Source organism: Enoplosus armatus, chromosome 2 (assembly GCF_043641665.1).
Source record: "Enoplosus armatus isolate fEnoArm2 chromosome 2, fEnoArm2.hap1, whole genome shotgun sequence".
In the NCBI taxonomy this organism is placed as follows: Eukaryota; Metazoa; Chordata; class Actinopteri; order Centrarchiformes; family Enoplosidae; genus Enoplosus; species Enoplosus armatus.
In genome coordinates this window covers 17,358,707-17,479,903 of record NC_092181.1, presented here as the reverse complement: position 1 = coordinate 17,479,903, position 121,197 = coordinate 17,358,707, and the positions used below count along the sequence as shown (strand labels likewise).

The 121,197-nt window shown below is 39.4% G+C and overlaps 13 protein-coding genes, 1 long non-coding RNA gene and 2 other non-coding genes across 17 annotated transcripts; 9 read left to right on the top strand and 7 right to left on the bottom strand.

The window, feature by feature from the left end:
- Positions 1–2,461: 2,461 nt before the first annotated feature.
- Positions 2,462–13,114, bottom strand: acer2 (alkaline ceramidase 2). The gene is made up of 6 exons (XM_070925677.1): positions 13,001–13,114; positions 12,475–12,589; positions 9,653–9,794; positions 8,781–8,918; positions 3,161–3,298; positions 2,462–2,648 (listed from the first exon to the last, which is right to left on the bottom strand). Exons 1-6 carry the CDS (start codon positions 13,112–13,114, stop codon positions 2,462–2,464), a joined length of 834 nt encoding a protein of 277 aa, XP_070781778.1.
- Positions 13,115–15,865: 2,751 nt separating this feature from the next.
- rps6 (ribosomal protein S6) lies at positions 15,866–20,367 on the top strand. Its single transcript, XM_070918056.1, has 6 exons — positions 15,866–15,950; positions 16,640–16,771; positions 17,585–17,795; positions 18,450–18,596; positions 19,559–19,716; positions 20,232–20,367. Exons 1-6 carry the CDS (start codon positions 15,945–15,947, stop codon positions 20,325–20,327), a joined length of 750 nt encoding a protein of 249 aa, XP_070774157.1. The 5' UTR covers positions 15,866–15,944; the 3' UTR covers positions 20,328–20,367.
- A 577-nt stretch (positions 20,368–20,944) lies between these two features.
- On the bottom strand, positions 20,945–23,828 carry LOC139290729 (perilipin-2-like). The gene is made up of 6 exons (XM_070912584.1): positions 23,808–23,828; positions 23,233–23,437; positions 22,636–22,718; positions 22,253–22,514; positions 22,009–22,145; positions 20,945–21,250 (listed from the first exon to the last, which is right to left on the bottom strand). Exons 1-6 carry the CDS (start codon positions 23,826–23,828, stop codon positions 20,945–20,947), a joined length of 1,014 nt encoding a protein of 337 aa, XP_070768685.1.
- Positions 23,829–25,602: 1,774 nt separating this feature from the next.
- trnas-cga (transfer RNA serine (anticodon CGA)) lies at positions 25,603–25,684 on the bottom strand. Its single transcript has one exon. It is a non-coding gene; the product is annotated as a tRNA-Ser (tRNA).
- Positions 25,685–27,232: 1,548 nt separating this feature from the next.
- Positions 27,233–35,778, top strand: LOC139298681 (WD40 repeat-containing protein SMU1-like). Its single transcript, XM_070921391.1, has 12 exons — positions 27,233–27,258; positions 28,575–28,785; positions 28,875–29,027; positions 29,111–29,221; positions 30,968–31,090; positions 31,699–31,818; positions 32,241–32,357; positions 32,552–32,679; positions 34,092–34,218; positions 34,341–34,502; positions 35,305–35,457; positions 35,680–35,778. The coding sequence occupies exons 1-12, from the start codon at positions 27,233–27,235 to the stop codon at positions 35,776–35,778; spliced, it is 1,530 nt and encodes a 509-aa protein (XP_070777492.1).
- Positions 35,779–37,629: 1,851 nt separating this feature from the next.
- Positions 37,630–46,089, bottom strand: dnaja1 (DnaJ heat shock protein family (Hsp40) member A1). Its single transcript, XM_070915397.1, has 9 exons — positions 46,015–46,089; positions 44,334–44,485; positions 43,701–43,890; positions 42,603–42,707; positions 42,111–42,338; positions 41,791–41,905; positions 41,368–41,483; positions 40,589–40,689; positions 37,630–39,642 (listed from the first exon to the last, which is right to left on the bottom strand). The coding sequence occupies exons 2-9, from the start codon at positions 44,463–44,465 to the stop codon at positions 39,409–39,411; spliced, it is 1,221 nt and encodes a 406-aa protein (XP_070771498.1). The 5' UTR covers positions 44,466–44,485; positions 46,015–46,089; the 3' UTR covers positions 37,630–39,408.
- A 133-nt stretch (positions 46,090–46,222) lies between these two features.
- On the top strand, positions 46,223–49,575 carry aptx (aprataxin). Of its 2 annotated transcripts, none has more exons than XM_070922986.1 (7): positions 46,223–46,352; positions 47,165–47,211; positions 47,426–47,512; positions 47,840–47,899; positions 48,032–48,258; positions 48,894–48,997; positions 49,109–49,575. In XM_070922986.1, the coding sequence occupies exons 1-7, from the start codon at positions 46,223–46,225 to the stop codon at positions 49,261–49,263; spliced, it is 810 nt and encodes a 269-aa protein (XP_070779087.1). In that variant the 3' UTR covers positions 49,264–49,575. The 2 variants fall into 2 exon arrangements, with proteins under 2 accessions (XP_070779087.1, XP_070779079.1); XM_070922978.1 differs by having other exon boundaries at positions 47,426–47,704.
- A 1,197-nt stretch (positions 49,576–50,772) lies between these two features.
- trnai-aau (transfer RNA isoleucine (anticodon AAU)) lies at positions 50,773–50,846 on the bottom strand. Its single transcript has one exon. It is a non-coding gene; the product is annotated as a tRNA-Ile (tRNA).
- A 586-nt stretch (positions 50,847–51,432) lies between these two features.
- On the bottom strand, positions 51,433–54,405 carry scpp1 (secretory calcium-binding phosphoprotein 1). Its single transcript, XM_070912572.1, has 10 exons — positions 54,336–54,405; positions 53,912–53,966; positions 53,464–53,511; positions 53,077–53,130; positions 52,938–52,964; positions 52,754–52,807; positions 52,389–52,422; positions 52,204–52,265; positions 51,837–52,101; positions 51,433–51,770 (listed from the first exon to the last, which is right to left on the bottom strand). The coding sequence occupies exons 2-10, from the start codon at positions 53,963–53,965 to the stop codon at positions 51,586–51,588; spliced, it is 783 nt and encodes a 260-aa protein (XP_070768673.1). The 5' UTR covers position 53,966; positions 54,336–54,405; the 3' UTR covers positions 51,433–51,585.
- Positions 54,406–58,370: 3,965 nt separating this feature from the next.
- sparcl1 (SPARC-like 1) lies at positions 58,371–62,782 on the top strand. The gene is made up of 10 exons (XM_070918455.1): positions 58,371–58,424; positions 58,504–58,569; positions 58,663–59,787; positions 60,358–60,466; positions 60,818–60,939; positions 61,030–61,150; positions 61,251–61,387; positions 61,628–61,776; positions 62,161–62,309; positions 62,754–62,782. Exons 1-10 carry the CDS (start codon positions 58,371–58,373, stop codon positions 62,780–62,782), a joined length of 2,061 nt encoding a protein of 686 aa, XP_070774556.1.
- Positions 62,783–69,125: 6,343 nt separating this feature from the next.
- Positions 69,126–71,047, top strand: odam (odontogenic, ameloblast associated). Its single transcript, XM_070927233.1, has 9 exons — positions 69,126–69,185; positions 69,309–69,344; positions 69,457–69,504; positions 69,595–69,840; positions 69,952–70,008; positions 70,100–70,222; positions 70,645–70,681; positions 70,801–70,859; positions 71,012–71,047. Exons 1-9 carry the CDS (start codon positions 69,126–69,128, stop codon positions 71,045–71,047), a joined length of 702 nt encoding a protein of 233 aa, XP_070783334.1.
- A 203-nt stretch (positions 71,048–71,250) lies between these two features.
- LOC139290692 (uncharacterized) lies at positions 71,251–74,705 on the bottom strand. The gene is made up of 15 exons (XM_070912535.1): positions 74,655–74,705; positions 74,454–74,528; positions 74,270–74,368; positions 74,033–74,176; positions 73,299–73,421; positions 72,842–72,862; positions 72,718–72,738; positions 72,583–72,609; positions 72,442–72,468; positions 72,316–72,345; positions 72,205–72,234; positions 72,012–72,047; positions 71,864–71,899; positions 71,477–71,542; positions 71,251–71,378 (listed from the first exon to the last, which is right to left on the bottom strand). Exons 1-14 carry the CDS (start codon positions 74,703–74,705, stop codon positions 71,486–71,488), a joined length of 777 nt encoding a protein of 258 aa, XP_070768636.1. The 3' UTR covers positions 71,251–71,378; positions 71,477–71,485.
- Positions 74,706–78,274: 3,569 nt separating this feature from the next.
- LOC139303298 (uncharacterized) lies at positions 78,275–79,069 on the top strand. The gene is made up of 4 exons (XR_011598942.1): positions 78,275–78,325; positions 78,438–78,511; positions 78,635–78,697; positions 78,821–79,069. It is a non-coding gene; the product is annotated as an uncharacterized lncRNA (long non-coding RNA).
- Positions 79,070–92,984: 13,915 nt separating this feature from the next.
- Positions 92,985–95,386, top strand: scpp7 (secretory calcium-binding phosphoprotein 7). The gene is made up of 9 exons (XM_070924660.1): positions 92,985–93,019; positions 93,138–93,202; positions 93,433–93,477; positions 93,702–93,749; positions 93,858–93,899; positions 94,122–94,181; positions 94,274–94,462; positions 94,790–94,857; positions 95,076–95,386. The coding sequence occupies exons 2-8, from the start codon at positions 93,149–93,151 to the stop codon at positions 94,835–94,837; spliced, it is 486 nt and encodes a 161-aa protein (XP_070780761.1). The 5' UTR covers positions 92,985–93,019; positions 93,138–93,148; the 3' UTR covers positions 94,838–94,857; positions 95,076–95,386.
- A 712-nt stretch (positions 95,387–96,098) lies between these two features.
- scpp5 (secretory calcium-binding phosphoprotein 5) lies at positions 96,099–97,914 on the top strand. The gene is made up of 11 exons (XM_070927335.1): positions 96,099–96,115; positions 96,219–96,292; positions 96,387–96,446; positions 96,637–96,708; positions 96,840–96,888; positions 97,003–97,070; positions 97,203–97,232; positions 97,345–97,392; positions 97,528–97,578; positions 97,667–97,750; positions 97,897–97,914. Exons 2-11 carry the CDS (start codon positions 96,239–96,241, stop codon positions 97,912–97,914), a joined length of 534 nt encoding a protein of 177 aa, XP_070783436.1. The 5' UTR covers positions 96,099–96,115; positions 96,219–96,238.
- A 9,265-nt stretch (positions 97,915–107,179) lies between these two features.
- Positions 107,180–111,247, top strand: cnga1a (cyclic nucleotide gated channel subunit alpha 1a). Its single transcript, XM_070919475.1, is given in 7 exon segments — positions 107,180–107,274; positions 107,365–107,431; positions 107,696–107,826; positions 107,909–108,013; positions 108,382–108,488; positions 109,599–110,209; positions 110,315–111,247. Coding segments are annotated over 7 exon segments (2,049 nt in total).
- Positions 111,248–121,197: the final 9,950 nt, after the last annotated feature.

Here is a 121,197-nt window from a genome sequence, read left to right as displayed (position 1 = left end):
AGATATAAAGCTACATAATGTATAATTAACCGTGGATACTATAGCTTAATGATTCATGCAGTATTCCAACATGATTTGTGAAATAAACACCAGTAATCTGTTTGAGTATTGGCTTGGTTTATTGCATAAAATAAAATAAAAGTACTAATGTTCTAATCTATGACAAATATTTGTTTACAAAACAGGATAAATTATGAAAATAAATATTTCTGTGCAGTTTGTCTGTATTGTCAATGCAGGCAGAGAAAAACTGAGATTTCTATACACATGTAAGTCCATAAGAAAAAACAAAGACTTAACTCATAGTTATGAGGTCATAATGACACCTCATGCCAGGACAACTATCAGGATGCAGCATTAAACAGGTTGTCCTGTTCACTGACTTCATACAAACAACCCACCATCAAGGATCAGATGTATGATTCAATATGATTTGCAGCACTAGGTAAGTATTCTTGGGCACTACAACAGTTGTGTTCACATTGTCAATACTGTCCGCAAAGTTTCTCCTGAAGATAAAGGAAAAAAAACGACAAAAAAAAACAAAAAACAATGTTTGGCAATACAAAAGGTAGCAATCATGCAATATCAAAAATCATTGCCCCTTCCATTTTGGCTGCACTTCACTTAGAAAAATAGAAATTGTTTTGGATTCAACAAAATACTTCATGTTGTTAAAAAATATCACTTCAGAATCTCACGAAAAATAGTTTTTCTTTGTGAATCATGATCCTTCATTTGACCCTTCACAAGTGCACAAGTTACTTTAGCGGTTTGAGTTCCCAGAAGCCTCTGCAGGAGGACGTGAGTAAAATAATATTAGTTCAACAGCTTGAGGCAGTTTTCAAGAACAACATTTAAAACAATGGTTTGTAGTGGAAAAGCTTTGGTGATCCATGTCTTCTGGGGTTAGTGTTAAGCTTTGCAACACCCAACATGCTTCCCTTTTATATTCTACATACACAGATTCTATTGATTTCTGTCAAATGAACACTGATAAACTAGACTAGGTCAGAAGTAATGAAACATAATCTGTCCCTCAACTTTACCTGCTACAACCTAAACTTCATGTCTGTTCGTTATTTCATGACAATCGTTTCTTTTAGAGTGAACAGTTTAAGATACATGACAATGCAGCTTCTTTTGCTTTTCCAGTCCATTATCCTGTTTGATTAAGGCTTTTTGCACAGTTTTCATAGTTTCATTGCTATTTAGCACAAAGTCTAAAATACTGAGCCTGGAATAAATAACCCTGAAGACGTCTGGGTGAAAAAAAAAAAAAATCAGCCGTGAAACCTTAAGCATCAAAAGCTGGACATTAGCGAGCACATTTTTGAGTAAATAATTGTAATTATCATGTTCTGAAATGCTACGCAGTGTGTATTTACGCAAAGGCTTTGAGAAACATTCTTCACTTTGTGCAAAATATGTAATTATTTCCTTGAATAGTAACTCATATTACAATACATTTTGATTTTTTTTTTTTTTTTTTTTTGTTTTTTTACTTAGGGTTTTGGCCAATAATCAAAGGGTACCTGTTCATTCAGTAATATATGAATGATATGCTTTTCCTTGGAAAATAACAGCATATTACATTGTTAGTTAACAAAATATATACAGGAATATATTAAACACATTTCTAATATACGATCTCAAACAATCACAATGGCATGCCGAAAGTATACATAGCACACTCATGACAGGAAGGAGCCTGTAGCGTTCCTGACGTTTTAAATGAAAATGCCCGTCAACGAGGAGGGCAGGTATAACAGCCTGAATTCATCATGTATTTAAAACACATAAGGCTTTGTGCGAAACACCTTCTTATAAACACGTCTGTAACATAAACCAGCTTGTCAATTCATTGAGCATAGTAAGATTGGCTAAGCAATATAACGTGACGCTTTAACACTTTATGCATTAATCACAGTTAATGAATCCAGTGCTTTACTGTTTCTAAACATGGTTTCATGATGGCCAGACTGCACCTATGAGATGCTTTATTCGTGTTCATAAAGGCGATACAATGCTTTGTAATGAGGTTTTCTAAGTTACTATAAAATGTACAAAATCTTCTCCTTAAAGAGGCCTGAAATGCATAATACTACTAATACTTACATGATCTCCTATGCAAAGCCTGAGAAGGTGTTTGGAACACAGTAAAGGTTTCTTGGCTTTGATATGGCGTCACCCTGTGTCATGTTAGACTCATTTGTGACACCCTTTGCTCTCTGATAGAGTTGCATAAACACTGCTGTGTCGTGAAAACCAGACCAGGGACAGAAAAAGGAAAAGACAAATCCTTGCGATTGGCCAAAGTGTGCATCACCTATATCACCCAGTCACAAGAGCACCAAGTGAACGCACCCCGACTCAGACGCAGGGGTGTGTGTTGTTGTTTGGATACATCCTGGTGAGAGGTGTTGAAGCACGGCCAGCAGAGCAGCAGGCTCAAGTCACCTTAAGTCACCTTGATAGCAGACTTCTTGTGGACGCAGAGCAAGGAAACGTAAGGCACACCAATGAAGGCCCATTTCTCGTTGGGCCAGAACATGATGACGGGTCCTCGCTCCGGGGCCTCAGTCGCCACGTCAAAGTAGGCGAAGCAAACGCAACCCAAGTAGGAAGCCAGACAAATGAGGATGTGCCTGTAAGAGCAAAATGGGGTTTGAATGAACCAAACTGCCTGAGAAATGTATCACTAAATATATCCAGGTGTTTGCAGGTGCGGGACAGTAACAATGCAGTCATCAGCAGTGAAGGATTAACAATATCTAAATCAAAAAAGTCTTTAAAATCGATTTTATTCTTAAAACAAGCAGTTAACAGTCTCCCAGCGCAGTAAGAATATTTCTGCAAAACACCTCACAGTACAGTTTAATTTTTCTTGATTCTAGTGCAGCAATGTCCAGGACTCATTTCTGGAAATGTCTGCCAGTTAATTTCTATCAGAAACAAGTTGAAATGTTGTCATTGCACCGGCAGAGTTTTTCACTTGTTTACTTGTTTTGACTTATTATTATAGACAGAAAGGACTTTTCGTAGATTTTCGTAGTGTAACAGCAGACGTTTTAACAAGAGTGCGTAAACTGTCCATAAATGATAACCTTAATAACAGCCCAACACAATGCTGACACTTCTGAGTTGTCTTTGAGCTTACCAAGCACAGTGTAAGTAGGGAAAGTTGACAGATGACCACATTTCACAGAATATCCTGTCACTGATCCAGCAGAGCAGAGCCAGTGCCCACCAGATCCCTGAGATCAGGCCCAACTTGAACACACGTGGGTTTTCACACCTGCAATGACCAAACAGAGCACTGAGAAACGTGTACAGCTGTGAAAACACACAAAACCAAGTCAAAACAGCAACAAGAGAACTTAGATTTAACTTGAAAAAGTTAAACACATCTAATTCACCAAATATGCAAACCACATTGCTATTGGCTGATTATTTCTTTGCCACTATTTGTCAGTGGAAACAAGCTGAAAACACAATATTGACATACAGTATTATCACCTTTTAAGTTGATACGTTCAACTTGTTAGCAAACAGTTGCTTATTTACACATCCAACAGTTACATTGTCATCCACTTGGAGTCGTGTTTGTTTCCACCTGATGAATCCAATTTAGCTGCTAAATGCTCAACCACGTTCCCTCGCTAGTCGCTAACTTTGTCTGCTGTTTGGTGCTGGGCAGGTTGCACACGGCGGGTTTTTAGCTGCCTGCTGCGGCTGAAAATGAGAATGAGCCGAAAAGTTATGGGCTGGAAAAACAAAACAGTGAGCTGAAAGACGTTTTAACCTTGTATATACACGTTTTTATTTATCCATTCTTAATATGAAAATATTGATTATAGGAGCTTCAAGGTCTATTATATTTTGTAAATCTGTCATGGTGTGCCAGTTGATGATTACGATCATTTTATTACTAACAAACAATACAACACAATCTTATTGACCACCATAGTGGAAACAAAGTTGTATTGTGCTGTAGAATATAACATTAAAACATAAATCATGGGATGTCCTCCAGCAATAGTATCAGTGGGAGCAAGGAAAAGTGAGTTAAAACACAACTACAATGTCATGTTAACATTTCTAGTTGGATTGGGAACTTTTTGAAAATATTCTTTCTAGCCTGAGGCACGTTGAGCCTCCCAGAGGGCAGTATTTCATACAGTGAATCATGACTCAAAGGGTGCAGATGGTCTCTTTCAGAGTACACTGGGCTTTGTTGAGAGTTCTGGTGGTGTACAAATCCCCCAGCTTGTTCTGAGGTTTTCTAATGGTTTTACTGGCTGTGCTGCTCACTCTATCTAGGGTGCCTGAATATTTTCATCTGAGCTGGCCGTACCAGGATGTTAAATTGTAGGTTAGCACATTTATCTTTAGATAAGGAGATTATCTTCTCTGTCTTTTTGGGACGGGACTGTGACCTGACTACCAAGTATTCTGGTCTGCTTCTCTCTGCCCAAATATCTCCAAGTGGACACACCGCTGACCTACAGAGACATGTGCTAATCCAGAGTGCTGCTGATAAACTATTCTTAGCCTTGTCCTCCTTAGACATACCAGTTACAGCCCGGCTGCTGTCTGAGGCAAACTCTGAGTGCCGAGACAAAGACAGGGGCGAGGAAGCCTGACTAAACGATGTTGATGATGAAACCGTTTAGCCACTGTGACACAGTTTGTCACCTTCCCTTAAGACGGGGCATTTGATGAAGTCATACCATTTTACAAGCTTTTAATTTGGGTTGCCATTGTTTCAAGGAGACAGGAATGTTGGGATGACAACAAAATATTTTCCAGAAAGCAGTACAACACAATAAGATTTAGATAAACAACATGCATCACTCAGCTGCAGGGGCCATGTTTAAGTCCAAGTGCTCGTCTAAAGTGAAGGAGCAGCCATGTTGGCTCTGTGACAATGGAAAGAGGAGGAATGACATTTTGCCATTTTAAAAGCTAGCTTATGTAACTTTTGCTGAACAGCAGCCACCGTCACTGCCTGTAGCAAAATACAGTACATACAATATAATGGTTAAATCTACATGAATGCATTGTTTTGGTCGCTTATGGGAAGCAAAACAAGTTGAGAACACAACATTCGCATATCATCACCCTATTAAGTTGTTAATGTGAATGTATTAGAAAACAGTTGACGGCATTCACTTCTGGCCACCTGATGAACGCGAGTCTGACATTCAGTCTCCTTTTAGCTCCGTTTTGATCTTCACCAACTCCTGAAGGACATATCTGCCTCTTTAGCTCGCTAGGAGCTCCACTATGTTCACTAGCTAGTGGCTAACTGTGTCTGTCTCCTGTTTGGCTCTGGTCAAGTAGCATTCGCTAAAAACAGCTGGCTGCTGCGGATGGAAACAACAACAGAACAAAAACAACAAGCTAAAAGAGGCTAAATGCTCCATAGAGCTGAGAGGAACTGCTGAGTCAGATGGTAATTCTCTGTGAGTTCATCCCTACAAATGACCCCTTTCACATTACATGTTGTCAATTGATGCATTGTTAATATAAGAATATTGATTAGTGCAGCTTTAAGGCTAAAAATGTAGATAAGAGTCATAAAGTCAGTTAAGTGTCTCAGTCAAACTTTAGATAGATATTACTGTGTAACTAAAATTGACCAACATAAGTACAGCTGTAGCAGCAAAACCTCTAAGCATACTGAATTGAGGAAGGGAGCGTTGTTTCTTCTTTCAAAATGTACACGGTATCGCTTTAAGTGAAGTAAATCAATTAATGAACCAAACTGGCAAACTGCCATTATGTTACATAATTAGTCCAGAGAGGGAGTAGGAAAAAAATGGTGTCACGGCTACTCATCATCAACAGGAAGTACAAAAATAGATGGCCAATGACAGGTCTTCCCAGAGGGAAATAGGCGATTAAATTGTCATCAATATTGTATTATACTGTTAAGTGCTTCGATCGATTATATTCACATGGGAGCAAATCCTGACTGTGGATCAGGTACAGCACTAAGCCAGCTACAGGCTCAGTAACTGCCTTTACATACATACAAACAGTACAACTGCCATAAGTTAGCCCACACCCCTTCCTGCTAACAAACATACACCACACAGCCGGATATCTGGGACACTGAGCCTACCAGCTCAAACAGAAGCATGTAAGATAAGAAACATGACATGAAACCAGAACTTCTCCTTGGAGACGCAGTGTTAGTAGCGAGTGTGATGGGGAGTTTGACTGTTGGAGGCACAGATAAGTGAAAGAAAAGGCCAGTCTGTCTATCTGGGGTGAAGCACTGCTGAGAGGCTTCTCCCACTCAGGGGAAGAGAAAGGAGCAGGCTCCATTGGATCAGTGAAACAAGGTCTGATATTTATCAAAGACAATGGAGATAGGTCTTCGGGAATTGGTTTTGATTACACAAAGGCATAGCTAGCATATTAAATGTCAAAACTCTGGATTAACAATAATAATAGTAATAATAATAATAATAATAATAATAACACATCTTACAGTATTGTTGATATTTTGAAAGTTGAAATGATCATGAGCTACTTTTGATGATGTTATACACAGATGAGAAGAACTAGAATCAGCATTGAGTTTAACATTTCCATATTACCGAGTGAATTTCTTAGATCTGGGAGCATGGCGACATAGATTAGTCCGACAACACAGGAAACAAACCGTCAGGCGATCAGAGAGGGATAACATGCAACAAAGGTATCGAACCGGGGACGTTGAAATCACAATATGTGGTATGAGTCTTAACCACCAGGCTACCAAACACCCCTATTTTAACTTTCAAAAACGATAAATAGCTGGTATAATACAGTCTATGGATGGTATCCACCCATTATGTTTGCAATGTGAAAATAAAATTTGCGCTCACACACACAAATTCATTTCAGACATAATCACTTTTGCTTGTTTTGTATCATACCTGTCCTTAATAAATAACTATAACCATTACAGCACAACTACAGTATGTCTGGTAATATTGTGACTGTGTAATATTTGTAATGGATATCCTATACACTGGACAAGTTGTGTTTGTCCAACTGGAAGTGACTTGGCCAACAGGCCGCACTGTACGCAAACAAAAACAAAACAGCCCGTCATTTCTCTGGGCAAAAGTCCATCAGCCGGGGCCGCAGGAATTCTCTCCCACTTAGCAGAACAAACACAAGTGGCCTTGATAGATGACTGGTAGTGTCAAGAATTACTAACAGGTTGAACAATGGATGACTGAAGGTTACAAGACTGACGGCGGTGAGTAAGGGATGTGGGAAACGGAAACAACAGCAGCTCCACATTACCGTGACGGAGGAATGCTTTAGAGACACACACACAAAAGGGCATGAGTGGCTTGTTGTGTGTTTTCAGGAACATTCCTTCACATCATACAGCCCTATACTTAGCTTGGAACAGACGACATGTCATTAGACAATGTAAGTACAAAAGGCCAAAGGTGAATGTTAATGTACTGTAGACTACAGAAACTGCATCTTGACACTGTTTCCCTTTTGTCCTGTTAACAACTTAACATTACAGCAGCCGATTTAACTGACTAGACAACTTTGAACCACAGACATGGTCACTCATATCTGCTGTTGTATTGCTGCAAGTTAGTATTAAATATTTACACCTACTAACCACTGCGTAGCGTTAGCTTGCTAATATGTGACCTGTTCAGAGCGCAGGAGGTAATAGAATACGTTTGACACATATAAACTGTGTAATAATAGTGCAAATTAAGAAGATTTGAAATTACATTTCACACAAACAAAACACACCTCAAATTATAAAACCAACATTATCATACCAATAATGTTAGAATATGTACCACTTATTCAATACTGCATGAATATTACCAGTTCTGACACACGTTTCTCCATTTATGTATACATAAACAAAACAAATCATACCTACATTTACAAAGAACTATCTGGTAAGACTAAATTCGTCATTTGCTCAACTAAAACTGTTTCACTTGAAGTTATGTTACAGCCTGTGGAGCTACAGTGACTACCTACAGCACATAGTTACACAGTTGATTTTGAATGGACGCACAACAGATTTGTTTCCTAGCAACAGATTTACACATTACTGAAATCAAGCCGAGACATTTCTCAACTTTTAATGGTGGAACATGATTTAGTAAATCATTGGTTTGAAACTAGCAGGTAGTTTGAGCGTGGAGGTTCATTCTCTACCTTGGAAACATTTACTTACTGTGGCTCAGTAAGTGAACCTTGAGTTTAGGATTCTTATCAAGCTTGTAGCTACAAAGAACTTAACGTGCAAACTGCATTGGATTTCCGAATAGTGGTTCAACCTTTCAACTTTTGTTGAATAAACTGTGCTGCTTGACACGTGCAGAGAATCATACAGCCCACATTCCCTAAATCTGATCCAGGACCGTCATACTACGAACGAAAAAAGAAAAGATGGTGGGCATAAAGTAACGTGATCATATCGAGTCGAGTCAGTGAGTGTGCCTTCCTTCCTTGATTTGATATGGTTTGTATTGACTTTAATGGAACAGAACCTTCTTAGTTTTGTAGTAGTTTTTGTTACTTTGAAACCCGTCTGACATATTTTGTCCATATTATAAGTCGACTTATAAGACGACTGCCTACCATCAGGGGAGTCCATATTTCCAAAGTTCCTCCCATAACAAATATTAGGTGCTACGTAGTGACAGAAGTACCATGATATATAGTGTGATGGTCCTGGACCACCTGCCTACACTCACCTCTGCTGCTTTTAAAAAAGCATTTTCACTAACCTTTTAAGCTCAGTGATGAGCAGCGCGGTGCACGGGATGCCCAAGGTCATTAGTGACAATGAGTTGACGACAGGTTTAACAAAGGCCAGCCCCGTTGTGATCCCTGACAAGATGCCGATGACCACTTTGAACCTTGACCTAGATTGAAAAGCAAAACAAGTCAGAACAACACAATTTGCAGCAATTTTGCACCCTATGGACATCATTATGAAATACAGAAAGAATGTGGGGGCGGCTCAGAAAGCACTATAACACACCAATACTAATCAGATAATAAACTAGAATCACTCAGCCACGAGGGGAATGTTTTAAGTGACAGCCCGAAGTGAAAGAAGCAGCCATGACGGCTCTGTGACAATGGAAAGAGAAGTAAAGACATGTGATGCAGCTTTTACTAGTGTCAGCTATCTCGGACGGGCCTATTATTAAACAGCGAGTCATAACAGTGGACACATCATGTGACAAAACAGAGGGCAACAGTGAGCTCCATAGCAGTGCACTAATACTGTATGTCTACCGGAAATACTAGATAAAAGTGAGGCTTGTCTTGTTGTGAAATTGATTGAAAACATCTGTTATTTCTTGTGTGACACAGCCACCACTGCGTCAGATACCTCCAGCTGTGTGCGTGCAGAGTTTCAGTCCATCAAACACAAAGGCTAAATGCAGAGATAAGTTCCTCCCCTGAATACACAGGTCAGCTGAAGGTATGTAAATTAGCTTCTGTAGTGATAAGCTGGGATGAAAACCTGCATATACATGTTTAGCTCATAATAGCACATGGTTGAACCAATGCCTTTATACACCCACATACCAGTGTTAAGCTTCTATTAGGCAATTATTCTGATGCAGCGTCACACTGGTCAGCTTACCGATCCCTCCTGAACATCCTGGGAAGGTATCTCTTGGGAAACCACATGGCAATGGCACACATGAGCACCCATAAGATGGCCAGCTCATCCAGCATCTGGCCGAGGAAGCTGAGGGTGGCGTGGAAATATGTTGATCCAATACCTGAAAGGAAGAGACACAAAAACACACCAGAAAAATGTTTGTCAGAAGAGAGACGTCATCCGAAGTTCTTCAGTGTGTCAGCAAGGCCGGATTAATGAGTCTGTGTCTTTTATAATGCCCATTTGAAAAGAAAGGAGAGTCAAAGAGATATATCAGTTAAGACTAGACAGTTTGTGTCAGGAGCCACTATGAGCAGTCAAAACTGTATTACATACTGTATTTTGTTCAGTGTACAGCCCATTTCCATTTATCAAATGTAAACAAAACAATGTAAAACATACAGAACGTTGCAAATGTCAGATTACATGCGTTAAATTATTATAGTGACATCAAATGTTTTAGGCAGACAAGTGACTGACTTCAGGGATGTGAGGGACAGGACTGACTATCAGTCATCTATAATGTAACTCACTGTTTTGAGGCAGCTTAGTGAGCTAATACTGCGAAACACCTGCTGTTTTAAGCAAAGAACCACAATGGAATAAACAAATTAATCACAAATATTCACTTAGAAACCAGTGTTACTCTTTTAAAATGCTGTGGAAGGATGGATCAGCAAGTGCCCGTTTGTTATCACGGTCCAACAGGCCGTCTTTTATCAGCACAATCCGTTTTAATATCAGGACGCTGCAGGAGATTCCTACATTTCAACAAACTTCTTACGCGAAAGGGATTTCTGCTCTCCGTCAGAAGTTACAAATAACATCGATGTATACAGAGGCCACCTTAACTTTCTCATGGAAATAAAGCTAAAACTATTATTTGACTAATCGATGAGTCGATTGACAGAAAATTATTTGGCAACTATTTCAATAATCGGTGAACTGTTTAAGTCATTAATTCCAGCAAAAAAAATGGCAAACTGAACTGGTTCCAACTTCTCAAATGTAAATATTAGCTGTTTTGTTTTCAGCTGGTAGTAAACTTGGCATTACTGATAACATAACTAAACAAGACATCTGAAGACGTCACATTGGACTGGATTGGGAAATTGCAACAGGCGTTTTTCACTATTTTCCGACATTTTAAAAACAATTAATCAAAGAAAAAAAAAATCAGCAGATTAACTAATAATGAAAATGATCATTATTTGGAGCTCTGCCTGAAAACACTGTGTATACATTGGTATTGATAACAGGCAATGCGGCCGTCCCATAGAAGAATGACTCAGCCCACAGACAGCTGAGGCCGAGACCAAAGCAAAGCAGCTGAATGTTGTTTTCATGCTGGAACCTATAGGGTTGTTTTTCTGCTCGTGTCAAAGGTCGTCCCAACTACACAGAGAGTGGAAGAGAGATGAAACCATGTAACCTCTTGTTAGCTGTGCTTTTAAGTTTTAACAGGCTCCAGATTCCTAACAATGGACACAGTCACATACATAATAATGTGTGGTGTGGAACAAGACATGTATGAACAGGAAATAGAGCTCTGCTTGTATTATCCCTTGAAGTTTGATCACTGGTTTTGGAGGACAGACGTTTTAACAGGGTTTGATAGGAGACGTGGGACTACTCTGACATGAAAAGACAAGATTAATACGAAGCAGTCCAGAATGAGAATTAATGACCTATTTTACATCTGACTCATTGTTCCAAGTTCTTGCGTCTAAATCAGTTATGCAAATCTTTTTTTCGACAGCTACAGTTGTTTTGTGTCATCCAGTAAGGTCACCTCTCAGGAACAGAGGGAGGTCTGTCAGGTTATCTTTGCTGACACTGCAACCAGAGTGTTTTCATAGCAGCAGTATGGGAACAAGGCACTGTAATCTCTATAGGACTGTCATTTACATACAGGAGCACCATTTAAGACCTAAATACTGTGTCAAATCAAATGAAATCTGGGCAATAGGCTCATTCATCCCACCAATGAATAACCCTAGTCATAATAAAGTGTTTTTCTAAGAGGGTAAAATGATTCAGGATAACCTAAATCTATAACAGAGGCCACAGCTGAGGAAACCTACATCCTAACATGATTGTTGTTGCAGTTCAAGAATGTGGGCTGACAAATGTGAGCAGCGACATATATGTTGTAAAATGTATAACTCGTGTTCTTTGTACATGTACTTACAATGTCTGTGTATTTAAGGGCTGATTCTTTTCATTATCGATTAATCTGCAGATTATTTTCTCAATGAAAGGTATTTGGTTTATAATGTTGGAAAATAGTGAAAACCGCCTTTTACAATATCCCAAGTTGACATGTTTTAATTGCTTGTTTATGTCCAACTAACAGTCCAAAAACCCCAAATATTATATATAAACCAGCAAATATTCACATTTGACAAGCTGGAACCAGGGACTTTTTGCTTAAAAATGACTTTAACAATTAATCAATTATCAAAATTGCTACCTACATTTCTAATTAATCTCATTGATTAATCGGCTAATTGTTAATTATCAGCAGTAGTGTATTTTCTCTTATATGATTACTACAGACCACACTCTACTACAGGTTTAGCATAGTTCAGCACTACAAACAGCAGATGTAAAGCATGTTTTTATATTACATTCGCTGTCATATAAAACACATGTAGCTTAACTAAAGTATTAGTTATATGTTTGTCAACTGAATGAAGTTGAAGTGAATGGTGGTCTCCCACAAGGTTGAACAGGAACACAAAGGTTAAGAGGTCATCACAGTCAATAAATGAGACATTAATGTCAGCCAGCCAACTTACCAACCACAACTAGCAGAATCCATATGAGGTAAATCCCACTGTTGAAATGTGTTGCATATTGGCGGAACAAGCACATTAATATGGGCGGCAAAACAAAAAACAAAATGTTGCTGATCTGAAATGATAAACAAAGGGAAGCTATGAGCAAAAAAATACATCACAGTCGAACTGATAATGTAGCTCAATGACAACGTGCTTGTCAAACGTTGGCCTCGCTGGCCTTTTACAAACTGTCAGGCAGTGGACATGAAGAAAAGGAAAAATTGTAACCTGATGCTAACAGTAAACATCATGATGCTGGAGCTTAAAAAGGCAGCCAAACTGCTTAAAGTCAGTATAACTCACAGCTAGCTACAGCTAACCTGAGAATAATACTAAAAGCTGTAAGAAAGCAGTGCAATACAAAGACAAACAAAGCCAGAAAAGCTGTGGTCTAGCTGTGACTGCAAACAAAACTGCATTATGCAAAAAGAATCATAAAAGCACACATCGTTAGCTAATACAAGTCCAACGACTTCAAACCGACCGTGTTGTAAAATTCAGCGATGCTGGGGTAAATTAGGTAATTGCCTTCACACCAGTCCACCTCGGAGCTGCCAGCCTGCAACTGGTCCCAAAAAATCAGATTAACGTTACTCATGTCTGGACTAGTTCTGTCGGATGGACCGTGCAGAGCAGAGAGCACTCCGCCGTCAGTTTGGAGATTACAACAAAAAAAAAGAGAGAGGAAAGTCACTATCTTTCGGCTCGTTGGTCGCACGCTAGATGTTAACGTTGGAGACCTGACACGTATTGTACATCTGACTGTGTGATAGACTACAGAAATCGTCGCTGAGCTGCATTTTAATGCCTCTGTCCTTCCACAAAGCCTCCTGCTTGTCGTGACGCTCAGTACTGTGCACTGACAGCTGCTCGGTCTCTAGCCAAAGAGTGGTCAAGCGCGACAAGAGGATTCACTCCTGTCTGCTTCCTTCTTCGGTGAAACATGACTACAGAGGCCTTGAACCCGGAAGCCCCCGTTTATTTTGTCTTCTACTATAAAACCTAAACAACCAGCTGAAAGAGGAATAATGAACTTCAAAATAATAACAAATAAACATGTCACAAGGCAATTTTACATTAGGTTTGAAACAAATTGCATTACAAATATCTGTTTTTTTTGTATCACCCATGTTAACCAACTTTTGCTTTTGTTTTCATCTAGACTATTTTACTTGTAGGCCAAGGTGTAAAGTAACAAAGTACACTTACTGAAGTGCTTGTTCTTAACTATTTTGAATTAACCATATACACTTACCTGTACTTGAGATTTGATATTGTACATACATAGCTATATGCAATTTCTCATACATCTCTAAATATCGATATAATATGTAACTCACCAAGAAGCAACTTGAGATATGAGCAACTTATGATCCTTACTGTTAACGTTGTTCATATTTTTGGCATTGTGTGTGTTTTGGATTTTGAACATCTGTTTATTGATATTTTCATACTTGCACTCAGGATAAATAAAGTTCTATCGTATCCTATCTTATCTTGTCTTATCTACACTTCTGTTTAGTTAGATTTGTTTGCTCTCTTTACTACATTTATTTGGCATCTATTAGTTACTTTAGTGATTAATTTTATAAGACCCAACATGACTGTGCTTTGTCAGTAAATTAAGCTGTCCAACAGTATATAAGATAATTAGAATAAACTCCATCTCAACCAGCATAATGTACCACTTTTACTTTTGATACTTAAAGTACATTTTGCTGATAAATTTTTTTTTTACTTAAGTCAGAATTTGAATGCAGTACTTTTCTAGCAACAGTATTTTCACATTGTGGTATTACTATTTTTAGCTGGAAGTAATTCTTTCATCACTTGTTGTTACATAGAGATGTGAGTAATAATGTTAATAATAGGACTTTTTTCACACAAACATTTTGAGTTGTCTCAGATGGAAAAGCACAAGTGTTACTAATAACATTAACCATGGCTCTGTTTTCTTCAAGTGTCCCAGTGACAGTGTGACAGTGATATGTGACTGATATATTGTTAAATGGCAAAGTGTGTCTGTATGGTTTAGTGCAGGCAATCAAGAAAATTGTATATTGTCCTTCAAGAGGCTAAATTAACTAGACTCCATGAGTTCTGAAGTCTTGGGACATTTATAGGAATATATTCCTCAGGAAGTTCTAATTTCCAGTGATTAAATCATTAACAGATCACTTATTGTTCATTACCTGACTGTTTTCTAGAGTTGTTGGTGTAACTGAATTTATACGCGAATAAGTCATTTTTGGTATCATTGGGACAGATAAATTACATAATTTGATCCTAAATATTTTCATACTTGGTAAATTATATAAGGCAAGAGTTTGGAAAACTAAATCACCTTTTCTGAATTCAGAATTCTGTCATTTCCTGTCAACCTTGAACTTTACACAAGAAAAAATACCTCTGTTCGTTGGGTTGTTAGTTTTTTCCGCTTAGTTTTGTATTTCTAGTATTTACACATTCTAATATTTATTTATTGATTCTATTACCTTTGTTGTTCTTACGTAGCTCTACCTGGTGCCATTGGATCTGTTGTTTTCAATGCCGTCTTTGCTGTAAATTGTTGTCTTCACGTTGTTAATCAAGTTCAAAAAGATGTTTTCTCACACTGTAAAATGAGGAACTTTGTTCAGCAGCTGCTTTCATGCATGTTGAAGTAGCCTGTGACATGTCTGATAACTGTACTCTTTATTGCATTAGTTAACTGCTAAATAGTGTACTGCTAATGTGTACGTTTGAAAATGCTCTGTGGAGTGTACTAAGGATCTTTCTCTGACTGGAGTGGGATGGTAATTATCTTTACATCACAGCTCCTTATCTACTCTCTGGCACCCTCTGGCTGACGCATGCTCATAAAGACTCAATAATGCCCTCGTTGTGTTGGTATTATACCAAGGATGCTATACTTACATGGTCATTACCATTAATTAATATCAGAATCAGAATAATTAGTTAATCTAATTGGTTTGTCTTGCTTTGAGTTTTAGGAAAACACCTCGTACAGCTTTCCATCTCTTGCACGAGGGTTGCCTCTCTTATATTTGTAATATTTTATATGCAAACGAAAAACAAACAAATAAGTAAACAAATTGATCAATTAAGAGATACGTATTTTGAGCTACAAATTATTTGTACATCAATCTTTGTATGTGATTATCTTTACATGAAACATACTTTTTAACTAATAAAGATTCGTATTTAAACAGATAAGGGCACATATGTTATGTTCAGATAAACAGTTAAATGCAGTTGCGTTCCTTGACAATTGTTTTGTGTGAAATTTGTTTAACGACCTTCAGCTTGAGTCTGATGAAATGACAGGGAGCAAGTTATCGCGATAACATTTCAGGCCTATGTGAGACCACGAAGCGGATATCCGGCCTCTTTTCCGTGGCGGACCGTCGTAGGGCCGGTTTGGCAAAATGAAGGTACATTGTTAGTTAAATATTAGTCTCTGTGGAAAGCTATTTTCTTTTAAATATTCCTGAAATGTCGATGCCATGATTCTGAACTTTATAGCGGATAAGTTTGATATAGTGGCCTCGGCTCTGACACTTAGGATGAGCTTTGATTATGATAAAACTCAGCGCTGACGATCCCGTTGGCAAGTGAGCTGTAGAAACATGGCCGCACACTGAGAGAAATGTGCACCAAGTTCTCAGTCTCGGTTGACTGCAATATAGTTTACTAACTTGCAGCTAATGTCACTCTAACTTGCTGTGTCCGTGTGGTCCGTTTTATAACGTTAGACGTTTAACCGGTTTTATTGATGCTAGCAGTGTCCAGAGGGCTAATGTTAACGGTCGATGAACACTTAGCCGGCGGAGAAGCTAACAGGCCTCCGAACCACTGTGCCTCCCTCTGAGTCTAACTTTAGTTTAGACACGCTAACCGATGATTGTAACAGTTATTATGAGCTAACTGTATTATCTACCCTCATGTAAGGCCCCACAACCCCAATCCAATTGTAGTTTGTCTCCCTGCTTTGTGGTATACATGGCTAACGTTACCGGCTACACCTACCTGCATGAGGGCTCTTGGTAACCTGTCATGTCCAGTGTGGAACTCGAGAGGATCGAGTACATGTATTAACAATTGCATTGCAACTCTCTTTCAGCTGAACATCTCATTCCCCGCTACTGGCTGCCAGAAGCTGATTGAAGTGGATGATGAACGCAAGCTGCGGACTTTCTATGAGAAGCGTATGGCCACTGAGGTGCCTGCTGACCCTCTGGGAGATGAGTGGAAGGTAATGTTGTGATGTTCAATCTTTCTGTCTTTGGACCCGATGCTGCCTTGTCAGTACATTGTGGTGCAGAGTAGAATTGCTGAAAATGTTCTATTGTCTTCAAACACAACGTGGCACACCAGTAGACCCTTTCTGACTGATCTGTAGTCATTAAGGGGGGACAGCGTGTTGCCAGAGAAACTGCAGAGTTGCTGACCAGATACAATCAGACCATTTAACAGTGGCTGGGTTGTAGCAGCATCACTCTCTCAATTCACTTGCATCCTCAAAGTAATTACTAGTTAATTCATTACACTTAAATGTAATTGTGGGCAAGCAATGAAATACAAACTCAAAAAATTGAGTCTAAAAGCTGGAATTGGGTTTGCCAAGTTCTAAAAAAGATCACAGGCCTGAGGGAATGGTAGATGGACTGCATTTATAGCCATATGAGGTGCTGGCCAGGCCTGAGGGAGCAGTTTGGGTTCAGTGTCTAGCTGAAGGACACTTTGATATGTGGGCAGGAGGAGCAGGGGATGAAACCACCATGCCTGCAATTAATGGATGACCTGTTCTAGCTTCTGAGCCACAGCAGCTTCTGCCTTGCTTATTTTGGCCACTTGATTATTAGAGAGCAGTCGACTATCCAGCTACAGTCATTTTACAATCCTTAGACGCACAAACTCAGGCAAACATCCCTATCTGCTCAAAAATGAAGTGCAGTTATAAATGTAAGTGGGGAAGTCTGATCGTCATGTATTCTGCAAACAAACCTTTGAGATGTGTACCCTAAATGTAAAAGCAGATAGCAACTTGTTTCCTCTACTCCTCCAGGGTTATGTGGTGCGCATCAGCGGAGGCAACGACAAGCAGGGCTTCCCCATGAAGCAGGGTGTGCTGACCCACGGCCGTGTGCGCCTGCTGCTCAGCAAGGGCCACTCCTGCTACCGTCCCCGCAGGACTGGCGAGCGTAAGCGCAAGTCTGTCCGTGGTTGCATCGTTGATGCCAATCTCAGCGTTCTCAACTTGGTCATCGTCAAGAAAGGTATTGTGTTCAGTCATTTTATGGAAATGGTAAATTGGATACTGAAGCAAACTATTAACCAGTAAAGCAATAGGTAGTTCTCAGTGGCTACACAGTACAGGCTTATTTATATTTGACTAAAACTCAGATTTAGGAATATCTCTTAATATCACTTTTAAAAGTTGTGTTTATGGCACACCAGTAGACCCTTTTTGATTGGTCTGTAGTCATTAAGGGGGGACAGTGTGTTGCCAGAGTAACTGTGGAGCTGCTTACCAGATACGACCAGATCCAGGATCAGTGGATGGTTGAACTGCATTGCTCTCTCAATTTGAATTTTGTCTTGTGTACATCAGAATGACACTAAAGCTGTTGCTCTTAAAACGACATAATGCAGCAGTGTGTTTTTCTTTGAAGTTAGTGGGGTTTCCTGTTGATAAAGGACAGTTAGTGTGGCGATGAGAAAACGTTTAGTGTAGCCAGATTTCCACTACGTTTAGGCTGCTTTGGGCTGCAATAAGCTGCTCCTTTTCTCTGGAAAACTAAAACTACCGTTTGACTCACTTTGTTTATAGTGATTGTTTAAAATTATGTAAGCAGTGCAATTTGTAAGTGAACTTGGCTTTATTCAACTTGATCATTTGACTCATGTTCTCCTGATCTGGTTTTTCTCAGGTGAGAAGGACATTCCCGGGCTGACCGACAGCACTGTCCCTCGCCGTCTTGGTCCCAAGAGGGCCAGCAAGATCCGCAAGCTCTTCAACCTGGCTAAGGAGGATGATGTTAGGCAGTATGTTGTGAGGAGACCCCTGACTAAAGAAGGTAAGACTAGAGCTGTTTTTACTTAAGCCTACAAGTGGGGGCGAGTTACTTAAAAATGAGAAAGTTGAGTTCATGGCTATATAAGGTTGTGGCTAAAATATTAATTTAAAGTACATCATACAACTATCCAAGCACTGGGGAAATGGTAATGTAAACACAGTGTGGCTTTCAGGTTAATATCGAACTTGTATAATCTTGTTATTTAACACCATTTATCATGGTCTGGACATTTGAAATACAGTTGGTTGAAAAAACACTGGACAGTAATGGTGGGATATGCTGTCACAATTCTGATATTTTTACAATTATAGATAGTAAGATTTTGTAAATGTAATGGCATGTATCAAGGGTAAGTGTTGACTTTTTTAAATTGTAAAACTCTAAATTCTACAATGTTTAAGGGCCACTGCACCGATTTTCAAGTTTCTTCGCCAGATAAAACTTTGGAAAGCAAGAACATGAGTCTTTGTCAATGCTCCTCTGCCTTATAAGTGTGTCTTGGGCTTTCTTAATAAAAAAAATTGCATTATGTCTGCACACAAAAGGGTGTCTGGTGAGGTGAAATGATGCGTCTATCATTTAGAATAGGAAAAAACCCATCTGTACCTCTGTCTGAACTCTGGCCAGTGCAGTTCACGTTCAGTAACATAAGCCTCAACAGAAACTGTCTAGTGTTAAGCCTTTTTGTCCATCCTTCAAGACCGGTGTAATGGTGTATACAAGCACGTCTGTCTATGAAAGAAATGTGTTCATGGTTTTATTGGATAAAAGAAGTGAATAGATTTCACTGTAACAACAATGTTCTTGTAGAAGTTGTTTACTTTGACTTTGGTTCCCATTAAGTTTAGACCTTTTATTGTCACCTCAACTGCATCTTTAAAACCACATGGCCCAACTTCCTTTACCACACCTGGCATGTAATGGCATTTGACAGTATTAACCGAACCCCACCTCTTTGGTAGGCAAGAAGCCCAGAACTAAGGCTCCCAGGATCCAGAGACTGGTGACGCCCCGCGTGCTGCAGCACAAGCGCCGCCGCATCTCCCTCAAGAGACAGCGCACCCAGAAGAACAAGGAGGAGGCCTCTGAGTACGCCAAGCTGCTGGCCAAGAGGATGAAGGTAACGTTTCCGTTTTTCCCTCTTATTACAGTGCTAGATTAGTTAAGTACGGAGGTCTCTTAATTATCAACATTTTCTATTTAAACAATATTAAATGAATGAAACCACTTCATTGTTTCATGATTTGAACAGCTATGTCTTGAAATTTTTTTGTTTTTATTGCTCTTAAAGATTACAGATCTTTCTTTACCAATAAGGTGGTCATATGTTGCAGATTAGGTCACCTGAAAGTTGGACATGATGCCAACAATTTTTATTGTTTAAACATGAAATTAAAATCAGTTTATGTACAGGGCCATGTTTTTCTTTACGTGCTTGTATAAAAAATAAAAATAAAAAGTTGCCCTCAGCAGCAAACCATTGCATTATCTAGCAGCTGGCATTGGTTTGTGTGCTGGGAGCTCTCGGCAGATGAGAATAAACAGAGGGGAATAAGTGTGGGAATTAATGTGTGCAAATGACTTCTCTTTGGACGTGTTGAAAGATTTTACTGACACATTTGTTCCTTCAAACAGGAGGCCAAGGAGAAGCGCCAGGAACAGATCGCCAAGAGGCGCCGCCTTTCTTCTCTGAGAGCATCCACATCCAAGTCAGAGTCCAGCCAAAAGTGAAATCACAAAGTCAAATAAAGTCATGTTTTGCTGAAAAATATCCTGTGTAGTGTAATTCATTAATTCCATGCTGTAAATATTTGAAATGCAGATTGCAGGTTTGCTAGTTGAGTTACAGTAAACAATTGAGACCAACTACTGTTTGATGCCTAAACCCCTAATATAGCCAATTGGGTGCCGTGCAAGAGCCAAAACACTAGGCTCATCAAATACTGCAAGAAAATGGAAATGCATAAATACATTGAGTAACATATTTGGCAGGCAGAAAATTCAGTTTAGAATTGGTCTTGTTTACAGTCATACTAACATTAACTCTGCAATCGTCACTTGTTAAATAAGTGGGTATTTCAACCTACAAAATGACTGCGTAATTGCAAGGAAAAGCCTGTATGTTGAGCTTCTTCACTCAACCATTGAGACTGAGTTATCATGAGAGGTCCTTTAATTGTTCTGTAGCAACAACATGAATAACTGCTAATGCTACAGACTATTTCCCCAGTTGACAGCTGACACTCAAAGTTCATGAACATTAAACTTTTATTTATATTGTTTTCAGTTGCAGCCCCTGAGAGATTTGTCGGACATAAATTCAGCAAACAAATCAAGTAACGGTTTTATCAACGACTAACGCATCCTTTAACATTACACCCGTGGTCAAACACAGACATCTTGGTCGTCTTCCTCTTTCGGCAGGTAGCTGTAGCTTGTGGGTGAACCTGGACCACGTCTTTTTGAGTTGAGGTCTCAGCGGCATTGAGACAACGTTTATCTTTATCAGGCTGGCGTTGGGATGGCGGGCAGCTTAAGTAGTACATCTGTGAGATTAAGAGGAACAGAGACACAAGCTGATGCTGCACGTACTGAGGCAGCTCCTCGATGCTCCAGGCCAAGGTCAGCCAGCTGGTCTGAAGGTTCTCCATGACCTGTTAAGTGAAGGACAATGGTACTATAGTATATAAGTATATAATAAAGATTATTCTAATACTTGTATTTTCTAATACTTCTTACTAGTTACATGCTTATGTTACTGTCACATTGCCATAAGGAAAAACATTTCACACAACTTCTTAAGAACTGCACCAAAAACACATTGTGAGTGCAAAGAAAATATACTATAAATATACTATAATACTAACAATAAACTTGATTCTTGTGAGTTAACCATGTTATTTCCTAGATACAACTCCATTATGTAGTCAGTATCATTTTGAATGATTTGATGTAGTTTGCAATAACAATGCATGCTCACATACTGTACTGCTTGACTCAACCGCCCTTCTCCTTCTTGTTAAAAAGGAATAGTTAATAGACATTTTGGAAAATGCTTATTCACTTTGTTGGAGTTACATGAGAAGATCGCAACCAATGGAAACTCCAGGAAGGAGAAACACGTTACATGGCTTTATTTCCTATTAACTCACTCAAAAGTCAAGTATCAACTGCACCCGGCCAAGAAACCCCTTGTAAAATCACAACTAGTTGTTTTTGTGTGATAAACAAACGAGCTATAATATGTTAATTTGTGAGCCAGTACGCAGATGTTTCTCAGTGCTTGTCTTTATGCTAAGCTAATCTGCTGTAGCTTCATATTCAATGGACCAATATTAGAGAAGCAAGAAGGCAAATAAGCGTATTCCCCCAATGTGTGGAACACTTCCTTTAAACTGTACTCGCAGCACACCTGAACAGATTGCATCTTGGACCCGACCATGTGGTAGGTCCTCCTGCACAGCTTGGCAGCCAGCGAAACCAGTCGCACAGGGTAACTTCTCCCGAGTGTGGCCGCCTCAAAACTCTCCAACAAGTGAGCTTCTTCTGCTGTGAAATCAGCCAGAAGATATTTTGAGTGACAGACCAAAGGCAAGCGATCGGTTTTGAATGCGACTTCTGGCCGTTTCACATCAGTAACCTGAGTTACTGTGTACCTTTATCTTCTTCAGTGGGAAGAAGCACTCGGTCCATCAGAGCCTCTGACATGATCAGAGCAGAGTCCAGTCCCACACTGGCCATGCTGATGGTTCTCTCCACAAGAGACTGGTCAGCCTGGTCATCAGCCTGGTCATCAACCTGCTGTATCCTGCCCATCAGCCATGTGACCATGTGCTGCACGCAGTCCACAGTTCCATTAGCTGCAATGTTCACCACATCCTGGATCTCGTGCATCTTGTTCTTGGCAGAGGCAACAATCTGTGTGAAACAAGGACAAAACCAGGAGAGGTGGTCGTAGGTTCTTGTGCTGTCTGGGGAGAATAGTGCAATTAATTTTATGGGGCTCATTAAGATTTGAAAGAGGAAAAGAAAAGGTTACCTGCTCTGTGGGTGTGTGAAGCACCGGGAACGCAGTCTCCAGCCAGTCAAGACTTTTACATGCAACATCATTTGCAATGGAAACTGTGGAGGCATTAGTGAAACGTTTCCTCTTTTCTACAATAAATGGCAGTCTTCATTTAGCAGAGACATTGACATTTAAATGATGACTTGCTGGTGATGGGGTTGTGTGACATCCCATCATTTATTATTTGAGTTTTCACTCAATAAGTTATTTATCAAAAATGATAAAACACCTCTTCAGCGCTTTGTTTTATTGCTACTGCTCACAGATTTTGGGAAGCTTGCCATGTGATCGAGCCCCAATAAACCTTTTATGTACATTAGAGCTGAAACAATTATAATTGGCGTATTTCCTGAAGGAGAAATACCAAATATTTGCTGGTCAAAATCTTTTATATGATACTAAGTTTTTATTAATTTCTGACATTTTATAAACTTTTTTTTTTTAATTAACAGATTAATCAATAATAAAAAATAATCTAGTAAATTCACTAGCAGTCACCTTTAATCCATGGCTCACATCCACATCACAAATATAAGCACAGCCTGACGTGTTAGCCCTGACAGTACTCACTCTGGGGCCCCAGTTTAACAATGACAGGTGAAACCCTGTCACAGGCCACCGTGCCTACAGCTGTCACACTGCTCTCCAGCAGCTCACACACAGACCTCAGGTTGGGGTGGCTGCATTTAGTGTCAATGTACAAGACCGACAGCTTGGTACAAGCTGAGCGAAGCACTGGCATCTTGGCCAGTCTGGAAGCTGCAGTCTGTACCTTCTGCAAGACAACATCGGAGACAAAAAGAAAAGCTTAAGCCCAGATACAGTCCTTGTGCTTTACAGTCAAATATCATTTTTTTTTTTTTAAAAAGTATGTGTGAAACTGTATATATTTTGTCGTTTTGGTCATTCCCAATAAAAAAAAAGTCTTCCCAAAGTTGCCGAAATAAAGTGTTGTCAAAATGGGAGCCCCCAGTCCCAAAGACATAATTTAGGGGACATTTAATTGCTAAATTTGGGAACCTGCCATCTAACAACCTATTTAGTAAAACATTCAAACAGACGACACTAAAATCAGATGAGCAGGTGTTGATGCCGTGTGAGCAGACGACAGGTAAAGACGGTTAATCTACCCCCATTGTACTCACCTGGTTGTTGTTCATCGGCATTGTCTCGTACACTTTGACAGAGCAAAAATAAATAGGCATTAATATTAGTGAACGTTTTAAATGTATGAAACTTGTAGAATATGTCGGCTGAAGTGAATAAAATACAAACGCTCACCCTGCAAAGTGCTGCTTCATAGGAGAACTGTCGCTCTCTCAGCGTGGTCGCGTAGTCAATTAGCGCTCACCTGTGCTGCCCAGAAGCTCTCTGGCTGTTCTCGCGATATGTCAACTATGACGCGATGATAAAAGAAAATATTTCAGTCAGTCCAGTCAAAGCACTTATCTTCTTTTGTTGTCTGTCTTCTGTAGTAGGCTACCTAACAAGGCAGGCTACTCCTTTCATTTATTATTATTTTATTTAATCATCATCATCATGAACAGTTAGCCGATGTCAGGAAGTTCAGGCGCTATTCAGCTTTCCACATATATTCTGTAATTATCTGCTGACAAATTTAAAACGTTTGGCTTACCAGCTGTACACTGAGAAAAAGATTTAATTGGATTTAATTAATTGTGTGAGATCAGTTGAACACTATTTTCCCTGTAATTAGCAATAAATTGAATTGTTCTTTCCAGGAAACAGCCTAATTATGTTATGTATTATGTTAAAGAAGTCTTTCCAATTATTTATGTACTAATGTCAGTATAATTATAATTATGTATTCTCATATTCATTTCCCTGTAGTCAGTAACAAATGACACAGTTCTTTCCAGGAAACTGCCTAATTATTTGAAATGTATTATTTTTTTAAACAAATTTTATGTACTTATGTCAGAATTAATTATGTTGACATTACTCTGTAATGATGTAAGTATGCAGGGGCATGCAGTATTATTATTCATTATTAATTCTCCCCTTATTGTGGACAATGAGCAACGCTTTTTTTTGTTATTTTGTTATTTAGATATAGATTTAGACCAGTGTTCATAAGGGAATTGCTGCTGGAAATGAAAGATGAAGATGAACGCAGACATCTTGGTTGTCTTCCTCTCAACGTTTATCTTGATCAGGCTGGCGTTGGGATGGCGGGCAGCTTAAATTGTAAATCTGGGAGAAGAACACAGACACAAGCTGATGCTACACGTACTGAGGCAGCTCCTGGATGCTCCAGGCCAAGGTCAGCCAGCTGGTCTGAAGGTCCTGAACCAGACCTGAAGACCTGGACAAATTCTCCATGACCTGTTAAGTGAAGGACAATGGTACTATGAGCCAAACTTTGATTTATCAAAGTTGAATACAAGTATATGATAATCAAGACAATTCTAGTTACATGCTTATGTTACTTTCACATTAAACTTGTGGAAAGGTTACATTACCTTAAGGAAAAACATGACATAGCTTTATGTCCTAGAAATATTTAAGAGAAAATGTCACATAGCTTCATAAGAACTTCACCAAAAACACATTGAGAAGAAAATATGCTAATAATTGAGTCTTGTGAGTTCAGTCTTGCAATTGTTGTGTGTAACAACCATGTTATTTCCATTATGTAGTCAGCATCATTTTGAATAATTTGATGCTGTGCACTGACTTAAGACTCTCTAGATTGTGCTAGCAATTAATTGGCTTTAATTAATTAGACATCAGTTGAACGCCATTATTTTCCTATAATTAGTAGGAAAGTACATAGTTGTTTGGCTGATTATTTCAAATAAGTTTGTCAGAATTCGTTATGTCTTCCTACACATATCTGTGATGGTGCACCCCTTCATTCAGTTGTCCATTGGATTATTAAATATTAGTAATTCTCCCCTTATTGATCACAATGATCAACGCTGTGAGCAGGATTTGAACCTACGCGGGGAAACCCCATTGGATTTCGAGTCCAACGCCTTAACCACTCGGCCATCACAGCACGACCAGGGTTCTTAATTCGTACATTTAAGGAATAAATCATTTCTGACCAGTGTTCATAAGGGATTTGCTTCGGGGAATGAAAGATGACGATGTCAAGTCCCACAAACCGAAGTCGACTAGGGAGGCATGTTGCTCTCTCTTTGATAATAGCCATGGCTTTCAGGAACAAATCGATAGTTTCTTACATCAAACAACACTCCAAATTACACCTGATATCTGCAGCACACCACAGAGAGGAAGCCCGCGGTTTTGCTCCAGACTTTTGAGAAATGAGGGGTCAACTAAGTCTTCCTTTAGGGGCATTGCTGCTGCTGCTGCTGCTGCTGGTACCACTGGTCTGTGAGCACAGCTGTGAACATCTGCAGGAAGTGTGTCCACGAATAATAACTGACAGCACACGACACCAGGATGGCTATAAATAATAATAATAATAATAATAAAAGATAACGCTGCAGGTAACTAATGCCACTTCATCAAACAGCCACAGATGGAAACCATCTCCTGCCCGAGTCAAAGCAAGACATATCACAGCTGTTCCATGGGACAAAGTATTGATTATCAAACCGTCTTGCCGCATCATAACTAATATGGACTTGTTACTTGTGTAAAATGTGGGAAAGTATCTACCATGTAGATTGAAAGTTAAATAGAGCATTGCATTACGGTGTAGGCTAGTTTTTAATCGCCTAAAGTGTATTAATCTGTTTTTGTACGCTTGATTTGTTTTCGACGCAGGTTTGACAATAAGGCCTTTGCAGGGCTGATCTGTGGTTTCTCTGCTGCTCTGCAGGATTGACGCAACAGAACAGTAATGGAACCTCCGTCGCGGATTAACGAGGCCCCTGTTTACCAACAGGTTTATATTTGCTGGCGTGCGTCTATAAGCAGAGGCAGGCAGGTTAAATAAACACTCTCACTGAAGTGGCAAACATCGGAGCTGATTAACACTCGCAGCCCACTACAGCATCGTACCCGCGATATGTAATTACAGGGAGACAGTGATGGCTGGTAATCACCATGTAAGGGGGTGATTAAGTTAACTCAAGGCAAAGATGCTCATAGAGACGCACCCAGCTCTGTATCTGCATATTGATGAGCACGGAGCTGATTTTCCGTTAGAGGACGTTAAGAGCGATGTCTCGGCTCCTGCACAATGGTGCCTGCAGGCGAGCACGCTCTGAGCCACGGGGTTCTGTCAGTGGTGCTGATGCTGCTGTTGTCGTGGCAGCCGTGCGTCTCCTGCACACAACGTGCCCAGAAAATGCTTCTTCTATATATCGGTATGCGTCAGGGAGGAGGAGGAGGAGGGGGGGGGGGGGGGGGGGTATAGCTCCAAGACTTTGTGTGGCAGCGGCAGTCATAGGGTTCGGGACTGCTGTCCGCCGCAAAAAAAAAAAAAAAAAGAAAAAAGACAGACACAAGAGAAGCACGTGTAATGGGTTGTCCTCAGCAGACGACTTTCACGTGGCTCTAGCGAGCGCCGAGCCCGAGCTGAGACGCCACACCGTCTCAGTCCGGCGCTGCAACAGCAGGAGACAACATCAGCATGGCTGCGGAGATGGAGCCCTCGGAGTGAGTCCACTTTCCCTTTGGGTTTTTTGAATGACGACTTGTCATGATCAGTGATGATTACAGGAATAATGGCACCTGTGTGACCAAAGAAAAGAAAACAGTGTTTCTGAAATAGGAGACAGGTGCGTGGTTCTGTTATGGATACCCAGTTGTACATTACGCATTAAGCTGGAAGGTCTGCTGTTACTGGCATCACTGATATTCATTTGGGGAATAATGATTTTTATTATCGGCTACTTTCTGAAAGTTCCTTCTTACAATAAAATGTGATATTATTTCTTAGGATATGACGTGTGCCTAAACGTTTAATCTAAAGAAATTTACTGTGAAACCACAGCCTATATCTGCCTTTTTCTACGACACTGTTATTTATTACCTGCGTACGGTTTGTGCACCCATGTGGCGTTTGTTTAATCGGTTGTGGAACCTCCCATCCAATCACTGATACGCTTTCACTATTAATATGCTGCTTATTGTGGTCAGTTTGCTGTTGCACATATGACCAGGTCGCTTTGAGCCATTTAATCTGATGTCCTTGCTTGATTGTAGTGTCTGTTTCCTCCACATGTGCCTGTTGATCTAATTGGCTCTCCAACGATGTGCTGTGCTTTGTTATCGGTTCGTTATTTAGTCTTCTTGTGGGGAAATGCGGGGATGGAGTACACACTGTTGCCAAATTGATTGATCTCATTGGTTTCTTATGGTGGGGGGTTAAATGGGAGAAAAAAAGCTGGCGTAGAGCATCAGTGGGTGATGTTAATCCAGTCACCAGGCAATGCCACTGGTCCATGTCTCTGCACAACAGTGCACATGAAAGACCATAAAACTTCCTGCAGGGTGACGCTGATGGAGTCACAACAGAGGGGGAGATGGGATGTGAAAATTACCAGCAGATGGCCCTGAAGTGGGACAAAAGTCCACAGGAAGCAGGATCCCTGCTCTTGTCACGTTGATCATGTTGCACATCTTTTATTTTGACAGTCGTGCAAGACGATCTATGGCCGCATGTGTGATAGCATTTGAAAATAAAACAGTGTTTCAGTGTCCAGAGTGTGACATGCTGGCACCGCATTAAGATCTGTACCACGAACCAATACGGAATCTCTTCCACAGAGAAATGTTGTCGGTGTTGTTTGTGTATGACCAAATCCTGAACTCAGACTTTAACTGGCAATTAAACTCGAAACAATCCTAATGCTCGTTTGATTTCACCCCTCACACTCAAAAGGTTACTTTACAGACCTACCAGACCTGCAGGCTTTGTAGGTCGGATTATCAGTCAGCATGTGGTTGTAACATCGACCTTTCTTGTCTAGTGTGATCCGCCTGATAATGCAGTACCTCAAGGAGAACAACCTCTACCGAACACTGACCACCTTACAGGAGGAAACCACCGTCTCACTCAACACAGTGGAAAGCATCGACAGCTTCATAGCAGATATAAAGAGCGGCCACTGGGACTCCGTCCTGCTGGCCATCGAGTCCCTCAAGTTGCCTGACAACACACTTATCGACCTTTATGAGCAGGTGAGCTTCGCATTCATCAGCTAATACTCTACTTAGCCTGACTTTTTGAATGAGCAGCAGCATCTAGTGAACACTGATGTCTTTAACAGGTTGTAATGGAGCTCATTGAAATGAGGGAGGTGGGAGCGGCTCGCTCACTCCTCAGACAAACTGACCCCATGATCATGTTGAAGCAGACGCAGTCGGAGAGGTACATCCATTTGGAGAACCTGCTAACAAGCTCCTACTTTGACCCTCGTGAGGTAAGACAAGAGAGGGTTTTGCTTTTAAACAACTGAATCAGTTAAGTGCTTCATAAAGTAACGTCTTCTCCCTCTCACTGCAGGCGTACCCGAAAGGCAGCAGCAAGGAGAAGCGGCGCAGAGCAATAGCCGAGGCGCTGGTGAGGGAGGTCAGCGTGGTGCCTCCTTCTCGCCTCATGGGGCTCTTGGAGCAAGTCGGCGTGAGTATACTGATCAATATCCCTCTCAGTACTCACTCTAATTATATGACAAGGGAAGCCACTCAATCAATGTCCATAGCACTCTATGATAGTGAATCAAAGACACCAAACTATCTCACTGCTGTCATGTATGTCCACCTTGATTAGAGGTTCTTAAAGGCCATGAAAACACATTTTTGTTTTCCAGTTAGCTTCTCATTATAAGTGATGATGTCCTATATGAACCCATGCTACTCCTGCCTGTTAGAACAGTTTTGGTTAAGTAACAGGAAAGTTTTTCTATATTTTCAATTTTGTCTGAGCTCCTCTCACTGGTTTAAGTGGGCGGGGCTCAGTTAGGAAAAGGTGATGTCACATACTTCTGGGTACCAATCAGAATTTAGCAAACAAAATGTGATGTGACACTTGAAGTTGTTTGCTTATGTTGCCAGATCACTAATAAGTGTGTTTAAATCCACCTGTTATTTTTTAAATTTTGCACATAAGGAAACCGCAGTGGAAATGCCAGAAAAGTCAAAATATATCACATTTTTACGCTTGGCTGAGGTGGAAAAGTTGATGCATCAATAAAAACAAAACGCCGTCAATCATGATTTACATGAGGCATGTGACTTAAACGTCCACTGAAGAGACGAAAAATAGAGGCAGACAAAAATATCAGATCTGTGTGGAGCGATGAGCAGACTCTACATGGAAATGTCATATTTCCTTCCACATCGTTTTCGTTCATTTGAGGTTTGACGCACTTTAATTTGCATTTTCTTTTGCTGATTTTCTGGGAGTTCAGTTAAAATCTGCACTAAATTTGCATGGAAACTCACACCCACACAGTAGTTTTTGAGTCATGAATTTTTAATGTTACAGAGAAATACTTAAGAATTGAAACCAAGTTTTCAGGAGCTTTAAAATTTTAGTGACTGCGGCTTCAATGGATGAAGCAGCACATTAGAAAAAAAAACTGCAGTCATGGAATGAGTACAAAACCATCCATTTTATTTTTATTAAATATATTTTTAATTTGTATTAATAGTATATTATATATTATATTATTATTAGTATATATATTCATATTAATTATTTGTTATATAGGTCCTTTGGGTAGGACAAAGTGAGAGAGGCTCATTTTATTGTGCAGCTGATGGTCCGCCATGCATTTTAAATCCTCAGTTATATTCTTAACATTGAGGTGAAACAGCAATATTTTAACACTAAGCTTGTGACTGTGAAACCTTGCAGTGATTCCAAAAACCTCCAAAAGAAATACATCCCACCGATTGTTTTGCTATTTTTTGGTATTTGGTATACAAAGAGAGTTTTACATTTTTCCCAGGGGAAGGTTGTTGGTGACGCTGCCTTGTTTATGCAGGTGCCAAAGAAATATACTAATACTAAAAAGTATAAATGATATACCTATGTTGATAGTGTCTTGGCTGTAGTATACAGATATTATTGTACAAAAAAAAAGCTGCCATTCAAATTGCTTAAGTAAAAGTATATTTCCCAAGGATTTATGACTTAATCTCATTAATCCTCTTCTCTTTGTTGTGGGAGCTGTTGCAGGAGCACAGCATCCCCGTTCACAATATGTTTTTACACTGCATTAAAAAGAACAACCAATTTGAACATTGAAGTTGGCATTTCTTAGTATTCTTTATTTTGTTGAGATCTTGACATTACTGGAGTAAAACCACAACCACTTTGTGTTTTCTGCTGACTGTTCCTCATCACTGTTCCATGCAGACTATGAGACTAGAGCAGTCGCCGGGTCATCTCTCCCCCGACGCGACCATCGACACGTCTGGCAACAAGGAGAGACAAGTGGAGAAAGAAAGCTTTCCAACCCAGCTGTACCGCCACATCAAGGTAGACCACCAAATGTTCTGAATAACACAGAATTACAAATGTTACTATATTATATATAGTAATATATATATAATAGTATATAATACTTCACTCTATAAAACAGTGTTCAGGACTCTCTCTCTCTTTGTGCATTTAAAGTTTGGTTTGGTAATTGTGAGAATTGGGGCAAAAATGACATGTTTGTAGTTGTAAACTGTTTCTTACAGTAACCAAGACTTTCCTCTTTTTATTGATGAGACATTTCCAAAAGTAGACTGCATCTCCTTCTTCATTAACCTCACAATATATTTGGCAAACACACACGTACACAAAACTAATTGCTTTACTCACCTGAAGGCACTTGCCTTAGTCTCTGGCTGTGCTTTCATCACCTGCGTCCAGATGGAGCTGCCTGAGTTGCTTCTCCTTGCTTTTCTCTGCCCAAGGTTACAAGTGAGAATGGTCAGCCCACACAACTTTAGACTGCAGCATGGTGGAAAACTTAAAAGGCTCCCCGAGGTTATGTTTTATTTCTCAGTGCGTCTGGATCACAGGCAGCAAAAGATAAAGCTGGAAGATAAAGCAATGATAATGAGGTGTGTGCTGTGTGTCGTCTTTTTAACCTGCAGTTTGGACGGCGGTCACATGTGGAGTGTGCCCGTTTCTCTCCTGATGGCAAGTACTTAATCACTGGATCGGTGGACGGGTTCATTGAGGTCTGGAACTTTAACACAGGGAAAATTAGTAAGGTAAATATGTTTAATATCATGACACATGAAAATCCCGAGACTTCTTATATTCTTTCTATTTCTAATTTATTGTTTTTAATTTACTTTAGTTAGGTTTGGAAATTAATTCCCGTTTATGTATTTTAACTGGATATTGTCCATACTATTTTTCAGCGTGTTGTCTTAAGTCTGTTTATGTTGTTTGTATTTATTGTTGTAACAATGTTTTAATGCTGACCTCTTGCCTGAAAAGAGATTTTAATCTTAACAAGACTTAAAAAACGGATTAATAGCAAGTATTTATGAGGAAATATGGAAATCTCTTATACTTCCATTTATTTGTTTGTCTGTGTTTTTCTGTTCTCTGTGTGCACGTGTATGCATGTATGTGTGTGTGTGTGTGTGTGTGTGTGTGTGTGTGTGTGTTTGCATGGACGAATTAGGATTTAAAGTATCAGGCCCAAGATAGCTTCATGATGATGGATGATGCTGTGCTGTGTATGTGCTTCAGTCAGGACACAGATCTACTGGCAACTGGAGCTCAGAATGGCAAGATAAAGGTTGGATCTTATAATACTGTCTTACAATACTCTTGATTTTGTGTATTTGTCAACATAAGTGAACAATCATTGGTGTCCTCATTTAATAATAAGTCTTGTCATCACTGCATGTACAATGTCAAAATATTGAAAAATGTAGTCGTAGTCTCATTACATCCTCTCTCCCAAAAATGTGTGTGTGTTGTTTGCGGAAGGTGTGGAAGATCCAGAGTGGCTTGTGCCTGCGCAGGTTTGAGCATGCCCACAACAAAGGTGTGACCTGTCTGAGCTTCTCCAAAGACAGCAACCAGATCCTCAGTGCCTCCTTTAACCAGACCATCAGGTGGGTCCGTGTGCGGTGAACACAGTGCATGTACCGAATACAGTAAATTACATCTGAGTTTTTAAAAGTGAAGTAAACTGAATGATGAACAAATGATGAATAGTTTCAAAAGAGAAAAACACTGTGGGAGTCTTGTTGAGGCAAAACTGTGGGAGGAAGTGAGAGCTCTCACTGACCTCAGACATGATTCACAAAACTTTCAAAGGCGCACACATGAATGTGAGTTCACCGGGAAGGCAGCAAGCTCTTTTTACATACCACAGAGGATTAGCAAAATGTTGCCACAACAGACCAAATAAATGATAACCGAAGTGGCAAATAACAACAAGGATTCCTCTTTTAATTTCCCTCTCAAAAACTGAATTGTTATATTTATTCATAAGCCAGTTTACGTGTTCTGCCCATGAATAATGAATGAATCTTTTTTTTTTTTTTTTTTTACCAAAACTGACTATTGCCATCTAGTTATAAACTCTTATCAATATGATACATTTATTGGAATTTCATTATATATTTGTTGAAGTTTTATTTTTGGTATAATTCTTGGAAGATTTTTTAGTTAAAATCCATTGGTTAATTAGGGACATTTAGGGTGACAGTTTTGCTGTGAATGGACATATAATTAAAGTCAGTTAAAAAAGAATAGGATTTTTATTGGTAGAAAAGGAACCTGAGCTGTCTTATCAAATTGACAGAATAACTCTGCTATTTATTTAGGCATCGGTTACTAAATTTTTTCTTTTTCTTCTTTGTCCAGTTAAACAGTAGTTACAGTTACAGTTGAAGTGAACTAAATTGCTCTTTGAAAAGCTCCATAATTCCATGCAGATATCAGACTTCAGCAGTTGATGCCTCATATCACATGTTGTTGCCTGAGTCGTGCACCTGAATGTAAATAAGCTCGGGCAAGAATGTCTGTCTTTCACTTCCTCTCTCTCTCTCTCGCACACACAAAAACACACACTGAATCCCCTTAATAGCTGAGGAGTTGAATTTCTATTTCTGACTCCTGGGGGGGTGTGAGCTGAGCCTCTGCTGTGTTGGAAGCACATGTGCTGTGTGGGTGTAGCTGAGAGACCATGTGCTCAGGCACAAAGCTGCAACGTGTTCCTCCCTTTGCAATTCCACGAGTCTGAATTGTTTACATACGCTAAAATCATCCTCCCAGAGACGGAGTGAATCAGTGAGCATTAGGCGTTTTGTCATGGTTTGGCTAAGCTGCACCCAGTCACTCCACGGGAGCTAAAAATAACACATCGGCTGCTCAGCAACACGTTTTGTCTGCTCTCAAAAAATATCCCCTCTTGAGTTGAATAAACATGGATTTGTTAATGAATCAGAGCTGTAGTTTTATTTGATTCAGTATTTTTTGAAATTTCTGTTTGTCAATTTCTCAACAATGTCATTTTCAGAATCCATGAACTGAGGTCAGGCAAAACACTAAAGGAGTTAAATGGCCATTCGTCGTTTGTAAATGATGCATCTTTCACTCAAGATGGATTACACATCATCAGTGCCTCATCTGATGGCACAGTTAAGGTACGATGAGATCTGACTATAATTCATTTCTGTGCTGAATCAGTATTATTGTGTAGCTGGGAAAGTGCTGTAATATAATGACATTTGTCACTCAGTGGATTTATTTTATGTGCGTATTATAGATTTGGAATACAAAATCCAGTGAATGCATCCACACTTTCAAATCTCTGTCCCGGACATCAGATCTCCCCGTCAACAATGTGATTCCTCTTCCCCAAAATCCAGAGCACTTTGTGATTTGTAACCACTCCAACACAGTGGTCGTCATGAACATGCACGGTCAGGTGAGAGCTCATAATCATGATCTATTCACCATCAATGTTCAAAATTTAAGGAAAAACAGGTACTTTAATATTTCCGATACTAGACGTCTGTCATATTAATTATACTTATAAATATTATTCTTTATTCATTGTTAAAACAAAAAACAAAGTTAAGAGTCTGCAGCCGCTACGACAGCTACTTTGGCACAGTGATGCTTTTTAGATAATTGCTAACCTCAGCACGCTAACAAGCTCACAACATCAGTGCTAACATGCTGTTGTTTTGGAGGTATACATTAACATGTTGATCCTCTTAGTTTAGTGTGTTAGCATGCTAACTTTTGCTAATTAACGTTAAACTCATATTACAGCTGAGGCTGATGGGAATGTCTTTCGTTTTGCAGATATTTGGTCATAAAGTATCGGACAAATTCAAATTTTGACCTGATCATGGTGCTAGAAGAAAAGTTGATATCTGTACAAAATGTCATGGCAGTATATTCAATAGTTGTCGAAACATTTCACGCGAAATCTATATTCTATAATCCAATAATGATGTAGTGTGTAGTAATGTGGCGCTAGAGAAAATGTTAAGGGTTCACCAAAGTCTCTGGGATTTATCTTCTGGGGACCATGATTGTCTAAACAACCTTAAATGGCAATTTATCCAAAAGCTGTTGAGCTATTTCAAGCTGGACCAAAGTGGTGGATCAAATGACTGACCGACCGTTAGTTGCCATCTCTAGAGCCACGCCGCTAGCATGGCTAATAAAAAGCGAAAGCACTTTGAAAACTTCCTGAACATCTTCCTCTTCCTCCTCAGACTGTGAAGACCTTCAGCTCAGAGAGAAAGGAAGGAGCCGACTTTGTGTGTTGCACCCTGTCACCCCGCGGGGAGTGGATTTACTGTGTGGGAGAGGACTTAGTGCTGTACTGCTTCAACTATACGACGGGAAGGCTGCAGAAAACGCTGACCGTAAGCTCTGCTGCTAATATTCACTCATTATCAAAGTCTGCGAGAGGAGGCAGCTCATCCACACTCATGGGCTGCCAGTGTTTATTATCTGTTTGTTTTTTTTGCCTCATTGATCCTCTGACTGTGTCACTGCTGCTGTGCAGCAATCCTACTAATAAGGAAACAGTAAGGCTGATGGGAAATGGAGAGCGTGTGGTGATCTGTGTTCCTCTGCACCCACAGGTTCATGAGAAAGATGTAATTGGCATCGCTCACCACCCACATGAGAATCTGATTGCCACATACAGCGAGGACGGCCTCCTACGGCTATGGAAACCTTAAACTGTCGCCTGCATGGTAATATGGAGGACCCAGAGAGCCTTACACGTGGTTATAAAGCAATTCATTCATTGGATTTATGAAATACTTTACAAATTGATACATTAATCCATCAGTAAATAATAAACCAGTTCATTTTATTGAGAGAACGCCACAAGGTCCATTAAGTGGGTGTTCTGGAGCTTTAGGTCATATCACATGATCTTCGACAGCAGATATAGTTTTTCCTGAGCACTTTAAGGACTTCTTGTAAATGTTGGCTCATATGCTGTGGTTCCAAATGAATGTCAACAAGTTCAGGTGATAGCCAGTGCAAGCGTTTGTTACGTCTGATGGTGGATTACAAAGATTTCGCTACATACTGGGAAAGTGGCAAAGTAAAACAGTTGACAAATGAAAAAGTAAACAGGAGACAAGTTGGTATATCAAAATGGAAATTAGGAAAAGATATATAATTTCTTTTCGGATTAATACACATTCAGTGCTCTAGTGAGTATTTACAGCAGTAGGACGTGCATGTGTGACTGACTCTAAATAAACTACAGTACCCATGTTCATGATGATAAAGGAACACGTCGTGCGTCGCTCATTGATGTGTTTTTAATAGTTTTGAAGAACAATGGAGGTTTATGGCACAGAGGAATAAGACATATTATGGATTTGGATCCACAGCCAGTAGTTGATAGTGAGAACAATTCAGTGTTGGCTTTGGTCTTTTCATTTATTTTGTTGGCAATAAGAAAAAAATAGAATAATACTCCTTTAATTAAGCATACTGTTAAACTCATTTATAAACATTTAATTGGGTCTTAATGAATCTATTTAATATGTCAATTATTCACAAATTCTTTTTTAATTTGTTTTATTTATTGAGTGATTAATTTGTAAAGGCCTTGCTTTATGAACTTGTGCTGTCTAGGTCCTCCATACTGCCCACACCCTTCCTCATGGATCCAACTTCACCAGTGCAGTTTGAATCCCCATTTTCATCTCTTCTGTCTTTATTAGACATGAAAATGCATGATAGTGAACTGTCGTGAAAAAACATTTATAATAAAAAACGCCTCCTGTTTGGGCATAAACAAACAATATCAGGTACATGATTTGTTAGCTTTGGTTTATAATAATACTTTTGTAACTGTGATTCAATGATTCTGATTCAGATGTAATGATTTGTTTTGTCCTCTGTGTTTCCTGCATGCTACCTCAGTACACTGTCTAAATATGGCTCTACAATCATTTTAGCACTCCTTAAAAATATGCATGATGACTAAAGATAAACCTCAGAGGAGCTCCAGTGACACATTCTGTATCCTGTGTGTAATTAATAAATGTGTTTAACGTGGTCACATTATTGTCAGTTTGTTGCACTGACTGTAATCGCTGTTCCTGAGCATCAGTAGGACGTGTATGCCTGCAAGAAACAGCTACGGCCTCGACCCGTATTTATTATTTGCACTACAGCATCTGGTACCATCTATCATCTGTCTCTGAGCTATCATCCATACGCCACTGTTGCAAAAAACGTGTATTTTGTATATTCATCATGTTGTATATAATACTGCCAGTCATGTCAAAAATGATTATCAATAAAAGTCAAAAACCTTTAGTTGCCAGTTGTTTTTGTGTGCCATTTTAAAAATAAATATCTCACTTAAGTATCAGATTTGTTCCCTAAATGACAAAATACATTTTCAGTTGCTGTAGATACATTTAGAAAACGTGAGATGTTTTCTAAATGTAACTGAAAATGGATGCTTCGTTTTTGGAGTAACTCTCCCCTTACATGTTTAAAATATCAGTGGATCTCCCGGTTATAAAAATAAAAATCACTCACACATAGCAATACCACAATTTAGAGAGACCATCACACCGCATTTAATTAGAAAACATGAGCATAAACAAGTAGAACATTGGTCCTAACATACACAGTCAAATTAAGAACTTGACGACACTGTTCAATTTGAGTTGAACTTTGAGTTCCTCTTGACATTATGAGTACTCATAAATTTGCATCTGCTTCAAGAACAAATGTGAAACAATTGAAGGATCTCCATTCTGGTGAGCATAGTTTTACAATGTCCAAGGCAATGTCATTACGGGAAAAAAAAAACAACAACCCTGCATTATCAAGTAGCTTCAAGTTAAGTTATGATAAGGCTTTCAAACAGGCAGACAACTCAATGAGGTATCAGGTGTACCGATTTTAAGTCCCTCCATAACCTCCCACCAATCCATTTGGCATTAACAAGTAGGACTAGAAAAAAAGACACATTTAATAGCTTGTGGGCCAACATTAGCAAAAGTTGAACTTGCTACTTTGATTAAAATGTAGAATTTAAATTCCAGATTTAGGTCTTAAGACAGACCAGAGAAATAACGGACTATGTTACTACCTAACGGAATAACTCTTAATCTTCTAATGATTTTAAAATCACATACCTGAAATAAACTCAACATTAAACCTTTAAAACAACAACCTAGACATTAGCCACTCTTCTTTTGTACAACTTGCTTGCAACTTGGCACATGACACTTTCTAAAAAGAGGGAAAACATTTGCCATCAAGGCATTAGGGGCCTGTTATAAGAAGGTTTTACATAGAACCACATAAAATCTGGAAAACAGAACCAATACAGACCCCCCCCTCGCTCTGTTAATTTATTTTTTTAAATAAAGTGACTTCTTATTCATCTTTGACCTTTTGTTTCTGACTACCGACCCTGCCATTAACTGCAGACGTATTTGGCTCATATCAAACTGTGTAGTATATACACATGAGATGTTCCACTTTCCACACAAGGTTTCCAAAACAAACACAAATGCGTGGGCATCACCACAGACGACTGATTGCAGCTCAAAAGTAAAAACATTAAACTAAATTGAAACATCATTAGTTTGAATAATCCTCTATTTAGTGGCTTGAACCAACATACCGCCATGCCTGAATCACTATCACCTTTACTCCCAACTCAACGTCTTCTTGTCACATTTTCAAGATTGTTTAAAAATGTCTATAAAATAGCCCTTGAAAGGGTAACACAGCATAAATGTTTTAACTCAAGTCTCGATGCACATCCCCCTCTACCGCCGTCTGAAGATTGGGTCTTCACACATAATGGACTGAACAAGTCATCAACAAGTGGTTCACAACAACAACTGATTTAGTATCACTATAAAAAATGTTATTTTCATATTAATATTGGCATCAGTTTTAGTGTAACTGCATAAAAAGCAGGCAGTCCTTGTTTAGACATAGTTTTTCTTTAGTCTGAAGCCTCTGTAATAACAGCCCTCGTCTCTAATCACAGTGTGATTGGAAAAACAAAAAGAATAATTCAAATAAAAGTCCCAGAGATGACGAGGAATCCCATTCACCCAGATCCAAGTTTAGTCCTGGAACTAATAGATCCTCTACTCTGTCCAAAAGGTGTTATAATAAATCAGGAGGATGTTGGGACACAGTTGTATGATTCGGATTGAAAGAAAACTTCAACAAGTAAACAGTTACGATTTTAACAGAAGGAATTAAATTAAAAAAAAAAAAAAAAAAAGTGCACAAAATTCCAGAAAGGTGCTTTGCTTTAGAGATGAGGGTATGGGCTTCTGGAATAAGAACAGGCCAGTTGTTGTTTAAGACGTCTGGCACTGAACACCTCCAGTGTTGGCATAGTCGTCTTCATCCATGTAGTGGTACTGATGGTTGTGTCTTTTTCTGTTCTCTAAGTCACAGTCCTCGAGGTCGGCGTAGATGTAGAGGTCATCGTCCATACTCTCTGGCTGCTCTGCATCCAGCTTTTCTGGGAGGTAGTGCTCCAGTTCCTTCAGCTTGTCCTCGGGGAGGAAGTTGGCTTGTGGGAACACCACCTGAAGGAAACAACAATTTGATCACAACAACCATGTAACAGTTCGGCACCGTGCCTTGTCAGTTTAATATTTTGATGTTCATGTTTAATAATCATAGACTGTATAAAAGAAGTGAACGTGGCCACCATGACGTCACCCATTGATTTGTGGACTACCATTTTGAAGCCTCAAATTTGGCATTTTGGCCATCGCCAACTTGTTTTTTTGGAACCAAAAGTGACCATATTTGGACGAGAGGGGGAGCTGGAGATCTGAGAACCCGAGGACACAATGCACATCTATCTATACCGGCAACCTGGCTGCACCTGGCTCCTGGCGACACCGCGCGAAGTAGCTGCTAACAAAGTTAGCTTGTAAATGTACTTAACGGAAAAAATGAAAAGCTGACTCCTAGAGTGTCTTTTAGTGCAACCAAACGCCTCTATTCTGATTGACAGGTTGCCATGGTAGTGACTAGTAAATCACAAGCATACCCTGCTATTCATCTATTTTACTCTAAATGGGACCATAATTTACAAAACAAATATCACGCTGTGTTGAAGAAGACTTGAAACTAGCAATTGAGACCATAAACGTGAGAAAAAGGGTTACTGAGGTAATAAATCAAGTGAAAAGTGGGGTCATTTTCTTCTTCTATACTTCTATACCAACCAGTGGAGTCGCCCCCTCCTGGCCATTAGAAAGAATGCAGGTTTAAGACACTTCCACATTGGCCTCACTTTTCAGACCAAGGTGGGGGTTGATATGGTGCATGCACTCATGTATAGGTGTGATTTGTTACTGCAGGAGAGGAGATGGAGTTTAGGTTTGTGTGTGTTTGTGTGTATGAGAGAGAGGCTGATTTATTTTACAGAAAGGAAGGTATGTGTAAAATAAAAATATGATAGAAAATAAAAGGGGAAAAGGAGAAAATAGGTTAAAAAGCGGATATTTAAAAACTTCTTACCGAGAAGTGAATAATAAGACGTCCCTTCTCAAACGGCCTGCGATGCATGGGCATCCCTTCATTCAAGACGCACTTCGTGTCTCCAGGCTTGATCAATTCCCCTATGATAGAAAACATGGGTCAACTTAGTCATGAAAAACTGAAAACATACCTACCTACCAACTTACATTATTTTGTCATCTTGCCAACGCCTGATGATGCATAGGGGGCCCCTGTCTCCTGTCTAATTTATCTATTCTCAATTCAAATACATGAACTGAGTGAGAATGAGTTTATTTTTATGGGTTTCACAGTAAAGGTCGGGTGTACTTTGGCGTCGTAGCCTTCACTGATTGACAAGTACGAGCTTCAAATCAATAAATACATACAAGGCATTTGATTTCTGGTAATAAATGAAGTCACAGTGAATCACAAATACTGCTGCCAAACACACATTTGTATTTATTAGAAATATTTTTCTTCCTCACATTTTGTAAAAACAAATTCATGATTATCATTTTTAACTGTTTTGGGGGAAAAAAGAGGCATTGGATGCATTTTACTGTCGTGACGCACCAGAACCCACTCTAACATAGTTTCACCAGGATGTGCTGGTGCAAATATTTTTACATGTAAAATGGAGGGAAAGTTTGGCCTTCAACTGACATTCAATATAAATAAATAATAATAATAATAATAATAATAAGACTACAAAAGGACACTGTGAGGTAATAAGTCGGATTGCTAACTAAAGACTTGATATTTTAAGGGGTAGCTGTGCCTTTACAGATTTGATTTACCTGGGTGTGAGGTGATGAGGAGAGTTCTGTTGTCCAGTGTCTGAACAGGCTTCTTGAAACCACACAAAGCCTCCACCAGCTGTAACTCCATTGACATGACCAGGTCCTCTCCTCTCCTGATGACAACAGCAAGAGCAAGATGGAAGAGGTGATTTTACTGGGTGGACTGGATGTTTTAAAAGTGTGCTACAATGTAGCACAGGGTCACATGCCAAACTACTATTAAGTGTAAACTGAATACAAATGTAATTATTCTTGAATTGGTACTTCATGTACCACTTCTGTATTCAACAACAGCCTATATATTCCCCATACATACAGTTTAGATCGCCTGTTCTCGTTGTTTTGGAAAAGAATCATATCATCACTACATCTGCCAGCACAGATTAGATCAGAAACAAAAGACACTTGAGAATATATTACCTGGTGAAATGTTGATGTTCTCTCTGGTCCAAGACAATGATGATATCACCTGGCTCAATTCCTGGCTCCTGGTCTCCCTCTCCATGGAAAACGATCTTCTGGCCATCTCTCATTCCTGTGGCAGGAATTAGAGACCAGGCGATGAATGAACAATATTTGGTTATCTCGTTCGATCTTCAAAAATGCTAACTTATTTGTTTGTTTGTTGGTGTTTTATTGGTGAAGAAAGACAAAGCATAACAGGTGATTTAACAGATTTAACAGATCATACATAGTGAGAAAAGCAGATGCATCTAGATGAACTCTCCCTTCACTCTCACCTTTGTCAATGTGGACCTCCAAAATCTTCTTCTGACGCAGGATCTTTCGACCCCCACATGCTTTGCAGCGGTCCTTGTGGCTGATCCTCTGTCCTTGGCCCTGACAGCTGTGGCACACTGTGGAGACTTGCTGGACCATCCCTGGTATTAGTTGGTGCATGCGGACCTGCATGCCTGTGCCATGGCAAGTCATGCACATCTGTGCAGCTCCTTTCCGACTCCCACGGCCTGCCAAGAAAAATAAACTGTCAGCACATTGGATAACAAACATGATGGATATTTTTGTTTAAGATTTGGCTTATTATATAAACTGTGGTGAGCAAAGACTGGATCTTATTTACAAGACTGATGTGTTTTGTTATTGGACAAAAGCCTTTTCTGGGCCTGCTTGGATCTGCGTGTGCTGAAAAGCCTGCTTGGATTACTTAACAAGTCCAGTGATGGACACTAACAAGAGCATGTAAAAAGAGACTCGCACAGCAAAAGACGTACCTTCACATCTCTCACAAATAGTATTCTTCTGGAGAGCAAGTTTTCTTGTAGCTCCATTATAAAGATCTTCCAGCGTCACTGAAATCTGATGAACAATGTTCTTCCCTGGGGCAAGACAAATCACAGATTTTAGCAACACTATTTCTAAAAAATAAGGTTGGCAAATGATAAGATTTCATCAATACACACTCCCTATGTTTGATTCCTTAACATCAGTTTCCTTTCATCTTACATACTATACATTTAAATTAACAAGCCTAAACTTCTGTTTTTCCAAAAAATAAAAAATAAAAAAGACGTCACAGAAACATCACACAACTGTATAATGAATAGGAACAAGAGAAAACTGTGACGGACATTGGGCTATAGACAGGGAGCAGATGGGTGTTTATGTCTTTATTTGAGGCTCAGAACAGTTTTCCTACAGTTGACATGCAGCCAGTTAAGACTTATTCTCCCAAACATTAGTATGCTTTCTCGACAGCCCGGCGTTTTGGCTATAATATAAATACTCACAAACACAAACTGATTCAGGATTTTTGAGTCTGATACCATTATTGATATTTGAGAGTAAAAAAAAAAAAATCAGATAATGATATATTAGCCAATTTTCTTTTCTTTTCTTTCTTTTTCAATTAATTTTCTAAATAAACATTTTGGACATATGTTTTTTTAACAATTGTGATCAAGAAATGTGCTGAGCAGGTAATGTTACAGAAAAATAACTTTTCACTATTATAAATTGATGACACTGTTTTAAAAAGCTTTGGCATTTCGGTACTTCATTTTCTTGTCATTTATTGGCTGACATATATGGCGATAACGATATATCTGCAATGAGCTAACATCGGCCTGGCTGATTTAAAAAAACAAGACACAGATTAATCGGTAATGAAAATAACAGTTTGTTGCAGCTCTATTGCTACAACTAACTTAAGTGTTCAATACTGCAACTTCCTCCTCAATAGAACTGACTCTGCCTCAGAAGATGTATCAGCAAAGAGAAATATGTGCCTTGTACCGCTCTATCAGACCTCAAAACTTTACAAACATTACACATCATCTCAGCCTGGTGATTATTTCTCCAATATTACGTACCCTTTCGCTCTCTGTGCATCCGACTGCCCCCACCAAAAAACAAGTCAAAGATGTCCATGGGCGATGCAAAGCTCCCACCTCCGCCACCACCACTCCCTCCTTCCTTTATAGCCTTTTCACCTCCACGGTCATATACTTCTCTCTTCTTGGCATCTGACAACACCTCATAAGCCTGTGAGATCTGCTTGAACTAGAAAGAAAAGAAACAAAAAAACGCATAGTTCTTTGAAGAAGGTAAAACACAGCTGCTTGAAGGGTACTCAACTCTTGGATATTGTGTGCAAAATAATAACTGAGGTCTGATCACCACTGAGCTCTTCAAATATAACTTTTATATGGCATTTACAAAGGCAACAAGACAGTTATGTGGTGCTCCATACATCTACTAAAGAGCAACAAAAATAGATTTAACAAAAACTACTCATGCTGTTTCATCTGACCCATTACATTATTTAATTTAGTATTATCTAACATCCAGATAGATTTTACACTACATTTGAAGACTTTGCACATTAATAAAGCTGTATTTTCAGTATAAAGAACACTACCTTTACAAAATGTTCCAAGTCTATGCAAGGAAAATTAAGTAAAGCTGATATGTTGATGTTTATGAATGTAATAAAAGGTACTCACCTTCTCTCCTTCTGTTGGATTTTTGTCAGGGTGGTATTTCAAGGCTAGTTTGCGATAGGCCCTTTTCAGTTCGTCAGGAGTAGCATTAGGTTTCACACCCAATGTGTCATAGAAGCCTGTTTCCTTAACCATGTTTGTCTTTAACAGAAAACCTTGGAAAAGTAAAAGGTAAAATACAATCAGTATTTTAATATTCAGTTCCAGTTTAGCTCTTAAACACATTCCAAAACCAACATTTAGTCTCTAAACCAAGAGCAAAATACCATGGTAAGATTTTGAATTAAATTGAATGTGTTGCTACGTGAATAAGAATATGCACCACATCGTTGTGACAAGAGGAAAGAGGGTCCTTTAATAAATGCAAAAACAAAGCGTACCATCATGTGGCTGAACTGTGAGCCCTTGTGTTGTTGGTTGTGATAATGTTAGAATATTTAGAAATGTCTTCTCTCATTTCTTTTAATAAATGAAAGAGCATATCTGTCCCATGCCTGTCTTCCTTGTGTATGTAAATGGATGTGGACAAAACATTAAAGATTTTTCAAAATAATGTAATCCAAAACTATTGAATTCAAAAATTAACAATCAGTACAAGCTATCCAAATGTATGATTTATGGCAAGACTATTGTAGTAGAGTGCTTTACAGATGTTATTAATAAACTGGCAACTTAATGAGTATAAACAATAAAATATATGCCAAGTTACGGTATGCCCCTGTATATTACTCACCTACGGTATAAGTATGAAAATTGCAGTATGCAGAGACGTATGATGACACCATGAGGATCTTTTTGTATGTGTCAAGATGTTGTAGTGCTACTCATTATTCATCATCATAAATGTGCCCAGATATCAGGCAGTGATGAGGGTCATAAAATGTTTGTGTAGATTCACTGATTGTAATTTGATATCTTTTGCAGTTTGATGTGTTTCTCGATGACAAACGTCTGATTTGTTTTTGTTTTTTGCAGTTTCTATTCAGTGACAACCGCTTTCAGTTTCAATTCTTTGTCACCGTTTTGGCGTGGAGGGGAGGGTGCAAAGAGAGCGTGACTGAGTATCTTTCAGGATAATTGATCATTAGTTGATCATACCAAGGGTGCAGTAGATTCTCTGTCAATTTTGAAAAGGAGCAATGTTAGTTAGTTGTTGATTATTCCATGTGATATGGATGATGATTTTTTGTAATTAACTATCTTATCTGTATCTTGTTTTATATTTGGGCCATGAGTCTGACATGAAATGTAACGATGTCACGGTAACATTAAACGGTGGAAAAGAAGAACATATAGTGAGGTTCAAATACATCGGTAACGTACTTTAACACGTCATGCTTGGTTAACATTTCTCGTGTTCAAATTTCCCCTAACTAAATCAGGGGCTACCTATCAACCACGAACTATATGACCACCACATTTATACTTTTTGTTGACACCAGTATTAATTAATGCTGTGATATTAGCAACCACCTGTTACCCTGTTAATGATGAAAACAGAAATATGGTTTCATAACTATCAGGCCCTACGTACTTCAGCTAGCGTTACTTAGCCCAACCAATGATAGCCTGGCTAATGCTAACACGCTAGCAAGGCTGTTTTTCCAACGTTAAGCTAAAAAAACAAATGTGACACAGGTATAAACATCATACGCACAGCTGTTTATAATTATTATTTTCAAACCTTATAAGAAGAAAATATGTTGAATCTTCACAAGTTCAGCGGAGACCTCAGTTCACAGAGACTCTTCCAGAAGCTTCTAACCCGCCTCTACCATGGGCAAAAATCTGATCCGATGACGTCAATTTCCTGCGACGAGACGAGCCACCAAAACAAGTGTGGGCTGCAACAGTTTTGCAGCTTTGTTGAAATCGCTACATAAGATGATAAAATGCCAATTTGCTGGCTTATCAGCGAGGAGGGAAATCATAAACCGATTCGACTGCCTCACCTACAGACGGTTGTCCTGGGTCGAGGTCCAGAAACGACTATTAAAGACAAAAAATGCTCTCGGCAGCAAGGTAATATAACGATACATTTCTATTTAATACACTGGCTGCGTCAGCAAGTACCTTACAGAATCAAAAAAACGAATAGATAAGAAAATGTCATACAAGTTAATTCATATATGCTACGCAGTTAATCATTGTGAGACAAAGTTTTGAACTCATATTGATGTGAATTGTTCCTTCTGCTTATTTGGGTTTCAATTTCAATTTGGTTTGTTGGCATGACATGTAAAGACATTTGTATTGTCAAAGCATTAAAAAAGAAAATGGTGGCCAGATGAAAGAAAACAAAGGTGACTATGATACAAACTACTTGTATAAGAAAATGATTATGAACAGTGAATATTAAAGAAAATAATTATATATCTTCTCTAACTTATCATTATGTTCATAAGATGTAAAATCCAATCTGCCATAATGTACTGTTTGGTTTTCATAATTTACACAAATCCAAAGATTTTACCATGTATTTTAATATTTGCCAAATAGCGTACACATAGATGCCAATCTTCTAGATTTTAGATTCTCTTCTTTTTTTCTTTCCGGGAATTCAAACATTATATTAGAACTATTGAATTCTCTCTTAACAAAATGCCTTAATACCTTATCTGTCTGTAACAATCATCATTTTAATTGGTCTAAATTACTAATTCCCCTTGTAGTTTATTTTGTTTTGTATCGTGTTTAAATAATTGTCATGGACTTTCCTTTTTTATATTTGTTTGTTTTATACATGCTCATATATTTCATATTCATGTTTTAAATCTTCTAAAAGTATTAAAAACAAACTTTAATATGTGCAAATATTTCCCCTTCTCAACCAGTTGAACTGAAAGCAGAATGCAACAAAGGTTATGTCAAAGTTAAACAGGTAAGAAACATGAAGAACATTCATTTTATCAGAGTGAAACACAGGCATTATGAAGAAATTGTTATGCTGAGCGTCATTAAATACTTGTAATCCAATTTGCTATTGAATTTAGGAAATATTATTCTGTTAAGTCTGCCTGCAGTAATGATTACTGAAAGCTCCTACCACTGGTTATTTATCAGTCTGTGCCTCATCCCCCTTTTTTATTCCAAAGCTGGGCTTGAACCCCACCTCTGTAGACTCTGTGGTGGTGGGTAAGAGCAGTGAGGTCAAAATGAAGCCCGGACAGCAGCTTCTTATTGTCAATCAGCTCTACCCATACACTGTACAGTTCAAGGAGGATCTCACTGGAGACCACGGCGGCACCAAAAGACCCCGAGAGCCGGCTTCAGAGGACAGAGAGAGCCACCGAGAGGCTCTGAGTATGAAAGCAGCCAAACAGACAGAAAAGGTCTCTGTGCCGGTCAGCCATGGAGACGCCACAAAAACCAGTGTAAGACAAAGAAAGCGGGTGTGCATTTAAAATGTTTTTATGCTGTCCACAAGTTTTTCTCTTATATATTTTCTGTAGAGCTGCTAAAGAATATATTTGATTATACAAAAACATATCACCTTAAATTTGCTGCAGGAAAGTTTTGGACATTGGAGCCAAGGTCTGAAGACTTCAATGCAAGACCCAAAGATGCAGGTAGCTATTTTAAAAAACAAAAGATTTACAGTTGGTGTGATGCTTACTGATGTGGACCGCAGCTGGATTTGTGACCGCATTACTTTATTGTTAAATCTGAGAATGTTAAAAATCACTCTCTTGTTTTTCTAGGTGTACAAGGATGATAAAGTAGTAGTAATCAAAGATAAATACCCCAAAGCTCGCTACCACTGGCTGGTCCTCCCGTGGCAGTCCATTTCCAGTCTGAAGGCCTTACGTGAGGAACACTGTGACCTGCTGAAACACATGCAGCAAGTTGCTGACCAGATGGTCCAGCAGTGCCCAGATGTTGGTTCGCTACGCTTCCGCACAGGGTACCATGCCATCCCCAGTATGAGGTAAGCAGTTTCATTCTTTCTTTTATTTTGTATTTCCTGGTTGCTTTTAATGGGTTATATAAAGCACTTTAAACTGTGTTTGTGTATGAAATGTGCCATACAAACAAATATTCTTTGCTCTGCCTTACACAGCACAACCAAAGCAAGTCACATACTGCAGCTTTAGAGGCAATTGAAAAACTTTATTTATTTCTACCCAGTGCTCAACGCTGCCCCCTTTTTTGTAGTGTTTTTCCACTTTACACGTTACTGTCACATAGTGGTAAGAGTTATAGGCTTAATAAAAAGAGACTGGAAAACATTTTCCATGAATACTTTTTTTCCTTGATTGTAAACGTTTTCATTGCAGACTGAAAGTAAATATCACAAAGTGGACAAGGTAAGGTGTGTAAAATAGCAAGTCTGCTTTGGATCATTCACTTCAGATAGAAATCAGAAGCCATTCGTTGGTGGTGTCAATCACTCCAATACTTCAGTCTAAAAAGCTTTGAAAAATGGTTGGCAGCAATGTAAAGTATACACAATTTGTAATAAATGGTATTCAGTCTTTTAATTGCACAAACACATTTGAGCCTGAAGTTCATGAGGAGGAGGATCAGCACATATTTGATGTTTGTGTGTATTTTCTTTTACAGTCATGTTCACCTCCATGTTATCAGCCAAGACTTTGACTCTGCTTGTTTAAAGCACAAAAAGCACTGGAACTCATTCACAACTGACTACTTCATTGAGTCTCATGGTGAGAGCAAATTATATACTTTTTTATGTTGGTGTTTTACGAGTAGAAGTTCCATGCAAATTTGTATTTACACACTTAAGTTTTTCCCCCCATTTTTTTTTAAATCTGCAGATGTCACTCACATGCTTGAAACAAATGGAAGGATCACCGTCAAAGAAGGAACCAGTGAGTTGTTGAAACTGCCTCTCCGCTGCCACATGTGTCGCAAAGAGCTCCCCACTATACCAGCTCTGAAGGAACACCTGAAGTCTCACTTTCCCAGCTGAGAAAGTGACCTGAAAGAGGATACAATGCCTCTGATGTTTATGGGTTCAACAAAGGACTGTAGTGTGTCGGGCATTATTCTTGCCTGTTAATTCTGATTTATGGTTTTATAAAACTAGTTTCATTAAAAAAAGATGCAGTTAAGTGTCTGGAACAAAATGTCCATCTATATCTTTAGTTGTGTTTTCAACAAGTCATTTGTCAGTCGGTTTAAGAGGAGGGTCACTGTGAAGATGCATGTCACTTATGTTGGATCTATTGGTCTATTGTTCCCACATTTTCAAACATGTTTAAATATGTTGTAATAAATGTTTTCTAAGAACTGAAAACTGGATATTTTTTCATTTAAAATTATAGCCTATCTTCCCTGATAGTACCTACATTAACACCTGTGTTTGCTGAATTTAATTTGCGTCGTCCACTAATAATCGTATATTTTGATTGTAGAGCTTGTATGGAACGATTATGGAATATGTCAGAATTATAGTACTACATTTTTCATTTGTTGTGGCTGTGTATGAGATTGGGAACTCTGTCCTGTAGCAAGACTACTGCAAATAAAGACACACTAGTTCAAGACCACCTGTTTACGTATCTAAAGAGAGCACGAAGAAAAACCCTTCATAGCACACACCCAACTAGTTCTCTTGGTTTCCAAAGCATGGCCTTTTAAAAGCAAGAGCTGCAGGTGGCATTTACAAAACTAGTGTAATTAGGTTTGGAACGATGAATTAGTGTGATATCAGCCTGGAAACGTCAGTGTGATTACTGAGTGGGATGCTTTGGAGATTACCCTTCATCTTATTCATTCACTTATGCACATTACTAAACAGTGGCTATGGAGGAGCCTTGCTGTCTGATCTGATGTTAAGCTTTGAAAACAAAATTAGTATATTTTGGAGCATTACCCCACTGTTAATATCACTGTTTAGAAAAAGACAGCTTTGTGCCAGAGATATTATTACTAGAGAAAGTTGTTACCTAATAAAGGCTGAAGCTTGCTGAGTTAACAACTGCAAAAGTTTGACAGAGCTTGAATATTACAAGGGGGGCAAAAAGAGTATCCCCTGTGCACCCATAGTCCACCCACTCCCTTATTATTACTTATTGCTGCGGATATGTCTCTCTGGACTGTGTGGGTGTTCACTGACGGTGCTTGATTGACATCTCCCTCAAGTTTTGTTATACTGGTTATGATGGGGCAACTTAAACCTTTATCACTTTGATATTATGATATACATAGTTCTGAAATTGAGCAGAGGTCTAATAATCCAGAATAAGTGAAAACTTCAGTGAGGGTTTGTAGAGCCTTTAAGAGTCAGTAAACACTGCAGCATGAACTGTTGACTTTGTCGCCATCTAGTGTAAGTTGTTATATAGGCAGGGCAACATAAACAAAGCTCCGGGATTTGAGCTTTAACTTCTGCTACTGCATAAAGAGTTTAATGATCCATTGTCAAACAGGGTTGAACTATTTCTAGAAAAAAAAGTCAAATATCAGGAAAAACAGTTGGCCCGTACGGGGATCGAACCCGCGACCTTGGCGTTATTAGCACCACGCTCTAACCAACTGAGCTAACCGGCCATGAACTCCCGAGGAAAATGAGAGAATATAACTCATGCGTTATCGTCGTATGAAAACACTGTTACTTGGTCCAACATCGACTCGAATCTTTCAACATTCAAGCTTTAATAATTGAAGCCCATTCTAGCTAATATTGCAGTATTTTCAGCAAAACTGTGCTTACAGTATTAGAAAATAGCTCCATTCAGAGTTATACTACACTGTACATAATTGGATTATTATTACAACTGCAGACACAGAGCTAATTTGAACTACTTAAACTACATACTGTTGGGGACTGGTTGCAGTAACTAGTTGTTATTAAATAAATGAAGTGGAGTAAAAAGTACAATTGTTCCCCCTAAAAATGGAGGTACAAAGCTGAATAAATTGGAAATACTTAAGTAAAGTACAAGCACTTCAAATCGGTAATTAAGAAATACTGTAAGAAAATGTTCTTATGTTTCTTTCAGGTACTGCTCAAGTCTGATTCTACAAAAACATGCAAGCACCCAATACCATGGTTATATTATTTGTTTATTATTATCAAAAGTAAGCAAATGCTTAGGCTATATATCGTCATCACAATAATAATCACACGCGCACACAAAAATCAAGCTGCAGGTAACATTATAATGCCTAAATCAACATTCAGAAGCGATGGGCAAGAGCAAATATGTCATCCTGAAGTCTTCAGGCAGGTCATTTAATGGTGTTGTAGTTCATAGTGGGAAAAGTAGAGCTGCACAAGTGCATGCCATCATCTCCTTAGACTTAACTCCCTTTCATCGTCATCTGGCACCATCAGATTGTCCACTGAGTAATGAGCATCGTCTCCTATATTCTGGAAGAAATACTCTTCACTTTCACAGCTCTGGGTTCCATTCACACAGTCTTGGGTTTTGATTTGTTCCAGCTCGGAGCTGTCACTGGCATTACTCTCCTCTGAGCTCTTGCTGGCGTCGCTGCTGTCACTGTTCTCACTGGCCTCATTGGTCTCGTTGCTTTCACTGCTGGTGCTCTCACTGCTGTCGCTGGTGACAGCTGTATTGTCACTCGTGTCTGCGCTGTCGCTGGTGGTGTCACTGCTGTCGGTGGGATTCTCCACCAGCAGTAGGTTTGTGTCACCCTGAGTGGTGTTGGCCCTCTGCTTGAAAGTGGAGGTGTGGGTGGGCTGTTTCTCAGTCAGGTGGTCCGATTGACCCTTGACCTCCGTGCTGCTGTTGTCTTCTGCGCTCAGGACTTTGGTGACTCTTGAAAACACCTGAACCCAACTCTGATGCGGAGAAAAAGCAGAGCATAGTGTCACTCAAGTTACATCTCAGCTAAAGTGGAACATAGTTTAAAACCAAGTGAGTGTGCAAAATGTTTATCCCACCTTTCGAACATTCTCCTCACTGCCCATGCTGTCATCTCTGGTTTCAGCCATAGAGTCTGTCTGTGGGGACATGGTGAATAATATGAGCTAAGTGGAGACCTGAAGGATGCTGTGCCATACATGAACAGTTGGCAAACATATGAAAACAAAATACTTGATTTAATTGTTAATAATTACCCCGTCATCCTCATCTGATTGACTGTTGCTTTCCTCTGAAGTCTGTTTGTTGAAAAGAAACTTACAGTTTTAGAAAATAATGCAATGTTTTATTTCTACAGAGTTAAATGGAGAGTACAGCAAATTGTGAGCATACATTTTGTTTTATTAATGTAAATGCTTACTGGACACATTTTTTCTTTCTTTTCTTTCTTTTCTCTTTCACTTCAGTTCTATTTAAATACAATTATTTTCATTTTTATTATTAGAGTTTGCACTATTGCACCCACAATTATATGACAGATTTGAGGCTATGAACCCAGCAAGAACATACAGTCTATGTAGTTTACTGATAACAATAAAGTAAAAACAAGAGAGTGATGATGTAACTCACCTTGTCCTCTGATGTGGACTCTAATGATTCTGATTCTGACTCTGAACTCAGACTCTGAAAATATATACATTTCAAAGGGTGAATTCAGACACATTTACAGCACATCATTTGATTAATCAAAATCAAAATGATTAGATTTTTCCTCTTGAGTCATGCAGAAGATTGAAGAATCAAAATAACTCACTTGACTTGAGGTATTTTCTTCAGAGCTCTGCAACAGAAATAGGAATTATTACCCATTCAGGTGAAACTCAGCAATCAAAAGTGATGCAAAAAGTCGGAAATGTTAATTTACTCTCTCCTGGAATAAATGTATATATTACCTGAATCTCTGAGGTGTCATTTTCAGATGATTGTGAAACAGACAAACTTTCAGTCTGGGAAAGAAAAACAAAAGTAAGCACAAACCACAATATGTTTAATTATCCCTCATAACTGCAACACAAACAATCATCACATTCATTTAAGACCCATTCATGTCAGCCATCACCCGGGCAAGCTATTGTTGCAATAATGGGTCCAGACATGCAGTATAGCAAACAAATGGTCTTGAGGTCTGGAGAATCTTAAGTAACCGCACCTATTGTTTTCTGCTGACTGTGTCAGAGGAACACAACCTGACTGCAGTCAAATGATTTATGTGTATCTGTAACACCAAGAGTCAAATGTGATATAAACTGAAGAGAGGACTGATTTAAAACAGCACTCACCGTGTTTGAGTCAAGCTCACTTGATTCCAAAACGGCATTGAATGAAATCTGTCAGAATTAAATCACAGGTCATGATTACGACAAGGAAAAAACTAGAATCATTTTTATTTTACATTTCTTGATGTGCACAAGATCAATGTGGATCATCAGACCCTCTAACATGCTTCTTAAAATACTTGCTGACATATAGTAGTAATGCTATCATAGCAAAATTTAAACTAAACGGCAGCACAAAGATGATTGTTTATTAATTAAATGTAAAAAAAAAAATGCACAGCACGTCAACACAGAACCTAAAGCCCTTTAGGTTGGAGACTCTGCTTTCTAGTTTATTTAACATAATATACAATAAGCATATTATATAAATGAATCTGCAGAATCATTTTTAGAAATGTTGCGTATTCAACTTCATATTATAAGAGTTTTATTTTCTGGTTTTCATACTTACTGGGTTGGCAAAAACTGCTCCAATCAGGCAAAATGTTATTATGGTAGTCTTCATTCTGTAACAGACATACAGTGTGTGATTAATTGTTACTAAAGTTCTGATTTAATCTAAAATATTTCGTCCCTAACCCTACCCTTACAAACATAAAACAACAAAAAATCACAAAAGATATGAATGAACAATCTAAAAAACTCCTTCTGTCTTAACACATCAGTTGTCTGAGATTGCTCTTGCACTTGAACTACTAAAAATGTGGAGAAAAATAAACTTAAAAACATGTTTAACTAACAATACAACAGCAATGAAAGTCTGGAATAATAATAAAAATCCACAACAATTACCATGCTAGACAATATGAGTTACGAACCAAAGCATGGAGTAAAAAGTAAAGTATGTTACAAGCAGTCAATATATGATCAAATACCTTTTTGTCCGTTAGATTCGGAGCTGGTATGAGAAAGTTGTCAGTGGTCCTTGTTCAGTGTATGTAGCAGCAGACAGGAGAACCCAGTGTCTATTCTGAGTGACGAATGAAAGCTGAGTTGAGGCAGTAAAAGCACGATGTGTGGATATGCTGTAGGAAACTCTGAGGACAACCATATATAAGTAACCTTAATTGAAAGGATTGCATCACTTCCTTCCGGTTGTCTCTCTGCTGTCGACACGCCAAGGTGTATTTGTTTTCCGGAGAGCACTGGCACGATAATGATTACACACACACACACACACACCACAAATACACACACACAGGGTTGTTTCGTTCAGTCACTAAATTTCCTCCACCCCCTCTCAAGTCTTCAGTGAAATATAGTTTAGTATACTAAACTATAGGGTTTGTGGCCTGATGAAAAAACAAACTCACCCACTCAGAGAGGAAAGGGGGGCCAGACGGGGTCATGCTTGTTTCCGGTGAAATTGATGTGTTTTTTTTTTCTTTTTACTATGTAGTCTTCCAATAGTTGGACTTTTATTGTTGTCTAATAATTAATTACAAGGAGCAGGTGAGAGTTGCTGCCTCGCTCAAGGCTAGATTAAAAATGGAGAAAATTCACTGATCTTTCGAATAAAGAGGCTTAAACTTGTGACAACTTCACATAAGTTGAGACTATTACTAAATACATTAAAACAAAACCATGTTTTGTAACCTATTGGCCTCAGTGTTACATGATGTTATTGGAAAGAGGAGTCATTCTTGGAAATAGGGCATGTACAGTAGAAAGCCTAAATAAAGACATCTATATTTCCTCCCTCAGTCTCATAATTGTTTCCTGGATGTCCATGTATGGTCAGGTCTAAAATAAGAGGACAGAATTCCTTGTTTAACCTCACTTTGGATTTCAACCGTGCAAAAGAAACATGTAATTAGACTGGATGTTCACCAGTCTTGAGCTGTTCGCCAAAACCACAGCTACCAGTTGTTGTAAGGTCCTGCTTTAGAACAGGGGAGGAGTGAGGATGAGGACGATTGATGCTTGTTGTGGCACACAGAGCGGCAGTCAACAACGTCTGCTCCGAGGTTGCTTAAGTTTTTATGATGTATTGACCCTTCTGATGCATCTGATGCATCTAGGTTAACAACTTTCTTAATGTTTAAGTACAATTTTGAGGTACTTTACTTGACTATTTCCATCTTATGCTACTTTGTACTTATACTTCACTATAGTTCAGTAGGGTTTTATAATGTACTCCCCCCCCCCCCCCCCACTGCCTTGGTAAAAACACTTTTTTCACTCCATTAATTCTTTTTCACACACAGGCCCATTCTGGCCACCCTTCGGTTCCCAAGCCAAGTCCCTGAGCTACTGCCGCCTAAAATCTAATTACATAATATACATTATTCTGAAATGGGCCATTCTGCATAATAAGTACTTTTGTATTACTACTTAAGTAAGATTTAGAATGCAGGATTTGAGTATTTCTACACTGTTTGTATTAGTACTTTTACGTAAAAGGTCTGAGTACTTCCACAGGCTGTGGGTAATTTTTCTTGACTATTACAAATTACAAATGATCTCAGACACAGTATTATACTTGTTGTAATGATAATTATAACTAGCATGAGGGATATATTCTGATATTTCCAAAAGCCATATCATGACATTGATGCATGAGTGGTAGTTAAGATTCAAAGTTCACGGCAGTTTACAAACGATCTCACCCCAAGGTCCATTCAGTAACTTTTCTGGATCATTTGGTCATATTACATGATCTTCATCAGCAGGTAGAGTTTGCCTTGTTGTCACAGAACTGTAAATGCTCAATTTCAAATTGAACATCTACATTTCCATGACAGCAGACTCCACCTGCTGAAGATCATGTGATATGATCGAAAGCTCCAGAGCAGCCACTGAATGGCCCTTGAGATGAAACTTCTTTGTCAAATGAGTAGTAGTGTAGTATAATGAGAAACATTTGTTAAAAAAACGAATCTAGAAAAAGTGACTAATATAAATATTTCTACTCTTCCTACTGTCATCAGCAGTTAACAGAAAGATATAGTAGAGAAATTAAGTTAATATTGTCTAAAAGCAGCTGCTTACAAATATTTGTTAATCATCATGTCACTCATCATATTAAGATATTAACACTCACAACATCAGATTACTGGCCTCAAGAACTTGTCACAGAATGACATCTAGTGGCAAAATTATTCATTGTCTGTTTTAAAACCGTGTTTCATGTGACAAGTTTCACACATTGTTTTGGTTTTATTCTGTCAGAATTTACACATAACACACAAATATTCACAAAGAAGAAGAAGAATTAAGACAAATTCAATCCAACATCACATGCTATTAAATTCATGACTGCATACAGTATTGACTAGGGCAGGTAAACAGCAATAAAGCAAGCTTAAATACAGAACTTAATATTCTATTACCTTCGATTACTTAGTCCAATATCATCTTCTGTATGAAGTTACTATGTATTACAAGATAATTCTCAATAACAAACTTGACTTTGTTTAAACTGCCAGGTTTTCTCGATTTCTCTCTCTGCATATGTTTCGCAAAAAATAAAATAAATATAAGTGTAAATAAAATTCAGCCTAAAGATCAACACATGGGGCGATTTTTTTCTGACTTTGTTCTTTGGGAAACATGCACATTGCAGAAATTTTTTGAGGCAGAGCATCCAACTGAAGTTCAGTGCAGGGTCTCTCTCTCTCCCTCTCTGTACGCCTGCATCCCATAGACCCTCCCAAAGTTAGAAAAAGTGTTGCCATAGACCCAAGTGTGTGTGCGTGTGTGTGTGTGCAGCATGCAAGTTTGTGTGGGCAGTGTGAGCGCTGAATACAAAAGCACATCCTCGCAGGTTCAACACAGGCACGTACTGGTGTTTGTGCGGGATTCTCATTTCTCTTGCAACAGCCAGCCTCAGGTAAAACCCTAATTACTGCAATGTTTCTTTTGTTTTAAAGTTCAAATTTGTTCATGGTCAAAAAGAGATGTGTGTGACATCTTGTTGACTAAGTAGTTTGCAATCTAACTTGTTGCGTGATGCATGAAGTGACTCGCTGGCTTGGTTATACTGTAACCTCTTTTGTGATCGCCTAAACTTTACTTTACTCTTTATTGACATTGGTGCTTTAATTATTTTTGTATATACCAAGAGATAGTGACCATTAATATACTGTCTATACTATGATGTAGTAATATACTGTACATAATATAGATTAATTTAAATGTTGCTTACTTATGCATAATCTACATATCAACATATATTCTATACTTACTTTAAACTATCCTCAAAGAGATCAAATCATTTTATGAAATTGTGTGAAAGATATATTTATGACTATCATGTAATATGGGTATTATATTAAAGATGAAAAGTCAATATGTGTATTGTTCAGATCAAATAAAATTGCGTGTGATTAATTGCTTCTGGTGAATTTTCACACACACACACACACACACACACACACACACACACACACACACACACACACACACACACACACACACACACACACCACCTGTCTACACTTATTTGGGGTTTACTGGGCTGAACCAGAGAGCTATTGTTCCACTGGACAGGCCCAGCAGTCTGTTTTGTTTCCGTCCAGAGAGACAAAAAGTTTGTGGACTTAGTCAACTTTTTCCAGTCTGGTAGCTTCTGATGTTTACTTAAGCTCTGAATGTGACTTTTGAGAGAGAGGCACATCTCAGAGGCCTGTAACCTTGACAACAGTGGAGGCCAATCAGGCAGCTCTGTTCGTCATGAAAGTGTTGGCAGCATACAGATGCACTCTTCGGTTTTAACTTTGAAAGAGTTCATGTCTTTGTTGTTACCATTTGTTACCAAAGTCAGATCATAATGTATTTATTGCTTTTAAGTCTTCTGTTAAATCAGTTAATCAGATTTTCAGATGTGCAGTAACTCAATTAAATTAGCACGTCGTAAAATGTTTTGATTTTTGTCCAGTGTTTAAATTATTCATCTTTATGTTTCAGGTATGAGGGCCTGCTTAGTATTCCTTTGCTTACTGGCAGCAACATTTGCCCTGTCTGTGAGTAGTAATTAATATTTTTCAGTTATTAATAACAACTGAATGGATTCTCATTATTAATTATCCCCATTATATCTAGGTCAAAAGTAAACCTCATGGAAAACATCATGGATTGCATAAGACTTCACATACAGCCAAAGAAAAGGTACAACAGGACTGATTGATCCCAAAACATGTGTTTGAAACACAAGATGATTTCATGTTGTAAAATGAACATTGTTCTTTTCTCCTGAACAAGGACATTATCACGGAGGAGGCCAACAAGCCACAGATTTTACCGACTTTAGTCACGTTTGCGGCCAGCAGCCAGGAGCAGGAGGATGAGGAACTGAGCTCCGAAGACAATGCTAATGCTAACAAGGAGGAGGGAGAGTTTGAAGTGACTGAAAGGAGTGACAAAAGCACCGCTGTCCTGTTGAGTGAGGAGGAATTGGTAGACCTCCTGAAGAGAGAGGCAGAAGAAGAGCAGGAAGCAGAAGAAAGAGTGCTCGAGGAAGAAGAAGTGGAGACGGACAAAGGCAAGGTGGAATCTGGTGAGGCTGTGGAGTTAAGTGAGGAAGCTGAGGTGGAGGAGAAGAAGTTGGATGACAAACTAGAAATGGAGGAAGACGCTGAAGAGGAGACAGATGAGGAAGAACAAGTAAAGGAAGAGAGTGTGGAAGATGCTGAAATGCTGGACAAGGTAGAGGTGGAGGTGGAAAAGATGTCACTCAAGGAAAAGGAGTCTGTTGAGAAAGCAGCAGACAGAGTGGAGCCGGGGGCATTGCTGGAGGAAACAGATGGCAGCACAGAGTCAGAGATCCCAGTTGATCTCGACTATGCTGCCGATAGTGGCATCTTACAACCTCTACAGATTGTATCCACTAAAATGAAACCCCACCCTGATGATACCCAGCCTCTTTCAAATACAGATGTTAAAGAGAAGGAAACCAGTGAGAAAGGACTTTCCGCCATCGCAGACGACTACGAACAAGACATGCAAAACACTGAGGCAGTGGACAGTGAGGAAGTGTCTGATCAGGACATGGACAAAGATCCACAGGCCAGATCTGAAGAAATGAGTGTCGATAAGAAAGAACCCGAAGCAAATGTGGACCCTCAAGAACCAAAGAGCAGTCCAGAGTTTGAATCAGCGTCCCGACCGGCTGGAAAGGAGGAAGAGAAGAGTAAGAATGACAGTGGGAGTCACACCAAGGGAAAGGCAAGGAAGCAAAAGAAGAACCAAAGGGCGAGGAAGCACTCTCCACAGAGTGAGGAAACACAGTCAGGACAGGAACAGAGCCAACAGGATCCTCCAGAGTCTGAGGGCAGCAGCATTGACAACACAGTCCAGAAGGCAAAGAGGAGAAGGGCAGGAAAATGGGTAATGCATACATGATATGTCCATTTATTTTCCACTCATAGTGACAAACCAACAGAGGATTATCTCTCGGGCTGAGGCTCCCTTCTCCTCTACAGCTTTAGCGTCTTTCAGCTCATATTTTTGGTTTTACGGCCCACGACTTTAGCGTTTGGGTTCACTCTCTCTCTTAATGGTGAACATAGTGGAGCATTTAGCAGCTAAAGGGCAAGATCGAATTACCTCAGGAACTGATGGAGACCAAAAACAGAGCTAAAAGGAGAATGAATATTGGACTCACAATCGGCAGGTGGCCAGAAACATGGCTCCAGAGTTGCTGCATATCAGCTGGATGTGTAAATAGGCAGCTATTGCTAAGTTAGCCATAGGGTTATAAGGTTATAATACGTCAGTCTTAGGTTTACAGCTGCTGCCTCCAAGTGGCTAAAACATCTGTTATTGCAGGTTTTCATGAGGGAAACATTTACTTTTGTTGTGGTGTTGCAATTTGATGTGATCACAAATAAGTGGTTGAAACTATTTCTGCCATATCTCAAGAAATTTCATTTTCATGTTTCCTGTGTACTTTTCCAGGGTCCTTTAGTTGGAATGAATCCAGTGCAGATAAGAGCCACAGTGGATCTCTACCCCAGTTCCAGGTCCTCTCTTGGTGGAGGCGTACATCGCCCAGAAGCCCCTGCTGGTTGGTCACCATACTGACTAATGCACTATCCCAACAGCCTCACAGGGGAATCTGCTGACTGGATCATTTTGCTAAAACTTCCGCATGAATAGTGTCACTCTGCTTCACAGTCACTACCACAACACAGCTCTGCGGGCTTAAGGAGTGAATAATAGAGATCAAGTTGAATTTAATCGCTGTACAAACTCAAATGGCAGAGGAATGTAGGGGATGGCGTGCAGAGGTTATAGCTCATTGGTTTCCAGTTATCACACTGATGAATAAAACCAAACCAGTCCTGAAAATGGTTTATGATACCACTGGTTTTAAGTAAAGGTCAAGGGTCATCGTAGTGCTTGTCTTTTCTTCTAGATCCATGCGACAACTTTCCCTGCAAACGCGGAAAGACGTGTAAGCTTGATGCAGGCAATAAGCCAGGCTGTGTGTGTCAAGAGCCGTCAGAATGTCCTCCCAGCGTGAATGAGTTTGATCATGTAAGTAAGCATGATCTGTTGAAAGCTGAACTGCAATGGTTTTACAACAGGCGCCGTGTTGCATTGTTGTTTTTTCTGCAATTTCTGCAGGTCTGTGGGACAGACAACAAAACATACGATACATCATGTGAACTCTTTGCTACTAAATGCAACCTGGAGGGCACAAAGAGAGGACACAGACTTCATCTGGACTACACTGGGCCATGCAAACGTGAGAGTTAACCATCATAAACTCTGAACAACATTTTAGTTGAAGTATGGTGTAGGAATCATTTAATTGACCCTGATCTTTCTGTCTGTTTCTCTCTCAGTAATACCTCCATGTGTGGACACTGAGCTGGTCCAGTTCCCTCTACGAATGAGGGATTGGCTGAAAAATGTGCTTCTGCAGCTCTATGAACATGACTCCATGTCTCCTGGTTTCCTCACCCCTAAACAGCGTTTTAGAGTAAGATGTGTTGCTCAAATGAATGAACTGCTTGATAAAACTGGGATTCTCAGGCTCATACTGATATTATTTCTCTGCAATTTGTTGTGTTATTTGGATCCAATCAGTCAATGAGTGAGTCAGTCGGAAAGTTACATAGCACCTTTGGGAAAAGGAAAAATTATATAAAATATGTCTTGTTAACAGTCTATATTTTAGGTCATCAAAGACAATGAAACTGTGGTGTTCTGTATTATGTAGGTGAAGAAAATCTTTGAGAGTGAGAGGCGTCTTCATGCTGGTGATCACTCTGTTGAGCTGCTCGCGCAGGACTTTGAGAAGAACTACAACATGTACATCTACCCGGTGCACTGGCAGTTTGCTCAACTGGACCAACACCCCTCTGACAGGTACATTTTATTCTTCTGTGTACAATACATGAAACTTTTATTGTCCTCAAACTTTAGATTATATTCAAAAATGCTCATAGAGTGCATACTATAGGATTTCACTAGGTTTGGAAGCCAGTACTACACTATGCTACATACAATTAACTAATAGCCAGTATTTTGGTTTTCATTTTTAACAGTTTTCATGCCAAAAATATAAGTATCCAACATTTGCCTCTAAATTATAATGAAATTATATAAATCTCATCTGAATGAGAAAAACACTCACAATGAAACTTATTCTGCTGATTTTTTTAATTTGTTTTTACGTTAGCTAAGTCAATAGTCTCTTAATAGATAACCCTAGCATTGTTGCAAAATTTGATGTTCTTCTGTCCCGTGCAGAGTCTTGTCCCACTCAGAGCTGGCCCCACTTCGAGTCCCTCTGGTGCCGATGGAGCACTGCACCTCCCGCTTCTTCCAAGAGTGTGACGCTGACAAGGACAAGCAGGTGTCCTTTAAAGAGTGGACTTCCTGTTTTGGTATCAAGAATGGTAAGAGCAACAGCATGTCACTAACATACTATGGTGTAACTCTTACCTCAAACACTTTTCTCCACACTGATAATGGCTTTATTATCATCCCAATGGGAATAATTGTAATAAATGGTAAAGACGTTCAGCATAGCCACAGAGCTTTGGAGAGGTTTCAAATCTGTGACACTAGTGAGAGTGTATGTGTTCACATAAAATATCTAAAATATCTATGATGAATTACAGTTAGTTAAGTTATTCATTATTTGAACCAAACACAAAAATATCAATGTTGATACTTTATTTTATATTATTTTTATATTAATTTTTTGTGTATTGACTAACAATACATATTCAAGTCCAGTAATAATGTAACATTACATACTGTGCATAGCAATTAGTTTCCGTTATGAGTGTTCACCATTATTAATGCCTATTAATGCCTACTCTCTCTTTTCTCCACAGAGGATATGGATGTCAACCTGTTATTCTGAGCTTCATTTTGTTCCTCATTTACTACACAAGCTTGTTGGATTCAGCTCCAACAGTGCAGCTTGAGACAGAAGCCTCCATGAACCTCTGTAATATAAGGAACTCTGACACATGCAGATCATTTTACCTCCTGCTGTAGAGGACAAGTGTTGGTGGTCATTGCTGTTGTGTTGTGTACATTTGGATCTTTGTTCTTAGATGTTAGAATATATGAAAGAGATATTTTTTAGCTGGTTTTATCCAGAAACTGTTTTCTAATGCATTCCAAACTGGGGAAAAGTTTACATCGGCTCATTAGTTGAAAAGGTGTTGTATATACTACCAGCCTTCAAAAGAACTGTGGTGTGTATGTTAGAGTGATTTAGTGCAGAATTACTCTTTAAATCAAGGTTAAGTATATCCTTTCAGACTACTTGTGTTACAGTAGGAAATGTAAAACAATAACTGTGTTTATTATCTTAGTAGCAAATGCTGTACATGTTTGTCTTTTCACCCTATGTTTCATTGTAGCTCTCATTAAAGCTTTATGGACAGCAATGGACTTCACAATATCATGACGTAGAACATTTCAGTGCACCCTGTTGTTAATGTTGACTTTTGTTTCTTTACAGTCCTGAAATAAAATGATTGCGTCATACTGGTGGATCCCAGTTGAGGCCCTGGGAGACATCAGTTTATGCTCTAATATTATGTTTTATTCGTTGGTCAATCTTCCTTATGCCACCATGACATGAAAATATGACCTTGACAACAATGGTTTTGAGAATGCAAGTCACTGATACCTGGTTTAGGTGTGCCACATAATCCTGAATAATGGCCCTCTGTAAGGTAACAAAGCAAAAAATAGCCTGCAGCATGGTCATGATGATTACAGTGACTTGTTGTTTTGAGGTAAAGCTCCGGACTCTGATTGGACCTCTCTTGGTGATCACTGAATCTGACGCTCTCTATATAAGTAAAGAAAGAAGCAGCCCTTCATCTGTCGACTGTGTGCTGCGACTGAGATAAAACATGTTCTGCATACTGTGGGTTATCTTTCAGACCTTGGCTGTTGTGGTGGAGGGAGGTGTGTCTTCAGGGAGCGCTGAGGCACTTGCTAATGGGGGACTGAATAATAATGGAGCAGCAGCTGGCAACGGTGCCAACCCTAGGGCTCAAAATGGGGTCCCACTAAATGGTGACCCTCTTGTGGCACGCTTAGTCCAACTTGGTGGCTCATTTTTTATCCAGCCAGTCGAGAACCAAGCAGGTCAGGCTCCCCAGCAGCAGCTAATTCCCATTGGCGCTCTCCAACAAGGTGGGGCATTTCTTGTGGGGAAGGCAGGCGGTGCCAATGTGAATCCACAGGGGCAGGTGGGTCAGGTTGCCAGCGGTGGGCCGGTCACACTGTTTGCTGTGCTGCCACAGAGTAATGCTGGAGGAGTCCCGCAGAGTGCCCTGTTGACTCCCGGCCAAGTGCGGCTGATCTCGGTGGCCGGGTTGAACAACCGTCAACAGGCAGGCCCTGCTGGTGGGCAGGCAGCTGGCAGAGTGAGGTTTCAGCGTTCAGTGGCAGCTCGCCTCCGGAGGACACAGTCTCCGGTGATGAAGGTGATGGCAGCTGAAGAAGAGGAAGAATGCTCTGGGTTGGAGACGGAAGACGAGAAGCGAGCAAAATGAGACGACACAGCTGTCAGACTTCACAGATATCTCATGATGAACTCCCACGTCCTGATCCTGTCTCACCACTAGCTGCTCATACTTGAATATTACCTTTATAAATCACTGTTATCATAACTAATGACCAATAAATGATTGAAGTCAATTGTTGAATCTCTTCTGAGTCTTTATTGCAATGTATCATTGCAATACATGTGTCATCTGGAGCCCAAAATATGTCTGTCAAAGTGTATTTGAGCAAAACCCTGAACAACATCAACCAGTGTCGTGGGTGTGGCTCCTCTGATGTCACTTATTTTTGTATAGGAGACTGGCAAAAATATGCACACATTTCTATTTACAGCACACTGCTTGCAACTACATGCAACGTGGCGATTTAGTTCGCTAAATATGAAAAACATCCTAAACACATTAGTCACATTGTGGCAGAATTCCTGGAGTAACAGATTCTTGTTCATAAAACCTGTGAAAAAAAATCTAAATATATCTATACATTCAAGAATCAGACATATAAAAACAGTTTTATGTACATAATTACATTAGGAAATACAATCTGTCACAACATGAAACTGCCAACAGGAAGAATATGTAACTTCATTTGAACTGCATGACAGTGTGTAATTAGTATAAAGCTCCAGACCAGACTTCCACAGAGGGTGTTTACCTGGTCTGCTGTAGGCTGCCCAGTCAGCAGCAATAAAAAAAAAAAAACATCCCTCTTTCCCAGACAGCCTCAGTATGTGAGAACATACCCAGCCAACCACACTGGGAATGAATGCGATGGCTCTAAACATATTGAGAAAATGTGCTGACGGAACATGACAGTCAAATATCTTCTCCTATCTATTAGTAACATCAGATGTTTTTACAAATTAAAAGAGGTCTGACTTTTTGTGCGCATAACTGTTGAGTTGAAATAGATGTAGAAGTTATTTTAGGGCTGGTGTAAGTAAAAATCAGCTTGAGAAAATATAGACTCATCACAAATTACAGTTAGGCCTGACTAGAGCCTGAGGCATGTATTCTAACTTTGATGTATAATACAGCAGCAAAATATAAACATGAAATTTGCACTTCTAGACATGAAAAAAATTAGAAGATGCAACTTTCCTGAAGTCACAACCAACTTCTCATTAACAGTGTGCTGCTTGCTAATTGAATGTTTAATTCAATTTAAGTGTACACGCGTGTTATTCATGGGTCCTGCATGAAAGCACTTGATGATGATGTCAGTTGTTTGCCTCCTGTGGCCACAACCCGCAACATTTAGATGGTTCATACTGGTTTTTCAGTCAGTAGCTTCCAGAAGCCTCCAGAAACCCTTCCCAAGACACTGAATCACTCTGTTATTGTTTGCGGTCCCTCGGCTGTACCGAGAACAATGTCAGATGGTTGAATCGGAGTGAAGTGTCTTTGAAAATAGGCAGCTCACTGTGTTACATTTCTTTGAATCTTGTACAGTAGAAAAAGAAGATGTCATTTCACATGTTCCCATGACACACAGGTGACAAATATAGTTCATGAACAAGTTAGTGTTCTCCTCTCTAATTGGCTCATAATAATCTCTGTATACTGATATAAGGTGCTCTAAATTCAGAGAGCAACTGCAGTTCTCCTTGGCACATAACATTTGAAAGAAGAGCAAAAAGATATATGAGGTAAGTATTGTGCAAGTGAGATTTTTTAACAATGAGATGATAGTGTAAAATATAGAAATAGTCATGTTCTAACTAATGTCATGCATATATTGCCAAAAAATGTTGAGATTTTATGAGTTAAATGTATCTAGTCTCGTCTTTTTACAGGTTTCAGGCTGCAAAATGAAGCTTTACCTCCTCGCCACATTTGTAGCAAGCGTCTGCTATGTGAGTACAGCCTATCTATCTATCTATCTATCTATCTTGCATACATAGCAGTGCATGTAACTTCTGCTCTCTTTACTTGTTGCAGGTCAGTGCAGGCAAGGTAAGAAACATTCCTACTAATAATTTATGCCTGATTTGTGCAATAATCCAAATAGAATCATGGTTAATAACAAACACTCTTTCTCCCCCTTCACACAGAAACAGAGGATGATGGCGGGTATGAATGGAGGGATGATGGCGGGTATGAACGGAGGGATGATGGCGGGAATGAACGGAGGAATGGTAAACGGCGCAAACCCCGGGATGATGGCTGGAGGCCTGAACCCACCCATGGTAGCTGGTGGTGGTGGGGCAGGTTTCTTTGGGCAGCCGCAGTTTGCTCAGGTCAGCCTGTGAGGTTGTCATTTTAATTAGCTCAGAAGTAGAATAGTGTGTTTGAAATTGGTGGAGTTGGTCTTCGATTTTATTCAAACTTTTTGATATCTTTGCATTAATCATAGGTTATAATTCTGTAAACAAATAAAAAAACTTTTTTTCATTGTGACAAAACAGAGAACTAATAACCCACAAATTGTACAGTATGTGCATGGTATAACAGAAGGAATTTGGTAACTTACCGTACCCTCTCTCTTCCTCTCAAAGTTTGTTCCCGGAGTTCCTGCTTTTGCCGTACCGCCCCCCGTTCCCAATGTTTACAATGTCCCTGCTGTCAATGCGGTTAGTGTCGCAGTTACTGTCAAAACTCATTTGATATTGTTTCAGGCTTCAGAGTACCACTCAAAAAGCATTGATTTCTGTCTTTCTCGTCTACTGGCAGCTTCCTTTCATAGGAGTCCCTCAAATGGCACCAATGAATCCTCCTCAGCAGCCTCTGATGGTAATCACTAACCTCTAGTAGTCCATAACACACTTTTATTAAAGGTTTATATGATGATTTGTAGACATTTAACAAATCACTTGAATCACTAAATCTTGCTGTCTTTGTTTAGGGGCAGCTTCCTCCGCTTGATCCATTCAGAAGATTCAGGGTAAGAACCAAGTAAACTGTATTTACATCTTTTGTGTGATGAAAGCTGCACCAGCTTATTGTTGTTCTTTGACTCTCCAGCGTCAGATTATGAAACAGGATAGAACCTTAAAGACCACTGTGGACACTCAGGTAAGGCTGTGTAATTTACAAGCAGGTAGGATTGCAGACATCATCAACACAGTCTGATATGAATGTGTTGTTTTTTTGTCCTGCTGTGAGGTGTCTTTAAAGTCTCATTTGTTCACCCACGGTTCCCTCTTAATTTCCTCAGATTCCAGCTCCTACTGAAACAACTACAACTCCCTGTGACGAAGACGGTCATCATGAAGATAATTAAGATTACACTGTTAGCAGTAGCCTCTCACTTTAGAATGAATCTCAGTAGAAAACATTAGGATGGATGTACTGTGCATGTTAGCTGTCCAATGAAAATAAATTATACTTTGATTTAAAGTTTGTTTTGTGGAACCCTCTGATTTTACACCAATGTATTGAATCAGACAATTCTCACCAATGAACTGTTATTGTCACTGCAGTTTATGGTGGATCTCTACTGCCATCTAAAGGATAATGAGTATAAAAACCACACATAATAAAACAACATGAAACCACAATGTCAATGAGTTTAGCTGGATAATTACGCTGAATAAATCCTGAAAAGTTTTGAACTAGGTCCAAACTAAGAAGAGCTTTTCATGGTTTCACTCCCTGGAGTTAATTCAGTAATCCTGTTTCATGAGACAGGGTGAGGGCTTACAGTACATTGCTTATGATTTAGGCCTTTTTCATGGGCATGTTATGTCAAAAGCAGAGGTTATACTAATAACATTAATGATGGCTCCGCTCTATTCAAGTGTCCCAGTAAGTCATGACAGTGTGACAGTTATTCACTCATGCGCTTTTCCTACTACAACAAGTCAAAATATCTGCTCTGGAAAAGGCCTTTTAGTCACATATTTGGCTTAAAAACAAGTTTAAGCTCAAGTTTAATTGTCACTTTAACCTGAAAAAGAAGTTACAACTGAGCACAAAAAATTGAAAAACATAAAATGCGCATGAGTGCATCAAAAAACATCTGAGCATGAATACCAACTCATCTCAACAAGTCGACTATTAATACCCATGATTTGCCAATTTGATGCCAACATCAGTCAGTGCATGATGAAAAACTGTCTGATTATAAGCTCCAAGCTCCGGTTTTCCTTTTTTTTTTTCTCATGACAGGACAAAAATCCTGTCGGTCTTAACATCTATAATTACACCCTCAAGCGCCACACAAATGCACATAAACTTTACTTAAGAGAACTTATAAGAAGTGCATTATGTCCCCTAAACTGAAAGTCACTGAGACTGACACTGAGTCAGTGAAAAGCCGGAATGTAATATATGTGGGAAGCACGCACAATTTTAAACTCAGATTCTTTAAAGACTTTTCAACAACTTGATGCAGACCGTGTCATGGTGTTTAGAGACATGACTGATCTAATAACATACTTACCTGCCTTGTGTTGTAAGTGTCTGAGTCTGATGCCATGAGAAATGTCTGTCACACTGACCACACATTGTCTGGATGGGTTGGCAGCGGACTATAACAGCTCACATGGGCAGAATTTAAAAGGGATATGCACAAGGCGAGGAGGCAGGCACACACAGAAAAGGAAAGCAGAACCAGAGAAACGGTAAGATGATTTTGTAATGCTCAGTGCTTCAGTGAAAGTTATATTTCTGGCATGGTAAAATGTATCGTAGCATGTTTTTAAAACACGCCTCATGTCTTTGACTGTAGACATCATGAAGCTCCAGACTGCCCTTCTGTTGGTCTGTCTATTCAGGACAAGCTTTGCTCTTCCAGTGAGTAAAATCTCTAAGTCTTGCTAAAGTACTCATTTCTCATATCTTCTCTACCAAAATGGCAGAGTGTTATTTAACGTGTGTATTTAAAGTGAGTGTTATTTTCTAATGTTTGTTTTACAGCTGCAGATTGGAATTCTGGCAAGCAACAGCAACGAGGTGAATATAGCTGTTAAAATGTTTTGTTTGTTTGTTGGTTGCAAAGCCAAAATCCCTCAAGTCATTTGGGAATAATTTAACCAAATTTAATAAAACCCCTTTGTGTGTTCAGATCCTAAGACTGAATGGACTAACTCTAGCAGCTCTTGGACAAACACAGGTACTGGAAGTTTATGTGCATACCTGTCAGATTAGAAAAGCCTTATGGACTTAAAAATATGTGAACTGAACCAAATTCCGTCTTATCCAGGGGTCTTCAATATTACCCCAGTATGTGCTGCAGCAGCAGCCTGAGGTGCTGCTCACTCCACAGGTGCTGAACTTGAACCCGCAAATGGCCGGTCCCTTCAGTCCCCAGGGGCCCCAACTGGTTTTCCCCTCCCAGGGCAACCAGCTTACACCTGTGTTCATCCCCAATGGCCAGCAAGAGCAGCTTGGACCTCCACAGGACCCCAACGCTCCTAATGTCCCTCAGCAAGCCCAAAACCCTGTTCAGGTACAATAAAGCAGCATGGATGTACAGTGAAAATGCTGTCAAATTGTTTTTTATTGTCACTTCAGCTGATGTAAGACTCCTCACACTCTTATTGTTTTAAATGTTCTTCAGATGTTTCCGCATTTCCAGTACCCGTCTTACGGATTTCCTCAGTTTCCCAGACAGCAGGTATGACGTGAAACATATTGACCTGTGTGCGAACCTCAGTGTCTTTATTTAGATGCTCACTGCAGATTTAAACTGATTCTATCATCCACAGGGCTTCCCTTACTTTGTGCCTCCTTACGGTTACCCCCAGCAGAGGAACACTGTGCTGCTGCAGCCCAACAACGGTCAGCAAACCCTGGAGCGGACCACACAGAGACCACAGCTCCCTCTGCAGGTGAGACACGCAAGATGACATGAAGTAAAGACAAGATTGAATAAGTATTCATCATAAAATATCTGCACTGCTAGATGACACCTTTTGTAGCTTATTTCATTGCTTTCATTGCAAGTTTCATTGCTCAGTACTGTTGACTATTTTATTTGTTAATTCATTTTTAGTCATTATCTGATTAATTTCTTGTTAGTTTTGTGCAGGTGATGCTTATAACAGAGATGTAGTAGGTGTGTTTTGTTGTCGTCGTATCTTATTTTTTATTATCTATTAATGTCCATGTTTTTGTGTCTGAGGACCGCATCCAAAGGGATTTATCAACAAATCTAAAATAAAATATGAGGGTAAATACTTCATGTGTATTTGCTTAATACTTGCTTAGTATTTTTTGTGATCTAATTTTCCTGCATATCTTCCCACTTTAGCAGGCATCCCAGCCTAAGGTGCAAACAGATAAAGTAAGTACACATAACCTCTTAATTTTCATAATTTCATCAATAAACCAAGCAAACAGACAAGTGTGCAGCAGTTAAGTCTAACTTCATATCTACATCAGACATGGCCACTGGGGACACAAAAAGAGTCTACTACAATTCCTCCTGATCCTCGTGGCGACACATCTGGTCCAGGGATTGATGAGGTATGATTTTATACAAAGACACTCAACCTTTAAAGCTTTTATGCATTCATGTGTATGCACACACACAAAACCTTGGTCTCTGTTACATGTCAGTCATTTAATTGTGCAGGATTTGATTCAGAACAACTATTTTGTTTTCCATGTTTCTCCAGGGTCACTCAAACTTCCCCTTCCTGTTTGAGCCGTAGATTTCACCTGGGAAATAACAACAAGGTGATCAGGCAGAACTTAATTTCCATGTGTTTGGTCATGGACTGTGCCTTTCTTCCAAATGCAATTTATTTGTACTAATTTCTTTTTATATTACACTGAAACGGTCTCGCTTGTTTCAGGAATCTGTTCCTTGCTTTCACAACATGTTGAATAAAGTACTTTGCCAAAGAAATTGTCTTAAGAATTTTATTGTGGCACACAGATTATTCCAAATGACATGAGTGACTTCCCGGAATATACCACCAGAGAAAAAACCATAATCTTCTTTAAAGTTTGTTGATCAAACTTGTAGCTGTTGGTGTCTTCCTGCGAAAAGTATGAGATATATGTGTCAGCAGCAGTCAGCAAATCAGTGATGATCAGGTAATTAAACTTAATCAGTATCACTCCATTAACACCCCCACCTTTTATAGTTACCAGTAATATTCTTCTGGGTTGTCTTCCTCTCCAACAATCTCAGCGAGGTTCATCTTGAAAATAAGAAAGTTGTTCAAATTAACCACACAAGCCTAATCTCAAGTTACAGAAATGTCAGTAAATGCGCTAAAAATTACTTTTTGTTATTAGGCTGATTCCAAATAATGTGCATAATGTCCCAGTTCAATATAAAAGGAAGTAGTGGGTCTATGACCGGCATATTTACTGGTCATGAAATGGCTGTACATACCAACAAAAAGCCTTGGGTAAAGGCTGCATGAGAGCATGGTTAGAATTTCACATTTAATGACAAATATTATATAGAAAATGGAAAGATACATGGTGCCATATGCTCACATACTGTCTGTACTTACAGGTTTCAAAACCCCATACTCAATGGCGACGTTGTTCTTCAAATTGAAAAAGAAAAAGTATGATTATTATTGAAGACACATCTATAAAAAACATAAAATGCACAGTAAACTGACATCATCTTCTTTCTGTAGTAGGCAAATAGATTACCGGCTCTGTGGCGTTGTAAATGAGCTTCACATATTGCTGAAATTGAGATGAAGAGAAAGATAAAATATAGGATCAAACCCAGAAAAATTCTGCACAAACCATATAATTGAAGCCCCTCCTCAAAAACAGACCGAAAATAAAGTTTAAAAACAACTTTTGACTGAAATTAGAGTCAGTCAAACAGCCAGTATACCCCATTCTTCGGTGGCCCGTGTTTTCCTCTCTGTAAAACAAGCAACAGGAGCTGAGTGTCTGAGCTTTGATACTATAATCACTGCTAAAGAGTTAAAGAGAGTATTTATACCTTATGATGGTGAGGTCCTCTTCCACTGTGCTATGGATAGATTGGCAGCCATTAGTATTCATTGATAATCTTTACAGTCTTTCTTCTGATTATCTAAATGTGATGAAACTTTATATTGAAAGTCACCTTAGGCATCAGAAATATGTTCTCCCCCTGCAAGATTTTCACACAAGGGTCAGTGAAATCATAACATTTAGATGGTTTAATCTTACAAGTGAATAGTTCCTCAATAAAAGTTAAACCAAGTAACTAAATCATATTGTTTACCTCCTTCAGGGGTACATCAGTGACGTTCTATGGATGAAAGCCAGACATTTAGTTGAAAAATGTAATATTCAATAAAGCCTGTCATGTCAAACACACACTATGTTGTATATAACATTTGTTTACTCATGATCTTACCTGAAATGTCACATTGTCAACCTGAAAAAGAAATTGCAAACACAAGAAAATCTGGGTTTCTGCCAACTGTTCTGGTAAATTTTAAGTGTGTTAATATCACGTTGAGAGATGACAATAGGCCTACCTTGAACACAGAGGAAAACACCTAAAACAAGAAAGAAGTAATTGTTTATCATATTTTATCATAATTCAGAACAATACCGGTTTAGCGGGGATGTTTAAGTAAGTGACATTTTTAAAGCATCTTTTCAAAAGCAGACATCAAATAGTGTATCACAATAAAAGACAAAAGCAACAGATATCAAATATAGACAAAATATAAAAGTAATGAATAAAATAATGAAAAGAAATTAAGCATGTACATCATAAGTTGTTGTAAAGTATCCTACGCATCCAGACAAAAAAAACACCATGAGCTTGATGTCATTAAGCGAGTAAGCCACAATTTCAGCAACTGCAACTCCAATCACCTTCATGCATCAACTAAAGAGTTGATTGAGGTAGAGACCCAATTTATTACACTTTTGACTTTTTTCATTTCAGTACACCTATAGAGTCACTGCCGTTCATTGTGAGCTCACCATCGCTTCGGGGTTCCTTCTGTTGGGCCACCTGCCTCTTGGAGGTCCTTTGTTGGGTCTCCCAAAATGCCTGCTGGCCCCAGGATGAGGGACTTCAGGCTCATCATGCATGAAACCAGGAGCCTGTGTGAAGCACAAATCAACAGCTGTGTACAGTAAATTACTGTCTAATCTATCTATCTAAACGACTGTCAGGTGATGGTACAGTGTGGTGTGTTGCAGCAGGTCTCGATAATCACTATATATTGTATATGCAAATCTTAAAGAAATAGGTTGATATTTTGGGAAGTACTCTCACTGGTTTTCTTTCTGAGATGAGGTATGGAGCCACAAGATGATTTGCCGATAGCTGAGTGTAACTAAACTAAAGCTCTCCTTCAGTCGCAGCTATAAATTCCTTTAATCTGGTGTTCTCCAAAGTTTAAAAATATGCCTGCTTAACATATGATAACTTGTCTGTTTAATGCCTACACAAACAGAAATGTAAATACAACAATTTGTGGTTTTAGAGGGAGTTGTGTGGTGTAACTATCAATTGAACAGGTTATCCGTCTGCCCAGTTCATTGGTTGCCTGGAAACCTCACTGTGACCCTAATTTCACATAAAACCAAAACATTTTCACATTGTTGTAAGTGGACTCTAAACAAAAAAAGCGAGTATTTCCCAAAATGTTCAACTGTTCCTTTAATGAGACTACCAAACTGAATAGCAAATAAGAACTTGTTGTAAATACCTGTCTTTTGCCTCGAGTAGAAACTTGAGAAGGTCTCCCCGGCTGGCGGTCATTCCCATCAGTCCTTTTCGTGTGTCCACATGGGTTTTCATTTCCTGGTCTCCTAGAAGGCCTGTTTGGGAGCCATGGGGGCATCTCATGCAGCTACCCCGAACAAGAAAAGGGACTCATTGATTATCTCTCAGTGACATGTTGTCACAATTAAGTAATAACTATACAACTTGAAAAACCACGTACCCATACTGGGTGGCCAGAGTCCCATTCTGGCCAGTCTCCAACTGACCCTCCATCTCCATCTTCTGGGGCTTGTGTCACCGACTGCTCGTCGTCACCACGCTAAACAAATTGGTAATTCAATGAGAAATACTTCACATGTAGAGGATAGAAGCACCTCTGGATCTGTGTGTCTATTCCCTGTTACCTGAGAGTCTGCATCCAGCTTGGGTCCACCGGTAGGCGGAAACTTTTCGTCCTGCCATGGCCTCCAGGAATCTGGCTGAAAAAATAAAGAACAACAAAATTATAAATGACAAGTTTAAAACATCAAGCAAATGTTTTCCTGTGTAATTATAAGGTCACCCCAAAGATTATACATATTTTTATCATCAAAAGTAATACTCACACGAGCAGCTACTGCTGACAAAAGTGAAGCTGCAATAAACAAGAGCTGCATTGCTTCTGAAGAACCTTCTGGAGAACAAGAAAATATTACATTAAATTGAACCTTACCAGTCTATTTCCTAAAACAGACCAGACATTTCACAAAGCAAGTAACTTACTGTATAGCATCTACTGTAACACCTGTGCTGTACAAGTATGTGTGTGGCCCATCATGCATTGATACTTATATCAGACATCAGACATTGAGACACACCACATGTTTCTCAAAACAATACATCTTAGTCACACTTAATTATGTGCAAAACAGCAATTACGTCACAAATTGTTTGCTAATATCTTCATAAGTGACTTTGATAAGTGTTCTTAGAAACAGCATGTGACAAAAATGATTACTGGTAGCAATGATTAATGATAATAAAATGAAACAGTTTGAAATAGAAAACCTCTTTGGATCATTTCAAATTAGTGTACTGTACATACTTGCTTGGGTGGTAGAGGTTATAGCAGCAAGTCATTTCCTAAAACAAGAGGAGGCAAAAATGTACGCTTCATTGGGTGTTGCCTGTTTCCTGGCTAAGCCACTAAGTCACTTGATTTGTAATCATAAAACCAGGTAATCCCGTGTGGCATCTATTTTTCTGATTTGCCAATACTGAAGGGTGGAAAAAGATGAGACTGAACCTACATAACAGTGGTAAAATAAAATGTTTCTGACTGTACTAAAACTAATATTTAGATTTGAACTTTAGACAAATCTAATGGACTGAAGCATATTATTTATTATAGCTATCAACTGAATGCTACATATTACACGGACCACGTGTGGTTTCCGTCTATGACAATTAGCCACACCTTGAAATGTGGAGGTGGAAGATTTCCTAATAATTGCAATTTCCCAACAAAGCTGTGTGATAATGAGATGACATCCGCTCCTGTATATAAGAAAAGCTCAACATTCAGAGCAACACTACAACAACCTCCTCGACCATCTGCGAGACAGTCTGCTGAAGTTGTGAAGACTTGAAGGTATTTATAGGAACCTTTTGTTTCTGTATTCTCTGTCTGGCGTTGGTGACTTTGCTGATTTTTTGGAAAAGCTGTTGATCTGAGCAAGTCTTTGTTATTTTCTTTTCAACAGGTGTGATCACTGCAACCATGCTGAAGGTAGTATTTGTGCTTGGATGCCTCCTGAGCCTCGCTCTGGCTCATCCTGTAAGTGTAACATGCTCATACTCAATATCAATACCAGTGTTCTTATATGTTGATACCATTACTATCATTGTGATAGTATAATGCAGGCAATGTTAAACTCGCAACTTTGTGGATTTTCTACAGATGGATACGGAGCACAAACGTCTTGCTCGGTCGACCTCTGGCTCTAACTCTGGCTCTGGTTCGGATTCCACTGAGGTCCACTTTTTTCTCTTGAATTCAACATTCAACACACACGAATGTCAATTACTGTAAAAATCTGCTGACAATGAATGTTTCTGATTTTCTAGACTTCCTCCACCCAGCTTACTGCTCAACAGTTGATAGAGCTCCTTCGTCTCCTCTTCCCACAACCTCCTACAACTACTACTGCAGCTACTACTACTACTGCAGCTACTACTACTACTGCAGCCACTACTACTACTGTAGCTACTACAGCCCCAGCTGCCACAACATAAAATCTGAAATTTAACCAGAGATCAATAAGTGATGAAAAGCAGTGCTGAATGACATAGAATTTTGACATCAGCTTTGTTTGTCATGTTTCAGACTCATCATTTTATTTCAATCAAACATGTGTATCAAAATCACTGTATTCTCTGTATTATCTGCTAAATAAACATCATAAATGGAGAACGTGATCAAATATGTTTGTTTTCTTTTTTTAATCTTTATGCATGAGAAACATTAATACCATTGGACTGATTAGATGGATAGATAGATAGATAAATAGATAGATAGATAGATAGCAAAGCAGCATAAAACAGCACTTGAATCACATCCAATTTCAACACCTTCACTGTTTCCCAACACCTCTGAGTCTGTCTGTCTGGCTATTGTGAGGACCGTGGTCAGAATGAGCCACCACACACAATCTTTCATCACATTTCAAACCATTAATAGAAATACAAAATCTCAGCCAAACTTTGACAGCTGATTGGATGACTGAGGGCTAAGAATGTCTTTAAAAAAACCTGGACAGAAGGAGAACCACCGCAAAATTAGACACACTACGTGGCTACTATTAAAATCCTAATTATATGACTCAAGGTAAGATTATTTCCATGTTGTTGTTTTTTAAAATAATATTATAAATTAGTGTCTGAACTCGACCCCTTTTTCTCTTTTGCTCGTCAAAGGATCATGCCTATCTCAGCTATGAAACAGCTGGTTTTGATTTGGTGCTTCACAGTATTGTGTTCCTCAATCCCTGTAAGTATCTCAAACCAACAATAACAAGTCCGTCTATGAGTCACATGTTCTTTAATTGTTTTGGGGGTGTTGCTTTCTATGCTTAATTGAGTTAATTGAGGTCTTTCAAGGGTTTTTTTTGATGGGAGATCATTTGTATCTTAAGGTCTCTGAGGAGAAGAAACGAGCCAAACGCTCAGATGACAGTGATGAGGTCAGTATCTGGACACATGCTGCGATCCACTGTCAAAATAATCCCATACACTACACAATATATGAAGTTAGCTTTTTTCTTCACCGTGTTTTCCAGATGAACCAGTACTACATGCAGCCTATGTTCCAGCAGTATCCTGTCCCCATTCCAGTGCCATTCCCACGGCCTTTTGTTTTCCCTTTTGTCATCCCACCTGTCCCTCCACCTGTCATCCCCCCACCAGTCATCCCTCCAATTGGAAAATGAGCACCTGGCTGACTGGGGAACCTCTGACTTTAGTGTACACTTACTATAAACATTGTCCAACTGAAATGCAATGAATAAATAATAAAGCAATGTATGAATAAGTGATTGGCTTCTATGTGTTTTGTTGAGTTTACAGTTCCTAATATAATATAATAAGATTACTAGTTTCATATGTTTTGAAATTAACACTGTCATTCACCTCATCACACTGCACCTCACCATGGAATTTTTTTTAATTTTTAACACATTGACTCCAGCATTCATCCTGTCCCTGATAACCCCTTTCCATAGATAAACATTTTGGAGCAAGAAATATCATATTATGTTCTCCCAACAGAACTCTCTGAGTGGGTAGTCTTAGGCTGACTTTCCCATATATCATTTCACTTGTTTTATGTTCTATTGTGTCGCAAACTGGCTCAGGGAAAGTAACTATAGTCCATCAATAAAAAAAGAGACTGAACCAACATAACAGTGGTAATATAAAATGTTTTCTGACTATACTAAAACTAATATTTAGATTTTAATTTTAGACAAATCCAATGGGAGTGAGCTATCAACTGAATGCTACATATCACACGGACCACGTGTGGTTTCCGTCTCTGACAATTCCATCCAGCCACACCTTGAAATATGGAGGTGGAAGATTTCCTAATTTATAATTGCAATTTCCCAACAAAGCTGTGTGATAATGAGATGACATCCGCTCCTGTAACTGTATATAAGAAAAGCTCAACATTCAGAGCAACACTACAACAACCTCCTCGACCATCTGCGAGACAGTCTGCTGAAGTTGTGAAGACTTGAAGGTATTTATAGGAATCTTTTGTTTCTGTATTCTCTGTCTGGCGTTGGCGACTTTGCTGATATTTTGGAAACGCTGTTGATCTGAGCAAGTCTTTGTTATTTTCTTTTCAACAGGTGTGATCACTGCAACCATGCTGAAGGTAGTATTTGTGCTTGGATGCCTCCTGAGCCTCGCTCTGGCTCATCCTGTAAGTGTAACATGCTCATACTCAATATCAATACCAGTGTTCTTATATGTTGATACCATTACTATCATTGTGATAGTATAATGCAGGCAATGTTAAACTTGCAACTTTGTGGATTTTCTACAGATGGATACGGAGCACAAACGTCTTGCTCGGTCGACCTCTGGCTCTAACTCTGGCTCCAGTGAGGTGAGTGTTTTCTTTGTCCTCTTGAATTCAACATTCAACACACCAGAATGTCAATTACTGTAGAATTCCTTAGAAGATGGCTTCGCGTACGTTTGACAATGAATGTTTCTGATTTTCTTGAAGCAACCCACAAACCCCCAGCCAGTGAATGTACAACAGTTGTTCCAGGCCCTTCTTGCCCTCCTCCGCCTACAACAGCCCGCTACTGCACCACCTGCGACAACTACTACTGCAGCTACTACTACAACATAAAATCTGAAATGTAAACAGTCAATAAGTGAATGAAAACTTGAATGAATTGACTTAACCAGAGTGTTTTGACAATCATTATTCTCGTTCAATGAAACGTGGATCAAGATCACTGTATTGTCTGTAGTATCTGCTGAATAAACTTCATGAATGGAAAACATGGACCAAATATGTTTGTTTTTCTTAAACAGAAACATGAATGAAACTGTGTAGAAAGAAATGATTAGACAGACAGAACGACAGAACGATAGATACATACATACAGTTTATTTCGCTGACATTTGCAGTCCAGTCTGCCTTTGTTGAAGGGCTTTGCTGCAGCCATTTCCGTGTGATGGTGAAGAGTTTTTTAAACAGATGTTCATCCTTCATATGACAATGTTCAACTATTGTTTTTTAAATACCGCATTGGCTCCAGCATTCACCCGGGCCTTGATAACCATATTGAATACATTGCAATTTTGGAGTCACAAAATATTGTATGATGTTCTGCCAACAGAACTCTCTCCAGGACCTGGTTTTCCCTTCAGATATCTCCAGACCTGATTCCTTCTCCCATTTCTGTTTGACACAGACAGTAGTGTAGGTTTTGGAGTTTTGTATTCTGTTGTATATTTGTGATATTGATGGATATACTGCATGTGCGTTGCAATGTATAGGTACTTTCTTCATGGTTCTTACAGTAGGAGTCTTTTCGTACCTTCTCCTCCATAAAGCCCTCTTTGTTATGTTGCCAGTGGGTCCCCTTGTTTAGATCTACAGAACAGGACTGTATGAGGATACAAGAATGGGGAATCCCATTCCTAAGACACTCTCTATCGGATACCAGTGAACTGTGTGCTTCAGTATACTTTGAAGAGACTGTATTCCATATATTGTCCTGCTTCTATATATTGTTCTGCTGATTTTATCCAGATAATAATCCTGGTGTAAGATGGCAATATTCTTTTTACTTACTAAGTACATTTGAAATGTGCAGTCAATTATTTTTAGGAAGCGTTCACAAGCAGCTGTGTACATGAATAACGTCCAGTAAACACCACTTCACTATTTCCCAACAGCTATGAGATTAGTTCTAAGTCTTGCATGGACAGTGGACAACACGTTTTTAGGATTATCCCCCCAAATACATCATTTCATCACATTTCACACCTTTGGGACAAATATAAGATCAAAACCAAATTCACCAGTTGACTCCGTATTTGGCCTTTGGTGTCAACACCACTCTTGACTTTAAAGGTAAGATTTTTATCTCAGGGGACTATTCATAGTTTACCAGCGCAGCCTGCAGCTAGTGCAATTGAATTTACAACTGAGCTTTTACCCTTTGTGTTTCTGCTCCATGGGAAGGATACTTGTGTTTTTCAACTATGCAACTGCTGGTCCTCGTTCTGTGCTTCATAGCCTTTCCTGTAAGTTCTCATGTCGACTGTGACCTACAATATTATCGGTTCCGAATTTTAAAATTTTGTTTAAGGCTGCATGTTTTTATGGTGCTTCAAATTCAGATCAAAAAGCAAGTAATGTGAATGTATGCAACAGTTGCTGATATGAGATTCTTCTTGAAGGTCTATGAGGAAAATGGTCGAGTCAAGCGCTCAGGTAGTCATGAAGTAATTCTGAGACAAAATAATTCTATTCATAGACTGTAAAATTACCGTTTTACATAAAATGCAACAAAACAATAATATTTTGTTTTCCAGATAAGCCAATATATGCTTCAGTATCCGTCACTTTACTCCGGCTATCAACCCAACCAAGCCTTGACGGTGTTGCTACAATTTCTGTTGGCAAGTGTTACCAATGGAGCTGCTCCTCCTCCTTCTCCTCCTCCAGCAGGAAAATGAAGAAACAAAACTGGCAGGCAGAAAGATGGAAAAAAGAATTCTAGAAACTACTTCTTGAATTTTTTATGTGCAGTATTGTTTTCTTGAGTAACTAAATGAAAAATAATTAAAAATAAATGAAGAAATTATCAAGATATGCTTCATTTTTGTTTTGTTGTTTTGTCTTTTTCAATCATATGAGCATTCTGCTTTACTGATTTAACTCTACTTTAATCTGAGGATCTCTCTTACTCTCTCTCTGCTCACAAGTTATTTATTATCATACTGTCATTGTGTAACTGCATGCATTTTCAGTTTGTATCATTTTTACAGTAAGCAGGATACAGCTTGTACTGTTCCCTATATGACACAGTGCACAACAGAGGAATCAATACGGTGGTAAATAAAGAACAAAATAACTGCAGAGTGCACATGCGCATACGATTACTCAACTAAGCTGTCCGCCACTCAGCTCAACTCAGCTCACGGTGTCTAGACGGATTTACCATTTAAAAAGTATCAAGGATGTGCCCGCAGCCCCGGGACAGAATACACAATTGCACAATGTCCTGACAGCTTATCTATAAACAATTTCTGCATTAAAGGTAGTATAACTTGCTGGAAAATAGTACAAATACTTTTTATAGGTGCAAATTGTCCTCACTTTTTGGAACACAACAATAACTTCTTGCTAGTTTTCAGAAATGACCTGATCCCTACAGTGTCCCAGACCACAAATGGGAATAAAACGCAAATATAACACAAACTACAGGAGACCTTATTTTCTTTTAATTGTCAAGGGAGGTCTGCAATAGCAATAGCTACATTTTATCATTGTGTGCACTCGATACCTATTGAATGTCCATCCTGGGAGAGCGATCTCTCCGCTGTTGCTCTTCCTGAGGTTTCATCCATTTTTTTTCCCTGTTTAAAGAGTTTTTCTCTATCTGAATCAAGGGGCTAAAGAGAGCGAGTGAGTGAGCTGTACAGATTGTAAAGCCTATTGAGGCAAATTTGTAATATTGGTCTATATTAATGAAATTGACTTGACTTGACAGCAAGATTGGCATATAATCACCCCATTAAGTTAGCAAGCAGTTGCCTCCAGCAGACATCGAGTAACATAATCATTCATTTGGACCAACTTAGCAAATGTAAATCCAATGTTTACTCTCTTTTTAGCTCTGTGTTGGTTCCATCAACAACTGAGGAAAATATCTGGCTCTTTAGCTACTATATGCTCCACTAAGTTCACCAGCTAGTTGCTAACTTTGTCTGTCCGCTGAGCAGGTAGGGCAACCAATCAATTATTGGGAACTACAATCCACCCTCTTTTCTGAAATAACGGGTATCTGATGGCATTGTAGCTGTCTCAATGATTTATTACAGTAATGAATGCATGCAACCAGTAGAGCAAACAAACGTAATGCTTTTAATTGCTTGACATGGCGCCACGTGCAGTTACAAAAAATTGTTTGGACACTTGTTTGTTTCTCCGCTTTGTAATGACATTGTTACATTGCAGAACAACTGAGGTGCTCTCATGTGATCTGGGATTGGCTGACAGAAGCTATATATGCCATACTGAAAATTGGTTCTGCATTAACTTAAAATCACAGCACTGTTTTTGTACAACAACTGAAAGAGCCGAACATTCAGAAAGGTAAGGACAAATTCTACACGTAGTTACAAAACAAACATGGCCAAGATAGGATCTTTGCATTCATCTGCAAAAGTAATTTGCAGTGATTTTCATGTGATAAATTGGTTTGTTTTTCTTTTTTAAGATGCAGGCATTTGGAGTAAAGGTTGTAGCTCTTGTTGTGGTCATGATGCTGGTCTCCAGCTCTTTGGTAAGTCATGGCCTCTCTGTACTCAATTTTACAAAATTATAAAATGCATTAAAAAAAAGGACACAGTCTGAAACTCTGTTTACTTTTAGTACCATTTTACCAAAATGTTTTTCTTAATTTTAAAGGCTAGTCCTACCCATGTGATTGAGAAGCGCTCAAGTGAGGAGGTCAGTATTTAGTTTGGGTGCAATGATGTAAATCAGAAGTATTTTATTAATTTGAACTGACATTGTCTAATCAACCATAGAAGGGAGAAATAGAGATTAAATGAAAATATGTTAGAAATAAGTTATTCCCCCCCCCTACAGAATCGCAGCACTACCACCAACACCAACAACCTATCCTTTGCCCAGCTTACTGAGCTGCTCAAGGTCCTGAAGCTCATCAGGGACTTGGCTCAACAATCTGCAACAACCACAAAACCATGATGTGATCATGCTCTGAATAAATCACTTACTGGTTTAATACAAATGAAAGCAATAAAAAAAACCTTTAAAATGCACTTCATTTCCTCCTGGTCTTTATTTTAAGATAGTCTGAATATCTGGTTGTACAAATACTAAGTAGGACAAATCTTTTTTAAAACAACAGTTATAATACCGGAAAAATTGAACTTGGCTGCTAGCACACCGGGGTTCAAGCACAGACAAGAATTGCTATAGCAACCCCACTGCAGGTGATGCTGGATGTTATCCTCCATCCCTGTTTGATGCTGTTTGGTTTCATAGGTCACATCTACACTGCTTACAAAAGTCAGACATACAATTATACCACAGACTCCCTGTGGGAATTAAAAAAATCCATGTTCATATAAACACGTTCATGCTTTGATATTCTGTGACCTCTGAACTGAATCCTGAAGTCTTTTGAGTCGCCACATTGCTCCTTTAAACAGCAGCTGTTTCTGGTAAAATTGGGTCTCCTCCAGTGATGCATTTTCACCTCAATTTCACACCTGGGATGAAAAAAAATAATTTCAATTTGAATGGGTTGTTTTAGCAAAGGAACTCTAAAACAGAAAACAAAGTGGCAGTCTCCTAATGAAAAGAGATCAGTTTCCTGTGTGACCTTATTTCAAAGTGGCCTGACAGGCAGTGTGAAGCTGCACATTGTTCCCTCGTTAATAAGTCATTTCCTCGTAGAGAGACACATTTTATGTTACCAGGAGTAAGAGTGCAATAAATGGAAAAAGGACCTGGTAGTGGCATGAACAAATGTGCCCATAACAGGTGAACAGAAAAGGAAAACTTACAGAAAGTCCAATTTTATCAACAAAAGAGGGAAAGACAGAAAGACAACATGCTCACTGTTTGATTGGGAAGTGATTTTTACAAAATATGATTTTTTTTTTCCCCACACTATTTGTTATTATGTTTTCTGTATCTTACTGAAGATTGTGGATGTATCTGCGATTTCTACAAATTGAATGTGATTTAACACGTTGGGATTTACACAAGAATTGAAATTCTAGTTCCATTAGTTTGTGTAAAGCTTGGCTGTGGATCATGACAATAACATTCCTGGTCTTATCATCATATGTCAGACAGCGTGTGACTCCTGCATTACTGAACATGTAGCGTGTCAGGAAACAACACATCATAAAACCTGTTGCCAAGAAGATCTTTTTATGAGCTGCTGCTGAATGGTGTGTTGATCAGATTCCTTCTGTCCCTGAGGGCAAACGTCTCTGTTTTAGGATGAATATTCTGAAGAAGCTACATGTTTCTTCAAATGAAAATCAAAAAACTAACATGTTATCATGGATTCGTCTAGTATACACATGCCTCTGCCTTTAGAGTGTATGTGTTGTGTGTCAACTTCGACCTGAGGCTAGTGCTTGTGAATGTGATTTAAAATGGAGGACAAATGAGTGTTTCTAAAAGTAAAGCCTTCAGATTTATTTACAAAGTTTGTTACAATGCACGGTGTATTGTGTTTGATGATGAACAATGTTTGTAACCTGCAGGTCAATGAAAAAGTAATTTCTCCTGGTAGCCTGATTCTAACAGATAGAAGAGATTATAAAACTAGCAAATAGTTAGAAAATAACGTTACGTTTTTTTTCAGAAAACCCCCACAAATCATGATGATAGAACCAGTGTGCTGTGAAGCACGAAGCCTTGAATAACAGCAAATAAAAACATATATAATGATCAAGCTCTTATTCTCACAAATTCTCCCATATCACCTTTTATATATCAACATTTTATTATCAGTGTTGGTCTTGTTTGCCCATCATCATGTTGAAATGAACACTTTTTAAATCTCTGGATAGAGATAAAATGACACATGCAACAGGTTGTAAAATTGATTGGCCGCTGTGGAAGGAAATAGAAGAGGTCCACCATGAGTAAACAAGATGATTACAGTATTTGGAAAGGATTGAGCAAGTATTGTTTTGCAGGTGGAAATATAGCCCTCGGCAACAGATATTCCTGCTTCGCAAATGCAGAGCGCTTCAACAACACATCAGTCTTCCCCGCCTTCGACAGCAAATGAAATTATTTTCTAAATATATATGTAATGTGTTATAGCATGTTGATAATCTGCATTTTACTCAGAATTCAAACACTGTTTTCTTTAAACAGGAAGTGTGTGTGTGTGTGTGTGTGTGTGTACAAATTGAGCTTCATGGTTAATTCAGCCCAGCATGTGTGCAAAAATACTTTTAAGTCTGTAAGGATTATAAAGTGGATGTGGTCCTTTAATGTTACAAAAACACAGTCTAGTCGGGTAATGAAATTGTGTTCACGCCTATTTTGGTTTTGTCTCCGGCGGCTGCCATGAGATCGACCACATCTGACATGAAGTAACACACCTTTAAAGTGCAAGAGCGGTGTGGGCACACCAAGGCTGTTTAAAAGCTAATGGAGTTTCCTGAAGGGACCAGCTTGAAGGTAGCGAACGTGGGCTTAATATTTTATTCATTATTAAGCTGTTTACACTCGTACTCCACTGTGGCACGCAGGCAGCTCCAACTATCAAGGGATTTGAAGTGCAAGATGAAGTTTTTTCTTCTGATGATTTTCTACTTGATCAATTCCCCTGTAGCTGTAAGTACAAACTAAAATAATAAATAGTCTTTTGTTGCTAATGTTTTTATGACTTATACATTTTCAGCTAATAAGAAAAACAAATCTAACATTTTATTTAATGTTTTTTGTAGAGTTGTCATCATTATCATAGCAGTGATTCTTCCAGTGATGAGGTAAGAATGAATTCTCATCATAGCAGTGAGTCTGACAGTGATGAGGTAAGAATTAAATCAATCATATCATTCATCAATAGAGAGACTTTGGCAAAACAACGTTGATTTTTTAAAAATGTTTTATTGTGTTTAATTTGTCTTGCTGTAGAGCGGCGATCGGTACCCGGGATTTCACCACAAGCCGATTCTTCCCTGGCCTTCCTTCCCAATCTGGCCTCTGTTTCCTGGTCTGTGGCCGCAGCCACCACCTGCCCCACCTCCACCTCCACCTCCACCTCCAGCACCAAAACCAAACCCAACCCCAGGCCCACAACCCCCCCAGACCACAGTTGTCTCTACCACAGAGGCCCCGCGAGGAGACAATGGATGAACTGTACTGATCTGAGAGCAGATTGAATCACTTTACTTTAATTCTCAAACAGCAGGGTACTCGCTGATATGGAAATGTATGCTGTGTATGTGTTTTTTGCTATGATATATGTTGGTAGTATTTTCTCATGTTGAAACCATGTTTGAACCAGATTTATTGACTTTTACAAAAATCTAAATGTATTTGTTGGCATGTTTTCACATTTCAGTATTGGTTCTGCAACCTTTCCACATTCTCATGTATTTTTCTGTTGACTCCTTTCATGTTTATCACTTTCCATATCATTTTAATCAGGAAAATGTATTGTGTCTTTTTTTTTACGCCACAGTCCACATAAAAATCTGAAGAATGTAGTGAAACGTTAGGATTTGGAACATGTACAATTGAGACAGGCACTCCGTCAGGGTGTAATTATTGTTTTATTGGTGGTTGGTCTCAGGACCAGACACCTGTGGGAGGATGCTGACGACACGCCGGTGTAATATCCACTCGGCGGGCACACACATCACCATCCCTGGATCAACACAGCTTAAGAAAGGGATGAGTGTTGAGCCTTTAATACCTGATTCTTTGCTTCATCAGTGGAGTCTGTCGCACTGTACTTTTATCATGACTCAGCCTCTTGACCAATATTCCCATTCATCGCACTGCAGTGCCAACTCTTTGTTCCATTTATTCACAGAAACTTTGACAAATATATGTACAGCTGCATTAACATTTTCACAAACATACACCTGTTTCTTTGTGTACAACTTAATTAATGAATTCTTTCATGTGTTATTTTTTTTTGCCAAAGTGAGCTTTGCACATTGTGAATGTAATCTTACTTTCAAGTTTGTTTGTCAATGTCAATTCAACCTGCAAACTTTGTTAAATAATATAAACCAACCAAATAACAGGCATAGCTTGGTGTAAATCAATACTTTCAAATCATGCACTGAAAAATGACTTTTGCGTGTTTTATAATTTGTATTTGATGGGGTTTTGAAAAATAAAATTCTATCTGAAACAAGATACACGTTGAGGTAACATTTTTGTGGTGACATTTTATCTGTCATCGTCTGTCTGTCTGTCAGCCGGTCTGTTGATTGATTGATTTATTATTTATTATTATTCATACTTTTTTAGTCCTACGAACTCAATATCTATGTATCTATCTATCTATCTATCTATCTATCTATATATATATATATATATATATGTCATGTGTTAAGCACCTACAAGAACAAATCTGGAGTCAATATTGATACTGCCTGGATGTTGCATTCCATTACAATTACAATAATAAATGTGTAAACCTGTTTGTTTCTTTGTGCCAAACCAACTTGTCTCGTCACTCAGCACTCATGATGTTTAGCAATAAAAAACATCAGATTCAAACAGTCTGAAGAGGTAGGAAAAGAGCTATATAAGATGATAAAGAAAAAAATAAAGCAAATTACATTCATTATACATTATTTACATTACAATATATCCCAGGCCACATATGTGACATGACTGAAGAGTATTCCCAATATTCTAATTTAATACTGTACAATATCAAGTAACAGTGATTCAGATTTCTGCAATTTGCCAAAGACATAATATTCAGGTGGATTTTTATACTAAGTCAATCATCAGCTATGAATAAGAGTGGGTGAGCATCTGTCTATTACTGTTGGCCTTGCGTCACAGTGCATGCTGGGATGGGCTCCAGAAACACCTGTAAAACGGCAATGGAGTAAAGAAAATTGGGAAAGGGATTTCAAGGATAATTAAGTATTTTCTAATGTGTTTGACACATTTGAACAACCATTGTATCTAATGTCTGATTTCTGAGTGAAAAACATTTCAAAACCAAAACTATATTTTAGTTTAACAAAAATATATTTTAAGGTTCAGAGAGCTCTTTTCTACCCACAACACTGAAACATCCAGCTGTCACAGTATGCACAGCTTTTCTTGACTGACAGTTAAACTTTTTTTCCTTTTTGCCTCCAGAGTTAGTCTTTCCCTTTGTGCACTTGTGCGTACTTGCACTCTCTAAGTGGATCCAGCTGAGAAGACATACAGTAAATGTTCAATAACACCACTAAGTGATGAGCCTTATCAGAGACCTTATCTTCTGTGTCTGTGTTTCAGGTACATGTGTGCCGTTGTGCAAGTGCACACCTGCAAGAGGATGATGATGATATATATCATCCTGATCATCAAGATGTGTTTCATTGACTACTTTGTGTGTTGCAATTGTTTATTTTAGCCATTTAGCTTTTAGGTTACTTTTCTGCAGTGTTTGTATCTTATCATCAAGGTTCATGCTTTAACTTTCATGTATATTCTCTAAATTATTTGCCATAAGTGCTCTTTAAATGGCCTCTTGTGGGTTTAGCAGCTTAAGTAATATTCTATAACTACTTTTCTAACTAAAAAGGTGTGCTGGAAAAAGAAATCAGGCAAAAGAACATTTTGAATTCGTGCACACTGTCAGCACTGAGTGGACTTTATCAGGCATCAAATTCACAATGTGAAACACCATCTTTATAGTAGTGCCACAGACTGCAGTCAGATTAGCTAATGGCTCCCTTTTGATTGGTTGTTTCAACTTGTGGCTCTACTATAAAGATGTTGTTTCATATTGTGAATGCCTGACGAAGGTCCACGACTGAAGCGTTATACCTGCTATTCTGCCATTTCCTTATTCATCTTTTTTTTCTGTTTCGTTGCACATTACACATATTTGGTTTGACCGTAATTACAACAGAGAAACACTGACACATCAGCCGCACCCACAGGTGCTCTGAGTAACAGGAAAACCGCCAAGTCCTGAGTTCTTCTGTGTCTGTTTATTCATTTCTGTAGACATTACAGCATCATAATTGGAGTAAAACAGGCAGTTTAAGGAACTCAGTGGATTTTCTTTGGTTTCCACGTCATTGTTTCATTCACACCAGAAGATTTGGTTGAAATTGTCTGTTTTTTTCTGTCATGTCTGTTCTGTCATTGGTTGTTTCACTCTGTGAGCAGAGCATAAGTCAATGCCCCCTCTCACAGCATTTCATTGAGTTTATCCCGAGTGGTCTAAGTGGACATTCCTTTCAGCTTTCATTGATCATATGGGAACCAATTCAGAACCATATTGATTTTTTTCTTTGTGTTTGGGAATGATTGTCGCAATCCTACTGTCGTGTTTTACCATCATGGTGTCTGCAGTGCCAGTAAGTAGGTTCATTTATTTATTCTAAAATGTTATTTTCTGTGTTTATGAGTTTTACATTTATTTGACAACATTAAGTTAACATTTGAAATCTGCTGTGACAATGATCATTTTGAGATGTTTCTTTTATGTTTTCAGGTCCATCCTGATGTCCTTCCTCCCCTCCTTTCACAAGGAGGAGCCACTCAGAAACCTGACGCTCAGACGCCGGCCCCGCTGTCCCCTATTGTGGAGCAACCACAGCCTGGGCTTCCCCAGCTGCTGAGTCCCCACGGTGGCCCCCAGTTCCTGCCTCCCACGCACCACACTTGGTCTCCACTAGGGGGCAGTCCGATGATCATCCCTATGCAGCCGAGTGTCCATGGATTTCAGCATGCTAACCAGCCGACACTCCCACAGCAGCCTCTGGTGGGACATAAAGAGAAAAATTTACAGCAAGCAAAACAATATCTTTAACTCTTTTAAAGCTATTTTCAATGTCATTGTCTGTTATTTTGTTTTTACTTAGAACAATAACATAAATCCCAGAGACACAGTTCAGTGAATCAGAATGCAACTAATCTGAAGTTTGTTTTGTTGCTGTATTTTTCAGATGTTCCCTCCTTATACATACTTTCCTCTTCTCTCATCACCCTATAGAAATCAACTGGTAAGATACTGTGTGCACTGCAATAGCACTACATGTACTGTTTTGTGTTGTACTAGAGACTGTAGATGCAAAAATATTTTCCAACCACAACCCAGCTTGAAAGATTTCACCTCGGGGTCTTTTACATACTTCTACAGTGCATACTTTGTTCCTCACATGTGCTGTCAACATGTAGTGTATAGGATAACTGAAACAGACATAACACTTTGCAGCAATCTGTCCCTTGATTTATGACCCTGAGATGGAAACTTAGATACTGTTTTGTCTTGAACATGTTTTTTCTGCCACACGTGATATTGTAATTGTAATACTTTAGATCTAATAAGATCTAATCAATTTTGTCTTGTCGCAGGGCAGAAATTGTTGTAAATGTCGTTTCTCTCCCCCAGTTCTCCCAGTATGGATTCCCGATGATTCTTCAATCACCTCTTCCACAAACTCCAGCAAATCAACCTCCGAACAGTCCAGTGTTACCTGCAGAAACACCTTCTGGAGCTGCTCCTTCACAAAATGCACTTCAGCCAATGCAGCAGCAGCAACAACAACAGGTGTGTCTGCACCTTTATAAATTTGAACCAGACAGCAGTGCTCATATCACAAAAAAAAAATAACATATTCTACTTCAAAATGAGGCAAAATGTAAGGAAAAGTACTTAGACTGTCTAATTGTTATCCACAGAATCCCCAAATAGTATACATGCTCCGGAACCAATTACAACCAATGGTAAACGCAATATACACTCTGTAAACTTAGATATAATCATGATTAATGCTCAGTCCCGTTTCATCATTTTCTTTCTGATTATGTTCTATTTGCTGTCCTTCTTTACTAGAACTCTCCACTTGGCAGTCTTAGCTCAGAGGAACTCGAGGTAACAGAGCCAAGATTTTTATCTGTCTCTCAGCTTGTTCAAACAATCTGCTCAGTGAACTCAGTGATCCTATTGATGATCCAATTCTTCCCCCTCCCTCGCCTCTTACAGTATCTTTCCTCTCTTCTCTGTTTCAGATGGCAGCTAAAATGGCCCAGCTAGGTGTGTACCTGCCCACTGTGTTTACAAACTCGCCTGCAGCAGCCGTTCAGCCTGTGAACCCTGCCGCTGGGCTCGCGAACCCAGATCCGCAAGGCATCGAGCCAACTGTGGCGACCTCGTCAGCTGGAGTCCCACAGACACAGGGGCCGGCAAGCCCTGGACCACAGCCGAACGCTGCCGGGGTCCCTGTAGGTTTGGAAAGACCAGCGGAGGAGGCGGCCACTGTCCAAACACCTGCTCAGCCCAAACTCCAACCCACACAGGGAAACCTTGTCTGAGACCGCAGCCACCAGCAGAGAAAAGTTACTGAGAACATAACATAACATAACACAACATAACATACTGAGAAAAAGCTAAACACATTATTTATTAAATCCATAGACTAACAATGCGTTAATGAAGTTCCATCGTTTTGTTTTCATGATTTTAGTTTAAATATATTCTTACTGGGAATACTGAAAACAAGCTGTGAGCACAACATTGACATATTATCACCTTTTAAGTAGATGTGGTTGACGTCGAATAATCACACACATCCAGCAGCATTAACATTCATTTGGAGTCATGTTTGTGTCCACCTGATCAATAAAATTCAGATATTTACTCTCTGTTTACGCTCTGTTTTTTCTCTCCTCCAACTCCTGAGGGAAATGTCCGGCGCTTTAGCTGCTATATGCTTCATTATGTTCACCAGCTAGTTGTTAACTGTGTCTGTCTGCTGTTAGGTGCTGAGCAGGTAGTGTGCAGTGGGTCTTTAGAGCATTAAAGCTGAAAACACCTACCTGATGCGGCCGAAAACGAGGTTGATGTTGAAGTTATGTGCTGAGCTAAATGATGCTAAAGCCTTCAATAGATGAACTGCTCTTTGGGTGATAATTCTCTGTGGGTTCATCACTACAAGAGACACCAGCCTTGTTAATATAATAATATAAATTATAGCAGCTTTAATATATTCAGTTTCATGTACATGCCATTAAATTGACACTGTGACTTTCTGTGTTGCAGCTGCACATTAAAAACTGCCCTACAGCAGTCTGTTGCTCTTAACACAAAGCACATGTCGAGAAAACACACAGCGTCATTTATTTGTTTAGAATATAATTGCGCTTCATAAAGTTGCAGTTTTTCCCACAAATACTGTATGTATGAACCTGTGGTAATTACTCTTGTTTAAGAATCTAACTCAATGGTACTTACTAAGCAACACCACAATGTGGGAGGTTGTCTATCATGCTGAGACCTTTTCTTCATAGTTAATAGATTTTGGCCCAAGTGCAGCTCTTAAGTGTCCCTACAGGCTCACATCCAAGTGACTGTTTGAGTGCGGCGTTTTCAAGCTGTCACCAATTTGCTGTTCCACCAAAACCAATAAATCAGTCTATTTTTCAACAAAAGGTGAAAGAGTTTGTCGGGATAACAGGCCTCCAACATGTTGTGATTGTCATGAAGGAATGCAGAAATGGTAAGACTTATTAATTATATAATATTACACAATTATAATACTCATCATCCAATCATCATCAGCTATAATGCTACTTATTATATATTTTAGAATGACCACTTAAATAAAAATATATATATTACAGCTATAGTATAATGCTATAAAGCTTCACTTATTGACTCCTATTCATGTGCAACCCTGGTGCCCTTTTTGGGTGTAAAAGATGTTGCAAGGGCCCACCTGATAAAACACATCAGTGTGGGATCAAATGTGATTAATGTGCGTTTCAAGCCAAAAATGTATTACGAGATTTCTCACCGAGACACAGCTGCCAATTTTGTAATCGTAAAAAATGAAAATCCTTGGCTTATGACCAATACCTGTCATAGGTTTGCTCGTCCTTTGTTCTGTCAGCAAATAAATAGGAGTAAATCTCTCTCCGGTACTCACACCGGTCCTCAACAGTCCTACAGTGCTCGCGTGCTGCCAGAGAGGAAAGGTAATGTGGACAACTAATATCTTATGGCATTGTAAAATAATTATCTATTTTAATTCTGTTTCAAACGATGCAGTGAATGTTGTCAAGTCCAATAACTTTAAACAAATCTCTTTGACAGCTTCATTCAAAATGAAATTCATCCTGCTTGCTGCCTGCGTCCTTGGGATGGCTGTCTGTGCCCCTGTAAGGAAAACACCCTTTGTATGCATATTTCAACACTGCATACTGTAAATATTTGACAAAACAAGTCTTACCTTAAGGTCTATGTAGCTGTTTTGGAGCTTTCGTATCACGTAATCTTCAGCAGCATATGGTCAAACTTGAGCACTTTGAGGAACTTCTTGTGCATGTTGGTTATTGGCAATGTCAAGTTTGTCTGAATTGATTTTACACTGTTTTTCTCTTCTTTGCAGCCCCAGATGTTCATGGAGTTTGACATCCATCACGCTCCGGCTCAGGTACAGTAAGACGCAGCTCAGACCAACTGGCGTGTATCATGACATACACACAAAAACCACAGTAAAAGACACATTTTCACTGAACAAGCGCCGCACACAGCTCTGCTATTATGTGTTCACCACTGATGGTAATGTGTCTGAGCCCGTTGATGCCTCTTTCACTTGTAGTTTGCTGCTTTTTCTCACTCACCTAAAGGTTAAAATGATTAATATTATCTTCACAGGCAGCCCAGGCTATTCCTGCTGGAGCCCCGGCTGGAACACTGGACGTTGTAAGAGCTAAATCATATTGTTTACATTGCTATTGTTTACACCCTTTAAATTAATTTGATCTAATAATCACTCTTTCGTATGATAATATTGACTGTTCTCATTTCCAGCTGCTCCCAGTTGATGCCCAGAAACAGCCCATTGGAGGACCTGTGAGTGACACAGTGTAGCTTGATGTGTGTGTGCATGTAGTACTTTGCAGACGCTCAATCCAAAGAATTCAAGATGCAATGAAAGCCTGCACTACCACCTGAATGAAAGATAATTACAGTCCAACAAAAGGCACTTTCAGAGACCAGAGTACAGCTAGATTATACTTGAGGTACTAAAGTTTTTAAGTGCATGTGTGTGTCTGCATGTGTTTTCACTGAAAGGTCCGTGGCTTCATCAAGCAGGAGATCCCCCATCCAAACGGTAGAGAGACAGAGGAGGTGGTAAGTGCCTGCAGATTTTTCATTTCTCTGACAGGAAGTTGTTTGAGATTTTATTGAACTGAAGCTCTCTTCATCTTTCTCATCTGCTCCAGTTCTACCCCTTCGGTTTCGACGTGCCAGCTCCTGCCGCTCCTGCCGATCCCGTTGCTCCTGCCGCTCCCGCTGCTCCTGAAGCTCCAGCTGCTCCTGAAGCTCCAGCTGCTCCTGTAGCTCCAGCTGCTCCTGAAGCTCCAGCTGCTCCTGCTGCCCCTGTTGTACCTGTGGTTGCTGTAAATGTCCCTGTAAGAAAGACTATGGATTTGTATTTTGAGCCAATTTAAGTTCAAGTTTAAGTTTAAGACTTGGTCACTGTCAGCTGTCAACGTATACATGGTTTGATTGATTTGGATGTACAATCATAGCTTCAAATGATCGCAGCAGGTAGGAAACTGAATTGAATTGAATTGGTGATGAGGGCAACAGGTTCATTCTAATAAATGAGTGTTACGTAAGAGAAACAGTCTTCCAACTATTTCTGCTGAGGTATTGAGAAACATCGACTCATCAGCAGAGATGTGAGAGACGATCCTCACTCCTGATTGGCTCATCAGAAGCCTCTGTCATTTCAGGCTGCCAGGCCCGGCGGAGATGATGACGACGATGACGATGACAAATGAAACAGTTTGTGCATAGACAGGTACACACAAAATACACACTCACATATTCACAAGGCAAATAGAGTGAACTATATTACTGCATAATTCAGACAAAATAATTTATGAAACAAAATCTGAGGATCATATATTTATCTTTTGTTATATATTCTCTTTCTGGGTGACTGGGTGTCTTTGAATACATGAAAGTTTTGTTATGAAAAGAACAGTGAAGATTTATTTGCTTCCCTTCCCACTTTAGGTGACCAATGCAATGAGACCAACAGCCTACTGCAGTGAAAAATGACCAGCCAACACTGCTGTTTCCTAAAGTATGAAAAATATGGTGCTTTGCCTTTGAAAAGAAAATTGTGCTACGCATTTTCAGGGAAAAAGAATGGTGCTCTGCAGATTGAGCTATGCTTTTCTATTAAAAAAGGGGGAAAAGTGCTAAGTCTCGTAAAAAGAAATGGTGCTATACAATAAAATGTGAGTCTTTTGAGTCACTGCATATTGTTGTTTCCTCAATCAAATTTGCTATAACTATGCTTCATAATAAATAAAACAAACTCATCCATTCTCTTCTGGTTCTTTGCTTCAAATAACTACATATATTGAATATAATGCTAATGAAAACATACTTACGCGCTCATTCGCTGTAGTAAGATTATCATTATAAAATGATAATGAAAATGAAATGTTTTTGACTAATTCTCTATAAGTTGAATAGTTACAACTTAAAACACAGGCAGACAATCACGTTTGACAATTATTCAAGCTAATACATGAAGGAAGTTTTACTTCACTCTACTATTGATAGTATAAATGTGCATTTCACTTGAGTAAAAGACATGGGAGTTTCTAATTTAATTCTGTGTACATATTCAGTACTTTTATTGCCAGTTGCCTGGATAGACAAACAATATTACATTAACATAATAGACATAATATTGCAGTTTCAGATGTTTATGCCACAGTGCCGCACAGAACCAATGAAACTGTCATGATGGCAGAACAAGGAGCAAGCAGAGTGAAGGTGTGCGCTGCTCTAAACAGTGTAATCAAACAGGGTCTGCTATTATGCAGAAAGTGGATTTGACCACTGGTCATTTAGTAAAGCCGAAGACTAGACACCTGCACTGTAACTACACGTTGGGTAACATCACTGGCATCGACTGTGATTGGCTGTCAGGTGACCTGGCGCCCTATAAAAGACCAAGTAACTCTGTGGAAGATACGATCGACTGGCATCATCTACAACGTCAACATTCATCATCCTCTCAAGAGTTTTTAGTGCAGAAGGTGAGTTATGAAGAACTTCAACATAAGTTGATGCGTGCTTTTCTAATGGGACGGCAACCATCCAGTATGTCTTTGTTGAAGTAATGATGAATTGTGTCTGTAGAACTTGGATTATCTGCAAAAATGAAATTGGCCATCCTTTGCTTCTGTCTGGCCAGCACGGTCTCAGCTGCACCTGTAAGTTTGCTCTCTCTAAATTCAGAAAGGTTTGTTTCCCGAATGTTTCTTTGCTCTGACTTCTTCTGTTTTCTGTTTCTGTCTTCATTTTCAGTCCTTCTTTCATTACCTGCCTCATTACGCAGGTTCCAGGCAACAGGTACCACCCTCACAGGTACTCATGCATATTGTGTGCTGTTTAACTTCTGTGTCTAAAAGGTTGTTGATCTGTGCAAAAATGAATAGTATACAGTACACTACTGAGCACCTGAACTCCTTGTGATACAGCTATGAAGCACAGCAGAGATACTGCTGTGTGGAATTCACTGTTTACTGACCATATTGACGATGTTACATCCATTCAGGTGAAAAATCCCTTCCCAGCCGGTCAGGCTCTACCACCACCTGGACTGCCTGGCGCTTACAGTGTGGAACTAGTATGTCAGACTCCTTCTTTGCTGATAAGAAGGCCTTCATTTCACTTTGTGTTTTTTCATGAAATGTTGCTTTTGCTGTGATTACGACATGCTCACAGTACACTTATCTTTATTTCTGTCTTTTTTTTTAGATTTATCCCCACAGATTTGCTGGTGGTGCAGGTGGATCAAACCCTGCACAGGTAAGCACATGCACATTTTGCAGAAGCTTCTTTTTTTTTTTGAAAATGTGGTAAAAACATCAATTAACTACTCACTACTTTTCATTGATTTTCTTTTCTCTCTCTCTGCACACCTTTCCCTCCCAGGGTCTCATCAAATACTCAATTCCTCAGCCACCCGGCAGACAGAGTGTGGAAATCGTAAGTGCTGTTTTTTTCCTTTCCTTTTCAGATTACAGACACTACTGGGACTGAAAACACTCTGATTATTGCTCGTAGAAGCTTGTTGGGTCAACATTTATTGAGTCTGTGCTCTTGTTTGTGCTCTTGCAGTACTACCCCTATGACTTCACCCAGCAAAGGGTAAACATTTTAAACTTTGAGATATTATTTAATGCATCATGTAAATATGAAATGACTCCTATATCATTTTACATGGTATCGAACTAAATAAGTGTATTTGCTTTTGTTCTAGATAATTACAAACATCCCTCCGATGGCGAACATCCCTCACTTTACAAATGTGAGACATTATTTATTCTAAATTATGCCTTTTACTGTTTCAATTCAATTTTATTTATATAGCACCAAATAGCAGATAATATTATTTACAGAGACCCAACAATATTTTACTCAACACTTTTTTCTTTTTTCACAGGCGCTCCCATTTGAATATCCCCCTCAAAACATTCCCCAGCAAATCCCAAATGTGAGAAAAAAATTTATATGTATCTCATCTCAATTTGAAATGTTTATTTGATTGATCCTGAGCGGTTCTTTTCTCTCATTTTTTTCAGATTCCCTCTTTTGATGCCAATCTTCTTCCATCCCAGGATCCTCTGCAACCTCTCCAGCAGGACCAGCCCACGCAGACAAGCCAGGTATCAATCTATATATTACTTTAAATATATCAAGTTTAACAAATGTTGTGCTGCTAATTAATGCACATATTGAAAATGACTGCAAAGGTCATGTGTGGGGAGAGTGTGTAAAATCAACCATGTTGGTTTCATATTTGTCTTTGCAGATGCCGGCGAAGGTTTGAAGAGGATGAGAGGCATGAAAAGGAGGCAAAACTATTTCTTCCTCCGTTAACATTCATCTTCCACTAAAGTTAAAATAAAATGCTAAGATGATCATAAAATAATCACTATTTTCAATAGTAAATGAAATTGTGACGAGATCATCTGGATAGAATGAAACATATTTCTGTTTTACTTTATAGTCTTCATAGAATTTAAATATCATTGTGTTAATGAAGCACTTTGTAATGCTGCATTTCCACCGTATATAACAAATGTTCTTCGTATGTTTATTAACTCATTTGAACTTTTCCGTAAATGTAATTTTCCTTAAGAAATAAAGTCTCAGTTTTCAAGCAACTTTTGGTTTTTCTGTTTTTATTCAAAGAGTTTTAGAATTTGATCAGTATTATTTGTATGTAGTAACCTGTGATAAAAACACAGCTGTAGGGCTGCAAGTAACAATTGTGTTCATTACTGATTAACCTGCTGATTATCCAAGCAATTAATCATTTAATTGTTTAGTCTATAAAACCTCAGAAAACTGTGAAAAGTGTCCATCACAATTTCCCACAGCCCTAGGTGGCGTCTTCAGACATCTTTTATTTTTGTTCGACCAAGTCCAAAACACAAGGATGTTCAGTTTACAGCGATATAAAACAGAGAAAAGCAGTAACACCTCACATCTGAAGTGATTAAACAATCAAATATTTTGGCACTGTGCTTGAAAAATAATTAAAATGATTAATTGATTGTCAAAATGTTTGCTGATTCATTTTCTGCTGAACTAATTGCTTAAAGCACTGATTGTTTCAGCTCTACACAGCTGTAGTCCACTGAAAATCATCTGCTTTTCCCCCCCTACAGAATATGTGATGTGGATTGCTGTGAATATTTCCAGACCTTCCAGGCATCCACCTTCCAGGTTTTCATTCATTTACCTCCATGGTACAAAACAGAAACTTGACATAGATAATCTTTTACCATGAACATATCTTGTTCATGTGGTGGTAATAAGATTTAAAATGTGGAGCATGGGTGCTGGCCTGCAGATAATCAATAGACAAACATGGGCATCATGAAAAGGGAAAAGGATGATGTGAGTTTGACTTCTTCCATTAAAGGTAGTGCTGTTTAGCAGCCAAGTGTTTCATTGTTGTTGTTTTACTTAAAGGTTCCCTGTGGAGTTTTTGACCTCGAGCAGCGCTATGAAGCTGTTTTGAAGTGGGTCCTTGTTTTGTTTACCTCTTGCACACGCACAAGAACACACATGCATACAGGCACGCATGGGTGACGTGGCCATACACTGTCACTGCCGCTGGTTTCACACTATTCCACTGATCAACAGGTGGCGGCAACATGCCAACATACACTGCAACACGCCAGCAAAGGCAGTGAAGAAGAAGACTGCCGGCAAGTAAAAATGGACGTAAACAATGTTGGATTTAGACTTTTAAAAAATCGGCTTTGTAAATGTTTTATGAGCAGGGAAATGCATTCAACACATTTATTAGACCTCAAGGATACACGTAATTCATTTTGGTGGCTAACACTGAATGTAAACTTAACTTTTGTTTGTTTGTAAGAAAACTCCTGAGGGCCCCTGTAATTATTAGTATAGGTGATAGTTTGCACTGTTTTTTTCGTCCTGAGGGAACGACATTTCATTCTAATGTATACGTGTATATTGAGGAATGACAATAAAACCTATTTGTACTTGAACGTGAACTTGATAGACTGAAGTCACTGAACCCAACATATACAGTACAGGCACAGTATATGTATGATACATACATTACTGCATAGGTTACAGTACATCATTATTACAACAAACATAATTTAACACAGTGTTTGAGCAAATTTCCCTACTGTGAAATGTAACTGTCTTAGAAAAATAAATGCTGTTAAGGGAAAGGGAACCGTCTTCCTGATCCTCGTTCCCCTGGGGACAAAGGCCTGTCACAACATGACTTAACACTTATCTCTTCAAAGACCTTAAAATGCACAGGCGCCATTCTCTCACGCTATTACTATCTCTTCCCCTCAAGTTCTCTTTCCTGGAACTTTAGATCACATAAATTCATCACTTCTATCACCCACAGCAGAGGAGATGTTGACAGCAGGTTTAATAGCCTTAATTTGACTTGTCACAACTACAGTATGATAGCCTTTGTATTATGTAGTACTTCTGTGAAGTTATAGGGTCACGTATAAATACACAAACACAGCATAGAAACGCTGTATCAGACATTGAGATGATAAGCAGAGGCAACATCTGCAGGTCTGGATGGTTAAAGAAAGGAGGGCTACAAGGTTGGGGCAAACAGTGGGTTTCATCCAGAAGTGTTTCGCAATCATTTTTCAATAAAGATGTATAAAATGCACACATGTTCTAGTGCGATACTGCTGCAGGCAGACATCAAAGACACACACTCATAACTCTGATGCAGTCATATATTTCCACTTTTAAAGATTAACGTTTCAGCATGTGAGGAACATACTGTAAATCTAATCTTCTGGTTCAATTAGTGTGTTTTTTGCCCCCACAAAAATGGATCTTACTAGACAAAAAGGTCAGAGGATCACCAAAATCAGTAGGATTCATCCTCTGGGCACCATACCAACCTGCATAGCAATTCATCAAACAGTTGTTGACCAACCAGCAGTGTGATCCGTACAGCCTACAGCTCGTGTGGCTAGAATCAAGTAGATGTTTGTTATCATGTTGTCATGTCAACCTACACAGCAAATCACAGAGGACAAGCCACCAATTGGGTCTAGACCCACAAAGAAGCAAAGACATTGAAGAAACCGTCTGATGTCAAATTCTAGTTAAAGACCAAGAGCCTTGGTTAAAGACTCAAGTTCCTTTGAGACCAAGAGGAGCCTTGTTCTTTAACCTGTCGATCCAGGTGGTGTTTCAACTCAGCAGCAGAGAATTCAATGTAGGGTTAAATCCCTACCACGTCTAGGCAGGGTAACCTTCGCATGATTTCAGCCTTAAGTTTGGATATTTTACCTGGAGGCTACAGCTTTGTTTCTGTGTCTGAATCCAAACTCAAATTAAAATTACAGGCACCTGCTTGAGAATCATATGAATGATGTGAATACTATATTCTGAAAACAAAAACAAATCTATTAGACATCAGCGCTGTGCTTTCTTTGTCGAAACAAAGCAAAGTTTATTTAAGTTGGCAAAAGTGATGCATTCATGTTGGTACAGATGATATTCAGTTTACAACCTCATTACCTTTCTCACTGCCATATGTTCCAAGGCAGCAAACAAAGGAACAATCTCACTGTGTGCCAAGATAACAGCAGTAAACGTTTTGAAGAACTAATGAAGGGATTGTTATCTTACGTGAAGGGAAACTCTGTAGCTCAGCAAGTTGCAGGCAAGAATGTCTAGAATATAGTTTTGCAGATTACAGAGTAAGTCCTTCATTATCTGATTTGGAACCACAAAAAATAAACATGCGAAACCTACAATGTTCAAAATCGGTGTGATGCTCGACCACACCTGCTAAAACAAACACAGGGATCAGTGAAAACTCAGACACCACGAACGAAGTACTTCCCATTGGCAATGTGTGTACACACACTGTAGATTTCAGTGTTTAAGTAGACGTCTCAAAAACTAGTGTTAAATGCACTGAATGGTCATATTGGAAACAATAAAAAATACTCAAGAGCAGTGGTGGAGGAAGTATTCAAATATTTTTCTTAAGTAAAGGTGCCAGTACAACAATGTGAAAGTACTCTTTTACTACGAATTCCAAGTAAAGGTTCTGTATTCAAAATCAGCAAAATGTATTTAAAATATTGTTTACATCCAACATAAAAGTACTCATTCTGCAGAAAAATGGCCGTCGAGAGTGATATATTATTATATATGAGATTATTATATTAATACTGATGCAACAACGTGTAAGCAGCATTTTACTGTTGAAGCTGGTTGAGGTAAATGAGTTAAATGGTCGTGAGATGATTAATGGGGTAAGAAAGAAGAAAAGACAATGTTCTCCTTCACAAATCTGCATTCATTTTTTGGCCTTTTGTCTAATCTTGTCTTTTTCTGTGAAAAAAATGATCATTTTACTTTCACTGGGGCTCACACAGTTAAATAAATGGAGCCATCTGATCGGTGGAACTGCTAACAACTCATAGACATCTGAAATATCACAAGGGACCCTGACCACGCACTGCTTTTTCTTAAAGTGCTCACAAGCAAACAAAGTGTAGAGGGCACTGGTTTAATCTTTAGCAATGCAATGTATTTGGTATTATATGTTTTCTGTGTAAAATGTGTAACTATAGCTGTTCAAAACTCAACGAAATTTGAACTTAAGTACAGTACTTGAGTAAAAGTAATTTCCACCACTGAGTATCATCTCCTATGATGTTCAGCTGGTGTGTGACCTCCCTGTCACTATCATCAGTATTTCAATTTTAATATTCAGAGCATTAAATTCTATTTATTACAGTGTCGACCTGCCTTAACCAACAAACGCTTCCTTAAGTTCTTTATATTCCTTCACGATATTTTCAAGTTTCAACCTAAGTTTTGTCTCTCAGTCATTATCAGCTTCCGCCTTGATCTTTTTTTCTTCTTATGCTCTGTGCAATAAAGAGAGGAGCATGTGTGCTAAGCATACTTGCACAGCATGTAATTAACTATAAGAGGGGCCTCTCTTTTTTTTCACTTTTGAAGTGTAAGGAGATTTCTTCAAACACATACTTTACTGGATGTGATTGGCTGTCACAGGATGTTCCAGTATATAAATGGCATCCATGTTAGAGATGAAGCAGATTACGTTCCATCCCCGAGGAGACACATCTTCAGTTTGTCTCTGCAGCACGAACTAAAGGTGAGATGGTTTTTTTCATATGGAATCAAGTTTACACTGTGTTGGAAACATAGTCCTGCTGATAGTATAGGTTTTGCAGTCCATTAGCTTCTCTTAATTTTAATTTAAAAACTGCTTTCTCTTGTTTAGCAAAGGAAATAAAGACAACTATATCTTAATTATATGTTATGTGTTTTTCTCTAGAAACAGTCATGATGAAGCTGTTGGTTTTCATGATGTGCCTGCTGGTCACCACCTTGGCTGCTCCTGTAAGTCTCTCCTAAACATCATTTAGACGGCAAACCGATCCCTGTTTAAAAGATTTTAAACACTGTTTTTCTTCAAGGAGAAACATGCACAAAGCCATTGTTGCTTCCTCATTTCTCTTGCTTGGCTTTCAGGCCCCGGAGAGTGACAGCAACGAGGAAAAAGTAAGGCTAGCTTTCTTGTGAGGTTTCTGTGTCTGTCTGCCGTGGCACGTCGGCCCATGTTTTCTTCATGTCATCAAATGTACAGTATGACAGGTGTCTGACAGAGAGATTATAATAGATAATATATAATAATTGGCTTAATTGCAGCACATGTCTGGAGATGTCTGGTATTTCTTCTGCAGGTCGCAGCACATGCTAATGAGGCCCTGAGGTGGATGGAGATGTACAGGCTGTACCAGCAGCAGGTAGTGGGGGTTCACTGTAGTTTCAGCAAAAAAAGAAAAAAAAAAGAAAGAAATATAAATCATCTGCTTGTCAATTCAGACAGTTTGGCATTAATCATTAATTATAATCATTAATCTGTATTTTTTCAGGGAGTAGTTGGAAACCCCTTCCTGCCTGCTGCTGGTGCTCCTGTAAGTTTATATCTTGTTAAACTCTAATATGAGTTTAGTTTTAGATTGATATGAAAACTTTTAACATCAACATAAACTCTGGCATAATTACAGAAGTTTGTGTGTTACTTATTCGTGAATTATTCATTTGTTTAGGCTGCTCCAGCGGTGGCAGCAGTGGTAAGCACACACACAGCGCCGCAACATCTTACCTGTCACAATTCAATATGCTGTCTGAGTTTAAAGTGTTCTGCTTATGCAGGTGGATGCTGCTCCAGCCCAGCCAGCTGACGTCCCCCCTCCGGCTCCCGTTGCTGATGGAGATGCATCAGAGGAGGAGACAGAGGTGAGCAGACATCTTCATAATAAACTGAACTGAATTAAACTATAAATGTAGATCTGAGATCATTTCTCCTTGTTTGGAGAAATGTAAAATGTGTTTCAGTTCAGTAGTTTGTATAATGGTGTATGTTTACTGCTGCTTTGCACACAAATGGCACTCCTGCTGAAGGTGCCAAAACAAAGCCCGCAGTACATTATGGTTTGCCATGCATGAACAAGAAAAACACCCACATTGGAGAGCAGGCTACCTGTGGATATTGTAAAAACAGCATGTAGGCAGCAAAGTAGCATTCAGATTTTCATAAAAGGTCTCCTGCCCTATATTTCAATTGGGAGCTCTGCCTAAAAAAACCTGCAGTGTTTTTGTTTCCCATTTTGTTTTCACACACACCGCAGATATTTTGACTTGTCATAGCAAGAAAAGCACTAACAACATTAATGGTGTCCCAGTAAGCCATGACAGTGTGACAGTGAGCCAGCATGCACAATACCAGGACCCTGAAACTAAATCAAATTAAATTCAGCCATCATTTATTAGTTATTATTTACACATGTGCTTGTTTTCCTGTTGATTGCATGATGTGCCCATTAAAAAGAAAACAGTCAGATATGTTCTGGCCTGTCTGCTACTTTTCCTATAATGCAATCTGTGACCCTCCCTGCCTGGTAAGAGGCATAATACAACAGTTTTCACAGGCTAGGTAGTACTCTCTCCATGACAAGTAAATTGATCTCCTGTAGATCAGTTTACTGTATCTGGAATGTATGAAACTCAGATCTATGTCATATTCTTTCTTTCTCCTTGGTACAGGATGGCAACCCTGCCCCCAAAGCTGCTGCTCCTGCAGCCCCCCTTAACTCTGATGAGGTAGAGGAGGCCGAGGAGGTGGAGGCAGCCGAGGCTGAACCAGCGGTGGTTGAAGCAGCACCAGCAGAACCGGCAGCAGAGCCGGCAGCAGAACCGGCAGCAGAGCCGGCAGCAGAGCCGGCAGCCGACCCTGCAGCAGCTGTCGAGCCAGCTGTGGTTGACGTCCCTGTAGATGCTGCTGCAGTTGATGCTGCTGCTGTGGATGTTCCTCCCGTTGATGTGGTTCCTGTTGATGTTGCCCCGGCAGCCCCCGAGGTGGCTGTTGATGCGGCTGCCGCAGCCGATGTCCCTGCTGCTGTTGATGCTGGTGCTGTTGATGCCGGTGCTGCCCCGCTGGCAGCTGAGATTGACACGACCGGAGCGGCAGCAGATCCTGCTGCACTGTAGTTATCGTTGTCTTATTACCAGCCTAAGTGCTCCTCTGTTAGCAGTTACAAAAATAGCTGGAAACAGCAATGGGCAATGTAGTTGCAGCACAAAAGGATGAAAAAGCTGTAGCAAAAGGAATAGAGACTGATGAAAAAAATCTGTAATGCTCTTTGTAAAGCAAAACAAGTAAAGTGTGTTTTCAGTTCAGAATGGACAATCAAAACTTTTCTTTGTGTTCCTCTTTCTGTCTTTCTGTCTATAATTGCAATTCAGTCGTAATTGATTGGCCATGATCGTGCACAAAAGATCCACATCTTATAAAATATATATCTTTCAGGACTTTGGGGACTCTTGTAGGCCTTTGTCTCTGCAGATATTTTGACTTTTGTTATAGTAGGGAAAGCGCAGGTGTTACAAATAACATTAATGATGGCTCTGTTCTATTCAAGTGTCCCAATAAGCCACGAGAGAGTGACAAGCATGCACAATACCAGGACCCTGAAAGTAAAGCAGCTAAATGGAATTAATTTGGTTTACACCTGTGCTTTTCCTACTGCGACATGTTGACATGTCTTCTGTGATAAGACCTATTCTATCAAATAAAGGACATGGTATCTACAACATGGTGAGTCCGCTCCCATCACCACCAACACACACAACGAAACCACATAATGCCATAATAATTTATACTTTTCCCGAAATGATCCAGCATAAAATAAAACTTACAGCACTTCAAGGGATGCTCATCAGCTCATAAAAGAGCTGTAAAACTGCAAACACCACATCATCCAACAGGGAGAGCCACTGAACCACAGGATGTCTACAGTACCAAGGGGAGGAGGATCTCCTGCTATTAGGATGCAGGCAGCAATCAAAACTGACAGAGGTTCAGATTTAATTTCACTCTCATGATTCTTATTCATATAAAAGGAACTGGATCCACCTGATCTGAAGTCTGTAATACCCGGCGCAGTCTAATAGGATCAGAGCTGGATATGGCTGAGAGTGCTGACTGAGCAGGAGTATGTGTTTGTGTGTGTGTGTGTGTGTGTGTGTGCAAGTAGACTAAATCCTCTGCTGTTCCGCAAATGGTCAGGAAAATTATAGCCTGTGGCAGATAAAAAAAAAAAAGAGGTGTCAACATAACATGGTTTTCGGGGCTGTGGCTCCTCACTAACAGGTTAACTGAGGGTTGTCCAAACTTCACTTGAACGTATTTCATCTCTCACTGGAGTGGACAAATAAGGAGGATGAGTGACTTTGCCTCTCGTCTTCTCAGCCACCTCTAATCCACAAATCCTTATCAGGGTCACTGAGACTCTATGACACAGTTAGTTAGACTCAGTGCTTATTAGGTGACACTTGTCCAGCTACATTTTAATATTATTTGAATTAGCATCTAATGGTTGATACAATAAATCTGCCGCTGCTGTGAGTGGCCAGCTTCCAGATCTTACAAAACCACAAAAAGGATCAAAGGAAAATGGACTTCACGTTACAATAACAAGTGGAAAAGGTGAGTTACATGAACCTGAATGGATTACGCTACAATTTGGAAACTGTTTTTGTAGCATCACCCGTTTGGTCGACCAAATTTGATGTCACACAATATGTTTTTTCTCCACTTATTTGATGCAATTCTGCTAACTGTGGTTTCAGACTGCAAATGCAGTGATCACAACTTTCAGCATTCACAATGTTTTCTGGCTCTTTTCACACAACTGGATATGCCACACAAACAGTGTTTGGTTTACAGTATTTAAGATATATAGAGAATATTACAGTAGGTGTGATGTGTATTATGTAATATGTGATGTATGTCTATGTAAATCTAAATCACTGGACTTTTATGGAGTAATATTATATACTACATAACATATTTTGCTAATTCTATTTTCTGTTTTGTGTATACCACTAAATGGCTACTGTGATACACTGTTTCGACAAAGGTTGTTTTTCCTTTTTGCTCTCTTCAGCAAGGAGATTTTTTTAATGTGTTTTTTTTTTTTTGCAGGGTAAACTGCAGACCTGCTGCCATGACCACTTCAACAACCCTTCCCCACCTCACTGTGCCACCTCACACTGCACCACAATTTGCCACAGACAATGAAGAGCTCAGTGAGGATGAGCCGTAAGCAAAACCTTCAAACAGAGAGCTTACAATACATTAATGAGAAATAACAAGTAAGACCTGTCAGTTAATGTGCTGTGTTTGTTCCAGAAGTGGACCTCCATCAAACCCTCACCGTCTGCTCAATATGAATAACAGCAATAACAATGAAGAGTAAGTACGATTATGGAGTCACGAGGAGATAAGTGATGCCCTTGTAAAACACAGTTTCTCTTTGATATGTCTTGAAAGTCTTTTTTCAGTTGGTCCCATTCAATGTTTTAATTAATCCTTTTCCAGGGAGTAAAAGAAAAAAAAGGAAAAGTAATTATGTTATATTACAAACCATTTAGTAAATTTAGCTTTAAAAGAATATTTGATGCTCGGTTTTCTCCAATGTATTGATGCACGTTACAGACAGGACAAGGAGGAGAAGGAAAAGGAAGAAAAGGAGGCAAAGGAAAAGGAGGAAAAGGAGGCGAAGGAAAAGGAGGAAAAGGAGGCAAAGGAAAAGGAAGAAAGGGAGGCAAAGGAAAAGAAAGAAAAGGAAGAAAAGGAAAAGAACAAAGATAAGTAAGTGCACCATTCAGAGGCACCTTTTCAAGTCTATATCTTTCAGATATTAAATTTACACTTTCTTTATCTCTTTTCGTAGGCCCAAAGAATTATTTGTCATTAATCCTGCTGGGAGTTTGTATTACAACTGGCTGTTCATCATCACACTACCAGTCATGTACAACTGGACCATGATCATAGCCAGGTGACTTCTGTAAATCAGTGATTTCCTTTTCAACACTGTAATTTCCCTGCAGGTCAAATATTCATGTGAGTCCATTCAGCTCCATTAAGTGCTAATCATATCATAATCCACATGAGGCTGCTACAAATCAATGCAGTTTTAGACTGCTTTAGGCTGACTTAGCCTTGTTCTTACAAAAGCAGTTGGCACGTTTTTTTAATTTAATTTGAATAAACAGCAATAATGAACACTATAGTTTGTGTTTGTTGAGACTAGTGAGCTTGGCACCACTGCAGCAGCAGCACTATAGGACACAGTGGTGAAGGTGCTAAATATTTTTAATTTACAGAGCACACTTATTGTTGATGGTCTTCTTCTCCTTCAAACAGGGCTTGCTTTGAGGAGCTGCAGCACAACTACCTCCTTTACTGGGTTATTCTGGACTACACCTCAGACATAATCTACCTGGCTGATATGCTTTTCAGGACCAGAACAGGTGAATAGCTGACCTGAGCCTACCAATCTACATAAAGGCTTTCAAAATCTGTTAAAGGATAGATTCAAGGATAAGTCTGTCTTAAAACAACACTCACATAGCCACATCAGCAGCTGCGTTTTTTCCTCCTGTTCATACTGCGAGTGAAAAGATCCCTTCCTAATGGGATTACAATGTAAGTGATGTGGAACTAAATCCACAGTTCTGTGCAAAAATGTTTTTTAAAGCTCAGCTGAAGCTAACATGAGGCTTCAGCAGTCAGAGCTAGGCAAATTAAGTGGGTATTTTCAGTTATAGCACAAATTTCCGTCTTTGAGTTATTGCCCTTCCACTGCAGCTATACTGTATAATATATATATATGTGGGGAAGTCTGTCTGGAGAAACACAACGAGGACATTTTGTACTAAAAAGACTGTAACTCTGGGAGATGTCCACTTCATTTGACCAATTCAGAGTGCTGAAGCCTCTTACTAGTTTCAGCTGAACTTGAAAATGCGTTTTTGCACATACAGTAACAACAACTGTGGATTTTGTCCCCATCACTTACACAGAAATTGCCTTAAGAAGAGATTTTTTCACAGCCAGTATGCACCGAAAGGATGGTTACAGCGACCAATAACATACTGTATGTGAGTGCTGTATTAAGGTAGACATGAAATAATGTGAACCTATCATTTAAGCATTTTAAACACATCTTTTTTTTACAGTGTAGATAAAAAAGTGTTCATCCATCTTGGACTTAATGTTTCATTGTTTTAAAAATCTGCATCACAATGGATGTAATTAGGATTTTTTTGGGACACTGATCGACACAAATACAAAGAGAACAATTCTTTACAAATTGATTTCAATTGTGAACATAGTATTGACACCCCCTTTACTTTGAGATGCCTCAATCACTGACGCAGCCAACTGTTTCTAAAAGTTCCAAATAATTTGAATTTGAATGGCGATCATCTGCGTGTAATCAAGGCGTTATAATAGCAATAACAGCGGATACTTTTGAAAGGCATTTAATTCCAACCTTTCTCAGGGAGAGTTACTTTCACTCATAAAGAAAAAACCTTGTACATATTGTGTCTATAAACTTTCTACTTCTTTGAATGCAGGTTACCTTGAGCAAGGCCTGATAGTGAAAGATAAGAAGCTGCTAAGAGATCGCTACATTGCCAGCTTCCAGTTCCGTCTCGATTTTATCTCCATGCTGCCCACTGACGTCTTCTATTTCTACCTCGGCCTCGACTACCCAGAGATCCGCCTCAACAAGCTGCTGAGATTAGGCCGCTTGATGGAGTTCTTCACGAGGACAGAGACTAAAACCAACTACCCCAACATCTTCCGCATTGGAAACTTGATCATGTACATCCTCATTATCATCCACTGGAATGCTTGCTTCTTCTTCTCTTTCTCCAAATCCATTGGCTTTGGTGCTGACGACTGGGTTTACCCGGCTTTGGATGATCCTGACGAACCTGCATTTGGGGAACCCATGAGGAAGTATGCGTTCAGCCTCTACTGGTCCACACTGACCCTGACTACCATTGGAGAAACTCCACCACCAGCCCTGGACTCAGAATTTCTCTTCCACGTGGTTGACTTTTTAGTTGGGGTCTTGGTCTTTGCCACTATTGTAGGAAACATCGCTACCATGATCTCCAATATGAATGCTGCCCAAGCTCAGTTTCAGGCTCGAATTGACAACATCAAACAGTACATGCAGGTAGACGGATCTCTTTTTTCCACTCAAAAGGTTGTAACATGAATGAGAACAATCATCTGTTCTTTGATTGTATTTTGAATGTTCATTTTTTCCTTTCATTCATAGGTACGAAAAGTCAGCAAGGATCTCGAGTTGCGAGTCATCAAGTGGTTTGACTATCTGTGGAATAACGGCAAGGCACAGGATGAAAGACAAGTACTGAGGTATCTTCCAGACAAGCTCAAGGCTGAGATTGCCATCCAAGTCCACATGGATACACTGAAGAAAGTTCGTATTTTTGCAGACTGTGAGGCAGGTCTGCTGATCGAGCTGGTCCTCAAGCTGCGGCCACAGGTGTTCAGCCCCGGAGACTATATCTGCAAAAAGGGCGACATTGGCCGCGAGATGTACATCATCAAAGATGGAAAACTTGCCGTTGTTGCTGATGATGGTGTCACACAGTTTGTTGTGCTGGGAAGCGGCAGCTATTTTGGTGAGATCAGTATCCTTAATATTAAAGGCAGCAAAGCAGGAAACCGGCGAACAGCCAACATCCGCAGCATTGGCTACTCAGACCTCTTCTGCCTGTCCAAGGATGACCTGATGGAGTCACTGGTAGAGTATCCAGATGCCAAAGGCATGCTAGAGGACAAAGGCCGGCAGATCCTGATGAAAGATGGTCTGATAGACTTGGACCCAGCTAACATTATGCCTGAGGCCAAGGAGCTGGAGGAGAAGGTCAACAAATTATACAACACATTGGAGCTGATGCAGTATAAACTGAAGAAGATTCTGGGAAATTACAAGAGCACCGACAAGGCTCTCAGACATCGCATCAAGGATCTGGAGCACCTAACAGGGGAGGAGGTGGAAGATGAGGATGAGGAGGAAGGAGAGGTGAAAAAGGAAGAGAAAGAGGTTGAAGGGGAGAAAAAGGAAGATGAAAAATTAGAAGAGGGGGAAGGAGATGGGGAGAAAAAAGAAGAAGAGGAAAAAGGTGAGGAGACAAAAGATGAGGAGAAAAAAGATGAAGAAACTACAGAAGAAGAGAAAAAATAAATCCATAGTTTCTGTAAAACACCAAGCACTTTTCTAATTAGCCACCATAGAATCATTATCACAATGAAATCTTTCTTACTGGACTTGCTTCTTAAATGACTCACAGATGATTTAAAATGGCAAAAGACAAAAAATAAGAAACACTAGAAACCGGCTGAAATACCCACTGGAACTTAAAAAAGGCATGGCCATTGTATATATATATCATAAAAAATTAAAGACAGTAATTCAGTGGACAAATATTGCCTATGACAATATTGACATTCAATTAAAATAAAATATTGGCTTCAGTTGTCCTATTTATTGTGATTTTCATGACTAGATATGCACAATGTCATATTCTGGAAAACCGTCAATACTTCCCAACCCTTCAGTGTACCCTGTTGTCCACACGAGGATAGTAAAGAGCAAGGATTTACAGGTAATCACAATATCATACTGTAGCTGTGCAGTATGTGTTACACATCATGCAACTGGTGAAGCTCTGGGACTGCACAAAATCAATCAATAATAAAGGTGGTTAATGTCAGGCATTTGATTTCTACACCACATTTGTTCAGTGTTTTACAAATTGCATAAATTAAAGAGTAAGAGCGGATTAAAAAAAGAATTAAAGCAAAATAATAATCAATAGATATTAGTGAATGGCAAAACCAAAGCAATGTCAAAAGTTCAATTATAGGCAGCAACAAACAGCTCGGTTTTGAGTTTAGATAATTGAGAAGGTTGTTCCAGGTATGTGTGTTCAAAATGCAGCTTCCCCGTATTTTGTGTTGACCTGAGTAACAGTCAGCATGCCCGAGTCACAAGTTTTTTAATACAGAGAAAGCATGTCAGAAATATAATTAGGTCAATGTTCACTATGTGATTTTTAGCCCAGTTGCAGTATTTTACAGTTGATTCTCTATCTCTAACTCTATCTTACTGGTAATGCAGACACTTGAGAATGGGCGTGATATGTTTATATTAACTCACACAATTGCCTTTTGAACAAGCTGCTGTTGCCTAAGAACTTTCTTTGGTAGCTCTGCAACAATAGTCTTACCCAGTGGTTTCCAAGTGTTTTGGCTTGCAATAGTTTTTAAGTATTGAACTGTCACCAAATGTCCTCAGTGATATCTACTACAAGTTACCTTTTCACACATTATGCAGCAGTATGTTGAAAGAAATTGAAATTGAAATTGCTCTTCAGTATTACAATATGCGTACCCTTTACTCTAGAAAGGTCAGCTAGAAAAGGTGAACAATTCTTTACAGTGAATGAGCTCATTCCCCATTTCAGTCCGTGTTCACACCAAACTACATTACTGCTGCAGTGAAAATAACTGTTTTTGAAAGAATTGAGGGTATTACTGTTGTGCAATTGACTTTCTTAGTGGGGTTTGTTTTTCCTGAAATGTCTAAACTGAAACATTCATTCAAAGAAAAAAGACAGCTGTCACATGGCTGTGTGGTTTTGAGCTACAGCGCTTGAAGCAATGAAAGTAAAACATCCAAATTCTTAAATTGAAAACTGTTTCTTCAGTGGATTGACAGAAACTACTGGACATGTTGGAGTCTGCTATTCAAATGTGTGCGTGTGAGTGTGTGTGTGTGTGTGTGTGTGTGTGTGTGTATGGCACATTGCTCCACATCACTGAAAATGTTTAATTTGATTTTGCCCAGAAAAGACGCAAAGAAAAATAATTTCAAAAAAGGTCTTAAATCTTCCTCACTCGTCACTACTTTATATGTACATACATCAGCGCCACACTTCACCAGTGAACAGAACTGACGTCTGAGGGAACAAAAACAAATGCCTCTTACTCTCTCCTCTAAATAACAGTGTGAAAGCAGCCGAGCATGTGACTATTGATCATCTTTTGTGTTGGTCTCTCAGCACTGATGACTGCGTGGCACCAGCACAGAGTCACATTCAAGACCTCTAATGCATTAATCAAGTCATTGATAAAACCAAACCAAGAAGAAAAGCAACCAATTTGTGACAACTGGTACGACTGAATGAGTCAGACAGAGATGCTGGTGATATGTTGGCGGTCTTTGAGGAGCCTGTGCCTGTTTCTGTCGTTTTTTCCAGACGTTATTATTGTCAGTGTTGTACATCCTGGAGTAAAACGATGTCTTTGTGTTGATTAATGAAGAGATAATGACAGCAAATGGTTTCTTATATTGAACTGCAGATGGTGGCAATTTAGAAAATGAAGGAACAATTGGTCTTGGTATTCTATTTTCATCTTATCCTAAAACTTCCTTAAGTCCTGTGAGGTTTGCTCATACTAGTGTTTCAAGTCAGATTCACCAAACTCTCTACACTGGACCAACGTGTTGTCAATCGCTCGTTTCAGCCTGATGAATGCCACCTGTTCATGAGAAGATGCACATTCTTGAGAATTCATCAATTCAAGTCCTGGTTTTCAGCAAATTTAGCAGCGTCAGTGGAGGTAATAGAGGACCCTAAACAATTTGAAAACATTAACCGTACAGCAGCCTACGACATGTCATCAGAGCATTAATATGAGAGGCGGTCTAGGGGATGTGACAATCACAGAGATATTAGAAGAGAGAATATTATAGCCAACAGTAGGTGATGTTACATTGTCCAAAAGAGGGTGATGCTGTGCAGCGACCTGCATAAAGCACCTGAGGCAGCTGTCGGAGGGAGAGAATTCTGCTGGTAACCACTGAACTGTATACGTTTCTGTGACGAAGCAATGATGAGGATGACACGGTGAGCAGAAACTAAATGTTGTATTAAGCTTATCTTCGCTATGTATTCTATTTTAGTTTGGTATCATATTTGAACTCCTAATTCATTCAGATGAAGGCATTAGGATTTCAGGTTTGCCCTGAGAAGAAAGACAGACTATCTGTACTTCACTCGTATGACAGCTCTGGACCACTCGTGAATTTAAGCTCCAGGAAATTCATGAATGTCACAAATTCCTTTAAATCATTCGTATGTGCCACTGAATTATACAGAACAGACACATGTAAAAGTGATTTTTATGTGTGTTATAAGTAAATCACAATAAATACACATTTGGGCCCCCACAGTGTGTCAGTTGGTTTGTGGTTGGGCCGCAACTAACGACTATTCTCATCATTGTTTACCAAGTTGATAATGTTTCCATTTATCGATTGTTTATAAGGTGTCAGAACAGAACAGTGAAAAATACCCATCTTCACACAGGTAGCATCTTCAAATGTTGTATTTTGTCCGTCCAACAATCCAAAACCCAAAAATTGACGATGACATAAAACGTAGAAAGCACTTAATTGATTATCACAAAAGATGGCAATTGATTTTCTTTCACTCAACTAATCGATTAATTGGCTAAATGTTTCAGAGCTACTTTGTGGCAACCTAACTAACTATAAAGGTTTCCTCTTCTCCCGTCACCAGGTCTTTGCTTTTACCTAAAACTACCTAAAACCTAAAACACACTGTACGCCGTATAAATATTAACACACATACTCAGTGTTGTCATGAACTCAATTGGGAAAGCCAATGAAATGTCTTGGCAGAGCGGGAATGGTGAAGTGATGGAGCACATGTCATTTATCCTGGGTAAATTGCTGCCTAAAAGGCTGATTTCCCAAAGGAGATATTTCTCTGTGGGATTCGAAGCCGGAGGGGCTTCACTGTATTGAATAGAATTAGCACAACAATCATCAAAGGAAGAGTAAAAGGTTTATAATTTACATTAGCTAGTTAAAGACATGTAGCTGAGAGTACAAGTACATTTACACAAGTACTGCATTAAAGAAAAATAGTAGAGTTGAGGTAGGAAACATGGGGAAAGAGCGAGGGGGCGTTGACATGGAACAAATGTTCCCAGCTGGAATCAAATCCCAGACGTCGCAGCTGCTGTAAATGATGTGTGTCTTAACCTCCTAAGACCCAAGCTCTATCTTAATTTCTCTTTGCTATTTGGGCTTATTGGGACCTGATAAGTATAAAAACTAAGCATCATCTGTTGACATGATGTAGTTCCACATACAGGGACAATTTTGAATTTCCATATAAGCAGAATTAAGTATTATGGTATAACCCAAAATGTGATGTCCACGCATGTGGATGCCAGGTCTTAGGAGGTTAAAGGACTAGGCTGGCGTTAGTCTGTATCTTTGTTATTGTCAACAAATGCCATGAAAAGACCAAAATCACTCCCATCACTAGATACTTTCCAGCTGTTTGTGCCTCTCAACTACAATCCCAGTGGTTCCTACTGAAGACATGCAACTTTAAAAACGTGAACACTTTCATTTTTAATAAGGGTAAGATGGTTTTCTGAAACAGCTGGGCACTGTAGTTTAAAGCAGACGTTACTCAGGCAGGAGGAAATAGTGCATTTGTTGAGGACTATTTTCAGCTGCAGATTAATACACATTTATTGCTCTTCTGAATATATTACCACATTGATTGACTCAAAATAAACTACAGACACATCACACCCAGTTGCTGTTTTTGGTCTTTTTCTGGATTTTGCTGCCAATAAGAAAACCTGAGTTATCCTAGAGGAAATATTTGGCCAATTTCATCAACTTGCCAGCTATAGTTACTTTTTCAGTGCTTGTTTTGGTTAGTTGACAACAGTATTATAAAACACAACATATCAGACTTTGGTGTTTTCACAGTCCGCCAACCATTTGTCAAAATCGAGTCAAACAGTGGAAACAGATAACTAAGAACAAGAAGAATCATAAACAAATAACACATTTTAAGAAGCAGACAAGGTAGAAGTTATCCTAGACATAGAACAGAAAAGACAATGGCTGAATAATAACGTTCAAGGTGAAAACTTCACAGGATTAAGAAGAGAGTCAGTTTAGTCTGTTTTATTAAATCCGTGGCACCAGAACACAGAAGGAAATCTTTACCTGTCTTAGTTCAATCTGTAAAGATTTGAGTCTTCCTCGCTGGCTCTGGATTTAGCAGTTATTGTGGAGATTAGAATTTTAGCAGTATTCTTACATCTATTGGGACAATTCTGAATCTGAAAAGTGTTTTGGGGGATTTTGTTTTACAATTTCTGGAGATTTGATAGTAGAGAGACGACATGAGGGAGGGAGAGAGTTGGGGAATGAGATGCAACAAACATTCACAGCCACACACACAAACCAGGGACATTGGGCCTCATTCACAAATGTTTTACACACAAATCCGGGACAATATTTTCTTACTTGAATTTGTTCGTACTCTGCAACCAAATTTAGAAGAATTTAGAACTGCCTCAGAACATGCGTTCGCACAAATGACGAAGGCCAGGTTGTCTTAGAAAATGTAAACACACACCTTTTAACTAAATGCATAGCATATTAAAACTGCATTCATTAAAAAGGGCTTTAATAAACAACAATATTTCAAACCATTCGGATTTAGAAAGCCTTTAGGCTTAGGGGGGGAAAAAAACACTCAAGGAAAAGTGCCTTTTCTGGCTTCCACCTCAGACGCTATTGTTTCAGCTTCTTCAGACGTGAAATTCTTTTGCTTTTTAGCTTTGGGGGCCATGCTTCATGGTGCCTCCATGATCTTTGTTTTAGTTTCCAAACCCTAACCATAAGTTAAACATATATTTGACATTACCATGATCTTTCTCTAACCTTACCCATACCACAGTTTGAATTGATTTTTTCAACATTGTTTGAAAAACATTGACATTAGTTAGTGCGCATGCGCCGACCGTGCATGCAGCCTGTTACAGTTGTACAATTTCCCCCCCGGGGATCAATAAAGTATTTCTGATTCTGATTCTGACATTGAACGTAATCAGGGTTTTGCAGAATCAATACTGAGTTTCTTGTCTGGCGATTGGCTTGAATTTTACATATAAAACATATAGATATTGTGAAATGGGATTCATTTTTTTCAAGATTTATTTTGTTACATTATGTTACTAATGTTTATTGGGATGATTCATTTATCAAATGATAACAACGTATACTATATTTAATGTTTCCATTCCTTGTTTTATATGGGAACTATGGCCTGTAGAGTTATTAATTTATATTGGCAGAGTGATACACTGTAAGACATTTTGCTAAAGGAAATGGAAATACAGGACTTTTATTTGTATTTTTTTTATTGTGGCATTGCTACTTTTACTTGAGTAAAGGATCTATCTGAATGCTTCTTCCACCACTGTCTATCTCCGAGGGTATTAGGATACTTAGGAACTATTTTCCTCCTGGTCCTTCAAACCCAGAGCCTGGGCCGTTCCTTTTTGGGGGACACAGCTTCCCCATCCATTGCAACGGCTTAATAATAACGTTTATTGATTTTTAAATTTATATATAGAATCAGAATCAGAATCAGAATCAGAAATACTTTATTGATCCCCGGGGGGAAATTGTACAGTACCGGTGCTCCCATTCCAGAGTAGAAAAATAGCATAATTTAGAACTAAAGGTATGTACAAAATATAAAAATAAGAAATAGAAAATAAAAAATATACACATTTACAGTATTTAAGTGAAGTGAGGTAAAAAAAAAAAAAATATATATATATATATATACAGTAACAATGTATATATATGTATGGATGTGTTGCACTGTAGTGTATGACTATATATGTATTGCACTATACATGTATTGCACTTAAACATTCACAATAAATAGTGAGGTAGTGTATGACAGGTGAAGTAGATACAGATACAGATTTCCAGTTTCTTCCTGAGTGTCTGACACTCAGAGGGAGGAGTTGAACAGTTTGATGGCCACAGGCAGGAATGATTTCCTGTGGCGCTCTGTTGTACATTTGGGAGCAATGAGTCTCCCACTGAAGCTGCTCTTGTGTCCGACCAGTACGTCATGGAGAGGATGTGAGACATTGTCCAAGATGCCCCGCAGCTTAGACAGCGTCCTCCTCTCTGACACCACCGTCAGAGAGTCCAGCTCCACCCCCACAACGTCACTGGCCTTGCGGATCAGTTTGTTGAGTCTGTTGGAGTCCGCCACCCTCAGCCTGCTGCCCCAGCATGCAACAGCATAGAGGATAGCACTGGCTACCACAGACTCATAGAACATCCTCAGCATAGTCCGGCAGATGTTGAAGGACCTCAGCCGCCTCAGAAAATAGAGACGGCTCTGGCCCTTCTTGTAGAGGGCATTAGTGTTCTTTACCCAGTCCAGTTTATTGTCTATGTGAATTCCCAGGTACTTGTAATCCTCTACAATGTCCACACTGACCCCCTGGATGGAAACAGGGGTCATCGGCGCCTTGGTCCTCCTCAGATCAACAGTCAGTTCCTTTGTCTTTGTCACGTTGAGCTGCAGATGGTTCTGCTCGCACCATGTGACAAAGTTCTCCACAGCAGCCCTGTACTCCTCCTCATCACCTTTGCTGATACATCCAACTATTGCTGAGTCATCAGAAAACTTCTGAAGATGGCGGGTCTCAGTGCAGTAGCTGAAGTCCGTGGTGTAGACGGTGAAGAGGAAGGGAGAGAGGACAGTCCCCTGCGGGGCCCCGGTGTTGCTGACCACTCTGTCTGACACACAGTGCTGTAAGCGCACATACTGTGGTCTGCCAGTCAGGTAGTTGACAATCCAGGACACGAGGGGGGCATCCACCTGCATCTCCGTCAGCTTCTCACCCAGTAGAGCCGGGCGGATGGTGTTGAACGCACTGGAGAAGTCAAAAAACATGACTCTCACAGTGCTCGCCGGCTTATCCAGGTGGGCGTAGACGCGGTTGAGCAGGTAGATGATGGCATCCTCCACTCCAAGTCGGGGCTGGTAGGCGAACTGAAGGGGGTCCAAGTGTGTCTTGACCAAGGGCCGGAGCTGCTCTAGGACGAGTCTCTCCAGGGTCTTCATGATGTGGGAGGTCAGTGCCACGGGTCTGTAGTCCTTGGAGCCACTGGGACGCAGCGTCTTTGGAACAGGAACGAGGCAGGATGTCTTCCACAGCACGGGGACCCTCTGGAGACTCAGGCTCATGTTGAAGACGTGGTGAAGTACTCCACATAGCTGGGGGGCACAGGCTTTAAGCACCCTGGGGCTGACACCATCGGGGCCTGCAGCCTTGCTGGAGTGGAGTCTCCTCAGCTGTCTTCTAACATGGTCGGCAGTGAAGCACACTGTAGAGATGACCGGTGCGGGAGGGGTGGTGTCGTCAGGTTGAAGAGTGCCGTCAGCCTGGGGACTGGAGAACGAGGTGTGAGGAAAGTTCTCACAGGGGGGTGGGGGGCTGTGAGGAGCAGGAGGGGGAGGGGGGAGTGGAATAGGTGAAGGTTGGAGGCAGACAGCAGAAGAGTCATGGGGGGGTTGAGCAGGGCCCACCGAGTCAAATCTGTTGAAAAACAGATTAAGTTCGTTGGCCCGGTCCACACTGCCTTCAGCTCCTCTGTTGTTGGTTGGCCTGTAACCCGTGATGGTCCTCATTCCACTCCAGACCTCTCTGGAGTTGTTCTGCTGGAGTTTCCACTCCAGCTTCCTCCTGTACTTCTCCTTAGCCTCCCTGATCTTTACCTTCAGTTCCCCCTGGATCGTTCTCACCTCGTCTCTGTTGCCAGCTCTGAGGGCCCTCTTCTTTTCATTCAGGATGGCCTTGATGTCCTTTGTCACCCATGGCTTGTTGTTTGAATAACAATGGACAGTCCTTGCTGGGACAGTGGAGTCCACACAGAAGTTGATGTAGTCCGTGATGCACTCTGTGAGCCCATCAATGTCCTCTCCATGCGGCTCACAGAGCGCCTGCCAGTCAGTCACCTCAAAACATCCCTGAAGTGTCTCATAAGCCTCCTCTGACCATCTCCTCACTGTCCTCGTGGTTGCAGGCTGGCTCTTGACTAGAGGCACATAACAGGGGTTGAGGTGCACTAGGTTGTGGTCTGACCTACCATATAGCATATTCATACTAAAAAATCAATAAATGTATATATGTGTGTGTGTGTGTGTGTGTGTGTGTGTGTGTGTGTGTGTGTGTGTGCAAGGGCACTTGGCCTCAGGGTTCCAATGCAACTGCATAGTCCGCATATAGCAAGAAACGACCCTGCAGAGCAACAACCAGCTCATGCAAGCTTCGCTCCTCTCACTCATTTAATGGAGCTATATTGATAAAAAATGCCAATACTCTGCCGAGCCCTCTCCCCCAGGTCTGACAGGTCATAAAGCAACACATAATGTTGCATGTGGGCAATACAAATGTGGTTGTGGTGAACGTGATGCCCACTGATTAGTGTCACAGTGTACAAGTACATATATGAGCACAGCGAGGGGATGGACTCATAGAAACCCTGTTGGAAGGAGAGCCTCTCTCCATATACATTTGTGCATATATTAGCTTGTCATTATCATCAGGATCATTGTCAGGAGCAAGGCTGCTTTATTCTTATCAGAGCGGCTGTTGATATTTACAGATAACTGCAGGGCAACAAGTGTTCTTAAGGCTCTACATGAGAGTGCAGAGCAACACGAGGTCGGTCCATCTGCATGTAGAATACTTTTACACTGCACATTTTAGGTGAGGCCACATTGACAAAACTGTCTCGACTCTGAATCTGTGTCAAAATGTTTTAGTAGCACAAACATGTCCTCCGACAACCTTTAATTGATTGGTGTGCAACAGTCTGTCGGTGGTCAATATTCACACTCGCTTTGCACATATAAAGTACAATAAGCTACAAAGTACAGCTTTCACATGATGTTCTTTTTAGGAACGCAATGTTCAGCTGTTATTAATGTCTGAGGTAAGGACTAATTAAGAAATAATTGAGGAGCAATGCTCTTTCATTAGGAGATAAATTGTTGTGCCCGGTTACATTTTGAATTGATCGAAGCAAATAGCCCTGAGCCCTGACACGAGTTCTGACACACCACAGAGGCAGCTGTGAAGAGAGCTGACGACGACGCTGCAGCCGAAGCCAGGCAACTGATATTTTCACAAGAAATATGCAATGAGAGACCTGCAAAAATGGCATTTCATGTCAAAGAATGTCGTGCAACA

Bases quoted from the DNA above. Each gene is read 5' to 3' on its own strand.
- acer2 (XM_070925677.1), bottom strand. From the start codon at position 13,114: ATGAGTAACGTTAATCTGATTTTTTGGGACCAGTTGCAGGCTGGCAGC. The intron at 12,590-13,000 runs GTCGGTTTGAAG...TTATCATTTCAG, and splicing joins TCGCTGAATTTTACAACACG to ATCAGCAACATTTTGTTTTT. The intron at 9,795-12,474 runs GTAAGTTGGCTG...TCTTCCTTTCAG, and splicing joins GATTCTGCTAGTTGTGGTTG to GTATTGGATCAACATATTTC.
- rps6 (XM_070918056.1), top strand. The intron at 16,772-17,584 runs GTAATGTTGTGA...CTACTCCTCCAG, and splicing joins CTCTGGGAGATGAGTGGAAG to GGTTATGTGGTGCGCATCAG. The intron at 17,796-18,449 runs GTATTGTGTTCA...GGTTTTTCTCAG, and splicing joins CTTGGTCATCGTCAAGAAAG to GTGAGAAGGACATTCCCGGG.
- LOC139290729 (XM_070912584.1), bottom strand. From the start codon at position 23,828: ATGCCGATGAACAACAACCAG. The intron at 23,438-23,807 runs GTGAGTACAATG...GTTGTCTTGCAG, and splicing joins TGCCGATGAACAACAACCAG to AAGGTACAGACTGCAGCTTC. The intron at 22,146-22,252 runs GTACACAGTAAC...CTGATTTCACAG, and splicing joins TCCCACTGAAGAAGATAAAG to CAGAAGAAGCTCACTTGTTG.
- LOC139298681 (XM_070921391.1), top strand. From the start codon at position 27,233: ATGGCTGCGGAGATGGAGCCCTCGGA. The intron at 29,028-29,110 runs GTAAGACAAGAG...CTCTCACTGCAG, and splicing joins CCTACTTTGACCCTCGTGAG to GCGTACCCGAAAGGCAGCAG. The intron at 31,091-31,698 runs GTAGACCACCAA...TTTAACCTGCAG, and splicing joins AGCTGTACCGCCACATCAAG to TTTGGACGGCGGTCACATGT.
- dnaja1 (XM_070915397.1), bottom strand. From the start codon at position 44,465: ATGGTTAAGGAAACAGGCTTCTATGACACATTGGGTGTGAAACCTAAT. The intron at 41,484-41,790 runs GTAATATATTCT...TGTTGTCATCAG, and splicing joins GAACATCAACATTTCACCAG to GAGAGGAGAGGACCTGGTCA. The intron at 39,643-40,588 runs GTAAGAAGTTTT...TGTTTCCTTCAG, and splicing joins GTCTTATTATTCACTTCTCG to GTGGTGTTCCCACAAGCCAA.
- aptx (XM_070922978.1), top strand. From the start codon at position 46,223: ATGCCAATTTGCTGGCTTATCAGCGAGGAGGGAAATCATAAACCGATT. The intron at 46,353-47,164 runs GTAATATAACGA...CTTCTCAACCAG, and splicing joins AAAATGCTCTCGGCAGCAAG to TTGAACTGAAAGCAGAATGC. The intron at 47,900-48,031 runs GTAGCTATTTTA...TTGTTTTTCTAG, and splicing joins TGCAAGACCCAAAGATGCAG to GTGTACAAGGATGATAAAGT.
- scpp1 (XM_070912572.1), bottom strand. From the start codon at position 53,965: ATGAAGACTACCATAATAACATTTTGCCTGATTGGAGCAGTTTTTGCC. The intron at 52,965-53,076 runs GTAATATATACA...TTTCTGTTGCAG, and splicing joins ATGACACCTCAGAGATTCAG to AGCTCTGAAGAAAATACCTC. The intron at 52,423-52,753 runs GTGAGTTACATC...TTCAACAAACAG, and splicing joins AGTCCACATCAGAGGACAAG to ACTTCAGAGGAAAGCAACAG.
- sparcl1 (XM_070918455.1), top strand. From the start codon at position 58,371: ATGAGGGCCTGCTTAGTATTCCTTTGCTTACTGGCAGCAACATTTGCC. The intron at 58,425-58,503 runs GTGAGTAGTAAT...CATTATATCTAG, and splicing joins CAGCAACATTTGCCCTGTCT to GTCAAAAGTAAACCTCATGG. The intron at 62,310-62,753 runs GTAAGAGCAACA...TTTTCTCCACAG, and splicing joins CTGTTTTGGTATCAAGAATG to AGGATATGGATGTCAACCTG.
- odam (XM_070927233.1), top strand. From the start codon at position 69,126: ATGAAGCTCCAGACTGCCCTTCTGTTGGTCTGTCTATTCAGGACAAGC. The intron at 69,345-69,456 runs GTGAATATAGCT...TTGTGTGTTCAG, and splicing joins TGGCAAGCAACAGCAACGAG to ATCCTAAGACTGAATGGACT. The intron at 70,682-70,800 runs GTACACATAACC...GGACACAAAAAG, and splicing joins GGTGCAAACAGATAAAGTAA to AGTCTACTACAATTCCTCCT.
- LOC139290692 (XM_070912535.1), bottom strand. From the start codon at position 74,705: ATGCAGCTCTTGTTTATTGCAGCTTCACTTTTGTCAGCAGTAGCTGCT. The intron at 74,529-74,654 runs GTGAGTATTACT...TTATTTTTTCAG, and splicing joins TGTCAGCAGTAGCTGCTCGT to CCAGATTCCTGGAGGCCATG. The intron at 71,543-71,863 runs GTAAGTACAGAC...CTTATTTTCAAG, and splicing joins AGTATGGGGTTTTGAAACCT to ATGAACCTCGCTGAGATTGT.
- scpp7 (XM_070924660.1), top strand. From the start codon at position 93,149: ATGAAATTCATCCTGCTTGCTGCCTGCGTCCTTGGGATGGCTGTCTGT. The intron at 93,203-93,432 runs GTAAGGAAAACA...TCTTCTTTGCAG, and splicing joins GGATGGCTGTCTGTGCCCCT to CCCCAGATGTTCATGGAGTT. The intron at 94,182-94,273 runs GTAAGTGCCTGC...CATCTGCTCCAG, and splicing joins GTAGAGAGACAGAGGAGGTG to TTCTACCCCTTCGGTTTCGA.
- scpp5 (XM_070927335.1), top strand. From the start codon at position 96,239: ATGAAATTGGCCATCCTTTGCTTCTGTCTGGCCAGCACGGTCTCAGCT. The intron at 96,293-96,386 runs GTAAGTTTGCTC...CTTCATTTTCAG, and splicing joins GCACGGTCTCAGCTGCACCT to TCCTTCTTTCATTACCTGCC. The intron at 97,233-97,344 runs GTAAACATTTTA...CTTTTGTTCTAG, and splicing joins ATGACTTCACCCAGCAAAGG to ATAATTACAAACATCCCTCC.